Source organism: Meles meles, chromosome X (genome assembly GCF_922984935.1).
Source record: "Meles meles chromosome X, mMelMel3.1 paternal haplotype, whole genome shotgun sequence".
Classification (NCBI taxonomy): Eukaryota; Metazoa; Chordata; class Mammalia; order Carnivora; family Mustelidae; genus Meles; species Meles meles.
Window position 1 is genome coordinate 66,594,050 of NC_060087.1, and position 144,179 is coordinate 66,738,228.

The 144,179-nt window shown below is 36.7% G+C and overlaps 1 protein-coding gene across 3 annotated transcripts; it reads left to right on the forward strand.

Annotated features, from left to right (window-relative positions):
* The first annotated feature begins 44,602 nt into the window (after positions 1-44,602).
* Positions 44,603-114,026, forward strand: GPR174 (G protein-coupled receptor 174). 3 transcript variants are annotated; one of them, XM_045994593.1, is made up of 5 exons: positions 44,603-44,715; positions 44,928-45,058; positions 72,277-72,369; positions 94,904-94,968; positions 109,508-114,026. In XM_045994593.1, the coding sequence occupies exon 5, from the start codon at positions 110,059-110,061 to the stop codon at positions 111,049-111,051; it is 993 nt and encodes a 330-aa protein (XP_045850549.1). In that variant the 5' UTR covers positions 44,603-44,715; positions 44,928-45,058; positions 72,277-72,369; positions 94,904-94,968; positions 109,508-110,058; the 3' UTR covers positions 111,052-114,026. The 3 variants fall into 3 exon arrangements, with proteins under 3 accessions (XP_045850549.1, XP_045850548.1, XP_045850551.1); XM_045994592.1 differs by lacking the exon at positions 44,603-44,715 and having other exon boundaries at positions 44,815-45,058; positions 72,277-72,373; XM_045994595.1 differs by lacking the exons at positions 44,603-44,715; positions 94,904-94,968 and having other exon boundaries at positions 44,815-45,058; positions 109,534-114,026.
* Positions 114,027-144,179: the final 30,153 nt, after the last annotated feature.

The following is a 144,179-nucleotide window of genomic DNA, read 5'->3' on the forward strand; positions in this document are numbered from 1 at the left end:
CAAGGTAAATAATGAAGCCATATAAAGAAACCAGTTTGCTAGAGCTCCCTATACACTAACCTTGAGTCCAAACTAACCTTAAGCCAGCAAAGTGACAATGACTACTTTATGGAAACTAAAATTGGTTAATGTCTTCCAGGTCTGGGGTTTGTCATGATTCTGTTTTCTCTTTGGCCTTGACTTTGTTACTGATGAACATGCACTGTCACCTGTATTTGCTGATGATTATGAGAAAATATTGCTGTTGTAGGGAAAGAGTATGGTCTGGGACTTAGAAGACCCAAAGTCTTGTTCATACTGTGCTGCTCATTTGCTGTGACCCAACATAAATCATTAGTTCTTTTTGGGCTTCAATTTGTTTCTGTCAAATGAAAGCGTTGGAATTTATAGTCTCTGGGGCCTTTTCTAGGTCCACAATTCAGTGGCTCTAACAAGAGACCTCAAACTTTCTCAGAAAAGTTCTGGCATATTGATGCATGTGCATGGGGCATGGGAAAACCATAAGATACAAAGTCTCTGAGGTAGAGGAGTAAAGGCAATGTTTAAAAAAATAAAAATGGCTTCAAAACATTACTGAAGATGGCATGTTGTAAATCAATGTGCACATTACAATTTCATTTAGAGTAAAAAATGGCCCCAAACGAAGCATATATATATATATATAATATAGATGAAAAATAAAATTGACTAGAGTGAAAAATGGCCAAAAATGATGTATCTATAAAATATAGATGTAAAAATTAAAAATTAAAAAGCAACTTAAAAACATTTGGTAAAATAAGAGACTAGTTGAAATGGGGAAAAAAGAAAAAAATGAAATGGAAAATTTTAGACTGAGAGATAAATGAATCTTGAGAAAATACCTTAAGCTCAATATACTATTTTACTGTGGTGCTGGAGCTTTACAGTTTTGTGGGATCCATAAACTAGTTGTCCACCTGCTCTTCCAGTTGGTCTTCTGGGGGGAGGGTCCTGCTGTGCTGCTTCTCAGTTTTCCTTGCCTGGGTGTAGTTGCACCACCCCTTGCCAGGGAGCTGGGCTCAATGTAAACAGGTTCTCTGTGGGGCTTTTATTTCCTGGAGGATTTCTCCACCTCTTTAGAAAAATATAATGGCTGTGCCCCAGTTTCTGGCCCCGAAGCCAAAAGATCACCATTCCTCCTCTTCAATAAATCCTTTGGGCTAAACAGTTTTCATTTTCGTGTGTGCCAAACTCCACATACTCCTTTAGTGTGTGCCCACTGCAATTCTCCTGGGAGGAGTCTGAGGGTCTGGTGTTATTGCCCTTTGTGTGCACTGGGATTGAGAGCACTTGAGGATTCTTGTGCATACCTGCTCCACCGGGACAGCTGAGTGTTGCCCTACTTTCCTCTCCAGGACCCCCAACCTGAGAGCTATTGCCTGCTTGTGGTCACTCTTGTTTGCCCCTGCTGATGGATGACAGACAGCCCATGTGTTCCAGTCCTTTTCAGGGTGCTCAGTGTGCTCAGAGCAATCACCTGACTGGTCTGGCTCATGGTTTATGGTAGCCTGAGCTGAGAGTCCCCTCCTGGGCTCACTGACCATATCCAGTTTCCCCATGCCACTTACGGGCTCAGGTATCCCCATTCATTCTGTGACTCCTAGGATCCTAAGACCACACTGATACACCTAAAATTTTGCCCTTTTCATCCCCTGACCCCTTTCAGACAGGGATGTCTCTCACCAGAGCAAATTTCTAAGGGTTCCAGTTTTGCCCTGTGAGGCTATATCACTTTCTGGTAGCTGCCTTATGGAGGTTCCCTCCCACCTCCATTTATCTTCTGATAGCTCCCTGTAGATTCATCTCTCTGTACCTCCTACCTTGCAAAAAGCAGTTGCTTTTCTACTTGTAGAGCTCCAGATATAGTTTCTTACATCTCAGGTTGAATTCATGGGTGTTCAGAATGGTTTGATAGATATCCAGCTAAATTCAAAGGACCAGATGAACTGAGATCCCCTACTCTTCTGCCATTTTGCTTGTATCTCTCTACACTATGTTCTTGAACCCTCTTCTAAGGAGAACATGTCTTAAGGTAGTATTTTGTCTTTAACTTCCTGTATTTCATTGTTAGTTTTAATGAAATTTCTCCTCTTATGGAAGAAGTCCTGAGGTTGGGATGTTAAGCAATTAATTGCAGGTCAGCTTTACAATCACCTAGGAAGGTCATGCAAAAATCCATTTTTTTTTGGTTGTTGACTATGGCTGTACCTTTAGAATTACTTGGTAAACTGTTTAGTTTTATTTTTTTAATTGAGTTGTGGTCCAAGTGTTATGATTTAAATAGCCTTGGGTGGAGCTCAATAATAAGTTTTTTAAATTGGTGTAAAAATTATTATATAATATACCATTAATTATTCTAATATGTACAACTCAAAGGCATTTAGCATATTCAAATTGTTGTGCAACAATTACCTTTATCAGGTTCCAAAATATTTTTGTAATCCAAAAGGAAAATGCATAGCTTTTAAGTGGTCACTCTCCATTCTTCTCATTCTCTAGCCCTGGCAATCACTTAAACTATTTTCTTTCTGTCTGTATGCATTTATTTATTCTGCAGATGTCATATCAATGGAATTGTACAGTATGTGACTTTTGTGTCTGGCTGCATTCATTTGCCATAATATTTTCAAAGTTCACCTATGTTGTAGCAGTTCATTCATTCTTATGACCAAATAATACTCCATTGTATGGCTATACCACATGCTTATCCATTCATCAGTCAATGACATTCAGGTTGTTTTTTACCTTTTAGCTGTTGTAAATGTGCTGCTATGGACAATCATAGATGAGTGTTTTTGCTTGGATAATTATTTTCCATTATTTTTGGTATATAATAAAAGTTGAATGTCTGGGTCATATAGAATTCTATGTAAAATCTTTAACAGGGCAAACTATTTTCCATGGCAGCCATTTTATATTATATATTCCCACCAGCAATCTATGAAGGTTTCATTTATTCCACATTCTTTTTTTTAAAGATTTATTTATTTATTTATTTGACAGGCAGAGATCACAAGTAGGCAGAGAGGCAGGCAGAAAGAGAGAGGAAGAAGCAGGCTCCCGCTGAGCAGAGACCCCATGCGGGGCTCGATCCCAGGATCCTGGGATCATGATCTGAGCCAAAGGCAGAGGCTTTAACCCACTGAGCCACCCAGTTCCTATTCCACATTCTTAAATCTAGCCATCCAATGGGTATAAATTAGCTTCTTATCATGGTTCTGATTTGCATTTCCCTGATAGCTAATAATATTGAACATTACTTAATGTGTTTATTGGCCATTTAACTCTTAAAATTAGGTCTTTGATTAATTTTGAATTAGCTTTTATATATGATATATATATATCATGAGGTAGAAGTTTATACATATATGAATATATTTCTCTGCTTTGATTATGGTCGCTATTGTTTTAATTTTTCTTTATTCTCTTACTGTGGTTTATTACACTAAATAATTTTCTTATGTTGAACAGATCTTATAATCTTGGGGTAAATCCCACTATTCGTGGTGTTTAATGTTCTTTCTATGCTTGTAGATTTGGTTTGTCAGAGTTTTGGCAAAGATTGTTGCATATATATTCACAAAAGGTATTGGTCTATAGTTGTCTTTTCTTATGTTTTCCTTACTTGGCTTTTGTATTAGCAAAATGATGGCCTCAGACTATGAGTTATGAAGTGTTATTTCCACTTCTATTTTTTCAAATAGGTTTAAAATGATCAGTGTTCTTTTTCAAATGTTTGGTAAAATTAACTAGTGGTCCTGTGTTGTTTTCTTTTTTTTTCTTTCCCCATTTATGATTGTGGGAAGTCTTGATTCCTGATTCTCTTTACTTTCTTTTAAGGTCCATTCATATTTTCTCTTTCTTCTTGAGTCATTTTTCATAGTTTGTTACTAAGAATTTGTTTTATTTGCATTAACTAATTGGTGCAGAATTGGTCATAGTATTCTCTTATAATCCTTTTTATTTAATATCCTCACATTTATTCGTTATGGTAGTGATTAGATTATTCTTTTGCCTTTCCATAGTCAATCTAGCTAAAGTTTTTAATTCATATTTAAAATAATTATTTTTAATTTTTTATTCAATTAGTAAATAATCACCCATATTTAAAGTAATTTCAAACACTGAAAAAATTAAATTAAATTTTTTAATTAATTTATTTTAATATTTATTAAATATAAATATATATATAAATAAATAAAAATAATTTATTTTACTATTTAATATAAATTAAATATTTAAATTAACTTAAATTTTTAAATTAAATTAAAAAAGAAAAAATAATTGTTGATTAGGAAGGACTTACTACTGCTATTTTTGTATTTGGTTTCAATGCCTTATCTTTTTCATTGTTGTTGATCCACAATTTCTTTGTTAATGCTTTCAAGGTGACTTTTCTTTCTAGTTTACTAATTTGATTACCTTCTCCTTTTTCTGTATTTTTTTCTTAGTAGTTAACATCTTAACTTTATTACATTGAAGTTCATATATCAACGTAATTTTAATAGGATACAATAACTCTACTAGTTTATATCCCCATTTCTTCATTTTCTATGGTGTTTTTGTTACAGACAATCTTTTTACATTGTGTGTCAATTAGCATAGGTTTATAATTGTTGTATTCATCTGTGTCTTAAGTCATAGAAAAAAGAAAGATTTAAACCAATAATGCAGTATTTTTTTTCATTTTATTTATTTTTTCAGCATAACAGTATTCATTGTTTTTGCACAACACCCAGTGCTCCATGCAAAACGTGCCCTCCCCATTACCCACCACCTGTTCCCCCAACCTCCCACCCCTGACCCTTCAAAACCCTCAGGTTGTTTTTCAGAGTCCATAGTCTCTTATGGTTCGCCTCCCCTTCCAATGTCCATAGCCCGCTCCCCCTCTCCCAATCCCACCTCCCCCCAGCAATGCAGTATTACTGGCATTTATTTTACCTCTGTAGTTACATTTAACATTGGTCTTTATTTCTTAGTGTAACTTTTATTACTGCATAGTACCCTTTCTTTTTAGCCCTAAGGACTCCTTTTAGAATTTCTTATAAGATAGGCTTACTTGTAGCAGATTCTCTCAACTTTTATTCATCTGGTAATAAATTTATTCATTTTTTATTTTATTAAATTTTTTAAATTCTAATTCCAGTATAGTTAACATACAGTGTTATATTAGTTTCAGGTGTACAATATAGTGGTTCAATAATCCTATACATCATTACTCAGTACTCATCATGATAAGTGTACTCGTAATCCCCTTCACTCATCCCCTCAACCACTTCCCCTCTGTTATGCTTTATTTAAACATGTAACCTCAGTTTAATTTATTATTCTTATCGAAAAGAACATTTTTTTACTTGAAGTATACTTCATCATACATGGTTCTAAAAGATGTGTATAAACCATTCCATCCAAGAAAAATAGAATACACATCTTCCTCCAGTACACGTAGAAGAATCCCCTGGTTAAACCACATAAAAAATGATGTAACGTATATTACAAACTTGAGAAGACTGAAATCATACCAAGTATATTCTTTGACCACAATGATACAAAACTGAAGAAGAATCATAAAGCAAAGCTGGGAAATCTACAATGTAAGTATTAAATATTTAATATGTAAATATTAAGCAACACACAACTGCACAAACAATAGGCCAAATAATAAATTAAATGGAAATCAAAATATGTCTTAAAACAAAAGAAAAATACAATATTCAAAACCTGTGGGATGCAGCAAAAGCAGATAGCAGAGTGAAATTTACACTATAAATGCTTATATTAAGAAAAAAAAAGTTCAAGGACACATGGATAGCTCAGTCAGTTGAGTGTCCCACTCTTGGAATTGGCTCAGGTCATGATCTCATAGTGGTTGAGCCCCTAATCAGGCTCTGTGCTCAGCAGTGAGTCTGAAGATTCTCTCCCTCTTCCCTTCCTTCCCATTTCTCTCTATTTTAAATAAATAAATAAATATTTAAAAAACTTTAATGAAGGGGGGCAAGATGGCAGATGAATAGGGGACCTTATTTCATCCAGTCCCCTGAATTGAGCTGTATATCTCTGCCAAATGACTCTGAACACCCATGAAATCAGCCTGAGATGTAAGAAGATATATCAGGATCTTTAACAACAGAATATATCTGGCAGTCAGTTTCAAGGTGTGAAGCAGGGAGCTGCAATTCTGCATGCAGATATCAGAAGATAAATGGAAGGGGGAGGTAGCTGTCATAAGTACTGGGACTGGGAAGTTGAAATACCACAGGAGAGGGCAGAGACATGCCTGGACCTGGAAGCAAGGGCTGGAAGTGCTATTGTGGGCCACACCACCCAGGTTGCTGTGGTTTTCATCAGCACAGACAAAATGAAGTCAGTGTGGCCTGGAGGGCTTTCTGGAGAACAGTCTGCTATCTCTCTGTTCTGAGACAAAAGTTTGGACATGGGCACTTCTACTCTGATTCTTGGAAGGGACACAGAAACCCACAAGGGAAAGCTGCCAGAGAACAAAACCCCCTAAACCGGTTTTCACTGAGCCCATCTCCTCCACAGGGAACAAGGCAATTCTGTCCAAAAAGTGTTGCCTGAGTAACAGCATGGCAGGTCCTTCACCCCCAGAAGAAAGGCTGAAAGAAAAAGAGGCCAGGAACCCTAAAGTCCCTATAAAACAGGGGTATTTTGCTTGGATTGTAGTCAATAGTTTGAATTCTCTACATTCCCTCAACCACCTGTCACCAGAATGACTAGAAGAATGAACCCCCAACAGAGGAAAACTTCAGAGACTGTGACCTCTACCAAATAACTAATGGATATGGACATAAGCAGTATGTCAGAAATAAAATTCAGGGTAACAGTTATGCAGACAATAGCTAGGTTGGATAAAACCACTTGTGACAGCATAAAATCTCTAAAGGCAGAAGTGAAAGCTATCTGGCAGAACTTAAAAATGCTATCAGTGAGATCCAATCTAATTTAGATATTCTAACAGCTAGGGTAACTGAGGCAGAAGTTTGAATTAGTGATCTAGAAGACAAACTGATAGAAAAGAAGGATCAGGAGGAGCCCTGGAACAAACAGCTTAGAATCCATGAAACAGAATTAGAGAAATAAATGAAGCCATGACACTTCCCAATGTCAGAATTACTGGAATCCCTGAGCGGGTGGAGAGAGAGAGGACTAAAATATATAGTTGAGCAAATCCTAGCTGAGAATTTCCCTAAAGTGGAGAATGAAACAAGTGTTCATGTCCTAGAGGCAGAGAGGATATATTTATATAGTCTTTCTGACTATATAAATAGTCTGTTCTGACCCCAGAACAAGGAGGGTAGAGTGACCTCCAACCTCCAGGCATGTGATAGTGAAACTCATGCATCTTAAATCCAGATATAATATCTTAAGGGCAGCTAGGGGGAAGAGATTCTTTACATACAGAGAGAGGACCATCAGAGTAACATCAGACCTGTCCACAGAAACCAGGCAACCCAGAAAGGGCTGGCAAGACATATTCAGAGCACTAAATGAGAAAAAAAAAATGCATCCAAGAATACTTAATTCAGCAAGGTTGTCATTTAGAATATATGGAGAGATAAAGAGCTTCCAAGACCAGCAAAAACTGAAAGGATATGTGACAACTAAGCCAGCCCTGCAAGAAATATTAAGGAAAGTTCTATAAAAGAAGAAAGCCCCCAAGAGTGATATAGAACAAAAATTTACAGAGACTATCTATAGAAACTAGGACCTCACAGGCACCATGGTGAAAATAAATACATATCTTTCAAAAATCACTCTCAACATTAATGGCCTAAATGCTCCCATAAAACAGCCCAGTTCATAGATTAGATAAAACGACAGGACCCATCCATATTTTGTCTACAAGAGACTCATTTTGAACCTTAAGCTACATCCAGACTGAAAGTGAAGGGATGGAGAACCAACTTTTATGCCAACAGCTTCAAAAGAAAGCTGGGGTAGAGATTCTCATATCAGACAAATTATATTTTAAGCTAAAGACTGTAGTCAGAGATACAGAAGGACATTACATCATTCTTAAAGGGTCTATTCAATAAGAAGACCTAACAATTGCAAATATCTATGCCCGCAACATAGGAGCAGCCAACTACATAAGCCAATTGTTAATCAAAATAAAGCATCACATTGACAAGAACATGTTAATTGTAGGGATCTTAATATGTCACTCTCAGCAATAGATAGATCATCTAAGCAGAAAATTAACAAATAAAGAAGAGCTTTGAATGATGCACTGAACCAGACAGACTATAAAATATATCTATCTATATCTACCTATCTATCATCTATGAATCTATCTATCTATCTATCTATCTATCTATCTATCATCTATCATCTATTTACCATTCTATCCTAAAACAACAGAATAGACATACTTCTTAAGTGCACATGGGACTTTCTCCAGCATATACCACATACTGAGTCACAAATCAGGGCTCAACTGATACCAAAATATTGAGATTATTCCCTGCATATTCTCAGACCACAATGCTTTGAAACTGGAACTCAGGCACAAGAAAATGTTTGGGAGAAATCTGAACACTTGGAAGCTAAAGAACATCTTTGTCAAGAATGTTTGGGTCAACCAGGTAATCAAAGAAGAACTGAAACAATTCATGGAAACCAACAAAAATTAAAACACATTGGTCCAAAACCTATGGAATATGACAAAGGTGATCCTAAGGGGGCAATACATAGCCATCCAAGCCTCACTCAAGAAAATAGAAAAATCCTGAATACACAAACTCTCTTTACACCTTAAAGAACTGGAGAATCAACAACAAATTAAGCCTACTCTGTGCACAAAAAGGGAAATAATTAAGATTAGAGCAGAGATCAATGAATTAGACATGACAGTTATAGGACAACACATCAATGAAACTTTAAGCTGGTTCTTTGAAAGAATTAATGAGATTTTTAAACCACTGGCCAAACTAATCCAAAAGAAAAGAGAAAGGATGCAAATTAATAAAATTATGAATGAAAGGAGAGAGATTATCATGAACACTAGGGAAATAGAAACAATAATCATAAATTATTATCAACAGTTAGATGCCAATAGGGTAAACAAAGTAGAAGAAATGGATGCATTCCTGGAAACCTATAAACTTCCAAGACTGAAACAGGAAGAAATTGACAACCTGAACAGACCAATATACCAGTAACGAGATTGAAGCAGTGATCAAAAACCTCCCAAAAAACAAGAGCATCCATTCCTGATTAAAAATATCTTCAAAATATAGGGATAGAGGGAACATTCCTCAACTTCATAAAACCCATCTATGAAAACCTACAACGAATATCATTCTCAATGGGGAAAAGCTGAGAGCCTTTCCCTTAAGATAAGGAACATGACAATGATGCCCACTTTCATCACTATTGTTCACCATAGTACTAGAAGTCATAGCAACAGCAATCAGACAACAAAAAGAAATAAAAGATATTCAAATTGGAAAAGATAATCATGTCAAAAATGGACAGAAGACATGAACAGACACTTCTTCAAAGAAGACATAGAAATGGTTATCAGACACATGAAAAAAATGTTCATCATCATTAGCCATCAGAGAGATTCAAATCAAAACCACATCGAGATACCACCTTACACCAGTCAGAATGGCCAAAATTAACAAGACAAGAAACAACATGTGTTGGAGAGGATGTGGAGAAAGGGGAACACTTTTACACTCTTTGTGGGAATGCAAGTTCGTGAAGCTACTTTGGAAAACAGTGTGGATGTTCCTCAAAAAATTAAAAATAGAACTACCCTATGACCCAGCAATTATACTACTAGGTATTTACTCCAAAGATACAGATGTGTTGAAAAGAAGGGGCATCTGTACCCCAATGTTCATAATAGCCAACCTGTGGAAAGAGCAAAGATGCACTTCAACAGAAGAATGAATAAAGAATATGTGGTCCATATACAATGGAATATTACTCAGCTATCAAAATGATGAATACCCAACTTTTGCATTGAGATGGATGGGAATGGAGATGACACTGAGTGAAATAAGTCAAACAGAGAAAGTCAATTATCACATGACTTCACTTGGGGAACATAAGGAATAGCATGAAGGACATTAGAGACAAGAAGGGAAAAGTGAAGGGTGCTAAACCAGAGGGGGAGACAAACCATGAGAGACTGTGGACTCCAAGAAACAAACTGAGGGTTTTAGAAGGGAGGTGGTGGGGGGATGGGTGAGCCTGGTGATTAGTATCATGGAGGACATGTATTGCGCGGTGCACTGTGTATTATACGTAAACAATGAATCTTGGAACACTACATGAAAAACTAATAATGTACTGTATGGTGACTAACATAACATAATAAAATAATATTAGAATAAAAATTAAATAAAGTTCAAATAAACAGCATTACATCACTGGGAAATAGAAAAAGAGGAAACTTATCTGAAATATAGTAGAGGAAGGAAACAACAAAGAAAAATCACAAAATGAAATAAAATAGAGTTAGGAATAAATAGTAAGATAACATTTAAAGTAATGGTCAGTTTTTCCAAAAAACAAAAATTAAAACTAAAACTAAAACAAACAAACAAAAAAATAGCCATGCTTTAACTACCTTAACTATGAAAAAAAAAAGAGAGAGAGAGAAGACTCAAAAACACAAATGAGAAGTGGAGAACAATACAACAGGTAAACATAGCAGTGCATAGTATGATAATAGATTACTATAAACTGTAGGGGCCTGGTTAGCCAGAGGGAGCCATTTGGTTGTAAACTTAGATTGACCCTGCCCCTCCCAGAGGAACTTACTTGCAAACCCCAGATATAGGGGCAGGCCAGCCGTATGGAAACATCCAATCAGTGGGGCACGCATATATTTACTATGGTGAATTGGAATTCAATTGGCTACCCGTATTGATGACCTAGCATGACTGTGCAGTTTTCCCTGTGTATTGCAATCTCATTGCCTACCTGTGTGTGGGGGCCGGGCTCAGCCCCACCTCTATAAAAGTTAGTCTGTGGGGCTGGGAAGTGTCGGGAGCATGGTAGTCGTGGGGAGCGTTGTCGTTGGGTAGCGGAGTCGGGACCAGTGTCATCGGGGTTGTTGTCCGAGTCATTGTCACCTCTTTGTAAGGGATGGCCCCGACCGGTTGGTTTGATTTTCAATGCTTGGCGCAAAATAAAGCTTTTCTTTTTTTTTTATTTAAAGATTTTATTTATTTATTTGACAGATAGAGATCACAAGTAGGCAGAGAGGCAGGCAGAGAGAGAGGAGGAAGCAGGCTCCCTGCTGAGCAGAGAACCCGATGCGGGGCTCGATCCCAGGACCCTGAGATCACCACCTGAGCTGAAGGCAGAGGCCTTAACCCTCTGAGCCACCCAGGCGCCCCCAATAAAGCTTTTCTTCACCTTTGCTTTGCATCAGTCTTGTTCCTTTGATCATGGACCCTAACATAAACAATTATATACTAACAAATCAGATAACTTAGAGGGAAAACAGATAATTCCTAAAAATGCACAAATTATGACAATTGAATCATTAATCTTACATCCAAGAAACAAGAATTCTCCTTAGACCAATAAAAAGAATTAAAGTTAAATTAGGATTCAAAAATCTCCCAGCACAGAAAATCCCATGATCATATGGTTTAACTGGCAAATTCTACCAAACATTTAAAAAATAATTAAGGAATAGTTTTATCAAAATCCTTCAAATTATGGAATAAAGGGAAGACATTCAGTATCATTCCATGAAGCCAGTACCACCCTGACACCAAAGCAGGATAAATTACTCATTTTTCTGTTCATTTTTTAACAGATGGTTTTGCCAGATGTAAAATTCTTGGTTGATAGCTTTTTCTTTCAGCACTTAAGATATGTCATGCCACTTTCTTCTATTATCCATAGTTTCCAAAGAGGAATTATCTTTAGGATAATCTTATTTGAATTTTATTATTAATCTTATTGAGAACATCTTTTGAGTGATACTTCACACAACTCTCTGCTTTCATGATTCTCTATTTGTCCCATCTTTCAAATATTTGATATTATAATATATCTCAGTGTGGATCACTTTATGTTTATCTTGGAATTTTTTGAGCTTCTAGAATATGTAGGCTCATATAGTTCATTAAAATTTGGAAAGGTTTCTTGACCATTATTATTCAAATACTCTTTCTGCCTCTTTCTGTCCACTCCTTCTTGGACCCCACAATGTGTATGTTGGTATATGTGATGATGTTCTACAGGTCTCTTAGGCTTATTTTGTTTATTTATTTTTCCTTATTACTTTTGTTCCTTCAGACTAGATAATCTGTTTTTTTCAGACTTGAAAATCTCAATGGGGTGTCTTCAAGGTCACTGATTCTTTCCTCAGTATATTTAAATTGTTGAATATTTCTGGTTTTTTTTTTTTTCATTTTAGCAGTTATATTTTTCAGCTTCAATTCTGTTGATGTTTATATTTCAATTTGGTTCCTGTTTATAATTTCTATTTCTTTATTGATATTTTCTATTTAGTGAGACGTTTTTCTTCTGTGTGTGATTTTTTTTTTTGTTGTTGTTGTTGCTTCTTGTACATGGTTTCCTTTAGGAGTTTGAGTGTGTTTAAGGTAGTTGATAATAGCCTTTGTCCATTAATCGAATGACTGTGTTTTTTTGAAACAGTTCCTGTTCATATCCTTTTATTTTTATTCCCTGTGATTGAATGGGTCTGATTTTGTATGCCTTGCAATATTTTGTTTAAAACTGGACATTTTTAATAATATAAGGTGGCAAATCTTAGAAATCAGTTTTTGGAAAAAGAGTTCTCCCTTCTTTGGGAGGTTTTTTAATTATTTGTTTTAAGCTTTTGGGTTTTTGTTTATTGTCTTTTTAAAATCACTTTTTTTTGGTGTCTACATGTGATTTTTTTTATCCCATTTTATTTATTTTTTTCAGCATAACAGTATTCATTGTTTTTGCACAACACCCAGTGCTCCATGCAAAACGTGCCCTCCCTATTACCCACCACCTGTTCCCCCAACCTCCTACCCCTGACCCTTCAAAACCCTCAGGTTGATTTTCAGAGTCCATAGTCTCTTATGGTTCGCCTCCCCTCCCCAATGTCCATAGCCCCCTCCCCCTCTCCCATAAAATCACTTTTATAAATGTTTTATACCATGAGCACTGAGGTTTGTGTTTCATTAGTTTAGTGGTAAAGTATTGTTTTTACAGACTCCTTAAACATATACTGAGTTGCTGAGCATGCTTTGAAACCTGAGATTAACCAGAAATGAAAAAGACTCAGGACTTTTCTGAGTGTGCATCTTGCTGAGTCGTACATGTGGCTTTTAAATTTTATTGTATACACAGCTGTTTTTAAATTATTTAATTTCCCAGTCTCATTTCAGCTTCTTTTGGGTCCTTAGATGGTCTCTTATATATTTCCACTCTATTGTTCCAAGCATCTGAAGGTCTGTAGTTCCCTTGAAGCTTTTCTGAGCAGGACTCTCTGCTTTCTAACACTTTCTTCATGTGAGAACTGAGTTATGCCGATTATTCTTACCTTAGATTTGGATTAGGAAAAACAAATGGCCATCTTTAAATCAGTCCACAGACTGGTTAAACTTTGCAAATGGGGCCTATTCTGCTCTTTTTTGTTCCTGGGAGAAAATTAAAACCTGAACTGCCACCTCCTCCAGAACAAGGTCACACCATGCCAGGTGTAGGATAAGGTAAGGGAGTAGGTCAGGGTGAGTAAAAATAACATATTTTCTACAGCTTTTGTTTGGCTTTTCTTGATTGGGTATTTGCTTGAGTGCTATCCACCTCTGATTATTTCTCAAATTTTCTATAAACTTATTTTAGTTTGCCCTTTGTTGCTTTTTGAAGATTCCATGCAAAAGCATGTGTATTTATTATGGAAATTAAAACTACATTTAGTAATTTGAAATCTGTTTGCCTCACTTAATATGTAAGGGCTATTCTTCAATGATATCCACTTGAATCCAGGTCTTCTGACAAAATCTCCCTACATTGCAGCTCCTGGGACAAGTTAGACTTTATGGAAGATGACTGCCCCATAATAATTTTTCTTAAAGCCTATATCACAGGAAGCAAGTATGCTACTGGATATTACTTTTTAAAGAAAATCTTTAGTGAAATATATTTAGGGAACATGAGGGCATTGTATATTCCCTATTTGGCCTCCATCTCTGCCATTCTCCTTAACTTCTTTGTCTTGTTGTGTCCCTGAAAGCTAACTCCTGAAAATTTCATTGGTGGTCTCTTTTTCCCTGGCCAATGAGAGATACTTTTAATATTTGTGGGTTGGTGAAAATAATCGGAGGCTTTACCTGGGAAATGACATTTGAGCTGAATCTTGAAGAATATTCAGGGGTTTGGCTCTCAAAAAGGAATAAAATTCTATTAACTCCTTTGGTCCCTTTAACCCTAAAGGTAAAAGTGGCTTGTGGCTATTTTCTGGATGACTCATCATCCCTTATTTGTTCAGCTACCTCTGACCAGAACTCTGTAAGACATTACTTGATTAAAATATCTTTGTGCTAATTACTTGAGGTGAACTTTGTTTTCTTCTAAGATACTGACTGACTTAAAATTTAGTAGGTTTCTCAATCCTTTGACAGACCTGTACCCCTGGGGATAAATACATTATATGTTTATAAAAAAAAAGAAAGGATGAATACCCAACCTTTGTAGCAACATGAACAGGACTGGAAGTGATTATGCTGAGTGAAATAAGTCAAGCAGAGAGAGTCAAGTATCATATGGTTTCACTTATTTGTGGAGCATAACAAATGACCTGGAGGACATTGGGAGATGGAGAGGAGAAGGAAGTTGAGGGAAATTGGAAGGGGAGGCGAACCATAAGAGACCATGGACTCTGAAAAACAACCTGAGGGTTTTGAAGGGGCGGGAGTGGGAGGTTGGGGGAACCAGGTGGTGGGTGATAGGGAGGGCATGTATTGCATGGAGCACTGGGTATTGTGCAAAAACAATGAATACTGTTATGCTGAAAAAATAAATTAATTAATTAAAAAAAAGAAAAAAAAAACTTTAGTAGGTTTCTTTACTGCAGAAATTTGCAGAGGCCTTAATGTGCTAATTGCATCAATAATCTCTTAATGGAAGTTATCAGCTGGCAACACTTCCCAAAATTACTTGTCTATAGAGCCCTTTTAGAAAAGTAATAATAGTTACCTATTGATTCACTTATTTATGTAAACTAGCTTTCAGACTAATATTCAAAAGAACTAACTTTGGGAAATGCTATTTAATAATTACAAAAATGCTACTTATCAAGTCTTAAACTTATAACATTGTAACAAGTACTTTCATAAGTTATCTCACAAAATCATATCAAAAACCCTATAATGTGGATTCTGTTATTATAATACTATTATCATTTCCCATTTTTATTTTTTTATTTAAAAAAAATTAAATATTTTGTTTATTTATTTGACAGGCAGAGATCACAAGTAGGCAGCGAGGCAGGCAGAGAGGTGAAAGCAGGCTTCCTGCTAAGAGAGAGACTAGTCTATGGCCATACCACTCTAAACGTGCCTGATCTCATCTGATCTTGGAAGCTAAGCAGGGTCGGGCCTGGTTAGTACCTGGATGGGAGCAGAGAGCCTAATGCAGGGCTCAATCCCAGGACCCTGGGATCAAACCTGAGCCGAAGGCAGAAGCTTTAACCCACTGAGCCACCCAGGTGCGCTCATTTCTCATTTTTAAATGAGGAAACCAAAGTTTAGAAAATTAAATGTTGCCCAGCTTATAAATGGTGAAGATAATCAATTTCAAGTCTTTGATTCTCAAGTTCCTGTCCTCAAACTTCTAAGGCCTCATAAGGTATGACATATGAGGCCTTGAAAATGGAGATTTCCAGTTAGCAAAAGGACAGTTCAGTGAATGTAATGCAACTGTCTGGCTCAAAAGATTGCTATACATTGCTTAGTAAATAATTCCCAGCGAATGTTGATGAACCAAGTGAGGATTTTTGTAACCCCAGAGAATTAATGTAATTCTGTAGGTTCCAAACTTACTACCTGGGAATATAGCATTCCATTCATCACTTTTTTTTGTCCCATCAAACGCCAATTTTTCTTAATGACTGAAATCTTGAAAATAAGGACATCTTATTTTTCAACTTATATGCCCAGCATACCTCTCACAAGTATACACTACATAAATGTTACCTATTATGATTTCTGTCATACAACATTGTTCCTACAAATTTCAATGATGGAGAAAATTTCCATGAGCATCATCTTATTTTTAGAATCCTACATTCCATACTTATCATGTATCTAGTCCCCTCTTTATTTTTTACTCTCACTTAGCATTCAATTAAATTTAGAGCTTTAGAGATAATAGATTCTGGTTGGAAAGTCTTAAGTTTTAGTCATGGTTCAGGTTATGACAAAAAAAAGTGGAATTATTATTCCAAAACCTCATGGACTATAAACTGAGCAGACCAATTTCAGGTACAAAGTAGCACACTCTAAAAGGATGTGCATGTGTGTGTAGCAGGGGAGGGGAATACTGTGTATTTTTGGTATGCATATGTACTTGTGTGTGTCATTTCTTCCCAGAATGAACAAATATACCTAGCTAAAAGTTGGCTCAAGGAAGGCAAATAAATAATTATATTGAGGCAAATAAGTAATTTTATTGTGCAACATTTATTTTATTTATTTATTTTTTTAAAAGTATGCATTTTAATTAATTAATTTATTTTTTCAGCAAAACAGTATTCATTGTTTTTGCCCAACACCCAGTGCTCCATGCAATACGTGCCCTCCCTACTACCCACCACCTGGTTCCCGCAAACTCCCACCCCCACGCCATCAAAACCCTCAAGTTGTTTTTCAGAGTCCATAGTCTCTTATGGTTCGCCTCCCCTTCCAGTTTCCCTCAACTTCCTTCTCCTCTCCATCTCCCAATGTGCTCCAGGTCATTTGTTATGCTCCACAAATAAGTGAAACCATATGATTCTTGACTCTCTCTGCTTGACTTATTTCACTCAGCATAATCTCTTCCAGTCCCGTCCATGTTGCAACAAAAGTTGGGTATTCATACTCTCTGATGGAGGCATAATACTCCATCGTGTATATGGACCACATCTTCCTTATCCATTCTTCCGTTGAAGGGCATCTTGGTTCTTTCTACAGTTTGGCGACCGTGGCCATTGCTGCTATAAACATTGGGGTACAGATGGCCCTTCTTTTCACTACATCTGTATTTTGGGGGTAAATACCCAGTAGTGCAATTTCAGGGTCCTAGGGAAGCTCTATTTTTAATTTCTTGAGGAATCTCCACACTGTTCTCCAAAGTGGCTGCACCAACTTGCATTCCCACCAACAGTGTAAGAGGTTCCCCTTTCTCCACATCCTCTCCAATACACGTTGTTTCCTGTCTTGCTAATTTTAGCCATTCTAAATGGTATAAGGTGATATCTCAGTGTGGTTTTAATTTGAATCTCCCTGATGGCTAGTGATGATGAGCATTTTTTCATGTGTCTGATAGCCATTTGTATGTCTTCATTGGAGAAGTGCCTGTTCATATACAAAAATACTTTTGAAAAATGTTAAGAAAACTTCATTAAAAAATTTGCCTACATTTCCTTGCCCACCTGAAACTAATATAACATGATACATTAACTAACTGAAATTAAAAAAAAATCTTTAAAATCTTAAAACAACAAAAAACCTTTTCTTATGTTTATTATATACAATAAAATTTCTTTATTGAAATAGTAAATGGGATATATTATATATTATGTATATAATATATAATGTATATTATATATATTTTTTGAAACATTAAATGGGAAATAAATGTTAGTGGTTTTCCTCTTTACGTTTTCTATTCCTAGGTGATGCTTCAGTGCAGTAAAACCAGCTAAACTCCATTCACATGATTTTGAGAAATGCCTTGGACTATGTTAGAATATCTGGGTGCTTATAGCACTTAAAGCCAGAGAGCTGAAACTGAAAACTCACAGTGCTTGTGAAATGTATCTGGCTGTGAGTCATGCCCTATCAACTAGCCTATAAGCTCCTCGAGAGCAGGAATCTTGTCTTTTGCCTCTTTGAAATCTACCTGAATCTTGATAAAGGGTTGAAAATATGGCATAATGGTTGAAGGACTATAAAAGGTGCTGCTACTATCTCTATTGACTCTATTGACTTTATTGACTCTATTGACTATCTTTATTGACTTTATTGATTGATTCTAAGCAAATCACTTAATGTTTTTGAGTCTGTTTCCTGGTTTTTAATATGGAGATGATGGTGTAACACATTCCTCATAGATTGAATGACAAAATGCATATAAAGTATCAAGGACAGTAATACATAAGTGTTCAAAAATTGAGCTAATTAGTAATATTAGTATAAATTTCAGTTATCAATAAAGACACGATTGATTAATCTAATCAAACACTCTAAGATATTAATAATAGTTCTATAAATGTTTTGAGGCAGAGATTCCTTATTTCTCTGTCTTCTGGCATTATTACTAGTATGATCATTAATGATCACTGTAAGGATTACAGTCTATCCTTGAACAGTGGCAAGCATAGAAATATTTCATTTTGCATTATTTCAAAACTCTTGGCTTCAGGATGATCTGCACTCTGCATTTCTTATTTAAGTCAGTGGCACTATGCCAAAGAACTTCTGAATTGATTATGTTATTGGTTTCAGTTTACAGACTCATTACTTTGCTGAGAAATTAACTTTGGTTGCTATTCATAAGCCACTGGCAAAAACAGGATATAACATCATTTCCTTGAGTTTAAAACAAAAATCCCCTACAAAGGTAACTATTACAATCAAAGTGAATATGTGAGATCAGACATTTAAAACCCTTTGGTATTTATCTGTTAGTGAAAAAAAAATGTATAGATTTGAGAACTTACTGGAGAGTGTATTTACCAGAGAGGCATGGCATCATGAAGAGATTATCCAGATCTCTCAAGTCTATCCTATTGATCCAACGTGCCTTATTAAAAGTGAGACTTTAACCCCACTTCTGACAAAGACAGAACAGGAATGTCCAAAAAAACCAAAAACAACAACAACAAAACACCCCGCTATACACATTAAATTTTAAGACATGTAGTTTGGTGTGCAGACCACCAGAATAAACATATAACATATTGTTTGGGTACTGTAACCTCTCAAAATTAGTTTCCTCCTTGCTTGTTACTTATTTCTAAGACCACATTAATTTGTTCAGCCATTTAGTCAATAGGCTTTAAGTGAGTTTATTATGGATTGTGTTCTCTAGGGGTTCACCTATCATTTAATTAGGAAGGGGAGTATACCCAGAAAAAAAAGTAGTGAATACTAAATTAATTGTAAATGAGGATAATATATTCCTAAAGTCGGGGCACCTGGGTGGCTCAGTGGGTTAAAGCCTCTGCCTTCAGCTCAGGTCATGGTCTCAGGGTCCTGGGATCGAGCCGTACACTGGGCTCTCTGCTTGGTGGGGAGCCTGTTTTCCCCTCCCTCTCTGCCTGCTTCTCTGCCTACTTGTGATCTCTGTCTGTCAAATAAATAAATAAAATCTTAAAAATATATATATTCCTAAAGTCTAAGAGATTGGTAATTATTGAATATTTACAAAGTCTTTGAAAGATAAAGGATAGTTTTGATTCATATGGGTAAAAAGGCATATATTTTTCCATTTCATGGACTATTTTGGTATTTCTGATTAGGATTATTTGATCAATGTGGTGAATATACACTAGCCGGTTCTTTCTATCCATGTCTCTTCACTTAAGTTGTACTTTCTCCATGAATCTAAAGAAATAAGCCTAATTGACAAAGGAAAAGCTGTTATTTTCTAGGCCACAAAATTTCATGAACTAAACTTATATTGAAATATAACTTCAAACACATAGAAAACTAAAGAAAGAAATCTTGACCTCTTTCTCCAAAGCAATCAGCTTAACTTATGTTTTAAATTTTGGTATAGTAACCCCTGAGTATGTTCTCCATAGCATTTATCACCAACTGCATTTATATCAGTCTGTTCCTCAAGCATACCGGCACTCCACTAAATAATCTTCAACACTGGCAGACAGCTTAAACACAGAATGGTGGCTTTTTTACTTCTAAAATTAACAATAGATTAAGCACTCAGAGACATGATTTCAATTTGAGAAGCTTCAAGTTTCAAATTCTGTTTCTCAGAGGTAGAAGCCTGCCATTAGAGAACTCTGAGCTATCAACCAACTGAGCTTACTAAGAGAGAATATAAAAGTTCAAGCCAGAATCTAAAACCAAATAAGTGCCTTAAATATCAGTTTAAAACCATGAAATTTCAGTTCCACGTATAGTATCTCAAAGGGAAATTTTATGCCTGAAAAATAAAGAGAAACCATGTAAATTCCATGTTAATGGACCTTTCTATGAATTCCTGAAAATTAAGTTTAGAAATCCAAGAAAAAATATCCTAATGATTATCATTATCCTAATAAGAATTCTGTTTCCTTCAATGAGCCATCATGAAACTGGAAGGAAATTTTACGAAAGAAAAATATTAGGGCCATCTCTTTGAACTCTACCTCCCTTCTAAAAAATCTTAAAAATTAAAAAATGAGTAAAAACTCAGAAAATAAGCTTTTACATTAACTCCACTTTTGCCTGAATGCAAAAAGCCTGACATTGAGGCAAGTTAACTTCTCAGTCACTATAAGCCTTAATACAGAAGGTTACACCCATTTTTTATTCTGGCCAGTGCTAGAGAAAACCATGCAAATATATGATGTTTTTCCCCCCAACTTTCTAGCTTTTTAGCTTTTCTTCCCCTTCCCAGTAAGCTACTCTTTCCCTCCTGTTCTGACTTAACTTCCACTCTTTCCCCTAAGATGGTAAGAACAGCTTATCCTTCAGATGGACTTGTCATTTCAACTCACTGAACAAATATCTATTTAACACCTATTACATGTAAGTTTTCTTGTTTCATTTGAACTGGGATAAAGGCTTTAAATAAAGGCACAGGTGCGTGTGTGTGTGTGTGTGTGTGTGAGTGCACATGCACACACACGCACACACAGGCACACATGTGGGCACACCCCCACACACCTTTTACTTGGGGATATTTTAAGTACTTAAGGAAAGTAGAAGATATATTTATTGTGAGATCTTTTTTTGGTGAATCTAGCCACATACATTGGTGGTTCTAAAAGAGATTTATATTAGGAAGATTGAAAATCCAAAATTTGTGTTTCTGAAAATCAAAGTTTTCCTGTCACCGTTCATTGTGAGGATGGGTTGAGATCCCTTTGTTGGTACTGATAAATCAGCTGGCATTTTCAGTTGAAAGAAACACTCTCCATCATCCTAATTAGTAACAATTTTAGGTGGCCAGAGTTATGCTATATACACAGTAGGAGTCAAGACAATCCCTCTAACATATTTTTATACAACAATAGCAACAATTTGTTTATTTACCATTGAAAAACATGCTGCAAGCATTTACTGTATCTATGGACAGTACTGAATACTTTAAACATTTCATTCACATCATTAAGATAAGTACCTACAAATATGGAGTGAGTAAAGCAAGCATTATTATCTTCACTTAACAGATGAGAAAAAAAGTCCAGAGAATTTCATACTTTTTCTTTTTTTAAAGATTTTATTTATTTATTTGACAGAGAGAGAGCACAAGTAGGCAGAGAGCAGGCAGAGAGAGAGGAGGAAGCAGTCTCCCTGCAGAGCAGAGAGCCCGATGCGGGGCTCGATCCCAGGACCCTGAGATCATGACCTGAGCTGAAGGCAGCGGCTTAATCCACTGAGCCACCCAGGCGCCCCGAGAATTTCATACTTTTTAAATTCTAGAAATTAAATAAGTAGTATTTCTGAGACTATTACACAATAGCTCAATAGCTTGGCCTTTTACATACTATGTTAAGTAAAACTTCTATTAGAAATAATTGTATTTATCTTCTGTAGTTGTTTCAGTTGCTCAGTTTGCAAGACCTCAAAACCACATGTACTTTGCTATATGGGGATGCTTGCTGTATAGTTGAAGGAAGAAAGTGCTGATCTACAAGTGTATGTGAGGTTTTCATCCTCCAAAGAGTGTAAATCCTCAGATGAAAAGGAAGGGGCTATGAGGACTTGCGAAAATGGAGAAAGACAGCAGCTCACAGCTCTGAGAGAAATGCAGTGTTATCCATCAAACTTGGAATTCACAGCTCTGAGGCCAAATTTGCAGAGGTTGTGGCCCAAACTGCGTGATATGAGTTAAACATGGGAAATGTATGCTTTGGGCTCTATGTACTGCTGGAAAAATCCACCCTCTCCCTCCACCCACCCCAGCAGTAGGAAACTCTTCCAACCCAAAGGACACAACTGAGGAAAAAATAATCAAAGACTTAGTATATTTCAGAAATTTGTGAGGTTATAAGTGGCCTGAGAAATCATCCAACGTAACACCCGCTTTTTATAGAGGAAGAAATAGGCCTGGATGAATGGAGGTAGAGGTAACTAGGTTACACACTGAGTTATTTAGAGTTATTTAGAGCTGGGGTGAAAGCACGGCTTAACATTCCTTGTGTGTAGTTTTCTTTCTTTCTTTTTTCCTATTTCTTTGTACTTTAGAGACAGTAATAGTCTTGTAGCTTGAAAACAACAGTCTGAGCAAAGGCACTTTGTAGTTAAAAGGAGACTCCTTTAGAAAAGACTACTAATTTTAGCTTTATAGATAACCTAAAATTATGCATCTCTAATGTCCAGTTACCTGGAGAGCCTGAAAAGTGAATGATAGAGGTGCTTTTTGTGCAGAGGGGATTTAGTCATGGACAGAGTACAGATACCTAGGAGGAAGACAAGAGAGCTTTCCATAACAAGGGAAACATCTGTGCACAGCTGTGAGATAATAGAAAAGTTACAAATCAGACATGGACTTTCACAGCTTTAGGGCCAAATTTGGAAAAGCTATATCCCATCCTGGGAACAGTGAGTAGAGCATGAGAAACATGTACTCCTCTATGCCTGAAGCTCTGAGGAAAAGAGGACTAGGAGCTTGGGAAGAGAACACCTTCCAAAAAGCTAATAAATATCTGCTTCTGCAGTGTTTGATATTTTATAAATATGAAAATTAAAAATTTGTATTTTTTAAAATTTATTTTTATTTGTTTATTTACAGCATAACAGTGTTCATTGTTTTGGCATCACACCCAGTGCTCCATGTAGTACGTGCCCTCCCTATTACCCACCACCTGGTTCCTCAACCTCCCCCCCCCACCCCCACCCCCGCCGCCCCTTCATAACCCTCTGGTTGTTTTTCAGAGTCCATAGTCTCTCATGGTTCATCTCCCCTTCCAGTTTCCCTCAACTCCCTCTCCTCTCCATCTCCCCATGTCCTCCATGTTCTTTGTTATGCTCCACAAATAAGTGAGACCATATGATACTTGACTTTCTCTGCTTGACTTATTTCGCTCAGCATAATCTCTTCCAGTCCCGTCCATGTTGCTACAAAAGTTGGGTATTCATCCTTTCTGATGGAGGCATAATACTCCATTGTGTATATGGACCACATCTTCCTTATCCATTCATCCGTTGAAGGGCATTTTGGTTCTTTCCACAGTTTGGCGACCGTAGCCATTGCTGCAATAAACATTGGGGTACAGATGGCCCTTCTTTTCACTACCTCTGTATCTTTGGGGCAAATACCCAGCAGTGCAATTGCAGGGTCATAGGGAAGCTCTATTCTTAATTTCTTCAGGAGTCTCCACACTGTTCTCCAAAGTGGCTGCACTAACTTGCATTCCCACCAACAGTGTAAGAGGGTTCCCCTTTCTCCACATCCTCTCCAACACACGTTGTTTCCTGTCTTGCTAATTTTGGCCATTCTAACTGGTGTCAGGTGGTATCTCAATGTGGTTTTAATTTGAATCTCCCTGATGGCTAGTGATGATGAACATTTTTTCATGTGTCTGATAGCCATTTGTATGTCTTCATTGGAGAAGTGTCTGTTCATATCTTCTGCCCATTTTTTGATATGATTATCTGTTTTGTGTGTGTTGAGTTTGAGAAGTTCTTTATAGATCCTGGATATCAACCTTTTGTCTGTACTGTCATTTGCAAATATCTTCTCCCATTCCGTGGGTTGCCTCTTTGTTTTGTTGACTGTTTCCTTTGCTGTGCAGAAGCTTTTGATCTTGATAAAGTCCCAAAAGTTCATTTTTGCTTTTGTTTCCTTGGCCTTTGGAGACATATCTTGAAAGAAGTTGCTGTGGCTGATATCGAAGAGGTTACTGCCTATGTTCTCCTCTAGGATTCTGATAGATTCCTGTCTCACGTTGAGGTCTTTTATCCATTTCGAGTTTACCTTTGTGTACGGTGTAAGAGAATGGTCGAGTTTCATTCTTCTACATATCGCTGTCCAGTTTTCCCAGCACCATTTATTGAAGAGACTGTCTTTTTTCTCTTGAATATTTTTTCCTGTTTTGTCGAAAATTATTTGACCATAGAGTTGAGGGTCCATATCTGGGCTCTCCACTCTGTTCCACTGGTCTATGTGTCTGTTTTGATGCCAGTACCACGCTGTCTTGGTGATCACAGCTTTGTAGTAAAGCTTGAAATCGGGTAACGTGATGCTGCCAGTTTTGTTTTTGTTTTTCAACATTTCCTTAGCAATTCGGGGTCTCTTCTGACTCATACAAATTTTAGGATTATTTGCTCCAGCTCTTTGAAAAATATCGGTGGAATTTTGATCTGAATGGCATTAAAAGTATAGATTGCTCTAGGCAGTATAGACATTTTAACAATGTTTATTCTTCCAATCCAAGAGCGTGGAACAGTCTTCCATCTTTTTGTGTCTTCTTCAATTTCTTTCATGAGTGTTCTGTAGTTCCTCAAGTACAGGTCCTTTACTTCTTTGGTTAGGTTTATGCCCAGGTATCTTATGGTTCTCGGTGCTATAGTAAATGGAATGGATTCTCTAATTTCCCTTTCTGTATTTTCATTGTTAGTGTATAAGAAAGCCACTGATTTCTGTACATTGACTTTGTATCCTGCCACGTTACTGAATTGCTGTATGAGTTCTAGTAGTTTGGAGGTGGAGTCTTTGGGGTTTTCCATATAAAGAATCATGTCATCTGCGAAGAGAGAGAGTTTGACTTCTTCCTTGCCAATTTGGATACCTTTTATTTCTCTTTGTTGTCTGATTGCCGTTGCTAGAACTTCTAATATTATGTTGAACAAGAGTGGTGAGAGTGGGATACAGCAAAGGCAGTTCTAAGGGGGAAATACATAGCCATCCAAGCCTCCCTCAAAAACATTGAAAAATCCAGAATACACCAGCTGTCTCTACACCTTAAAGAACTGGAGAATCAACAAATCAAACCAACTCCACATGCAAGAAGGGAAATAATCAAGATTAGAGCAGAGATCAATGAGGTAGTATACAGAGATACAGTAGAACGTATCAATGAAACTAGAAGCTGGTTTTTTGAAAGAATCAATAAGATCGATAAACCATTGGCCACACTAATCCAAAAGAAAAGAGAGAAAGCCCAAATTAATAAAATTATGAATGAAAAGGGAGCGATCACAACTAACACCAAGGAAATAGAAACAATCATCAGAAATTATTACCAACAGTTATATGCCAATAAGCTAAGCAACCTAGATGAAATGGATGCATTCCTGGAAAGCTACAAACTCCCAAAATTGAACCAGGAAGAAATTGACAACCTGAATAGACCGATATCTAGTAATGAGATTGAAGCAGTGATCAAAAACCTCCCAAAAAACAAGAGCCCAGGACCTGATGGATTCCCTGGGGAATTCTACCAAACTTTCAAAGAAGAAATAACACCAATTCTCCTGAAGCTGTTCCAAAAAATTGAAGCAGAAGGAAAACTTCCAGACTCTTTTTATGAAGCCAGCATTACCCTGATCCCCAAACCAGGCAAAGACCCTACCAAAAAGGAGAATTTCAGACCAATATCACTGATGAATATGGATGCAAAGATTCTCAACAAGATCCTAGCAAACAGGATCCAGCAGCACATTAAAAAGATTATCCACCATGACCAGGTGGGATTCATCCCTGGGTTGCAAGGTTGGTTCAACATTCGCAAATCAATCAGTGTGATAGAACAAATCAATAAGAGAAGAGAGAAGAACCACATGGTCCTCTCAATGGATGCAGAAAAAGCATTTGACAAAATCCAGCATCCGTTCCTGATGAAAACGCTTCAAAGTATAGGGATAGAGGGAGCATTCCTGAACTTCATAAAATCTATCTATGAAAGACCCACAGCAAATATCATCCTCAATGGGAAAAAGCTTGCAGCCTTCCCGTTGAGATCAGGAACACGACAAGGATGCCCACTCTCACCACTCTTGTTCAAAAATGTGTATTTTTTCTTGTAAAGACAGGAAGCATAATGTCGAAAATATAGGTCAATAAGCCAGAGTGATTCAAACTGCATCAAGGGAAACTGGATGCCAGTACCTCTCAATATTCTTTTAACACTTCTGTGAATCTTTCCTTACATCACTCCACTCACAATCTATAGCCTTATTTAGTCCTTTTACTAGTCCCTTCCTTGTCCTCTATCCAGGCTTGCCCTTCTCGAAAATCACCAGAATCTCTAGATAATTCTCAGATGATAGCCACCAGTTTCCAAATTGGAATTTCTATTTCCTTGGAGCAGCTGATAATACCAATTTATAACATGACTTGGATCACTGATCAAGTCAACTACCTTTTCACAGTTCTCTAACATCATTTGCCTCTTAAAAGAGAAGGTTTCTAAAAGAATGTCTAAGTAAGAAGTTGGAAAACATTTTCTGTAAAGGGCCAAATAGTGCAGACTTTAGGCTTTGCAGGCCATATGATCTCTTTTGCAAATACTCAACTTTGCCTTTGAATTTAAAAGTATCCATAAACATACATACATTCATGAATGAGCTCATACTTGAATGAAAATAGCTTTATTACAATAAAACTTCATTTATGAAGACAGGCTGGTAGTGGGAGGAGCTCAATAGATTCTGCAGAGCAACAAATATTTAAGTAGTGAAAATTATAGAAAACAATGATTTAAATTACCTGAAAATTGATCTAAGAAGCATATACTACATGGTAAAATATTTATTCAATAAAATATGTTAAATATAGTAAATCTCAGCAATAAGTCATAGTCTGTGGCATTTGAGCTATGAATCTTTCCTATTCGTTGCCATCCCCAGCTCTGTGTAAAGGAAGCTTTACTCTCAGCACTGTATTGTTGAATGTTACAAGGACAGGATATATGTGTATCTCAGACCCTCCCCCAGAGCTATGTTGTTCAAGCTCTAGTCTCAGAAGACATGGATGAGAGGACTGAAAGTCCTTCCTGCCATGCAAATCCTACTCAGGGGGCTAGGACTTTGCCCCAACAGTGACAGAGAATACAGCAGCCTGGTTGGCCTCACCCCAATTTGCTCACAAGACAGAGATTCCACTCTGGGAAAAGCAAGCTGAATAACAATCAGGGGCTTCTCTGTTTCTTATCACACCAGAACCCGTTGGTAGAGCAACTATATTTTTCTCTCCACCAGAATCTGCTAGTCGAGCAAGGTTTGTCACTCCAAGAGAAGTAGTATGCTGTCTCCTTCTTTAGCTTCTGGGAAATTGCATAGATCTTCCCAAGAAAATACACAAACCACAATGACTTCTCTGCCTGAGGGCACAGACTGTCTTTTTGGTATACAGACTGGACAACTCCATGTCTAAGGGCCTTATCAAAACAACGGAGATTTTGGTGGAGAGCAACTAAGAAGCAGCCTGTAGCTCTGTTCTAAGAAAAAACAGCCAGATCTAAGCAGAGCAGTCAGAACTTTAGTAGAGATTACTAGAGAAAGACAGACCGGAAGAACTTTCCCGGTATCACACTCAACTGTGGAAGTTGGGAAGGTTGTGTACACTACTTTTCATGAATAGTCATAGCAGGCTATGGGACAGGCTTGAAAACATTCTCCAAGCCACATACCAATCACTCAGCAAAATGTAGAAGCCTTGTTGGCTTGAGGGACTTAAGTACAACCTCTGACCAAGCAATGGCAAAATAATAAACATTTCTGACCTTAGGGTGACTCCTAAGAATCTAGGAAGAAAAATAAATCACATTTAACTCTAGTGGTCTGGAAGACTGCACACATCCAAGGTTGTATATCCAAAGAAGTAACTTCTTTCAAGGGCAGCCATAGAGGGATCTTCTGAGACATTCATCCAGGATAAGACTGAAGCAAAATTCCAAGTTTCCTGAACTGTAGAGACACACACATCCAATGATCTAATTGGTTTTTTGAACCAAACAAGCTTTGACCAATAAATGACTTGTAATAAACAAGGGGTGAACAAGAGAAGCCAGACTAAAAGATATTTTTAAAAAAAGGAAAATCTGAGAACAGACATCAGAGGCTATAGAAAAGCAAAATAAATAAACTTCACAGAAGTAGTCCACCTAAGTCATAAATCAAACAAATGACAAAATAAACATCAAAAACAAGTCTCAGCAAGGGAGGAGACTCAGTATCAAGTTACTACAATATATCATTTGTGCAGTTATCAACAAAAATTTAAGATATGTAGAGAAACAGGAAAATATGACCTATACAGAGGGAACAGAAACAAGCAATAGAAAAATTCTTTGAGAGGATCCATATGTTGGACTAAGCAAACAAAAATCCTAAAGCAATTGCTAAATCTATGCACAATAAAACTGAAGGAAACTATGTTTAATGTTTTAAAGACATGAAAATTGTATATTATCAAGTAAATAATATCAATAAAGATATAGAGATTATAAAAATGGAAATTAGGGAAATAAAAATATACAATAAGCAAACTGAAAAATTCAATAGAAAGGATCAAGAGTACATGTAATTTTTATTTTTTATTTTTCTATTTTTATTTTTTAATATTTTAAATTTTTATTTTTATTTTTATTTTTATTTTATTTTTTTATTTTTTAAATATTTTTTTAACAGAGATTACAAGTAGGCAGAGATGCGGGCAGAGAGGAAGAAGCAGGCTCCTTGCTGAGCAGAGGGCCCGATGTGGGGCTCAATCCCAGGACCCTGGGATCATGACCTGAGCTGAAGACAGAGGCTTTAACCCACCGAGCCACCCAGGCACCCAAGAGTACATGTAATTTTTAGAATAAAGATTCAGCAAACTTGAAGATAGAGCAACATGTATTATGCAATCTGTGAGACTTAAATAGAAGTGAAGATAAGTGAACAGTCTTAGAAGAAAATGGGGCAAGATAAAGCAGACTAACACATACATAATGGAAATATCAGAAGGAAAGAGATTGATTAAAATGACAGAAAAATATTTAAAGAAGTGATGGTCACAAATTGTATCAATTTGGTGAAAAGCACTAATCTTCACATTCAAGAAATTTTAAAAACCTTCAAAATTATACTGACACAAAGAAGTCTACAAACAGAAACATAGTCAAAACATTAAGAGCCAAAGATAAAGAGAAAATCATGGAAGCAGCCAGGAAAGGCATTTGTCCCTGACATTTTTTTTTTAATAAGTTTTTGTCTACCTTTGCTGATACCTCAGGGCTTTTTCAAACAATTTTAGAATCCTTGTTGTAGCCTGTTTTCTTCTTTTGCTTAAGTTTCTTCTGCAACATTCCAGTTTTAGTTTGCTCAGGATATGTATGTAACTGTACCCAAGCAGACTCTAAGCAAAAGAGGGTGATGCTTTGGCGAAGCCAAAGAAAAGATCTGGAGACAGTGAACGAGGCATATATTTATTAGGGAGATTACATACAAGGAGTTTAGAAGCAGCTAATGGGACAAATATCTGATGCTGGGATCTACATGCAGCAAGATTTTATAGAGTAGTCTAGGAACTATATGTATCCCTTCCCCTCCTTGTAGAGCCAGTATTCCAAGGAGATCAATGCTTGCCATCTGGACATTCTTCATTATAAAGGAGATGCTCTGGATTGGTCACACCTGGAACACCTGACCTTGAAGATTGAACTACACATTCTTCTACACATTCTGATTGATAGAAATATGGAAGTGGGTGGGATCTCTGCATTCTCAAGATTTACAGGGACAGTTAAGGTGTGCTTGCACAAGCTAGCTATTTGGCACATACAGTGTAGGCTTCCATAACAGAATACCTTAGACTGGGTAACTTAACAAATTGATTTTCTCATAGTTCTGTAAGTTGGAAAGTCCCAGACCCAGGTTCAGTTTCTGCCAAGAGAGCTTCCTTCCTGGCTTACAGATAAGTCCCTTCTTACATGGGAGAGTCAGTGTGTGTGTGTGGGGGGGGGCGGGGTAGAAAGAGAGAGAGAGAGAAGGAGAGAGAGAGGAAAGAAATGAGTGTTGGTGTCTCTTCCTTCTCTCTTTTTTTAAATTTTTTTATTTTGTTATAATGTATTTTTATCCCCAGGAGTATGGGTCTGTGAATCGCCAGGTTTACACACTTCACAGCACTCACAATAGCACATACCCTCCCCAATGTCCATAACCCTACTCCCCTCTAATGACCCCCCTTCCCCTAGCAACCCTAAGTTTGTCTTGTGAGATTAAGAGTCATTTATGGTTTGTCTCCCTCCTGATCCCATCTTGCTTCACTTATTCTTTTTCTACCCGCCAAACCCCCCATGTTGCATCTCAACGTCCTCATATCAATCAGGGCGATCATATGATAGATGTCTTTCTCTGATTGACTTATTTCGCTAAGCATGATACCCTCTAGTTCCATCCACATCCTTGCAAATGGCAAGATTTCATTTCTTTTGATGGCTGTATAGTATTATATTGTGTATATATACAACCTCTTCTTTATCCATTCATCTGTTGATGGACATCTAGGTTCTTTCCATAGTTTGGCTCTCGTGGACATTGCTGCTATAAACATTCCGGGTCACATGCCCCTTCGGATCACCACATTTGTATCTTTAGGGTAAATACCCAGTAGTGCATTTGCTGGGTTATAGGGTAGTTCTATTTTCAACACTTTGAGGAACCTCCATGCTGTTTTCCAGAGCGGTTGCACCAGCTTGCATTCCCACCAACAGTGGAGGAGAGTTCCCCTTTCTCCGCATCCTCGCCAGCATCTGTCATTTCCTGACTTGTTAATTTTAGCCATTCTGACTGGTGTGAGGTGGTATCTCATTGTGGTTTTGATTTGTAGTTCCCTGATGCCGAGTGACATGGAGCACTTTTTCATGAGTCTGTTGGCCATCTGGATGTCTTCTTTGCAGAAATGTCTGTTCATGTCCTCTGCCCATTTCTTGATTGGATTATTTGTTCTTTGGGTGTTGAGTTTGTTAAGTTCTTTATAGATTTTGGACACTAGCCCTTTATCTGATATGTCATTTGCAAATATCTTCTCCCATTCTGTCAGTTGTCTTTTGGTTTTGTTAACTGTTTCCTTTGCTGTGCAAAAGCTTTTGATCTTGATGAAATCCCAATAGTTCATTTTTGCCCTTACTTCCCTTGCCTTGATGATGTTCTTAGGAAGACGTTGCTGTGGCTGAGGTCGAAGAGGTTGCTGCCTGTGTTCTCCTCAAGGATTTTGATGGATTGCTTTCTCACATTGAGGTCCTTCATCCATTTTGAGACTATTTTCATGTGTGGTGTAACAAATGGTTCAATTTCATTTTTCTGCATGTGGCTGTCCAATTTTCCCAGCACCATTTATTGAAGAGGCTGTCTTTTTTCCATTGGACGTTCTTTCCTGTTTTGTTGAAAATTAGTTGACCATAGAGTCGAAGGTCTATTTCTGTGATCTCTATTCTTTTCCATTGATCTATGTGTCTGTTTTTGTGCCAGTTCCATGTTGTCTTCATGATGACAGCTTTGTAATAAAGCTTGAAGTCTGGAATTGTGATGCCACCAACTTTGGCTTTCTTTTTCAATATTCCTTTGGCTATTCGAGGTCTTTTCTGGTTCCATATAAATTTTAGGATTATTTGCTCCATTTCTTTGAAAAAGATGGATGGGATTTTGATAAAGATTGCATTAAATGTATAGATTGCTTTAGGTAGAATAGACATTTTCACAATATTTGTTCTTCCAATCCAGGAGCATGGAACATTTTTCCACTTCTTTGTGTCTTCCTCAATTTCTTTCATGAGTACTTTATACTTTTCTGAGTATAGATTTTTTGCCTATTTGGTTAGGTTTATTCCTAGGTATCTTATAGTTTTGAGTGCAATTGTAAGTCATATTGACTATTTAATTTCTCTTTCTTCTGTCTTGTTGTTTTTGTACAGAAATGCAACTGACTTCTGTGCATTGATTTTATATCCTGACACTTTACTGAATTCCTGTACAAGTTCTAGTAGTTTTGGAGTGGAGTCTTTTGGGTTTTCTACATATAGTATCATATCATCTGTGAAGAGTGATCGTTTGACTTCTTTGCCGATTTGGATGCCTTTAATTTCTTTTTGTTGTCTGATTGCTGAGGCTAGGACTTCTAGTACTATGTTGAATAGCAGTGGTGATAATGGACATCCCTGCCGTGTTCCTGAACTTAACAGAAAAGATTTCAGTTTTTCTCCATTGAGAATATTTGCAGTGGGTTTTTCATAGATGGCTTTGATAATATTGAGGTATGTGCCCTCTATCCCTACACTTTGAAGAGTTTTGTTCAGGAAGGGATGCTGTACTTTGTCAAATGCTTTTTCAGCATCTATTGAGAGTATCATATGGTTCTTGTTCCTTCTTTTATTGATGTGTTGTATCACATTGATTAATTTGTGGATGTTGAACCAACCTTGCAGCCCTGGAATAAATCCCTCTTGGTCGTGGAGAATAATCCTTTTAATGTACTGTTGGATCCTATTGGCTAGTATTTTGGTGAGAATTTTTGCATCTATGTTCATCAGGGATATTGGTCTGTAGTTCTCTTTTTTGGCAGGATCCTTGTCTGGTTTTGGGATCGAGGTGATGCTGGCTTCATCAAATGAGTTTGGAAGTTTTCCTTCCATTTCTATTTTTTGGAACAGTTTCAGGAGAATAGGAATTTGTTCTTCTTGAAATGTTTGGTAGAATTTCCCTGGGAAGCCGTCTGGCCCTGGACTTTTGTTTGTTTGGAGATTTTTGATGACTGTTTCAATCTCCTTGCTGGTTATGGGCCTGTTCAGGTTTTCTATTTCTTCCTGGTTCAGTTGTGGTAGTTTATAGGTCTCTAGGAATTCGTCCATTTCTTCTAGATTGTCAAATTTGTTGGTGTAGAGTTGCTCATAGTATTTTCTTATAATTGTTTGTATTTCTTTGGTGTTAGTTGTGATCTCTCCTCTTCCATTCATAATTTTATTTATTTGACTCCTTTCTCTTTTCTTTTTGATAAGTCTGGCCAGGGGTTTATCAATCTTATTAATTCTTTCAAAGAACCAGCTCCTAGTTTTGTTGATTTGTTCTATTGTTTTTTTGGTTTCTATTTCATTGATTTCTGCTCTGATCTTTATGATTTCTCTTCTCCTGCTGGGTTTAGGCTTTCTTTGTTGTTCTTTCTCAAGCTTAGGAGTAGGGTTAGGTTGTGTACTTGATACCTTTCTTGTTTCTTGAGAAAGGCTTGTATCACTATATATTTTCCTCTCAGGACTGCCTTTGCTGTGTCCCACAAATTTTAAACCGTTGTGTTTTCATTATCATTTGTTTCCATGAATTTTTTCAATTCTTCCTTAATTTCTTGGTTGACCCATTCCTTCTTTAGAAGGATGCTGTTTAGTCTCCATGTATTTGGGTTCTTTCCAAATTTCCTCTTGTGATTGAGTTCTAGCTTCAGAGCACTGTGGTCTGAAAATATGCAAGGAATGATCACAATCTTTTGAAACCAGTTGAGACCTGATTTAGGACCCACTATGTGATCTATTCTGGAGATTGTTCCATGTGCACTAGAGAATAATGTGTATTCTGTTGCTTTTGGATGAATGTTCTGAATATATCTGTGATGTCCTTCTGGTCCAGTGTGTCATTTAAGGCATTAATTTCCTTGTTGATCTTTTGCTTGGATGATCTGTCCAATTCAGTGAGGGGATGTTAAAGTCCCCTACTATTATTTTATTATTGTTGATATATCCCGAGAATCAACAATGATAATGTCTTGAAATTTTAAACTGTTTTTTTTTAGATTTTATTTATTTATTTTTCAGAGAGAGAGAGAATAGTAGGCAGAGGGAAAAACAGGCTCCCTGCTGAGCAAGGAGCCAGATATTGGACTCAGTCCCAAGACCATGGAATCATGACCTGAGCCAAATACAGACACTTAACCAACAGAGCCACCCAAGTGTCCCTGTGTCTTGAAATCTTAATTTCAAAACTGCAAATCAATTTTTAGCATTTTTTTAACAATCAAAGCTGTATAACTTAGAGAAAGTTACTTAAAAGTAAAAAGTTATACTTAAAAAAAGTAATACTTAGGGCGCCTGTGTGGCTCAGTGGGTTAAGCCTCTGCCTTCGGCTCGGGTCATGATCTCAGGGTCCTGGGATCAAGTCCCGCATCGGGCTCTCTGCTCAGTGGCGAGCCTGCTTTCCTCTCTCTCTCTCTGCCTGCCTCTCTGTCTACTTGGGATCTCTCTCTGTCAAATAAATAAATAAATAAAATCTTTTTAAAAAAAGTAATACTTAATATAATTTATATATACTTATAGATATACTTAATATATAACTATATATTACATATAACTATATATAAGTATATATGTATACTTATATATACACTTAATATAACTTATAAAAAGTTATACTTAAAAGCTGTAAAACTTAGAGAAAGTTACTTAAGTTACTCTTAAGTTATTCTCTTAGCCTGTTTTTTTTTTAAGATTTTATTTATTTATTTGACAGACAGAGATCACAAGTAGGCAGAGAGGCAGACAGAGAGAGAGGAGGAAGCAGGCTCCCCGCTGAGCAGAGAGCCCAATGTGGGGCTCGATCCCAAGAACCTGTGATCTTGACCTGAGCTAAAGGCAGAGGCTTTAACCTACTGAGCCACCCAGGTGCCTCTTAGCCTGGTTTTTAACCATAAAATGGGATATATAATATCTAAAACATAGGGTTATTTGAATAAGTAAATAAATAACAAATGTAAAATTGGTAGTACAGTGCTTAGTTGATTGCCAACTCTCTGGCCATCAAACACTTTCCAAAAAAAAGTATTTTACTTAAAGAAGGAATAAGTATGTTTAGTATTTTAACTGGTAACTTGACAAAAAAATTAATTTAGGTATCCTATTTTTAATGTATTTTAATTTGTTAATTGCAGCACTTTAATGTCTTTTTGATGATGATGTGTTAATTTTGTGCAATTACTTAACAGCATAAAGCACTTTGCAGATTATAGAGTGCTGAAAAAATGCTAGTTATGATTAAATCAAATGATAACAATTTAAACTATAGAAAATTCTTAGAAAGGGAGAACCAATGGTATTTAAAGTTATAAGTCTGATGATATGAATATGTTTGGAAAATTTATTTTAATGATAATCTATATAGCATTATGCAATATTGTATATGCAACATAATAAACTAAGTTGAAAGAGTAATTTTAGAATTATGAGGTAAACATTAAATGATAATAAAACATTTATTAAAAAGAAAATTCTTTCCTCAAACAAATAATAGAAGCTCAAACTTTTCCTTTAATTACACCTTGTTATTATTATTTGTAATGGGTTATTTATTCCCTTTAGAGAGAGAGAGACACTGCACAATTGAGGAGAGGACAGCAGAAGAGGGAGAGAGAGAATCTCAAGCAGATTCCCCACTGAGCATGGAGCCCTATACATGGCTCTATCCCATGATCCTGAGATTATGACCAGAGATGAAAGAAATAAAAGGCATTTAAATTGGCAAGGAAGAAATAAAACTTTCACTATTTTCAGATGACATACTATACTATGTCATATATACAACAAATCTGAAAGACTCTACCAAAAACATACTAGAACTGCTAAATGAATTTTGTAAAGTTGCAGTATACAAAAGCAGTGAGAAAAAATCAACCTACTGAGCCACTTAGGTGGCCCACACTTTCATTATTAATTATTGTTATTGTTATTATTATTTTGCTTCACAAGATCATAATTATTTACAAAAATAGGAAGTTATGGGGAATAATTTACAAAGCCATGACTCTCTGAACAAGGGAAAACAGACTCCTTTTTATTAATCTTTTTAAAAAAATTCCAATAGAGTTAACATAGAGTGTTATTTTAGTTTCAGGTGTATAATATAGTAATTCAATACTTCCATGTATCATCCTGTGCTCATCAGAGTGCACTCCTTAATTCTCATCACCTACTTAACCTATTCCTCCCACTAACCTACCCTCTGGTAACCATCAGTTTGTTCTCAATAGTTAAGAGTTTGTGTCTTGATTTGTTTCCCTCTCTTTTTGTTCTTTGTTTATTTGTTTTGTTTCTTAAATTCCACATATGAGTGAAATCATATGGTATTTGTCTTTCTCTGACTAACTTATTTCACTTAGCATATACTTTCTATCTCAATCCAAGTCCTTGCAGATGGTAAGATTTCATTCTTTTTATGGCTGAATAATATTCATATATATATGTATATATATAAAAGTATATTTTGTATATATACTATTTTATATATAGCATATACTATTTTTATACATATATATATATAATAGTATATATTGTATACAATACATCTTCTTTATCCATTCATGAATCGATGGATGTTTGCATAGTTTCCATAATCTGGCTACAGTAAATAATGGTGCAATAAACATGGTGGTCCATGTATCCCTTTGAATTCATGTTATTGTATTTTTTGGGGGGTAAATATTCTGTAGCACCATCATTTAATCATAGTGTAGTTCCCTTTTAATTTTTTGAGGAATCTCTCTACTTTTTTCAACAGTGTCAATACTGGCTTGCATTCCCACCAACAGTTTACATTCTCACCAAGAGAGGTCATTTCTTGTGTTTTTTATTTTAGCCACTCTGGTGTAAGGTGATATCTCATCATGGTTTTGATTTACATTTCCTTGATGATGAGTGATATTGAGCATCTTTTCTTGTGTCTGTTGGCCATTTGTAGGTCTTCTTTGAAGAAATATATATTCATTTCTTCTGCCAATTTTTAATTAGATTATTTGGTTTTTGGGTGTTAATTTGTATAATTCCTTCATATATTTGCATACTAACCCTTTATTTGATATGTTGCTTGCAAATATTGTCTCCCATTTAGTAGGTTGCCTTTTCTTTTATTGATGATTTCCTTTGCTGTACAAAGTCTTTTTATTTTGATGTAGTACTGATAGTTTACTTTTGCTTCTATTTACTTTGCCTCAGGAGACAAAACTAGAAAAATGTTCCTACACCTGATACCAGAGAAATTACTGCCAGGGCTAACTTCTAGAATTTCTATGGTGTTATGTCTCATGTTTAGGTTTTTGTTTTTGTGTATGATGTAAGAAGGTGGTCCACTTTCATTCTTTTTCATGCAACTGAACAGTTTTACACATCACCATTTGTTGAAGGACTTTCCTTTTCCAATTGGATATTCTTTACTGCTTTGTTAGAAATTAACTGACCATATAGTTGTAAATTTCTTTCTGAGTACTCTGTTCTGTTACATTGACCTAGGTATCTATTTTTGTGCCAGTATGATACAGTTTTCATTACTACAGCTGTGTAATATTACTTGAAGTTTGAAATTGTGATACCTCCAGCCTTGCTTTTCTTTCTCAAAATTGTTTTGTCAATTCATGGTCTTTTGTGGTTTCATATAAATTGTAGGATTTTTGTTCTACTTCTGTGACAAAATGCCATTGGTATTTGACAGGGATTGAATTAAATGTGTAGATTGCTTTGGGGAGTAAAGACATTTTAACAATTGCTCTTCCAATCCATGTTCATAGAATATATTTCCATCTCTTTGTGTCACCCTGAATTTCTTTTATCAGTGTTTTATACTGTTCAGAGTGAAGATCTTTCAACTCTTTGGTTAGGCTTATTCCTAGGTTAGGTTGTTTATTTGAGATTTTTCTTGCTCTTTTAGGTAGGCTTCTATTGCTCTAAATTTCCCTCATAGAACCACTTTTGCTGCAATCCAAAGGTTTTGGACCATTGTGTTTTCATTTTCATTTGTTTCCATGTAATTTTGTATTTTTTCTTTTATTTCTTGGTAAACACATTCATTGCCTAGTAGCATGTTATTTATTTAACCTCACATTTTTTGGGATCTTTCCAGTTTTTTTTTTTTATGTTTGAATTCCAGTTTCATAGGGTTGTGGTCAGAAACGATATGTGGTATGAATTCATTTTCAATTTATTGAGATTTATTTTGTGTTGTAATATGTGATCTATTCTGGAGTATCCTCTGTGTGCACCTGAAAAGAATGTGTATTCTATTTTAGGAAGACATATTCTAAATATGCCTGTCAAATCCACCTGGTCCCATAAGTCATGCAAGGCCAATGTTTCCTTATTGATTACTGATTGGACAATTTGTCCATTGAAATAAATATGGTGTTAAGGTCCCCTATTATTGACACTTGGAACATTCTCCAGAGTAGATCACATATTAGGTCACAAAAAGGTCTCAACAGATACAAGAAGATTGACATCAAACCATGCATTTTTTTAACCGTAAGGCTCTGAACCTGGAAGTCAGCAACAACAAAAACATCTGGAAAGTTCACAAATACATGGAAGTTAACAGCATGCTACAAAACAATGAATGTGTTAACCAGCAAATAAAAGAAGAAATTTAAAAAGTACAAGGAAACAATGAAAATGAAAACACTGTGCTTCAAAATCTTTGGGAGGTGGATGGGGAATGGGCGAAATAGGTGATGGGGATTAAGGAGTTAAGGAGTTCACTTGCTGTGATGAACAGTGGATGTTATATGGAAGTGTTGAATCACTATATTGTTTACCTTTAACTAATATTAGACTACATGTTAACTAACTGGAATTTGAATATATTTTTTTAAAAGAATCCCTTACTATTACTGTTTTACTATCAGTTTCATTATGTTTGTTTTTAACAGCTTTATGTATTGGGTGCTCCCATGCTGGGTACATAAATATTTACAATTGTTATATGTTCTTGTTGGATTGTCCACTTTATTATTATATAGGGTCCTTCTTTGTCTCTTGTTACAGTCTTTGTTTTAAAATCTATTTTTTTTCTGATGTTAAGTATTGCTACTTCAGCTTTCTTTCCTTTTTTAAAAAAAGATTTTATTTATTTATTTGACACAGAGAGAAATCACAAGAAAGCAGAGAGGAAGGCAGAGGGGGAGGCGGAAGCAGGCTCCCCGCTGAGCAGAAAGCCTGATGTGGGGCTCAATTCCAGGACCCTGGGATCATGACCTGAGCCAAAGGCAGAGGCTTTAACCCACTAAGCCACCCAGGTGCCCCATCCAGTTTTCTTTTGACAGCCATTTGCATGGTAATTTTTTCTCCATCCCATCAGTTTCAATCTGTAGGCTTCTTTAGGTCTAAAATGAATCTCTTGTAGGCAGCATTTTGATTGATCTTTTTTTTAAATCCATTCTGTCACCCTATGTCTTTTGATTGGAGTATTTAGTCCATTTACATTCAAAGTAATTATTGATAGATATGCATTCAGTGCCATTTTATTATTTGTTTTGTGGTTGTTGACTTTTTCCTCATCCTTTCTTGTCTTTCTTTCTCTCTCTCTTTCTCTTTTGGTTTTCTTTAGTGATATATTTGGATTTCTTCCTGTATTTTTCTTTGAGTATGTGCTACTGGTTTTTGATATATGATTACCATTAGGTTTTTATATAACCTCTTCTGTATATAGCAGTGTATATTAAGTTGATGGTCATTTAAGTTTGAACCCATTCTTTTCTCCTCTCCTCCTCAAATGTTAGGTATACATTACCATGTCTTACATCTTTTGCTTGGTGACTTTATTGAATGATTTTTTTTCTTTTACAGAATATGCATTTTTACTGCTTTTGTATTTCCTGCCTTCTTACTCTCACTTTTGGTCTCTCCTTTCCACTCAGAGTGTCCTTTAATATTTCTTGCAGAGCTGAATTAGTGGTCACAAACTCCTTTAGTTGTTTGTTTGTCTGGGAAACTTTTTATCTCTCCAGTCTTTGTGGATCAAGTATTCTTGGTTGCAGTTTGAATATATCATACCACTTTCTTCTTACAAAGTTCCTGCTAAAAAATCTGCTGATGGCCTTATGGGTTCTCCTTTGTTTGTAACTGTCTTTTTTTTTTTTTTTTTTTTGTCTTGCATCTTTCTAAAATATTTTCTTTATCCTACATTTTCCCTGTTTAGTTACAATATGTCTCGGTGTGGAACTGCTTTTATTGATTTTGTTGGAGGTTCTCTGTGCCTCATGGACCTGGATATCTCTTTTCTCCCCAATTTAGGAGTTTTTTCAGCTATTATTTCTTTAAATATATTTTCTGCCCCCCTTTCTCTATCTTTTTCTTCTTAGATCCCTATAATATGAATGTTATTATGTTTGATGAAATCTCTGAGTTGGGCAAGTTTATCCTCATTTTGCATAATTCTTTTTTCTTTCTTTTGTTCAGCTTGATTACTTTCCATTACTGTCTTCTTGGTCTTTAATTCATTCCTCTTCCTCTTTCAGCCTGCTGTCCATACTATCTAGTGTATTTCTCATTTTGTTTATTGAATCCTTTATCTCTACTATATAATTCTCTTTCTTTGTGGTAAGGGTTTCACTGATGCCTTTCACTCCTTTCTTGGTCCAGTAAGTATCTTTATAATCATTGCTTTCAATTCTCTATTGGACATGTACTTACATCTCTTTTTGTAGTTGTCTGACTGTGGCCTTGTCCTATTATTTCACTTGGGAAAAATTCCTCTGTTTTCTCATTTTTGTCTAAGTCTCAGTTCCTGTTTCTACGCATTAGGAAAATCAGCTATATCTGTTCTTGAGGGCAATGGATTTATGCAGAAGGGGTCCCATATTGCCCTTCAGTGTAGTGTCCTTCATTTTCTGGGGCCAGGTGTTTCAGAGTGGGGACTCTGCTGATTTATCCTGGTTGCTTTATCTTTCAGGTCAGTAGTCTGCAGAAGCTTTATTTGCCTGTTGTGTGCAGAGTTTGGTCCCTGACCTGAATGTGGTGAGTTTTAAGAAGGTGTGCTGTGGTCTGCCCCTAAAATAATACCTACTGCCACCACCTCTGGAATCATGTCCCTGCAAAATTCCCAGGAATTCTGGGGGAAGGGTTACACCCTTCTTTACTTACACAAGCATGACTGGGAAGAGAAGGGTGGTTCCACTGGAGTGAAGGGGATCTAGTCTTGGTGTAAGCAAGTTAAATATCAAGCTTTGTAGTCTTGCTGATTTCTGCATGTGGCCCTGTGCTTATGCTCAAGGGAGGGAAGGGAAAAGCTGCCTCCCAGTTCCTTCATTACTAGAGGGGTCTCTCTGTGAATACTACCTCTTTGGTACATACACTGAAATAAGTAAAAACCTCCCCACTGTGTGCCCCAGGTTCTTTTAAGATTGCTGTTTTCATGTTGTATCTTCACAGCCTGTTTGCCCTGATTTCTCTCCAAGAGCAGTCCAACTGTTCTCTATGTTATCTTGGAGTCAAGCCCACTGACCTTTAAAATTGCAATTTTTAAACACACCTGGTTGCCAGAAGTCACGAATTCATTCCCTCTTGCTTTCCAAGCCAATTACTATGGGGACTGCTTTTCCCCATGCACCACCCTTGGGTTAATCTGTCTCTCATCTTTCTCTATCACCATGGCTGCATCCCCACTGCAGGGACTACAATCTATTTCTCTACCAAACTGCATTTCCGTACTTCTTACCTTCTTCAATATGGCCTCTTCTCTACCCTTAGTTGTGGAGTTTGTTCTGGCAGTCTTTAGGTCAATTTCTGAGGTATTTAGGATGATTTGATACTTACTAGTTGTATTTGTAGGAAGAGGTGAGCCTAGGGTCCTCCTATTTTGCCACCATCTTCCCCTTTTTTTCCACTTTAATATATCTTACATTTCAAAATCACACTACCAAGAAAAGATTTATAAATTGTCCTGACCTGTATCTCTAATTTGAATGAGCTTAATTAAACATTTTTTCTTTTAAAGTAGATCTATGTGAGTCAAATGTCCACCCCTTTTATGTATAAAGGCAGAGGCATAGAATTCAGCTTTTGAGTTTATTTGATATTTGATCTTTCCTCTGTAACTAAGACAGAGCCTTGATACAGATGATACAATTGTGAACAAATTACCCATATCATTAATGCCATGAGACACTAGCCAGATGGAAATGACTTTGGTGGGGACATTGTCTTAAAAGTCAAGAAACCTGGGTTTAAGTCCAAGATTTATCATTAATTCACTATGAAACATGAATCCAGTCCTTCTCTCTTACATTATTCATCCTTAAAATTAGAGCTTAGACTAAATCATCACTCATATTTCATTCAGTTCTGATATAGTGTTCTCATCTGACCAGTTTGGAGTGGAATTTAACAATGTTCCTTTGGGGATAGTAATTTGATTCTAATTGGGCTAAGGTTCCTTGATCTAAATAAGAATGACAAGTACAGTCTAGGTCAGGAAATTTTACTACCAGTTATTTTATGTCATAATACATGAGGATTGGCTCCTATGAGTTCTATTTGGGACAGCCAGCTGAAACCACAAGACTGATATGTCCATGCCTAAACCTTACTTGGTGGAAGCAGACAGGAAGAAAATGAAGATAATAAAAGGTGAGCCTATACAAAATGCAAAATTTATAGGCTTTAGTAATCTGAAAATATATCTTTCTGTTCTGTGCTTATTGAAGTCCTGCTATTGTTAATAGGCCCAGCCCAATCTCTTATTCTCCTGGAAGTCTTGCCTGACTTGTACCCTGAAATTCCATTCCTTATCCAAGCCTCCCTCTGCCCCAACATCCCTGACTTCTGTAAAATCTTACAGCAGTAGATATGACATTTTTAGGTCCTTATGACATGTATGTTGCCTTATATTTGAGGCAACTACATAATGTCTTATCTGCTTAACCACATTCTAAAATGTTGTCCTTTTGTTTGATCAGCTCTCTCCTACTCTTTTCTCTTCATTCTCTCTTCTTCAGCTATATTTAATCTACTGGCCTTCATTTAGCAGTTACTCAGTAGATGTTTGCTGAATGAAGTTAAGTCAGAGTGAAGGGAGAAAGCACTAAAATAAACTCAAGACATAGGAAAAAGTAAATGGGAAAATTTTCTTTAAATAAGCAAATAAAGCATTAATGCCCTATTCTGCCAGACTGTGAAGTACAGAATAAAAAGGTACAACAGAGACAATGAATTGTGATCTGTTGTCAATATATCTGACTTAATGCAAACATAGATTAATTTGACCCTTTCTCCTATATTTACTACAATTGCTGAGACCTATTCTCACCATAGCTAGCTTAGTGCAAAATCATTAAATATTGTTTTTGTAATTCAGTTTTGTGTCCTGGAATCTTTTTATTTTTCTTTTATATCCTGCTCCCACCATCTAGTCTCATATTTCTAATTCTAATAAATTCATTCACACCAATGTTTTCAAATAAGTATATTCCAAGTGTCAGGATTTGAAGATTAAGACTCATGAAGAAGGAAATTCTTGCCTCCAAAGGACTTGTGTTTCAGGCATTAGTAAAGAAAATATTTTGAGGCAAAGTTCTACAGATGCTTCCTTTAATATACTGTGAATGTATGTCCTGGCATGATGCTGGACCTGCATTAATATACTTCTTTCTTCCATGGTCTATATGAAAAGGTCCCTTGCTCTGGTCAAAAATACTACTTAAGTCTTGGAGATTGCCTTCACTTGCCCCTTGTTCATCTCTCAGGGATCCTGCTGCCGGTGGTGATATGTTAGGTGTCTAATATAGTGTGGTGCTGGGTTCTAGAGCTCTGAGGCTACTTGGAACACCATCTTCAATAGGCTGTGGCTAAGGGTCTGGGCTGCAGGAAATCATGCTCTTTTCACCCAGTTATCCCTAACTACTGAGAGGAAATGGGTGTTTACTTGTACTTCCTGGCCCAGGACCCTGGGAGGAATGGGGAGTGGAGGAACAGGAAGTGGGAGGTTAGTTATGTATCTTCAAGTTTTTCTTAAAGAGTAGAGTATTTATTTTAATCTTGGGTTTTAAAGGTCTACACATCTAAGAATACCTTAGGCAGAAGTTATTTCCACTTTGAACTCTCCTACTAGGAGCTACCTAAGGACAACTTTAGGTAAGGAGTATCTACTTTGGTACCTCAACACTACATATATGAGGGTCTGAGAGAAAAGATCACAGTGAAGATTACAGTCCGAGAGAAAAGATCACAGTGAAGATTGCAATGGCCTACTATCTGTGAAAGGGGTCAGAGGGTAGATAACTTCTGCAAAAGGCTCCATAAACAAATAGGCCACCTATTGTCACAAACTCAAAGCTTAGTGCAACCACAAGATTAGAAGACAATGAACAATGAACGGTGGTCCTATAAATAGAAACAACGGTTTCTTTGCTAAGTGTGAAGTATAGCAGGCTTTATGTACAGCCCATAGCATAGTTCTGCATCATTAATCAGAGAGAGAGAGAGACTGAGCACCAGCGAGCTTGCTAGCTCAAGCTAACCTCCTGGAAAACGGAAATGTTCAGTGTGCACAGAGGCTTGCATATTTCACTCTGACATCTCACTACCATGTTTTCCAACATGGTAGTGGTTAAGTAATACTGAGAGGTTTTTGTTTTGTTTTGTTTTGTTTTTCCTTTTGCTATCTTCATTTTTCTTTTGGCTTTAAAATTTTGTTTTCTTTTTATTCTTCCCCCCCTCCTTCTGTACCTCCCTCCCTCCTCCCTTTTCTTTTCTTTCTCTTACTTTTTTTCTTTCTCTCTTCTTTCATTTAGTCTTTATTTCCTTTTTTTTTTTTTTTTGGTAGTGAGAAAGGATTAGATTGTTTCTTTCTCAGAACAGAGAGCTGGAATCTATGCATATATCAGTAGCACCCTTGTTGGAGCGGTTGTCGCTTGAATTCTTTGGAGATCTCTGAAGAAAACAGAAACTGAAACGGTAGGCTCCTTTTTTAATGAATATTTAGATCTTATCTGAGTCTTTTACTGTTAATATCTAGAATTGGTCTCTTCATACCAGATTCTGGATAACCTGTCAGTTCTAAGGGTGGTATGGATATCATGAACCTGGACCATCCTAGTATGTCATTTCCTTAGTATTTTTATGAACAACAACAACAACTGTGTGTGTATATATATATCTATAGATATATATATATACACAGAGACATACAGTTGGCCACTTGATGTGGGAGGGGGAGTAACTTAGAATAGGAAGAAATGTAAGTTTGACATGGAAAGATTTTTCCTAATGTGTTTCACTCAATTGATATTGAATAAAATATACCCATGAACACTCATAAATTAACCAACTTGGTATTAAGTAGAGTCACTTGCAGAATGTGCAGAATATTTTTCATCTACTCTTTGTTACAACTTTTTGGAGGTGATATTTTTATCTACTAAATGATTAAAATGGTATGGTTTCTGTTAGTTTCAAAATGAGCTTGTGATTAAAAAACAAGAGCTATAATGTCTCAGGACCTTTACTAATACGGATGCATGTTCTTATCAGCTTGTATAAGTTATATATTTTTACTAAAAATGTGAATTGTAGTTAAGTGTAGAGATTCTGCTTTCAAAGAATGCTCTGCAGAACAACAATGACAACAAAACACAATTATAATGAGAGAAAAGAAATAAGACAAGATATATAGTTGACTTTCTCATAGATGAGCTGTATCTATCAGAATAATCAGTACATTAAAAGAAACAACAATGAGCTAAATGATTTTAGGTTAAATTTACATCTTTAGATACACATAATTAACTTATTTTGTATTTAGTAGTTTCCTGGTTTGCATTTTTTTCCCTCTTCTGTGCTCAAGTAGAAATATTGAGGAAGGTGCCTTCTAACTTAAAACCAAATGATGGGGTTATCAGTAGCATGGAAGTGTTGGGAGATGCATTCAGAGATTATGAAAAAAGAAAGGGTAATTTAAAAAAAAAATGAAAGGATGGGTTTCCAACGTGATCCAGGATGAAATCTCAAATAATTTTCCTGTTCCTTTCTCTGCTCTTAACAATGGTGTGCATGGACCTTATATTAGTTTTTTTTATTATTTTTTCCATGGACTTCATTTTATATTGCTTGAATCTTTTTCACAAAGAAAAAAGGTATAATTTTAATCAATTAGAGTTACATTTGTTAGAGAGCTTTGTATCATTCAGTAAGAAGTATTTCTTTCCTTCAGCTGCTATAAATATCAGGTATTGTGGCAAAGGTATTAATTTTATAGATAGGATTCAAGTTTTTCAGCTGAAGGAAAGATTCCACCGGCCACACTAGCAGATACCTGGAGCACATAAAAACCATCCTTCAAGAAGTTTGTGTCTGGGGGGAGGGTATTTTTTTAATTATAGAAAATATTTTTTGCACTTTGAAACACTTGTACTGCTCTAATTTGCTATATGTTTTCAGCATTATTTCTGTGAGACAGGAATCATCTAATATACCTATCCTGTTTGGGCTGGTACAATATGGTACTGAATATTGTAAAGGTGAATGAAAAATACAAATGGGACATTGACTGCTCCAAAAATTCACTGAATTTTCACCTAGAGACCCTTAAGAATTTTCCCCCTTTGAACTAGGTGACTGAAATGAATAGGAGAAAGAAGCATGCTTTCTGCATTCCTCTCATAGACAGTTTTGACATTAATCAGATACTCAGAGTACGAAAGGGAATTTAACTCTTTCTTCTTCTTTTTTTTTTTTTGCTTTTTTTTTTCCATTTTATTTATTTTTTCAGTGTAACAGTATTCATTCTTTTTGCACAACACCCAGTGCTCCATGCAAAACGTGCCCTCCCCATTACCCACCACCTGTTCCCCCAACCTCCCACCCCTGACCCTTCAAAACCCTCAGGTTGCCCCAACTTCCCACCCCTGACCCTTCAAAACCCTCAGGTTGTTTTTCAGAGTACATAGTCTCTTATGGTTCGCCTCCCCTCCCCAATGTCCATAGCCTGCTCCCCCTCTCCCAATCCCACCTCCCCCCAGCAACCCCCAGTTTGTTTTGTGAGATTGAGTCATTTATGGTTTGTCTCCCTCCCAATCCCATCTTGTTTCATTTACTCTTCTCCTATCCACCTACCCCCCCATGTTGCTTCTCCATGTCCTCATATCAGGGAGATCATATGATAGTTGTCTTTCTCCGATTGAGTTATTGCACTAAGCATGATACGCTCTAGTTCCATCCATGTCGTCGCAAATGGCATGATTTCATTTATTTTGATGGCTGCATAGTATTCCATTGTGTATATATACCACATCTTCTTTATCCATTCATCTCTTGATGGACATCTAGGTTCTTTCCATAGTCTGGCTATTGTAGACATTGCTGCTATAAACATTCGGGTACACGTGCCCCTTCGGATCACTATGTTTGTATCTTTAGGGTAAATACCCAGTAGTGCAATTGCTGGGTCATAGGGTAGTTCTATTTTCAACATTTTGAGGAACCTCCATGCTGTTTTCCAGAGTGGTTGCACCAGCTTGCATTCCCACCAACAGTGGAGGAGGGTTCCCCTTTCTCTGCATCCTCGCCAGCATCTGTCATTTCCTGACTTGTTAATTTTAGCCATTCTGACTGGTGTGAGGTGATATCTCATTGTGGTTTTGATTTGTATTTCCCTGATGCCGAGTGACGTGGAGCACTTTTTCATGTGTCTGTTGGCCATCTGGATGTCTTCTTTGCAGAAATGTCTGTTCATGTCCTCTGCCCATTTCTTGATTGGATTGTTTGTTCTTTGGGTGTTGAGTTTGCTAAGTTCCTTATAGATTTTGGACACTAGCCCTTTATCTGATATGTCGTTTGCAAATATCTTCTCCCATTCTGTCAGTTGTCTTTTGGTTTTGTTAACTGTTTCCTTTGCTGTGCAAAAGCTTTTGATCTTGATGAAATCCCAATAGTTCATTTTTGCCCTTGCTTCCCTTGCCTTTGCCGTTGTTCCTAGGAAGATGTTGCTACGGCTGAGGTCGAAGAGGTTGCTGCCTGCATTCTCCTCAAGGATTTTGATGGATTCCTTTCTCACATTGAGGTCCTTCAGCCATTTGGAGTCTATTTCGTGTGTGGTGTAAGGAAGTGGTCCAATTTCATTTTTCTGCATGTGGCTGTCCAATTTTCCCAGCACCATTTATTGAAGAGGCTGTCTTTTTTCCATTGGACATTCTTTCCTGCTTTGTCGAAGATTAGTTGACCATAGAGTTGAGGGTCGATTTCTGGGCTCTCTATTCTGTTCCACTGATCTATGTGTCTGTTTTTGTGCCAGTACCATTCTGTCTTGATGATGACAGCTTTGTAATAGAGCTTGAAGTCCGGAATTGTGGTGCCACCAACTTTGGCTTTGTTCTTCAATATTCCTTTGGCTATTCGAGGTCTTTTCTGGTTCCATATAAATTTTAGGATTATTTGTTCCATTTCTTTGAAAAAAATGGATGGTATTTTGATAGGGATTGCATTAAATGTGTAGATTGCTTTAGGTAGCATAGACATTTTCACAATATTTATTCTTCCAATCCAGGAGCATGGAACATTTTTCCATTTTTTTGTGTCTTCCTCAATTTCTTTCATGAGTACTTTATAATTTTCTGTGTATAGATTCTTAGTCTCTTTGGTTAGGTTTATTCCTAGGTATCTTATAGTTTTGGGTACAATTGTAAATGGGATTGACTCCTTAATTTCTCTTTCTTCAGTCTTGTTGTTGGTGTACAGAAATGCAACTGATTTCTGTGCATTGATTTTATATCCTGACACTTTACTGAATTCTTGTACAATTTCTAGCAGTTTTGGAGTGGAGTCTTTTGGGTTTTCCACATATAGTATCATATCATCTGCGAAGAGTGATAGTTTGACTTCTTCTTTACCAATTTGGATGCCTTTAATTTCTTTTTGTTGTCTGATTGCTGAGGCTAGGACTTCTAGTACTATGTTGAATAGCAGTGGTGATAATGGACATCCCTGCCGTGTTCCTGACCTTAATGGAAAAGCTTTCAGTTTTTCTCCATTGAGAATGATATTTGCGATGGGTTTTTCATAGATGGCTTTGATAATATTGAGGTATGTGCCCTCTATCCCCACACTTTGAAGAGTTTTGATCAGGAAGGGATGCTGTACTTTGTCAAATGCTTTTTCAGCATCTATTGAGAGTATCATATGGTTCTTGTTCTTTCTTTTATTAATGTGTTCTATCACATTGATTGATTTGCGGATGTTGAACCAACCCTGCAGCCCTGGAATAAATCCCACTAATTCTGAAAGAGGGGACCACAGATACTGCTGTTTCCCTTGCCCTTTAAAGTGACCTCCCAAAAGCCTTTTTCTTGTGTCATAGGTTTAGAGAATCAGTCTGCAAACACTGAGACAAAGAAAATTGTCAGAAACAGATTCAAATCCTTTCATTGATGGGAGAAATGGAAAACATCTAAGATTATTTTACGCTTGAAACATGGCATACATTCACAGTTTTCGTTTTACAGTTGGAAAAACTGAGGCTCAGATAATTGAAATGACTGGGCCAAGTACCTCTATGAGTCTATGACAGAGAAAAGGCTACAACCTACATCTCTGACACCTCATCCAGTGCTCATTTCACTTTTTCTTACCACTTAACAAGGCTTGAGGATTAAGAGAAGCATGTATTATTCATTGGGAAATGTTAAAATGTGTTATTTAGAAATTGCTCAAGAATAAAGGGGCACTTTTCAGGGTTCTCCCAAGGACCTTATAATGTAACAAATTTTGTTTTGCTGGGGTCTGCCACTGCCACTGTTTCCTTGCAAGAGTAGGAGATAATTATTCTACTATGCCCATAGGAAAGAAAAAAACCTAAAATGAAAATGAATATGCACAATGTTGCAAAATTAACACAGTCCTGGCCATGTACTTGATGTTTATGTGCTATATCATATGCCAAGGCAATAGTTTGGCCAAGCTATAAGACAAGAGAAAGTACTCAGGAAGTCCTGAGTTCTAGGAGATTCCATGTTTGAGTGGAGTCAAGATTATAGGGTAAGCATAAAGGCAAAACAGACTTAGAATAAAGTGTGAAGAAGTTAATATAATAATTTGTGGTATGTGAATCCAGAAGAGGATGTAGTCATTAGTGGCTTAACTATTACTGCTTATTGTATAACATCATGATATCTGGGATTTGAAAATTAAAGTGAGTTCTCTTGATATAGTCATTGAAAGATAATCCAGAGAGGAGAGTGTGCTTCAGAAGAATAACTTTTACTTGTAGCAATGACCACATTAGCATAAACTGCTACAAATCAAGATGTAGAAATAGTTCCTGAGAAATAATCAGAAGTACTTGGTTTTTAACCAAAACCAAGTCCGTATAGATGCTGGAGATGGATATGGGTCAAGAAATTCTCTAAATCTAATTAGCTAGTGAGAAAACAAATGTTTAAACCATTGCTCATGATTATTTGGCAAATCATGATAAGAATGGCTCCTGCTCAGAGCATGAGCCTAGCCTTCCCATTCAATTTCAACTGTATCTTGGACAGCATAATTACTATCCCTTTAGGTCCCTAAAATATATGCAAATGTCAACCATTAACTCAAAAATCCCTTCAATTCCTTTCTTAATTTTTGACAATATATTTGTTTCTTTCAACAGTTTTTGCTCAGTGTCACACTGTTTATGGAAGGGAATGACAAGGCTTCCTCCACATTCTCAGCAACAGAAGAAAGCATTTAATTTTGTTATAATTATAAATACTTAGCTAGAATTATTTTCAGCTTTACTTTGCAGGTCACATTCAGGTATTTCTATAAAGCTAACAATATATTACCAGATGTTTCTGTTTTAAAAGTTTTTATTTAAATTCCAGTTAGTTAACATACAGCTTAATAACATATAGCTTAATATACAATTTAGTGATTCAACATTACTGTACAATACCCTATGCTCATCACAACAAGTGAACTTCTTAATCCCCATGTCCTATTTTACCCATCCCCACCACTCACCTCGCCTCTAGTAACCATCACTCTGTTTTCTATAGTTAAGAGTCTGTTCCTTGGTTTGCTTCCCTTTCTATTTTTTCCTTATGTTCCTTTGTTTTGTTTCTTGAATTCCACATATGAGTGAAATCAAGTGGTATTTGTCTTTCTCTGACTGACTTATTTCACTTAGCATAATATTCCGTAGTTCCATGCACATCACTGCAAATGAAAAGATTTCATTCTTTTTATGGTAAGTAATATTGCATGGTGTGTGTGTGTGTGTGTGTGTGTGTGTGTGTGTGTTTGTGTATTCATTGGTAGACAAACACTTGGGCTGTTTGCATAATTTTGCTATTATAGATAATGCTGCTATAAATATTGGGGTGCATGTAACCCTACAAATCAGTATTTTGTATCCATTGGGTAAATACCTAGCAGTGCAATTGCTGGATTTTAAGGTAAGTTCTATTTTATCCTTTGAGGAACTTCCGTAATATTTTCCACAGTGTCTACACCACATTGCACTTCTACCAAGAGGGTTCCCCTTTCTCCACATCCTCCCTAACACCTATTGTTTCTTGTGCAGTTGATTTTTACCATTCAGACTGGTGTGAGGTGATATCTCATTGTAGTTTTGATTTTCATTTCCCTGATGATCAGTGATGTTGAGCATCTTTTCATATGACTGTTAGCGATTTCTATGTCTTCTTTGGAAAAAAAATGTCTATTCATGTTTTCTGTCCATTTTTAATTTGATTATCCAATTTTGGGGTGTATAGTTTTTTTTGTTTTTAAAGATTTTATTTATTTATTTGACAGACAGAGATCACAAGTAGGCAGAGAGGCAGGCAGAGAGAGAGAGAGGGAAGCAGGCTCCCCGCTGAGTAGAGAGCCCAATGTGGGGCTCGGTCCCAGGACCCTAGGATCATGACCCGAGCTGAAGCCAGAGGCTTTAACCCACTGAGCCACCCGGGGCCCCTGGGTATTTAGTTTTTAAATTCTTTATAGACTTTGGATACTAACCCTTTATCAGATACGCCATTTAAAAATATCTTCTGGCATTCCATAGGTTGCCTTTTAGTTTTGACAATTCTTTCCTTCTCTGTTCAGAAGCTTTTTATTTTGATAAAGTCCCAATAGTTTATTCTTTGCTTTTGTTTTCCTTGCCTAAGGAGATATATCTAGGAAAAAAAAAAAAACATGTTATGACTAATATCAAAGATGTTACTGCCTGTCCTTCTCTAGGATTTCTGTGGTTTCATGTCTTATATGCAGGTCTTTCATTCTTTCTGAATTTATTTTTTGGTGTGGTGTTAAGAAAATGGTCCAGTTTCAATCTTTTGCTTATTGCTGTCCAGTTTTTTCCCAACACCATATGTTGAAGGGACTTTTTCTCATTGGGTGTTCTTTCTGGCTTTGCTGAAGATTAATTGACCATATAGTTGTGGGGTCATTTCTGGGTTTTCCATTCTGTTGATCTATGTGTCTATTTTTGTGACGGTACCATACTGTTTTGATCACTACAGCTTTATAATATAACTCAAAGTTTAGAGTTGTGAAGCTTAATTTAAAACAAAACATTTCTGTAGTTTGCAATCATTGTCTTACTTTATTCACTTTTGTAACCAGAGTGGCTTTATTTACACATATTGGCTTTGTTTATACATATTGATGTGACATCAATCAGAAATGTCAAAAAAACATTTCCTCCTACAGATTTAGAATAAATGGGTATTTAAAAAACACATCTGAAAAATAATAAATTGGTTTGTTTTTCATACATCATATATTTTCTTTTTTCTTTTTTTTTTTTTTATTATTATTTTTTTTTCCCTTTTTATTTATTTATTTTTTTTTCAGCGTAACAGTATTCATTCTTTTTGCACAACACCCAGGAGGGCACGTTTTGCATCATATATTTTCTGACACACCATTTGGTCTGACATTTTCAAAATAGAGAAGGTACTCAAAATGTTTAGTTTTTTTTTTAAAGATTTTATTAATTTATTTATTTGACAGATAACAAGTAGGCAGAGAGGCAGGCAGAGAGAGAGAGGAGGAAGCAGGCTCCCTGGTGAGCAGAGAGCCCGATGCGGGGCTCGATCCCAGGACCCTGAGACCATGACCCAAGCCGAAGGCAGCGGCCCCAACCCACTGAGCCACCCAGGCGTCCCAAAATATTTAGTTTTTTAAAGATTTTATTTATTTATTTGGGAGAGAGAGAGAATGAGAGAGAGAGAGAACATGAGAGGAAAGAAGTCAGCAGTAGATGCAGACTTCCTGCTGAGCAGGGAGTTTGATGTGGGACTCAATCCCAGGACTCCAGGATCACGACCCGAGCCAAAGGCAATCACTTAACCAACTGAGCCACCCAGGTGCCCAAAATATTTAGTTTTAAAGAACCAACTCACACGTCACCTTATGTCACCTAAAAATGATTTTATACTCTAAGCAGTAAATCATTGCCATTAATGTCCTATAAATAAAGTGTAAGAATTATTTTATCATATAAATGTAAGTCATTAACTTATAAGAAATATCTGGTTAAAAAAGTGAAAGATCTGTACTTTCAAAACTATAAAACACTGATAAAAAAATTGAAGATGACACAGAGAAATGGAAAGACATTCCATGCTCATGGATTGTAAGAACAAATATTAAATGTCTATACTACCCAAAACAATCTACATATTTAATACAATCTTTATCAAAATACCAAGAGTGATTTTCACAGAGCTAGGACAAAGAGTTCTAAAGTTTGTATGTAACACAAAAGACCCCGAATAGCCAAGGCTATTATTGTTGTTGTTTAATCTTTTTTTTTTTCCCTCACTGCATTCTACGGTATTAGCAGTTTTCTCATTTTTCTAAGAATGTTGGGGTTAAATTTATGTGTTACTGATTTTTAATATTTTATAAATGAAGGAAAGTTTGGTCACTTGACCTAACATTAATCCCTCTGTGGGATCTTTGGGCATTGAGTTTGCTAAGTTCCTTATAGATTTTGGATCCTAGCCCTTTATCTGATATATCGTTTGCAAATATCTTCTCCCATTCTGTCAGTTGTCTTTTGGTTTTGTTAACTGTTTCCTTTGCTGTGCAAAAGCTTTTGATCTTGGTGAAATCCCAATAGTTCATTTTTGCCCTTGCTTCCCATGCCTTTGGTGATGTTCCTAGGAAGACGTTGCTGTGGCTGAGGTCGAAGAGGTTGCTGCCTGTGTTCTCCTCAAGGATTTTGATGGATTCCTTTCTCACATTGAGGTCCTTCATTCATTTTGAGTCTGTTTTCATGTGTGGTGTAAGGAAATGGTCCAATTTCATTTTTCTGTATATGGCTGTCCAGTTCTCCCAACACCATTTGTTGAAGAGGCTGTCTTTTTTGCATTGGACATTCTTTCCTGTTTTATCAAAGATTAGTTGACCATAGAGTTGAGGGTCTGTTTCTGGGCTCTGTATTCTGTTCTATTGATCTATGTGTCTGTTTTTGTGCCAGTACCATGCTGTCTTGATGATGACAGCTTTGGAACAGAGCTTGAAGACTGGAATTGTGATGCCACCCACTTTGGCTTTCTTTTTCAATATTCCTTTGGCTATTCAAGGACTTTTCTGGTTTCATATAAATTTTAGGAGTATTTGTTCCATTTCTTTGGGGAAAAAATGGATGGTATTTTGATAGGGATTGCATTAAATGTGTAGATTGCTTTAGGTAGCACAGACATTTTCACAATATTTATTCTTCCAATCCAGGAGCATGAACATTTTTCCTTTTCCTTGTGTCTTCCTCATTTGCTTTCATGAGTACTTTATAGTTTCCTGCATATAGATTCTTTGCCTCTTTGGTTAGGTTTATTCCTAGGTATCTTATTGTTTTGGGTGCAACTGTAAATGGGATTGATTCCTTAATTATGCTTTCTTCTGTCTTGCTGTTGGTGTAGAGAAATGCAACTGATTTCTGTGCACTGATTTTATTTCCTGACACTTTACTGAACTCCTGTACAAGTTCCAGCAGTTTTAGAGTGGAGTCTTTTGGGTTTTCGACATATGCTATCATATCATCTGCGAAGAGTGATAGTTTGACTTCTTCTTTGCCAATTTGGATGCCTTTAATTTCGTTTTGTTGTCTGATTGCTGAGGCTAGGACCTCTAGTACTATGTTGAATAGCAATGGTGATAATGTACATCCCTGCTGTGTTCCTGACCTTAACAGAAAAGCTTTCAGTATTTCTCCATTGAGAATGATATTTGTGGTAGGTTTTTCATAGATGGATTGATGATATTGAGGTATGTGCCCTCTATCCCTACACTTTGAAGAGTTTTGTTCAGGAAGGGATGCTGTACTTGGTCAAATGCTTTTTCAGCATCTATTGAGAGTATCATATGGTTCTTGTTCTTTCTTTTATTAATGTGTTGCATCACATTGATTTATTTGCAGATGTTGAACCAACCTTGCAGCCCTGGAATAAATCCCACTTGGTTGTGCTGTATAATCCTTTTAATGTACTGTTGGATCCTATTGGCTAGTATTTTGGTGAGAATTTTGCATCTGTGTGCATCAAGGAGTTTGGTCTATAATTCTCTTTTTTTGGTGGGATCCTTGTCTGGTTTGGGGATCAAGGTGATGCTGACCTCATAAAATTAGTTTGGAAGTTTTCCTTCCATTTCTATTTTTGGGAAAAGTTTCAGGAGAATAGGAATTAGTTCTTCTTTAAATGTTTGGTAGAATTCCCCTGGGAAGCCTTCTGGCCCTGAGCTTTTGTTTGTTTGAAGATTTTTGATGACTATTTAAATCTGCTTACTGGTTATAAGTCTCTTCAGGTTTTCTATTTCTTCCTGGTTCAGTTGTGGGAGTTTATATGTCTCTAGGAATGCATCCATTTCTTCCAGATTGTCAAATTTGTTGCCATAGAGTTGTTCATAATATGTTCTTATAATTGTTTGTATATCTTTGGTGTTGGTTGTGATCTCTCCTCTTTCATTCATGATTTTATTTATTTGGGTCTTTTCTCTTTTCTTTTTGTTAAGTCTGGACAGGGGTTTATCAATCTTATTAATTCTTTCAAAGTACCAGTTCCTAGTTTCATTGATTTGTTCTATTGTTTTTTTGGATACTATTTCATTGATTTCTGCTCTGATCTTTATGATTTCTCTTCTCCTGCTGGGTTTAGGATTTCTTTATTGTTCTTTCTCTACCTTAGGAGTAGGGTTAGGTTGTGTACTTGAGACCTTTCTTGTTTCTTGAGAAAGGCTTGTACCGCTACATATTTTCCTCTCAGGACTGCCTTTGTTGCGTCCCACAGATTTTGAACCATTGTGTTTTCATTACCATTTGTTTCCATGAGTTTTTTCAATTCTTCCTTAATTTCTTGGTTGACCCATTCATTCTTTAGAAAGGATGTTGTTTAGTCTCCATGTATTTGGGTTCTTTCCAAATTTCCTCTTGTGATTGAGTTCTAGCTTCAGAGCACTGTGGTCTGAAAATATGCAGGCAATGATCCAAATATTTGATACCAGTTGAGACCTGATTTAGGACCCAGGATGTGATCTATTCTGGAGAGTGTTCCATGTGCACTAGAGAAGAATGTGTATTCTGCTGCTTTGGGATGAAATGTTCTGAATATTTCGGTGATGTCCATCTGGTCCAGTGTGTCATTTACTGCCTTTATTTCCTTGTTGATCTTTTGCTTGGATGATCTGTCCATTTCAGTGAGGGGAGTGTTAAAGTCCCCTACTATTATTGTATTACTGTCAATGTGTTTCTTTGATTTCATTATGAATTGGTTTATATAGTTGGCTGTTTCCATGTTAGGGGCAGAGATATTTAAAATTGTTAGATCTTCTTGTTGTACAGACTCTTGAGTATGATATAGTGTCCTTCCTCATCTCTTGTTATAGTCTTTGGCTTAAAGTCTAATGATCTGTTATAAGGATTGCCACCCTAGCCTTCTTCTGATGTCCATTAGCATGCTAAATTGATTTCCACCCCCTCATTTTAAATCTGGAGGTGTCTTCAGGCCTAAAATGAGTTTTCTGTAGGCAGTATATTGATGGGTTTTGTTTTTTTATCCATTCTGATACCCTGTGTCTTTTGATTGGGGCATTTAGCCCATTAACATTCAGGGTAACTATTGAGAGATATGAGTTTAGTGCCATTGTATTGCCTATAAGGTGACTGTTACTGTATATTGTCTCTCTTCTTTCTGATCTACTACTTTTAGGGTCTCTCTTTGCTTAGAGGACTGCTTTCAATATTTCCTGTAGAGCTGGTTTGGTGTTAGCAAATTCTTTCAGTTTTTGTTTGTCCTGAAAGCTTTTTATCACTCCTTCTATTTTCAGTGATAGCCTAGCTGGATATAGTATTTTTGGCTGCATGTTTTTCTCGTTTAGTGCTCTGAATATATCATGCCAGCTCTTTCTGGCCTGCCATGTCTCTGTGGATAAGTCTGCTGCCAATCTAATAGTTTTACCATTGTATGTTACAGACTTCTTTTCCCGGGCTTCTTTCAGGATTTTTATATTTGTCGCTTAGTCTTGTAAATTTTACTATTAGATGATGCAGTATGGACCTTTTCTTATTGATTTTGAGGGGGGTTCTCTGCACCTCCTGGATTTTGTGTTTGTTCCCTTTGCCATATTAGGGATATTCTCTACAATAATTCTCTCCAATATTCCTTCTGCTCCCCTCTGTCTTTCTTCTTCTTCTGGAATCCCTATTATTCTTTTTTTAAGATTTTATTTATTTATTTGACAGACAGAGATCACAAGTAGGCAGAGAGGCAGGCAGAGAGAGACCTATTATTCTAATGTTGTTCATCTTATGGTGTCACTTATCTCTCGAATTCTCCCCTCCTTGTCAGTAGATGTTTGTCCCTCTTTTGCTCAGCTTCTTTATTGTCTGTCATTTGGTCTTCTATGTCACTAATTCTTTCTTCTGCCTCATTGATCCTAGCAGTGAGAGCCTTGATTTTTTATTGCACCTCATTAATAGCTTTTTTTTTTCAACTTGGTTACATTTTACTTCTTTTATTTCTCCAGAAAGGACTTTTATCTCTCCAGAGAAGGTTTCTCTAATATCTTCCTTGCCTTTTTCGAGCCTGGCTAGAACCTTGAGAATCATCATTCTGAAATCTAGATCTGACATATTACCAATGTCATATTGATTAAGTCCCTAGCCTTTGGTATTGTCTCTTGTTCTTTTTTTTGTGGTGAGTTTTCCCGCCTTGTCATTTTGTCCAGATAAGAATATATGAAGGAGCAAATAAAATACTAAGAGGCTGGCAAAGACCCCAGGAAAATGCACTTTAACCAAATCAGAAAAGACCCCAAATCATGGGGGGGCGGGGAGAAAGGGGATAAAACAAAATTCAGAAAGAAAAAAAAATAAAAAAAAGAAAACAAATTTAAAAAATATAAAAAAGAAAAAATATATATGTTAGACTGGTGACTAGATCAGGGTGACTCACTTAATTTTGGGAGTATTTTGGTCTCTTAGAAGAAACTGCCTCCCAAAATTTTAAAGAATGAAAAACATATATAAGGGTAAACAGAAGGAAGGGATGGAATATGCCTATAAAGATGAAAAATTTTTTTTTTTTAATTTCTAATAAAGTAGTTGATAAAGTCAGTTGGTTGTGAGAATAAAGAAAAAGAAAGTAGAAATATTTTGCTCAGGCTGGACACTAGAACAAGCCCGGAGCTATATTTAGGGTATATTTTGTTCTATTAGAAGAAGTTGTACTCCAAATTTTTTGAAGAAAAAACCCTATGTGTATACAAAAATAAAGTTAGATACAATGAAGGATAAAATATGACTATCATAATGAAGGTTCCAAAAAAGTTATTATTTTTCTAATGAAAGTATTGTTAAGATAAAGTAGTTAAAAAAACATTCAAAGAGGAAAAGGTAAAAGTTAAAAAAATTTGGAAGAAGAAATAAAATTAAATTAAAAAAATTAAATTAACTCCAAGACTAAGTAATCATGGGGAGAAAACCATGAATTCCATGCTTTGCTTTCTCCTTCTCTGGAATTCCGCTGTTCGCCTTGGTAAGTGAACTTGGTGTTGGCTGGATTTCTTGTTGATCTTCTGGGGGAGGGGCCTGTTGTAGTGATTCTCAATTGACTTTGCCCCAGGCGGAATTGCACCACCCTTATCAGGGGCCTGGCTAAGTAATCTTCTCAGGTTTGCTTTCAGGAACTTTAGTTCCCTGAATGCTTTCCGTAGAGTTCTGGAGGACGGAATGAAAATGGCGGCCTTGCAATCTCTGGCCGAGAGGAGTCGAGAGCTCGGGACCCCACTCCTCAATGTGCCCTCACAGAGAAGTGCTCAATCACTCCCATGTCCCTGGCCTCTGGCTTTGCTCTGAGCTAACCCAGCCTGTGACCCATTCAAAGTAACCCCAAGCTGCGAGCTCACTCCTCGGTTCTGTCACTGTAGCTGGCTTCCCCGCTCTAATACCTGCCAGCACTGCGACACTCAGACACCTCCGATCCTTCTGTGACACCACTGGACCTAGGTCCACGCCGAACCCTCATGGGCTTCACCCCAGTTTAGCGTCTGGTTTGATGTCCCTCAATGGAGCAGACTTTTAAAATATGGATTTTTTTTTATTCCACACATTTAATTTTTTACTTTTTAAAAAAAAAATTTATTTCTTATTTTTTTTATAAACATATCATGTATTTTTATCCCCAGGGGTACAGGTCTGTGAATCTCCAGGTTTACACACTTCACAGCACTCACCATAGCACATACCCTCCCCAATGTCCATAACCCCCCTCACCCTCTCCCAACCCCCCTCCCCCATCAACCCTCAGTTTGATTTGTGAGATTAAGAGTCATTTATGGTTTGTCTCCCTCCCAGTCCCATCTTGTTTCATTTATTCTTCTCCTATCCCCCTAACCCCCCACGTTGCATCTCCACATCCTCATATCACGGAGATCATATGATAGCTGTCTTTCTCCGATTGACTTATTTCACTAAGCATGATACCCTCTAGTTCCATCCACATCATTGCAAATGGTAAGATTTCATTTCGTTTGATGGCTGCATAGTATTCCATTGTGTATATATACCACCTCTTCTTTATCCATTCATCTGTTGATGGACATCTAGGTTCTTTTCATAGTTTGGCTATTGTAGACATTGCTGCTATAAACATTCAGGTGCACATGCCCCTACAGATCACTATGTTTGTATCTTTAGGGTAAATACCCAGTAGTGCAATTGCTGGGTCATAGGGTAGTTCTATTTTCAACATTTTGAGGAACCTCCATGCTGTTTTCCAGAGTGGTTGCACCAGCTTGCATTCCCACCAACAGTGTAGGAGGGTTCCCCTTTCTCTGCATTCTCGCCAGCATCTGTCATTTCCTGACTTGTTAATTTTAGCCATTCTGACTGGTGAGAGGTGGTATCTCATTGTGGTTTTGATTTGTATTTCCCTGATGCCGAGTGACGTGGAGCACTTTTTCATGTGTCTGTTGGCCATCTGGATGTCTTCTTTGCAGAAATGTCTGTTCATGTCCTCTGCCCATTTCTTGATTGGATTGTTTGTTCTTTGGGTGTTGAGTTTGCTAAGTTCCTTATAGATTTTGGATCCTAGCCCTTTATCTGATATATCGTTTGCAAATATCTTCTCCCATTCTGTCAGTTGTCTTTTGGTTTTGTTAACTGTTTCCTTTGCTGTGCAAAAGCTTTTGATCTTGGTGAAATCCCAATAGTTCATTTTTGCCCTTGCTTCCCTTGCCTTTGCCGATGTTCCCAGGAAGACGTTGCTGTGGCTGAGGTCGAAGAGGTTGCTGCCTGTGTTCTCCTCAAGGATTTTGATGGATTCCTTTCTCACATTGAGGTCCTTCATTCATTTTGAGTCTGTTTTCATGTGTGGTGTAAGGAAATGGTCCAATTTCATTTTTCTGTATATGGCTGTCCAGTTCTCCCAACACCATTTGTTGAAGAGGCTGTCTTTTTTGCATTGGACATTCTTTCCTGTTTTATCAAAGATTAGTTGACCATAGAGTTGAGGGTCTGTTTCTGGGCTCTGTATTCTGTTCTATTGATCTATGTGTCTGTTTTTGTGCCAGTACCATGCTGTCTTGATGATGACAGCTTTGGAACAGAGCTTGAAGTCTGGAATTGTGATGCCACCCACTTTGGCTTTCTTTTTCAATATTCCCTTGGCTATTCGAGGACTTTTCTGGTTTCATATAAATTTTAGGAGTATTTGTTCCATTTCTTTGGGGAAAAATGGATGGTATTTTGATAGGGATTGCATTAAATGTGTAGATTGCTTTAGGTAGCACAGACATTTTCACAATATTTATTCTTCCAATCCAGGAGCATGAACATTTTTCCTTTTCCTTGTGTCTTCCTCATTTTCTTTCATGAGTACTTTATAGTTTCCTGCATATAGATTCTTTGCCTCTTTGGTTAGGTTTATTCCTAGGTATCTTATTGTTTTGGGTGCAACTGTAAATGGGATTGATTCCTTAATTATGCTTTCTTCTGTCTTGCTGTTGGTGTAGAGAAATGCAACTGATTTCTGTGCATTGATTTTATTTCCTGACACTTTACTGAACTCCTGTACAAGTTCTAGAAGTTTTGGAGTGTAGTCTTTTGTTTTTTCCACATATTGTATCATATCATCTATTAAGAGTGATAGTTTGACTTCTTCTTTGCTGATTTGGATGCCTTTAATTTCGTTTTGTTGTCTGGCTGTTGAGGCTAGGACTTCTAGTCCAATGTTGAATAGCAGTGGTGATAATGGACATCCCTGCCGTGTTCCTGACCTTAACAGAAAAGATTTCAGTTTTTCTCCATTGAGAATGATATTTGCAGTGGGTTTTTCATAGATGGCTTTGATAATATTGAGGTATGTGCCCTCTATCCCTACACTTTGAAGACTTTTGATCAGGAAGGGATGCTGTACTTGGTCAAATGCTTTTTCAGCATCTATTGAGAGTATCATATGGTTCTTGTTCTTTCTTTTATTGATGTGTTGTATCACATTGATTAATTTGTGGATGTTGAACCAACCTTGCAGCCCTGGAATAAATCCCACTTGGTCATGGAGAATAATACTTTTAATGTACTGTTGGATCCTATTGGCTAGTATTTTGGTGAGAATTTTTGCATCTATGTTCATCAGGGATATTGGTCTGTAGTTCTCTTTTTTGGTAGGATCCTTGTCTGGTTTTGGGATCGAGGTGATGCTGGCCTCATCAAATGAGTTTGGAAGTTTTCCTTCCATTTCTATTTTTTGGAACAGTTTCAGGAGAATAGGAATTAGTTCTTCTTTAAATGCGTGGTAGAATCCCCCTGGGAAGCCATCTGGCCCTGAGCTTTTGTTTGTTTGGAGATTTTTATGACTGTTTCAATCTCCTTACTCGTTATGGGCCTGTTCAGGTTTTCTGTATCTTCCTGGTTCAGTTGTGGTAGTTTATATCTCTCTAGGAATGCGTCCATTTCTTCCGGGTTGTCAAATTTGTTGGCGTAGAATTGCTCATAGTATGTTCCTAAAATTGTCTGTATTTCTTTTGTGTTAGTTGTGATCTCTCCTCTTTCATTCATGATTTTATTTATTTGGGTCCTTTCTCTTTTCTTTTTAATGTGTCTGGCAAGGGGTTTATCAATCTTATTGATTCTTTCAAAGAACCAGCTCCTAGTTTCATTGATTTGTTCTATTGTCTTTTTGGTTTCTATTTCATTGATTTCTGCTCTGATCTTTATGATTTCTCTTCTGCTGCTGGGTTTAGGCTTTCTTTCTTGTTCTTTCTCCAGCTCCTTTAGGTGTAGGGTTACGTTGTGTATTTGAGACCTTTCTTGTTTCTTGAGAAAGGCTTGTACCGCTATATATTTTCCTCTCAGGACTGCCTTTGCTGTGTCTCACAGATTTTGAACCGTTGTGTTTTCATTATCATTTGTTTCCATGAATTTTTTCAATTCTTCTTTAATTTCCTGGTTGACCCATTCATTCTTTAGAAGAATGGTGTTTAGTCTCCATGTATTTGGGTTCTTTCCAGCTTTCCTCCTGTGATTGAGTTCTAGCTTCAGAGCATTGTGGTCTGAAAATATGCAGGCAAAGATCCCAATCTTTTGATACCAGTTGAGAACTGATTTAGGACCCAGGATGTGATCTATTCTGGAGACTCTTCCATGTGCACTAGAGAAGAATGTGTATTCTGTTGCTTTGGGATGAAATATTCTGAATATATCTGTAATTTCCATCTGGTCCTGTGTGTCATTTAAGGCCTGTATTTCCTTGTTGATCTTTAGCTTGGATGATCTGTCCATTTCAGTGAGGGGAGTGTTAAAGTCCCCTACTATTATTGTATTATTATTGATGTGTTTCTTTGATTTTGTTATTAATTGGTTGATATAGTTGGTTGCTCCCACGTTAGGGGCATAGATATTTAAAATTGTTAGATCTTCTTTTTGGACAGACCCTTGAGTATGATATAATGTCCTTCCTTATCTCTTATTATAGTCTTTGACTTAAAATCTAATTGATCTGATATAAGGATTGCCACCACAGCCTTTTCCTGATGTCCATTAGCATGGTAATTTATTTTCCACCCCCTCACTTTAAATCTGGAGGTGTCTTCGGGTCTAAAATGGGTTTCTTGTAGGCAACATATTGATGGGTTTTGGTTTTTTATCCATTCTGATACCCCCTGTCTTTGATTTAGGCATTTAGCCCATTAACCTTCAGCGTAACTAGTGAGAGTTATGAATTTAGTGCCATTATATTGCCTGTAAGGTGACTGTTACTATATATTGTCTCTGTACCTTTCTGATCTACTACTTTTAGGCTCTCTCTTTGCTTAGAGGACCCCTTTCTATATTTCCTGTAGAGCTGGTCGGTGTTTGCCAATTCTTTCAGTTTTTGTTTGTCCTGAAGCTTTTTATTTCTCCTTCTATTTTCAGTGATAGCCTAGCTGGATAGAGTATTCTTGGCTGCATGTTTTTCTCGTTTAGTGCTCTGAATATATCATGCCAGCTCTTTCTGACCTGCCAGGTCTCTGTGGATAAGTCTGCTGCCAATCTAATATTTTTACCATTGTATGTTACAGACTTCTTTTCCCGGGCTGCTTTCAGGATTTTCTCTTTGTCACTGAGACTTGTAAATTTTACTATTAGGTGACGGGGTGTCGACCTATTCTTGTTGATTTTGAGGGGGGTTCTTGGCACCTACTGGATTTTGATGCTTGTTCCCTTTGCCATATTAGGGAAATTCTCTCCAATAATTCTCTCCAATATACCTTCTGCTCCCTTCTCTCTTTCTTCTTCTTCTGGAATCCGTATTATTCTAATATTGTTTCGTCTTATGGTTTCACTTATCTCTCGAATTCTCCCCTCGTAGTCCAGTATCTGTTTGTCCCTGTTTTGCTCAGCTTCTTTATTCTCTGTCATTTGGTCTTCTATATCACTAATTCTTTCTTCTGCCTCATTTATCCTAGCAGTGAGAGTCTCCATTTTTGATTGCACCTCGTTAATAGCTTTTTTGATTTCAACTTGGTTAGATTTTAGTTCTTTTATTTTTCCAGAAAGGTCTTTTATATCTCCAGAGAGGATTTCTCTAATATCTTCCATGCCTTTTTCAAGCCCGGCTAGAACCTTCAGGATTGTCAATCTGAACTCTAGATCTAACATATTACCAATGTCTGTATTGATTAGGTCCCTAGCCTTCAGTACTGCCTCTTGTTCTTTTTTTTTTTTGTGGTGAATTTTTCATCCTGGTCATTTTGTCCAGATAAGAGTTTTTGAAGGAGCAAATAAAATACTAAAAGGGTGGCAAAGACCCCAGGAAAATGTGCTTTAACCAAATCAGACGAGACCCCAAATCATTTGGGGGAGAAAGGGGATAAAAAAAAAATGTTCAGAAAAAAAAGAAAAAAAGAAAAAAAAGTAACGAAAAAATATGTAAAAGGAAGAAAACATATATATATATATATTAGATGAACTAGTTAAAAAAACGTTAAAAAAGGAAAGAGTAAAAGTTTAAAAAATTAGCAGAAGAAACAATAAAGAAAAAAATATTGAAAAAAAATTAAATTAACTGCAAGACTAAAGAATCATGGAGAGAAAATCATGAGATTTCCCTGCTTTGCTTTCTCCTCATCTGGAAATCTGCTGCTGTCCTAGCTTTGAACCTGCTTTCCTTGGTAGAGGAACTTCATCCTGGCTGGATTTTTTTGTTGATCTTCTGGGGGAAGGTCCTGTTGTAGTGACTCTCTAGTGTCTTTGCCCGAGGCAGAATTGCACCACCCTTGCCGGGGGCTGGACTAAGTAATCCACTCGTGTTTGCTTTTGGGAGCTTTTGTTCCCTGAACACTTTCCGCTTTCCATAGAGTTCCGGAGGATGGGAATGAAAATGGCAGCCTCCCATTCTCCGGCCCGGAGTGGCCAAGAACCTGGGGCCCCACTCCTCAGTGCACCCCCAGAGAACAGCGCCCATTCACTCCTGTATCCCCGGCCTCAAGCCTCACTCCAAGCTCATCCAGCCTGCGACCTGTTCAAGGTAACCCTGAGCTGAGAGCTCAGTCCTCGGCTCTGTCTCTGTAGCCAGCTTCCCCGTTCTAATACCTGCGAGCTCTGTGACACTCCGACACCCCCGATCCTTCTGTGACCCTGCAGGACCTGAGGCCACGCTGACCCCGCATGGGCTTCATCCCAGTTTAGCCTCTGGAGCAATGTCCCTCAGTGGAACAGACTTTTAAAAGTCCTGATTTTGTGCTCTGTTGCTCCACCGCTTGCCGGGAGCCGGCCCCTCCCCCTGTGGTCTATCTTCCCGTCATTTTGGATTCACTTCTCTGCCAGTACTACCTTTCAGAAAGTGGTTGATTTTCTGTTTCTAGAATTGCTGTTCTTCTTCTCTTTGATCTCCCTTTGGATTTGTAGGTGTTTGCAATGTTTAGATAAGCTATCTAGCTGATCTCCTGCTACCTGATGTAGTCTCAGTCTGCTACTTCTCTGCCATCTTGACTCCTCCCCACTAAAATAACTTTGTATCCCCAAAATAAATCCCATTTGATCATGGAGACTGATTTTTTTAAGGTATTATTGGACTTGGTTTGATAATAATATATTGGGGATTTTTGCTTCTATGTTCATTAGACGTCTACAGCTCTCTTTTTTTAATGTCTTTATCTGTTTTTGTTATTAGGGTAATTCTGCCCTTATAGAATGCACTTTGAAGCCTTCTTTTCTCTTCTGTTTTTTGGAAAAGTTTGAGAAGAATAAGTATTAACTGTTTAAGTGTTTGGTCGAATTCACCTGTGAAGACCTCTGTTTCTGGACTTTTGTTTGTTGTGAGTTTATGATTATTTACTCAGTTTATTGTTCGTAATCTGTCTATTCATTTAATTTTATCACTTCCTGATTCTGTTTTGGAAAGTAACATGTTTTTAGGAATTTATCCAATTCTTCTATGTTTTACGATGCATTGGCATATAATGTTTTGTCTTATTCTTATAATTATTTTTATTTCTGTGTTGTCAGTTATTTCTTCTTCATTTCTTATTTTATTTATTTGTTTATTTAGTTATTTGCTTATCATTTGAATTAGTGTGTCTGGCTAAAGGTTTATGAATTTTGTCAATCTTTTCAAAGAAACAGCTCCTGGTTTTATTGATCTGTTCTATTGTTATTTTGGTTTCTATTTCATTTATTTCTAATCTAATTATTATTATTATTCCCTTCCTCTTCTGGTTTTGGACTTTATTTTGTTATTTATCTAGAACATGTAGGTATAAGGTTAGGTTGTTTTCCAGATTTTTTTTTTTATTCTTGAGGTAGGCCTGTATTGTTATATTATTTCTTACAACAGATTTCCCTGCATCCCAAAGATTTTGGACTATTGACAAGCATGTAATTACTGACATTTTTTATTATTTTATATATTTTTTTATATTTTTTCTCTGTTCCTTTTTTCCCCTTTTTCTTTGACCTTGTAGTTTGATGGCTTTCTTTAATGATATGCGTGGATTCCTTCCACACCCCCTTACTTTTTTTTTAAATCTGTTACAGGTTTTTGATTTGTGGTTACCATTAGGTTTATATATAACATCCCACGCATATAACAGTCTATAATAAGTTGATGATAACTGAAGTTTGACTTCATTATAAAAGCACTGAATTTTGACTCCATCATCTGCATTATATATATAAGGTCATGTCATACATCCCTTTATTTTGTGAATTACCTGTCTGATTTTTGTGGTTATAATTCATTTTACTGCTTTTAAGCTTTAGCCTCCACACTGGCTTTATAAATGATCAATCTACCATTTTTATTATGTTTTCATGTACTTGTAATTTTTTTTCTTCCATAATTTTCATATCCCTGATTATGGTCTTTCCTTTTCACTCAAATAATTGCCTTTAATGTTTTTAGCTATTTTAGTGGTGATGAACTCAAACTTTTGTTTGTCTTGGAAACTATCTTGCCTTCTATTCAGAATAAAGTCTTGTTAGATAGAGTAATTTTGGCTGTGGCATTGTTTTTTGTTTTTTTTTTTTTCTCCCTTTTAGCACTTTTAGTATGTCATGCCACTCTCCTCTGTCCTACAAAGTTCCTGCTGAAATATCAGCTGATTACCTTATGGGGTTCCCCATTATGCAACTGCTTTTTTTTTCTTTTTTTTTCTTCTTGTTCCTTTTAAAATTCTCTATCACTACATTTTGCCATTTTAATTATTATGTGTCTTGGTGCAAAACTCCTTGGCTTCCTTTTGTTGGTAGCTTTCTGTGATTTTTGAATCTGGATATCTGTTTCCTTCCCCAGATTTGGGCTTACTTCAGCCATTATTCTTCAAGTAAATTTTCTGTCCCCTTTCCTCTCTCTCTCTTTCTTTCTGGAATACCTATAATGCCAAAATTACTACTATTGATGATGTTGCTCAGTTCCCTTGACTTATTCTAATTTTTCACTGTTCTTTTTTTTTCTTTTTGCCAATTTTCTTCATTTGTTTCTATTATTTTGTCTTCAGACTCACTGATCTACTTTTCTGTTTCCTCTAATCTACTATATATTCTCTCTAGTGTATTTTTAATTTCATTTATTGAGTTTTTCATCTCTGGTTCTTTTAAAATATTTTCTCTTTATTGAAGAGATCCTCTATTCTTTTCTCAATTCCAGGAAGTATCTTGGGGCCATTACCTTGAATTCTTTATCAGGCATATTGCTTATCTCCATTCCATTTAGCATCTTTGCTGTGATTTTTTCCTGTTCTTCCATTTGGGACATATCCCTCTGCTTCATGATTTTGTCTAACTTCCTGTGTTTGTTTCTGTGTATTAGGAAGATCAGTTATGTTCCTTATCTTGAAACTAGTGGTGTTATGAAGAACAGATCCTGCAATGCCTTGTAGAGCAATGTCCCTTGATTACCCAGACCAGGCACTTCAAGGCTGTCTTCTGTGTGTTCTATGCACCCTGATGTTGTGGCTGAGCCATGTTTGCCTTCAGTCTAGTCAGTTGCAGTGTCCCTCTTTGCCTGTTGTGGACAGGTTTTGGTCCCTGTACCATTCAGGGGCCAGTCTAGGACTACCTTGTTCTTATAGTTGTGTCAGACATGATGCCTATACTCAGTCATTTTGTTGGGGCTGCTGTTGCTCCAAACTGCAGATTTCTCTCCCTACATTGTTCCCTGAGAGGATTTCCTTGATGGATGGAATGTGTAGTCAGACTCAGATGTCTGCCTTCACTTTATCTCTTGGAGTTACAGTGGCCCCAAACTACAAGGCTTTCTCCTTGTGCTTTCCCTGGTGAGGTTTTTATTGACAGGAGAGGCCAGCAGTCAGATCAGGGATCAGGGATCTACCCAGAGCCCACTGCTGGGACTGCAGTTGAGCTGATATGTGTGGTTATCTTTTCCTCTAACCAAAACAGGGATCACTTTGGAGGGACTACTGATGAGTAGATTAGATTGGATGGGCAACTATGCAGGAGAACACAGGGGCAGGGCCTTCAGTGTTACCAAGTTAGGTGAAGAATGTTCAAGTTGGTTTCATGGTGTGTCTGGATATCTACATTGGGGGTGGGGAGGTAAATTGTGTCCACCAGCTCATTTGTTCCTGAAGTCTTTTAAAGAACCTTGTTCTTCCAACACATATTCTGAGATTAGTAAATAGATTTCCTTCCCTTATACTCCAGGCACTTTTTCAAGCTGCTGTTTCTATGCTGTGTCTTGCAGGGGTTATTACTCAGTCTTTTTAATGGCTAAGGCTCAGTTTCCTTTCTGGCTCTTCCACAACTAAAAATGCTGATTTTGGGGGGTGCCTCTGCCTTTGGCTCAAGCATGATCTCAGGGTCCTGGGATCAAGCCCCACATTGGGCTCTCTGCTCAGCAGGGAACCTGCTTCCCCCCTCTCTCTCTGCCTACTTGAGATCTTTCTCTCTGTTGAGCAAATAAATAAAATCTTTGAAAAAAATGCTGATTTTTAAAGCACCCAGAGTTATACCTGCTTATTGTAATGGTGCAAAGTTAAGCCCCACTGGTTTTCAAAGCCAAATGTTATGAGGAGTTATCTTCCCAGTGCATGTTCCTTATGTCTGGGGTGACTGGCATAGGGTTTCTTCCTTTTCTTTCCCATTTTTTTTCCGTCTTCTCTCCCTCCCATTTGTGGTTAGTCTGGGCAGAAGTTTGGTTCACAACCACATCTCTGCCGCTGCTATTATTTTTGATATATTCTCCACCCTAGGATTAACTGTGGAGAATCTATTAGGCCAGTGTTTGGGTTGTTTCCTGGTTTAGCTGCACTGGTGTGGTTGTATCTAAGTGTATCTATGGGACAAGGTGAGCTTAGAATTCACCTACTACACCATTTTCCCAGGATAAGCAAATCAGATTTTGTACTAGACTTAAACTATCAGAACTCAAAAGAACCTTAGGAATAAAAAGTCCAACTATTGCATTTTACAGATGAAAAACTGAGGTCCAGAAACAGAAGTGATTTTCCCAAAGTCATACCACCAATTAGTGATAAAGTGAAGACTAGAAACCAGGTGTCCTAGTTCTCTGACCTGTGGTTTTACCCTGATACTCTGTTTCCCTCACCTTATGTGGCCTGTCTTGGGAGTTGAAAAAGCCAGCAAATAACACAATAGTTTTGCAGGTATATGGTTTTTCTAAAATAAACTGTTGACACTAAAACCCCTTTTTTGATATCTTACGTGACTTTTGTCCATGAAATATAATTTAAAAAAGACTTGAAAAAAGTGCTTGAGAATATTCACCATTTCAATAAAATCTGTTTTTCTCCAGCTGGATTTGTCTAATGATGTTTATGATTAATCTGTGACTCCACTCAGTCACTGAATTCTGTCCCTATGAACTATTGATCTAGTTTGTCCTCACATATTTGTCCCACTCAGATGGTACTTCGGTATTTCTGGCTATGCCTTTACACACAACAAAGTACCAGTTGGCATCATAACTTCGTTGGTTTGTAATTTTCTGTCTGGGGTTTCTTTCTTACCCTCTCTCTGTAATAGATTACTGTGGATTCTGGGACCTCTGAGAATGCCTTTTGGTTACCTAGTCTATTTTATTCTCACCACTAATTTTTCCTTCATTAAGTCTTTTTAAAGCACTTATTGAGAAGTCCCTGGGTACCAAACATCTTATTTAATTAATGTTGGAGGCCAGAAGAAAAAGACAAATGACACGTATTGAACATCTCTTACATGCTAAGCACTGTTTTATTGGCTTTTACTTGGGATATCTTATGTAATCGTAACAACATGCTCCAGGAGTATACATTATTGTGCTCATTATGTGAGAGGAAGAAACTGAAGCAGGGCAGGGAGAACAGAAACAAGTGGTTCAAGATCCCCCAACTGAAGCTGGTATTCAAACTCTAGCATCTCTGGAAGGAACCCCCTCCCCAAGGAGCTTGCAGCCTAGATGAGAAAAGATTCTTAAAAGGTCTGATACAAATTTGTTTAGGTGGAAGCTATTATCTTGGTTGTCTGCCTTCTTTCTTTCCTGCCCACTCCTCCCTTATGCAGAATTTTCTGCCAACACTTAGGATATAATGTGGCTTCTCTGGTAATCCTAATATATTGCACCACCTAAGATTGTTCCCATCTATGTTCCTTTGCCTACCTTCTTCTACAAAGTAAAATGAATCTTTTTTTTTGTATATTTCATCTTGTCCACTCTCCAAAGTGAAAACTGGCATATCTGATTGACTACAGTAAATGGGTTAATTTGAAAATCTTCTTTGTAGTATTTTCATTTATTAAGAAATTCTTTGAGGGGCACCTGTGTGGCTCAGTCAGTTGAGCATCTCACTCTTGATTTTGGCTCAAGTCATGATCTCAGAGTTGTAAGACTAAGCTCCACATCAGCCTCCATGCTGGGTGTGGAGCCTCCTTAAGATTCTCTCTCCCTTTGTTCCTCCCTCCTCCACTCAGATTCTCTCTCTCCCTCTCTTTTTTCTCTCCCCCTTACTTTCTCAAAAAAATACAAGCCATTAAAAAAAATTCTTGTAGACAAAGTACATTAAAGGGCTGAATCTGCAATGGGTATTTCAGGTAAGGTGGCAAGTCCAGGCAAGAGATTGTTGTGCAATATGGAGCAGAAAGGAGTGGAGTACGGTTTTTGGTGCACCTAAACTACCCCACATGAGAAGGCATCTACAAACATTGCAAGGGTACCTGCAAGGCAAGTTTTTTTTTTTTTTTTTTTTTTTTTTTTTTTTTTTTTTGCAGGGGGGTAGAAGTTGATCTACCTCAGCATCAGCTGTGCTGACAGCCAGTGGCCATTTGGATTTCCCTCCACATGTATTCATTAATCAGTGAATCAGCTGTGGTTATGAGAGCTCAGAAAAAATCTCCACCTGAGAATAAGTCAGCTCCTATCCTCCAAATGGGTTGTGTTTGACTAGAAGCCATGGAATTTTTCCAGGCGAGTTACGAGCTCCTTGTGACCAAGGAGTGACATGTGAACCCTGCCACTGACATTCCTATCATCTCTCACCATTTCCAAAGGCTACCAAGTTAAAAAAAAAAAGTTTTCAGATTATAAAGGGATTCCCACTCGACTTTGCTACCACCACCAGCTAAGTATAACTTTCTCCATACTATTTTTGCACATGGTAATCCATTTTTAGAGTTTCAGCATCCATCTGCTGAAATATCCCAGCACTCTATGAGAATCTTCTTAATGCTGTACTTGACCACTGCTTTTCTATTTTTTCAGGCATAAATGAATTAAACCAGTCAGATTTCCTCTGGCTTCTTGAGAAGACTCTATTGCTATGACTAAGGAATTCCACTACCATTGGAGAAAACAGTAGGTACTCAAATAGTCTTAATTCCCTTTCAGCATTATCCCTAGAAGAGTGCTTTTTCACTCTGTGAAGAGTGGACTGAGAGTTCTCACAAATCACCTCTCCTACCTTTGCTGGTCCGTTGATAGATTCCCAGATAATGACCAGGTTCTTGCAATCAATGAATGTAATCTTATAGAACATGAAAGGTTAGTGTTTCTGAAGTATTTGGTAGAATGTAATATTCTTTTAAATATTATCTTGTTGAATCATATTGGAAATGAGGCAAAAAGAAAAATGAATCATACTGACCCTGACTATATTAAGAAAATGCAAATACATAATTAAATATCACTCAGCACATATTCTCTACTCTAGACATATAGTAGAGAGTAATATATGTGCATTGAGGAAGGGGATGCCATTTACTGAGAAGAAATAATAGACTAGTTGTAAGTGTATCACATGAATAATAGGCAAGTGTCTATTTGTTGATTGGTAAGCTTAAAAGTCATTGAATCTGGGGCGCCTGGGTGGCTCGGTGGATTGGGCCGCTGCCTTTGGCTCAGGTCATGATCTCAGGGTCCTGGGATCGAGCCCCGCATCAGGCTCTCTGCTCTGCAGGGAGCCTGCTTCCTCCTCTCTCTCTGCCTGCCTCTCTGCCTACTTGTGATCTCTCTCTCTGTCAAATAAATAAATAAAATTTTAAGAAAAAAAAAAAGTCATTGAATCTTAGGTTAAAAGCATATTTGAAAAATGCGGATTTTGGAGACTAGGGAGTGTTTTTTTATGTTTCTTTTGGCTTCTTTTTCTAGATGTCTCTTCTTAGAAGAAAGGTCTTATTGAAGCACCAGCCTACATATAATTGTAAGAGAACATGTTTAACACTTAAGCTCATTAAAAAAAATCAGCAGCAATATCTCATTGTAGCTTTGATTTGCATTTCCTTGATTATTAGTAACATTGAGCATCTTTTTATGTGTCTGTTGATCACTTATATGTCTTCTTTGGAAAAAATGTCTATTCAGGTCCTCTGTCCATTTTTTAATAAGATTATTTATGAGTGTTTGCTGTTGAGTTGTATGCATTTTTTAATATATTTTGGATATTAATGGAATATTGGATGCATTATTTGCATGCATCTTATTCTAGGTGGCCTTTTCATTTTGTTGATGGTTTCCTTTGCTGTGCAAAAGCTGTCTATTTTGGTGTAATCCAAATAGTTTTATTAACAACAAGCAAATTATGGAAGCAACACAAGAGTCAGTTGATAGGTGAATGGATAAACAAGTGGTTTATACACACATATATACATACAATGGAATATTACTCAGCCATAAAAAGAATGAGATCTTGGTATTTGCAACAACATGGATGGATCTAGAAAGTGTTACACTAAGCAAAAATCAGTCAGTCAAAGAAAGACAAATACCATGTGATTTCACTCACTTGTGGAATTTAAAAAACAAAAGAAACAGGGGAACCTGGGTGGCTCAGTCAGTTAAGCATCTGACTCTTGATTTCAGGTCAGGTAATGATCTCAGGGTCTTGAAATTAAGCCCTGCACTGGGCACCATCCTAGGTGTGGAGCCTTCTTGAGATTCTCTTTCCCTCCCCACCCCCACTCTCTCTCTCCTTCTAAAAAAGTTAAAAACAAGCAAACAAATAAAAAGACAAACAACAATAGCAACAAACAGATTCTTGAATATAGAGAACAAACTGGTGTTTGCAAGAGGGGAGGTGGATGGGGGGATGGGTGAAATAGATAAAGGGGATTAAGAGAACATTTATCATAATGAGCACTAAGTAATGTGTAGAGTCATTGAATCATTATATTGCACATCTAAAACTAATATAACACTGCATGCTAATTACACTTCAAAAATAAATCAAGAGCAAAAGGACTACACAGATCACTTTAACATGGAGGAAAAAAAAGACTATAAACATGGTCACTTCCTGACTTCCTGACTACCCAGGAAGTCAGGGATTTAAAAACTAAAAAAGCTCCTTAGAGTGCTCATATTCCTTGTATGTGAAAATATGCATGTTTAACATAAGTATTTAGTATATGGATTTATGCATATCTGGAAACAAAATTGAAATAATTCTATCTTTTCTTTATAGTTGCACTTTCTTATAAAAAAGAAAGAACCTCTGTTCAAGACCACTTGAGACTTTTACCCTGATTTAATCAGGATGAGAGCTCACTGAGACAAGAAGAAAAAAAAATAGATGCCTGTCTGAAGCACATTATATTTGCAGCACTCATAAATTAGTGATTAATAATAAGTGGGGTAGCCTACATGGTGTGCTTCTTTTGTCAAAAATAATTATCTTTTGCCTCAGTATAGTACTATACCTCTGTTGGAGGTATTAACAAATCAAAGTGCTGGTTGAACCTTCGTTCCTGTTGTGGTATAAAAGTCAAGTTAACTAAGGAAATTCAAGAGCATATTTATTTATTAATAACCACAGAAGTCCTAAATCATGATATAACCTCAGGCTTGAGAGAGAAAGAGAAATACTTAACTATTACTACTAGTCAATAAATAAATAAATAAAAAGCAAAACAAAACAAAGAACACCAATAGAAATTTTTACTAATAAAAAAAGATGCATGAAGAAAATATGTCATTTGTTATTATGATTTCCTCCTGGAGACATTAGCCAGCATTCAGTCTTTGGCCACAACAGTTAGATATGCATACAGTTATTTCACACTGTTTAAAATGTTAAGAATTTATTCATTTTTAAAGATTTATTTATTTGAGAAAAAGAGAAAGAACATGAGTGGGGTAGGGGCCAAGAGGCAGGGAAAGAATCTCAAGCAGACTTCCCACTGAGTGTGGAACCTGACATGAGGCTTGACCTCAGGACCCTGATATCATGACCTGAGCTGAAATCAAGAGTTGGATGCTTAAGCAACTGAGCCACCTGGGCACCCCAGAATTTGTTCCTTTTTAAGAATATTTATATAGCACTTATTATAGAAGCTTAGAAATATTAACTTCTTACTCATAGAGGGAAGCAGTATTACCTATTTTTACAGATAAAGCAATTGAGTCATGGAAATGTGTAATTAACTTGCCCAAAGTCACACAGCTAGTCAGTGGCAGAGTCTCAATTTTTTTTTAATTGAAGTGTAATGAACATACAATGCTATGTTAGTTTCAGATGTATAAAATATTGATTCAGTAATTCTGTGCATTACTCAATGCTCAATAATAACTGTAGTCACCATCATTATACAATGTTAGTTATTACAATATTATTGACTATATTATTTATGTTCTCTTTTTTATTTCCATAACTTATTTATTTTATAACTTGAATTTTGTACCTCTTAATCCCCTTTATCTATTTTAATCATATTCCCAGCCACCTCCCCTCTGGCTGACTGGCTCCAGATTCCCATGCTCTTGTCAACTCTAAATGATGTTTCATTATTTATAAAATATCTGTATATCATACAATAATTATATATGCATCCACACATAAATATGGCATGGAATACTAAGGCTATTTAAAACCCAGAAGTAAAATGATATAATATTACAATTAAATTGCCTATAAAAGTTATTTGGTTTAATCAACCCATTTCAAAGAAGAAATGAGGGAGGAAGAGAACAAAATGCCAGCAGAGTAGGAGGACCTAGGTTTGCTTCATCCTAGGAACACAATTAGATAACTATCAATCATATTAATACCTCAGAAAGAGATATAAAGTCTGACAGAATAAGCTCTACAACTAAGGGGAGAGAAAAGACCACATAGAAGAAGTTAGGAAACATGGAGATATGGTTTAGAGGAGAAATGGATTGCAAGTGCTGCAGAGGGAGGGAACCATGGTCACAGAGAAGGGTGAGAGAGAGATAAGCACACAGGGGAATGTACACAAATGTTTGCCAAAGACATTGGCCATTGGCTTGGAAAATGAGAGAGGCTGACTTCCATGAGTTCTGGCAGCCAGCCTTGCTTAAATCCTGGAGTATTAAATGTCAGGAGGTTTGACTGATGCCTGCCAGTTCAGAGCCTTGAGGGCACTGCACTGTTCCTGTAGAGGCAGGCAAAGAACAGAGATGCAGAGAGGGTGGAAAGAGCAATCTGAAGAGTACTTGAGGCACAAATTTGAGGGATTATTCACTCTTCCCAGAGCATGTCACTGAGAGACTGCATACATAAAGACACCTTACTTGGAACAAAGTAGCTGAAATGTCCTCACCCAGAAGACTAGCACAACGCCCTGCCCACACCACTTCCCCAGACCAGAGTTCCACAGGGCCTCAGTTCTGGACAGGTCTCATTTCACAAGTAGACCAGAACACACCTAGTTAAAACTCACCACGTTAAGGCCAAATATGAAATACTGCCACAACAGGCAAGGAGAGCTTCTGCAGATGAGTGGCCTGAAGGACAGAGCAGCTAAAAAACAAACAAACAAACAAACAAACAAACAAAACAATAACAACAACCATCAGCATGCACACAGCAAACATTGGTAACACATCCTTAAGCGCCAGGACATGGGCACTACATGACCTTGTCTTCATAAGGCCATTACTTTCAGGAAGAGAAGACATAACTGTTCTTTCTTTCTTCCTTCCTATCTTTCTTTCTTTTTTAAGTTTTTGTTTATTTATTTGAGAGAGGGAAAGAGAAAGAGAGAGAAAGCATGAGCAAGGAGGAGAGGAGAAGCAGGCTCCCTGTGACCAGGAAGCCCAATGCAGGGCTTAACCACAGGACCCTGAGATCATGACCTGAGCTGAAAGCAGACACTTAACCAACTGAGCCACCCAGGCATCCCATAACTGGTCTTTCTAACACAAAGAAGGCAGAGACTTAGACAAAATGTGAAGATGTAGGAATTTATCCCCAATGAAAGAATAAGATAATCCATTGCCAGAGACCTAAGCACAAGAGATATATGTAAGATATCTGATAGAGAATTTAAAATAGCAATCATGAGGATACTCAATGAGCTTGAGAACAGAACAGAAGACATCAGTGAGACCCTTACCACAGATAAAAAATAATTGAAGAGATTTCAGAGAGGAGGAGTGCAATGCATGAGCTTAGAAACAGGCTTGTTGCAATGAATACCAGATTGGGAAAAGGAGAGGAATTAATAACCTTGAAGACAAAGGAAATTAATTAAGCTGAACAAAGAGAGAACGAAGAATTATGCAACACAGGAGCAAATTTAGGGAACTCAGTGACTACATCAAGCATAGTAACATTTATTTTATAGAAGTACCAAAAGAAGAAGAAGAGAGAAAAGGGGGCAGAAAATTTATTTGAAGAAATAATAGCTGAAAACTTAATTAATCTGCAGAAGGAAACATATTGAGACACACAAGACATAAAGAACTCCCATCAAAAATAATGAAAGTTGGCCAACACCAAGATATATTGTGATTCAATTTCCAAAACATAATTATACAGAAAAAAAAAATCTTAAAAGGAGCAAAACAAAAGAAGTCCCTAACGTATAGCGGAAACCATTAAGGGCAGCTGAAGATGTCCTAACACAAACTTGACAAGCCAGAAGGGAGTGGCATTATATGATAAATGGCTGAATGGGAAACATTTGCAGTAAAAATATTTTATCTAGCAAGGCTGTCATTTAGTATAGAAAGAGAATTGAAGAGTTTCCCAGGAAAACAAAAACTAAAGGAATTCATGACCAGTTGACCAACCCTGTAAGAAATATTAGTGTGGATTCTTTAAGTGCAAAGGAGAGACGAAAAATGACAGACAAGAAAAGATAAGAAAAAAATATCCAGAAAGAATGATAAAACAAGTAAGAAAGTGGCAATAAATGCATATCTATCAATAATTATTTTGATTATCAGTGGACTAAATGCTTCAATAAAAAGACATGAGGTATTGGGGCGCCTGGGTGGCTCAGTGGGTTAAAGCCTCTGCCTTCAGCTCAGGTCATGATCCCAGGGTCCTGGGATCAAGCCCCTCATCGGGCTCTCTGCTCCGCAGGGAGCCTGCTTCCTCCTCCCTCTCTGCCTCTCTGCCTAGTTGTGATTTCTCTCTGTCAAATAAATAAAATATTTAAAAAAAAGACATGAGGTATCATAATGGATTTAAAAAAAAACAGTCTATATGTTGCCTAAAAGAAACTCACTTTAGACCTAAAGACACATTTATCTTGCAAATGAATGTCAAAATAAAGCCTGAGCAATAATACATGTGGACAAACTAGAATTTAAAACAAAGACAACAACAACAACAAGAAAGACTATAACAAGAAACAAAGAAGGGCACCATGTAATAACAGAGGGTAAAATCCAATAATAGGATCTAACAGTTGTAACTATTTATGCACCTAACAGAGCAACCACATATATAAAACAATTAATAACAAACAGGGGTGCCTGGGTGGTTCAGTTGGTTAAGTGTCTGACATTCAATTTCAGCTCAAGTCATGATCTCAGGGTTGTGAAATTGAGGCCCACTTTAGGCTCCACTGAGTGTTGAGCTTGCCTAAGATTATTTCTTTCTCCCTCTGCCCTTCCCCAACATTCAAGCATGTTCTCTCTCTTTAAAAAAAATCCAAATTAAAAAAATCCAAAATAATAATATACATATAGGAACTAATTGATAATGATATAATGACAGGAGGGGATTTTAAAACCCCACTTACATCAATGGACAGATACTCTAAACAGAAAATCAGTAAGGAAACAATACCTTGGAATGACAAACTCAAACAGGTAGACTTAAATATATTCAGAATATTCCACCATAAAACAGCAGGGTACACACATTCCTTGCAAGACCACATGGAACATTCTCCAGAATAGATCACACATTAGATCACAAAACAGGTCTCAACAAATATAAGAAGATTGAAATCACACCATACATCTTTTCTGACCAAAATGCTATGAAACTAGAAGTCAAGCACAAAAACAAGAACAAAAACAAAATCTGGAAAGACCACAAATACATGGAGCTTAAGTAATATGCTACTGAACAATGAATGGGTCAACCAGGAAATAAAATAAGAAAAAAAATATATGGAAATAAATGAATAGTAATATAGAATGGTCCCAAACCAGTGGGAAGCAGCAAAAGTGATCCTAAAAGAGAAGTATATAGAAAGATCTATCTCAAGAAGCAGGACAAATCTCAGATAAAATACCTAAACTTACACTTTAAGGAGTTAGAAAAAGAACGACAAATGAAGCCTTAAGCCAGCAGAAAGAGGGAAATAATAAAGAATAGAGCAGAAATGAATAATAGAGGGTGCCTGGGTGGTTCAGTGGGTTAAGCCTCTGCCTACAGCTCGGGTCATGATCACAGGGTCCTGGGATCCAGTCCCACATTGGGCTCTGTGCTCAGTAGGGAGCCTGCTTCTCTCTCTCTCTCTCTCTTCCTGTCTTTCTGCCTATTTGTGATCTCTCTCTGTCAAATTAAAAAAAAAAAAAACCTTAAAAAGAGAAATGAATGATAGAGAAACAAACATGCATACAAACAAACAGAAAACTCCAACAGAACAGATCAATGAAAACAGAAGTTATTTCTTTGAAAAATTAATAAAATTGATGAACTTTTAATCAGATTTATCAAAAAGAGAATGGACTCAAATAAAAATAATCACAAATGCAAGAGGAGAAATAACAAACAACACCAGAGAAACACACTTATAGGAGAATGTTATGAAAAACTATATGCTAACAATTGGACAACCTGGAAGAAATGACAAATTCCTAAAAAAAAAGATATGAAATACCAAAAATGGGACAGGAAGAAATAGAAAACTTGAACCGATGAATAACCAGCAAAGAAATTTATTCACTAATAAGAAAGTCCCAACAAACAGAAGTCTATGACCAAATAGCTTCACAGGAGAATTCTACCAAGCATTTAAAAGAAGAGTTAATAGCTATTGTTCTCAAACTATTCCAAAAAAAAAAAGGAAATAGAAATGGAGGGACACTTTCAAATTCATTCTAGGACTCCAGCATTACCCTGATACCAAAACTAGATAAAGACCACTAAAAAACTCCGTCATGTCCTGGGCTCTTGTTTTTAGGGAGGTTTTTGATTACTGCTTCAATCTCGTTACTAGATATTGGTTTATTCAGGTTGTCAATTTCTTCCCAATTCAGTTTTGGAAGTTTATAGATTTCCAGGAATTCATCCATTTTGTCTAGGTTGCTTAACTTATTGACATGTAACTGTTGATAATATTTTCTGATGATTGTTTCTATTTCCTTGGTGTTAGTCATGATCTCTCCCTTTTCATTCATAATTTTATTAATTTGGGTCTTCTCTCTTTTCTTTTGGATTAGTTTGGCAATGGTTTATCGATCTTATTGATTCCTTCAAAAAACCAGCTTCTAATTTTGTTGATGTGTTCTATTCTATCTCTAGTTTCTATCTCATTGATCTCTGCTCTAATCTTGATTATTTCTCTTCTTGTGTGTGGGGTTGGTTTAATTTGTTGTTGATTCTCCAGTTCTTTGAGGTATAAAGAGAGCTGATGTATTCTGGATTCTTCAGTTTTTTTGAGGGAGGCTTGGATGGCTATGTATTTTCCCCCTAGGATTGCTTTTGCTGTATCCCATAGGTTTTGGACTGAGTGTCTTCATTCTTATTGGTTTCCATGAATTGTTTAAGTTCTTCTTTGATTTCCTGGTTGATCCAAACATTCTTAAGCAAGATGGTCTTTAGCTTCCAGGCGTTTGAATTCCTTACAATTTTTTTTCTTGTCGTTGAGTTCCAGTTTCAACGCATTGTGATCTGAGAATATGCAGGAAATAATGTCAGTCTGAGGGTTTTGGAGGGGAGGGGAGTAGGAAATTGGATGAACCTGGTGGTGGGTATTGGAGGGGACATACTGCATGGAGCACTTGGTGTGGTGCATAAACAATGAATTCTGGAACACTGAAAAGAAATTTAAAAAAAATAAAAAAATTTTTTTAAAGGAAATTTTTTTTATTTTATTTATTTGACAGACAGAGATCCCAAGTAGTTGGAGAGGCAGGCAGAGAGAGAGAGAGAGGAGGAAGCAGGCTTCCCGCTGAGCAGAGAGCCTGATGTGGGGCTTGATCCCAGGACCCTGGGACCATGACCTAAGCCGAAGGCAGAGGCCTAACCCACTGAGCCACCCAGGTGCCCCAATAAAATTTTTTTAAAAAGAGCAAAGGAAACAGAGAAAGAGAGAAAAAGAGAGGCAAACCAAGAACACACTTAGCTATAGAGAACAAATTGATAGTTGCCAGAAAGGAGGTGAGTGGGAGCACTGGTAAAGTAGGTAATGGGAATTCTAGAGTGCACTTTTTTTTAAGATTTTATTTTTATTTATTTGACAGACAGAGATCAGAAGTAGGCAGAGAAACAGGCAGAGAGAGAGGAGGAGGAAGTAGGCTCCATGCTGCGCAGAGAACCCGATGTGGGGCTCTATCCCAGGACCCTGGGATCATGACCTGAGCTGAAAGCAGAGCCTTTAACCCACTGAGCCACCCAGGCACCTCAAGAGTGCACTTGTTTTGATAAGCACAAGGTGTTGTATGAAAGTGTTGAACCACTGTCTTGTACATCTGAAACTAAAGTTATACTGTATATTCACTGACTGGAATTTAAATAAAAATTTAAAAAAGAAAAGAAAAAAAAAGACCACTAAAAAAGCTCCAATATCCCTGATGAATGTCGGATGCAAAAATCCTCAATAAAATACTAGCAAACCAAATCCAGCAATACATTAAAAAGACCATTCATCACGATCAAGTGGGATTTATTTCTGGATCACAAGTGTCGTTCAATATTCACAAATAAATCAATGTAATGCATCACAATTATAAAGGAACGGATAAGAACCATATGATCATTTCAATAGATGAAGAAAGCATTTGAGAAAGTACAGCATCTATTCATGATAAAAACCCTCAACAAAGTAGGTTTAGATGGAACAAAATAATAAAGGCCTTACATGAAAAACCTATAACTCAAGTCAAGCTAAATGAAAAAGAACTGAGAGCATTTTGTCTATGGTCAGAAACAAGATAAGATAGACACTAACATCATTTTATTCAACATAGACTGGAAGTCCTAGCACAGGAATAAGACAACACAAAGAAAGAAAAGATATCCAGATCAGAGAGGAAGTTTAAAACTTTAACTTTTTTGCAGGTGTCATGATACTTTATATAGAAAAACTGAAAGACTCCACAAAAAACTACTAGAAATGATAACCAAATTCAATAAAATTACAGGATACAAAATCAATGTACAGAAACCTTGCATTTCTATACACAAATTTAAAAAAAAAGTAAAAAGAGAAATTCCAGAATCAATCCCATTTACAATTGCAACAAAACCAATGAGATACCTAGAAATAAACCTAAACAAAAATGTGAAAGATCTGTACTCTGAGAACTACAACCAATAATGAAAGAAATCGAAGATGACACAATGAAATATAGAGACAATCCATGTTTATGGGTTGGAAGACAAATATTATTAAAATGTCTATACTACCCAAAGCAATGTACACATTTAAAGCAATCCCTGTCAAAACACCACTACCATTTTTCATAGACCTAGAACAAACAATCTTGAAATTTTTATGGAACCACAAAAATACCCCGAAGAGCTGAATAGCCAAAGCAATCTTGAAAAAGAAAAGAAACCTGGACACATCATGATTCCAGACATCAATTTATATTACAAAGCTGTAGTGATAAAGACATTATGGTACTGGTACAAAAACAGACACATAGATCAATGGAACAAAATAGAAAACCCAGAAATCCAAAATTATATGGTCAATTCATCTTTGAGAAAGGAGGAAATAATATCCAATGGGAAAAAGACAGTCTATTCAGCAAATGGTGTTGGGAAAACTGGAAAGAAAGAAGAAAGAGAGAGAGAGAGAGAGGACCACTTGCTTACACAATACACATAAATAAATTCAAAATGGATGAAAGACCTATAGGTGAGACAGGATACCATCAAAATCCTAGAGAAGAAGCCAAGGAGCAAACTTTTTGATATCTGCCATAGCACCTTGTTATGAGATAGGTCTCCTGTGGCAAGGGAAACAAAAGCAAAAATGAACTACAGGTTGGGAGGTGGGGGGAACAGGTGGTGGGTAATGGGGAGGGCACGTTTTGCATGGAGCACTGGGTGTTGTGCAAAAAGAATGAATACTGTTACGCTGAAAAAAAAATAAATAAAATGGAAAGAGTAAAAAAAAAAAAAATGAACTACAGGGACTTCATCAAGATAAAAATCTTTTGCACCATGAAGTAAACCATCAATAAATCTCAAAGGCAACCTTTGGAATGGGGAAAGATATTTGCAAAGGATGGGTTTCATTTATTTATTTGAGAGGGGAGAGGGAGTGAGGAAGAGAGAGAGAGAGCAGAAGGAGAACAGAACACTGAAAAAGGGAGAAACAGCTCTGCTGAGCAGAGAGCCTGATGCAGGCTGGGCTCAATCCCAGGACACTGAGATCATGAACTTAGCTGAAGGCAGACACTTAACTGAGCCACCCAGGGATTCTACTAAGGACATATCTGATAAAGCTTTAGTATCCAAAATCTACAAAGAACTTATCAAAAAATACCCTCCAAAAAAAAAAAAAAACAAATAATCTAGTTAAAAATAGAAGACACAATTAGTGATTTTTCCAAAGAAGATATATGGATGGCCAGCAGACACATGAAAACATGCTCAACATCACTGATTATCAGGGAAATGCAAATCTAAATTACAATGAGATATCACTTTACATCTGTCAGAATGGCTAAAGTCAACACAATAAACAACAGGTGTTGGTGAGATGTGAAGAAGGGAGAACCCTCTTACCCTGTTGGTGGGAATGGAAAGTGGTGCAGCCACTCTGGAAAACAATTTGGAGGTTCCTCAAAAAATGAAAAATAAAATTACCCTTCTATCCAGCAATTGCACTACTACGTATTTCCAAAAACAAAACAAAACAAAAACAACCCCTCCAAAAAAATCTAAATACTAATTCAAAGGGAGACATGCACCTGGATTTTTTTTAAGGATTTTATTTATTTATTTGCTAGAGAGAGAGAATACAAGCAGGCAGAGAGTCAGGCAGAGAGAGAGGGGGAAGCAGGCACCCTGTGGAGCAGAGAGCCTGATGCAGGGCTTGATCCCAGGACCCTGAGATCATGACCTGAAATGAAGGCAGAGGCTTAATCCACTGAACCACCCAGGCACCCCTGTTTTTTTTATTTTTTTAAGATTTTATTTATCCATTTATTTGAGGAGGGAAGAGAGTGGCGGGGGAGGAGCAGAGGGTGAGAGACAAGTAGATTCATTGCTGAATGCAGAGCATGACACAAGGCTCCATCTCATGACCCTGAGATCATGACATGAGTGGAAACCAAGAGTCAGATGCTTAACTTACTGGGCCACCCAGGAGCCCACACCCAGATGTTTATAGAAGCATTATCTACATAGCCAAATCATGGACACAGCCCAAGTGTCCATAGACTGATGAATGGATAAGGAAGAGGTCACACACACACACACACCCCACACACATACACCAGAATATTACTCAGCCATAACAAAGAATGAAATCTTATCATTTGCAATGACATGGATGGGGTTAGAGTGTGTTATGCTAAGTGAAATAAACCAGTCAGAGAAAGATAAATACCATGTGGTTTCACTCATATGGAATGAAAAAACAAAACAATGGAGCAAAGGAGAAAAAGAGAGAGGGAGGCAAATCAAGAAACAGACCCTTAATTATAGAGAACAAACTAACAGTTACTCAAGGGGAGTGGGGTGGGGAATTGGTTTAATAGGTTTGGGGGATTAAGGGGTGCTCATGTGATGAGCACTGGGCGCTATATGGAAATGCTGAAGCGCTATATATTGTACACTTGAGATAAGCATTGTTTGCTCCATTGTTTTGTTTTCTCATTCCATATATGAGTGAAACATCTGGGTATGGGCTCCTGGGTGGCCCAGTAAGTTAAGCATCTGACTCTTGGTTTCCACTCGGGTCATGATCTCAGGGTCATGAGCTAGAGCCTTGTGTCATGCTCTGCACTCAACAATGAATATGCTTATATCTCTCCCTTTGCTCCTGCCCCCAAACTCTCTCCCTCTCCTCAAATATATGGATAAATAAAATCTTTAAAAAGCGACCAAAAAAAAAATTCAGGTGTATGTCTCCCTTTGAATTAGTTTTTTTTTTTTTTTTTTTTTTGTAAATACCTTGTAGTGCAATTGCTGCATTGTAGTGCAATTGCTGGGTAATTCTATTTTTCATTTTTTGAGGAACCCCCAAATTGTTTTCCAGAGTGGCTGTCCTACTTTTGCATTGCCACCAATAGGGTAAGAGGGTTCTCCCTCTTCACATCCTTACATCCTCACCAACATCTGTCGTTTCTTGTGTTGTTGATTTTAACCATCCCGACAGATTTAAGTGTTATTTCACTGTAGCTTTGACTTGTATTTCCCTGATGATGAGTGACGTTGAATGAGCATTTTTTACTCTTTGGTTAAACACCCAGAACTGAAATGGCTAGGTTTCAGTCTTTTATGGCTGATTAATATTCCTCTATGTGTGTGTGTATGTTTGTACCACTTCTTATTAATCAAAGGATACTTTGGCTGCTTCCATAACTTGGCTATTGTAGATAATGTTATAAACATAAGAGTCCATGTATCCTTTTAAACTAGTGTTTCTGTTTTCTTTTGGCAAACACCCAATAGTGCAACTGTTGGATCATAGGGTATTTCTATTTTTAATTAATTAACTAATTAATTAATTAATTTTTGAGAAAGAGCAGAGAAGGGCAGAGGGAGAGGGAGAGATATACTCTTAAGCATGCTCCACGCTTATGCTCACAACCCTGAGATCATGACCTGAGCTGAAATCCAGTGTTGGATGTTTAACAAACTGCACCACTCAGGCATCCTGGATTGTTCATTTTTAATTTTTTAAAGAATGTCCATACTGTTTTCCACAGTGGCTACACAAGTTTGCATTCCCATGAAAAGTTCAGGAGTGTTCCTTTTTCTCCACATCCTTACCATCACTTGTTCTTTCTTGTGTTGTTGATTTTAGCTGTTCTGACAGATGTGAGCTGATATTTCATGGTAGTTTTTATTTGCATTTCCCTGATCATAAGTGATGGTGAGAATCTTTCTGTAAGTCTGTTAGATAGCTCTATGTCTTCTTCAGAAAAACACATGTTTCTTTGGAAAAATATAATGTATTCTGCCTATTTTTTAATTGGACTATTTGTCTTTCCAATGTTGAGTTTTATCAGTTCCTATATATTTTGGATACTAACCATTTACCACATATATCATTTGCAAATATCTTACATTCAGTAAGTTGCCTTTTAGGGTTTTTTTAATTTCTTTTCAGCGTAACAGAATTCATTGTTTATGCACCACACCCAGTGCTCCATGCAATATGTGCCCTCCATAATACCCACCACCTGGTTCCCCCAACCTCTCACCTCCTGCCCCTTCAAAACCCTCAGATTGTTTTTCAGAGTCCATAGTCTCTCATAGTTCATCTCCCTTTCCAATTTCCCTCAACTCCCTTCTCCTCTCCATCTCCCTATGTCCTCCATGCTATTTGTTATGCTCCACAAATTAGTGAAACCATATGATAGTTGACTTTCTCTGCTTGACTTATTTCACTTAACATAATCTCTTCCAGTCTTGTCCATGTTGATACAAAAGTTAGGTATTCATCCTTTCTGATGGAGGCATAATACTCCATAATGTATATGGACCACATCTTCCTTATCCATTCATCTGTTGAAGGGCATCTTAGTTCTTTCCACACTTTGGCGACCGTGGGCATTACTACTATAAACATTGGGGTACAGATGGCCCTTCTTTTCACTACATCAGTATCTTTGGGGTAAATACCCAGTAGTGCAATTGCAGGGTCATGGATCTCCACACTGTTCTCCAAAGTGGCTGCACCAACTTGCATTCCCACCAACAGTGTAAGAGGGTTCCCCTTTCTCCACATCCTCTCCAACACATGTTGTTTCCTGTCTTGTTGATTCTGGCCATTCTGACTGGTGTAAGGTGGTATCCCAATGTGGTTTTGATGTGAATCTCCCTGATATCTAGTGATGATGAGCATTTTTTCATGTGTCTGATAGCCATTTGTATGTCTTCATTGGAGAAGTGTCTGTTCATGTCTTCTGCCCATTTTTTGACATGATTATCTGTTTTGTGTGTGTTGAGTTTGAGAAGTTCTTTATAGATCCTGGATATCAACCTTTTGTCTGTACTGTCATTTGCAAATATCTTCTCCCATTCCGTGGGTTGCCTCTTTGTTTTGTTGACTGTTTCTTTTGCTTTGCAGAAGCGACTGTTTCTTTCGCTGTACAGAAACTTTTTAAAAATGTATTCCCAATAGTTTATTTTTGCTTTCTTTTAAGATTTTTTTTTATTAATTTGACAGAGAGAGAGAGAGACAGTGAGAGAGGGAATACAAGCAAGGGGAGTGGGAGAGGGAGAAACAGACTCCCCACCAAGCAGGGAGCCCAATGTGAGGCTTGATTTCAGGACCCTGGGATCATGACCTGAACCAAAGGCAGATGTTTAACAACTGAGCCAACCAGGCACCTCACTTACTTTTGCTTTCATTAACTTTGCCTCAGGAGGCCTATCTAGAAAATAGTTGCTATGACCAATGTCAGAAAATATATGGAATGTATTTTTTTCTAGAATTTTTATTGGTTCAGATCTCACATTTAAGTATTTAATATATTTGAATTTATTTTTGTGCATGGTGTAAGAAAGTGGTCCTTCTTTTGCAAATTGCTGTCCAGTTTTCCCAAAACAGTTTTTTTTTTTTTAAGATTTTATTTATTTGACAGACAGAGAGCACAAATAGGCAGAGAGGCAGGCAGAGAGAGAGAGGAAGGGAAGCAGACTCTCCACTGCGCAGAGAGCCCGATGCGGGGCTCGATCCCAGGACCCTGGGATCATGACCTGAGGCGAAGGCAGAGGCTTTAACCCACTGAGCCACCCAGGTGCCCCATCAACACAGTTTGTTGAAGAGACTGTCTTTTTCCCATTGGATATTATTTCCTCCTTTGTCAAAGACTAATTGGCCATAGAATTTTGGATTATTTCTGCATTTTTCTATTCTGTCTTATTGATCTATATGTATATTTTTGTGCCAGTTCCATACTATTGGATCACTACAACTTTGTAGTACCATCCCAGTAGAACTGGGATGTCTCCAGTTTTACTGTTCTCTTTGAAAATTGCTTTGGGTATTCTGGGTCTTTTTTGGTTCTTTCTAAATTGTAGGATTGTTTTTGTATTTCTATGAATAATGCTGCTGGTATTTTGATAGGTATAGCATTAAATCTGTAGATTTCTTTGGAAAATATAGACATTTTAACAATATTTGTTATTTCAATCCATGAGTATGAAATGTCTTTTCATTTCTTGTATCATCTTCAATTTCTTTTGTCAGGGTTTTATAATTTTCAAAGTATAGGTCTTGTACCTCTTTGGTTATATTTATCATTGGTATCTTAATACTTTTGGAGCAATTATAAATGGGATTGTTTTCTTAATTTCTCTTTCTGCTGTTTCATTATTGGTGTATAGAAATGAAATAGATTTCTGTACATTGATTTTGTATCCTGTGAGTTTACTGAATTAATTTATTGATTCTAGCATTTTTTGGTGGAGACTTTTGGGTTTCCTATATATACTATCATGTCATCTCCAAATAGTGAAACTTTTACTACTTCTTACTGATTTAGATGCCTTTTATTTCTTTTTGTTGTCTGATGCTCTGGCTAGGGCTTCCAGTACTGTGGTGAACAAAAATGGTGAGAGCAGACATCCTTGTCAAATTTCTAACTGTGATGAAAAGCTCTCAGTTTATCTCCATTAAGAATGATATTAGCTATGGATTTTTCATATGACACCTTTATTATGTTGAGGTATGTTCCCTCTAAACCTTTGTTGTTGAGGGTTTTTATTATGAATGGATGTTACTTTGTCAAATGCTTTTTTGACTATTGAAATGGTCATATGGTTCTTATCCTTTCTGTTATTGATGTGATGTGTCATGTTGACTAATCTCTGCACACTTGCAATCCAAGAGTAAATCCCACTTGCAATCCAGGAGTAAATCATGCTTGATTGTGGTGAATGATTTTTTTAATGTATTTTTGGATTTAGTTTGCTAGTATTTTGTTCAGGATTGTTGCATCTTGTTCATCAGGATCTTGGTCTATAGTTCTCTTTTTTAGTGATGCCTTTATCTGATTTTAGTATCAGGATAATACTGGCCTCATAGAATGAGTTTGGAGGTTTCCTTTCCATTTCTATTTTTTAGAATACTTTGTGAAGTGTAAGTGCTAACTCTTTTAAATGTTTGGTAGAATTTGCCTGTAAAGACATGTGGTCTCAGACTTTAGCTTGCTAGGAATTTTTTGATTACTGAGTTAATTTATTTGCTGGGAATTGGTCTGTATGACTTTTTTTTCTGTTTCAGTTTTGGTAGGTTATATATTTTTAGGAATTTATCCTTTTCTTCTAGGTTGTCTAATTTGTTCTTATATAGATTTTCACAATATTCTCCTGTAGTGTTTTATTTCTACAGTGTTGGTGGTTATTTCTCCTCTCTCACTTGTAATTTTCTTTATTTCTGCCCTTTCTCTCTCTCTCTCTTTTTTTTTTAATTTGTATGTCTGGCTAGAGGTTTATCAATTTTGTTGGATTTTTCAAAGAACTATCTCTTCATTTGATTGACCTTTTCATTGTTTTTTAAATTTCTGTATCATTCATTTCTGCTCTAATCTTTATTATTTTCTTCCTTCTGTTGATTTTATGTTTTGTTTGCTGATCATTTTCTATCTCCTTTAGCTATAATGTTAAGTTGTTTAGTTGAGATATTTCTTACTTCTTGAGGTAAGCCTTTATTGTTATAAACTTCCCTCTTAGTACCACTTTTGCTACATCCCAAATGATTTGAACCATTGTTTTCAATTTCATTTTTTTCCATGCACTTTTTAACTTCTTTTATTTCTTGATTGACCTATTCATTGTTTTGTAGCATCTTATTTAACTTCCATATATTTGTGATCTTTCCAGTTTTGTTTTTGTTTTTGTTGTTGTTTTTGTTGTTGTTGTTGACTTCAACTTTCATATTGTTGTGATTAGAAAAGATGCATGGTAGGACTTCAATCTTTTTAATTCGCTGATACTTGTGCTGTGGACCAATATGTCATCTATTCTGCAGAAAGCTCTATGTGCACTTGAAAACAGTGTGAATTCTGCTTTTTTATGATGAAATGTTCTGAATATATCTGTTAAATCCATCTGTTCCAAGGGTATTATTCAAACCCATTGTCTCCTTGTGTATTTTCCTTTTAGATTATCTATTTATGTAAGTGTTAATGTCCTATACTATTATTTTATTATTAGAAATTACTTCATTTATGTTTGTTATTTACTGTTTTATGTATTTAGGTGCTCCCATGTTGCATGCATAAGTATTTACTATTGTTATTTCTTATTGTTGTATTGTCCCTTTTATTATTATATAGTGTTCTTCCTTGTCTTTTATTATAGTTTTTGTCCTAAAGTTTGTTTTTTCTGAGGTAAGTACTAATAGTTTCACTTTATTTTGACATACATTTTCATGACAAACATTTCTCCATCTCCTTATTTTCTCCTTTTAGGTGTCCTTAGGTCTAACATAAGTTTTGTATGCAGCATATACTTGGGTCTTTTTTTTTTTTTTAATCTATTCTGTCAGGATATGTCTTTTGATTGGAACATTTAGTCAATTTACATTTAGTGTAATTATTGATGGACATGTATTTATTGTAATTTTAGTACTTACTTTGCAGTTGTTTTTGACTGTTTTCTCTGATCCTTTCTTGTCTTTCCTTTTCATGTTTTTTTTTTTAAGATTTTATTTATTTATTTAACACAGAGAGATCACTAGTAGTTAGAGAGGCAGGCACAGAGAGAGAGAGAGGGAAGCAGGCTCCCTGCTGAGCAGAGAGCCTGATGTGGGACTCGATCCCAGGACCCCGAGATCATGACCTGAGCCGAAGGCAGTGGCTTAACCCACTGAGCCACCCAGGCGCCCTCCTTTTCATGTTTTGTTGACATTCTTTAGTGATATATGTGGATTTTATTCTCTTTATTATTTGCATTTTTATTAGTGGTTTTTAATATATGATTACCATGAGGTATTTATATAATCTTTTCTGCATATAGTAGTTTATATTAAGTTGATGTGTTTGAGCCCATTTCTTTCTCCTGTGTTACCCATCCTTGAGGATTGTGTTGTCATATTTTGCATCCTTGTATGTTTGAGATTTTTCACTGATTATTTTATAGAAATATTCATTTTCACTGCTTTTATATTTCCTTTTTTTAAAGATTTTGTTTATTTGTTTGACAGAGAGAAATCACAAGTGAGCAGAGAGGCAGACAGAGGGGGGGGGAAGCAGACTCCCCGATGAGCAGAAAGCCCAATGCAGGGCTCGATCCCAGGACTCTGGGATCATGACCTGAGCTGAAGGCAGAGGCCTAACCCACTGACCCACCTAGGAGCCCCTGTTTCCTATTTTTATACTGTCATTTTTGGTCTCCCCTTTTGACTTAAAGAGTCCCCTTTAATATTTCTTGCAGGGTTTGTTTAGTGGTTATGAACTCCTTTTCCTTTTGTTTGTCTCAGAATTTCTTTTTTTTTTTTTTAAAGATTTTATTTATTTATTTGACAGAGAGAGAGATCACAAGTAGGCAGAGAGGCAGGCAGAGAGAGAGGAGGAAGCAGGCTCCCCGCAGAGCAGAGAGCCCAATGCGGGGCTCGATCCCAGGACCCTGAGATCATGACCTGAACCAAAGGCAGCGGCTTAATCCACTGAGCCACCCAGGTGCCCCTGTCTCAGAATTTCTTTATTTCTCCTTCTAATTTGAATGTTACCCTTCCTGGATAGAGTATTCTTGGCCACAGATTTTTCATATATGTCATGCCACTCTCTTCTTGCCTGCAAAGTTTCTGGTGAAATATCTGCTGGTATTCTTATGTGGTTTCCCATGTATGTAACTGTCTTCTTTTGTCTGTTTTTAATTTTTTTTTACTACATCTCTGTATTTTACATTACATTATTAATTATAATATATCTCGGTGTGGATCTGCTTTTCTTATTTTTTTGGCAGGGATTATCTGTGTCTCATGGATCTGGATATCTCTTTCCTTCACCAGATTAAGGATGTTTTCATCTATTATCTTTTCAAATAAATTTTCTGCCCCTTTTTTCTCTCTCTTCTGCTGGTACTATTATATGAATGTTTTTATGTTTGATGGAGTCACTGAGTTCCCTCAGTCTGTTCACATATTGCATAATCATTTTTTTCTTTCTTTCTTTTGGTCTGCTTGATTAATTTCCATTAGTCTGTCTTGTAAGTCATTACTTCCTTTCTCAGCTTCTTCGAGCCTGGTGTTTATTGCAGTAAGCCTGTTTCTAATCTCACTTATTGCACTCTTCATCTGTAATTGGTTCTTTTTTATTTCTGTGTTAAGGGTCTCACTAATGTCTTCTGGTCTTTTCTCATGTCCAGTGAGTATCTTTATGATTAATGTTTTATACTCCATCAGACATGTTACTTATTTCTGTTTCACTTAGATCTCTGGCCATGGCCTTCTCCTGTTCATTCATTTGTGACAAATCCCTCTGTTTTCTCATTTTATCTAAGTCTCTGTGCATTTTTCTCTCTATGTGTGTGTGTGCATTAGGAAAGTCAGCTACATCTCCTGTTCTTGAGGGTTATGAAGAGGTCCTGTAGCTCCCTGTCATGTAATGTCCCCTGTTCTCCAGGGCCTGGAACTTGCAGAAGTGTCTCCAATGTGTGCTGCATGTTTTCTGCTCTTTTGTCCTGGTTGTTTTAGCTTTCAGGCCCAGTTGTCTGCAGAAGCTTTCTTTGCCTGTTGTGGGCAATGTTTGGTCCCTGACCTGAATGTTGTGGGTTTTAACAAATGCATTCTGATTTGCTTGTGAAATGAGATCTGTTGCCACTACCACCAGAACTGAGGCTCTGCAAAACTCCAGAGTGGGGAGATGTGGTGTTGTCAGGGGTATAGGCAGGTCTTCTGGGGAAGGAGGCCTTGCCACAATGGATCTGAGGCAAGGGTGACTGGAAAGCATGGATCCACTAAAGTATGGCATGGCAGGGCTTAATTTATATTAAGTAAGTTAGGTAATGATCGTTGTTGATGTGCTGGTTCCTGCAAATGGTTTTCTGCTTATACTGAAATGCAGGGGAGGGAAATGGCACCTGTCATTCATTTGTTTCTGTAGGGGTCTCTCCAAAAATGCTGCTTCTCAGGGATATTCTCTGGAATGAGCAAATAATCTCCCCACTGTGTGTCCAGGTGTTCTTCCGGTTGCTGTTGTCATGCTATATATCCACAGGCTCTTTGTCCTTCTTTCTCTTCAAGTGTGGCCACTTTGCCTCAGGGGTCTCCCTGGGTCAAGCCCCTTGACCTTTTGAACTCCAGGTTTTAAGCCCCCACTGTTTGCTAAAAGTCATGAAATTCAGCCCCTCTGGCTTTCTGAGCTGATTCCTATGGGGATTCATTTTCTAAATGCACTCCCCTGTGTGTTAGTCTGTCTCTCAGCCTTCTCTGTGACCATGGCTCCCTCCTCACTTCAGAGTCCATGATCTCTTTCTCTCTCATACTGTGTCTCTGTACATCCTACTTTATTCAGTGTGGCAGCTTCTCTCCCTTTAGTTGTAGAATTTGTTCTGTCAGTCTTTAGGTCAATTTCTGTGCTATTTAGGATGATTTGATAGTTATCTAGTTGCATTCATGGGATGAGGTAAGCCTAGGATCCTCTTACTTTGCTGTCATCTTCCTTTTCTCAGAATATCTTTCCATCTATTTGTGTCATCTTCAAGTTTTTTCAGCACTGTCATAATTTTCATAATTTACATTTCATAATTTACTTCTTTGTTTAAATATATTCTAAATATTTTTTTGGTGTAATGTTAAAAGTATTATTTTCATTTCCCTCTGATTTTTCATAAACATGTAGAAACAAACACAGATTTCTGCATGTTGATTTTCTATCCTGGGACTTCACTGAATTCATTTATTAGCTTTTTCTTGGGGATGGGGTAGAGTATTTTGGATTTTCTATATAAAGTAGAAAGTATTTGTCATGTTCAAATACTGACAGTTTTACTTCCTTTCTGTTTTGGATGCCTTTTTATTTTTCCTACCTAATTATTCTGGCTAGGACTTACAAAACTATGTTGAATGAAAGTAGGAAGTGTAAGCATTCTTGTCTTTTTCCTGATCTTTGAAGAAAATCATCTTTTCACCACTGAGTATGAGGTTATCTGTAGGTTTATCATATATTGCTTGATTATATTTAAGAACATTCCTTCCATACCCTCTTTATTTTATCATAAATGAATATTGAACACTGTCAAATTATTTTTCTGCATCTGTGATCATAAATGATCTTTTAATCATGTAATTTTTATTCTTCATCTTGTAATGTATCATGTTGATTACAGATGTTGAACAATTCTTGCATCCTTGGAATAAATCCCACTTGATCATTGTGCATCATCCTTTTAAGGTATTGTTGGATTTGATTTGCTAATAATTTAAGTATTTTTGCAAGTATATTCACCAGGGACACTGACATGTAATTTATTTTCTTTAGGGTATTGTTGTCAAATTTTGGTTTTAGGATAATGCTGGTATTGTAAAAGAACTTTGGAAGTGTTTTTCTCTTCAATTTTTGGGGAGATTTTGAGGGTATATATTAAATATTCTTTCAATGTTTGTTCCAGTTAGCCAGTAAATTCATCTGGTCCTGGACTTTTATATGATGGGAGGTTTTTAATTATTGATTCAATCTCCTAACAAGTAATATATCTATTCAGAATTTCTAATTCCTCATGATTGAGTCTGGGAAAATTATCTATTTCTAGGAATTTATCTATTTCTTCCATGTTGTCCAAATTGCTGGTGTATATTAGTAGGAATTTCTTATGATCCTTTGTCCTTCTGTGATATCTGTTGTAACTTCTTTCATTTCTGGTTTTATTTATTTAACCTATCTTTTTTTTCTTGGAGAGTCTAGCTAAGGGTTGATCAATTTTGTTTATCTTTGAAAAGAAACTGCTCTTAGCTTCATTAATCTTTTCTGTTTTATTTGTAGTCTCTATTTCATTTATTTCCACTTTGATATTATTTCCTTTCTTCTACTGAATTTGAATTTCATCTATTACTCCATTTCTAGCTTATTTAGGTATAGAGTTAGATTGTTATATCAGTTAGTTCTAGTTTCTAGAGGTAGGGCTGAATTTCTAGTTTCTAGAGGTAGGGCTGAATTGCTATGACCTTCCCTCTAGCAATACTTCTGCTGCATCTCCTAGATTTTGGTATGTCATAAACCTATTTTTATTTCTTTCTAGGTTTTTTCAAAATTTCTTCATTGATTGCTTCAGTGACCCATTGGTTGTTCAGAAGCATGTTCTTTTGTCTCCATATTTTTTCCATTTTTTCTTGTAATTTATTTCCAGCTTCATACTATTGTCAGAGAATATGTGTTATATAATTCAAGCCTTCCTGAAGTTATTAAGACTTGTTTAGTTATTTAACATGTTATCTATAATGAAGAATATTCTATATGCAATTGAAAATAATGTATATTTGTTGCTCTTGCATGCAATGTTCTATCTATTAAATCTATCTGGCCTAATGTGTCATTTAAGGATGATATTTCCTCATTAACTCTCTTTTTGGATGATCTGTCCTTTAATGTAAGTGGGTAGTTCAAGTTGCATCACTGTTAATTTTTCCTTTTATGTCCATTAGTATTTGTTTTATATATTTTGGTGTTTCTATGATGTGTGCATATACATATATTTACAAATGTTTTGTCCTCTTGTTCAGTTGACCCCGTTATTGTTATGGGACTTTCTTTGTCTATTATTACAGTCTTTAAAGTCGATTTTGTCTGCTGACTAGAGACACATGATTTATCTTTTTATTTGATTTATATGGAATATCTATATCTATTCCTTCACTTTCAATCTGCATTGTCCTTACTTCTGAAGCGTGTCTCTCATGGGAAGCATATAGAAGGGCCTTATTTTGTTTGTTTGTTTGCTTGTTTTAATCCACTCAACCACTCAGTCTTTTGATTAAAGAGTTCAGCTCATTTATATTTAAAGTAATTACTGATAGGGATGTACTTATTGACACTTCATTAATTATTTTCTGGATGTGTTCCTTTTCTTCTTTTTCTCTTTCCTTAACATTTGATGGCTTCCTTTGTTGTTATATTTATATTTCTCTTTCATTTTCTTTTGTATATTTACTGCAGACTTCTGTTTTATGGTTCCTATAAGGTTCACATAAAACTTCCCATGTATATAATAGTCCGAGTTCATAGCGACTTAAATTTGAACACATTCCTAAACTAAATTTTTTTATCTTTCCCCCATATTTTTTGTTGTTTGTGATGTCACATTTTACATCTTTTAATAAAACATTTTATTTATTTATTTTAGAGATAGAGGGAACAGCAGGGTGATGAGCAGAGGGAGAAGGTCAGGCAGACTCTGTAATGAGTGCAGAGCCCAATGTAGAGCTCAATCCTACAACCCTGAAACCATGACTTGAGCTGATATCAAGAGTTGGATGCTCAACCAACTGAGTGCACAGGTGCCTCTTACATATTTTTGTTTTATGCATTCTTTAACTAGTTGTACTTTCAGTTAATTTTACTATTTTTTAAATTTTAACTTTCATACTTGTTTTGTAAGTGATTGGTCTGCTACCATTACTATATAATTACCTTTTCCAGTAAGATCTTTAGTTTTGTATGTATTCTTGTTTGTAATTTAGTACCACTTTCTTTCAGTTAGAGATGTCTCTTTAACTTTGTTTGTAAGTCCAGTTTAGTGATGATAAACTACTTTAGGTTTTGCTTATCTGGAAAGTTCTTGATCTCGCCTCTAATTCAGAACGTTAACCTTGTCAGGTAGATAAATTTTGGTTGGAAGTTTTTGCTTTCAGCCCTTTGAATATATTGTGCCACTCTCTTCTGGCTTACAAAATTTCTGGAGGAAAAAAAAAATCTGATATTCTTTCAGATTTCCTTTGTATGTAAGAAGTTGTTTTTCTCTTGTCGCTTTTAAGACTCATTCTGTATCTTTAACTTTCATCATTTCAAATATATGTCTCAGTGTGCATCTTTTTTGGTTCATTTTGTTTGAGACTCTGGGCTTTCTAAACCTATTTGTTTCACTCCCCAGATTAGGTAAGTTTTCAATCATTATTTCTTCAAATAAGAAATTGGTTCTTTCTCTCTGCCTCTCCTCTTCCAGGACTTACAATGTAAATGTTATTCCCTTGATATTGTCATAAATGTCCCTTAAGTTATTATCTTTTTTCTGACTCTGTTTGAATTAGTTCTGTTGATTTGCCTTCCAGCTTATAGATTTGGTCTTCAGTTTTACCCACTATCCTGTTGAAGCTCTCTAGTGTATTTTTCAGTTTAATTTATTCTTTAGCTCTGTGACATCTGTTTGGAACTTTCTTACATAGCTTATTTTTTAATAAAATTTAACTGTGTTCATTCATTGTTTTCCCATGTTTAGTAAGCATTTTTATAGGCATTACTTTGAAATCTTTATCAAATAGATTGTTTATCTCCATTACATTAGTGTATCTTTTTTCCCCTGATATTTGGTCTTTCTTTTTGTGTGTTTTTGTCTTATTTTCCCTGTCTGTGTTTGGCTCTACATACTACACAAATCAACTAATTTTCCCAGTCTTTTTTTTTTTAATATTTTATTTATTTGACAGAGAGAAATCACAACTAGGCAGAGAAGCAGGCAGAGAGAGAGGAGGAAGCAGGCTCCCTGCGGAGCAGAGAGCCCGATGTGGGGCTTGATCCCAGGACCCTGGGATCATGACCTGAGCTGAAGGCAGAGGCTTTAACCCACTGAGCCACCCAGGTGCCCCTCCCAGTCTTTTTTTTTAAGATTTTATTTATTTATTTGACAGAGATAGATCACAAGTAGGCAGAGAGGCAGACAGAGAGAACAGGAAGCAGGCTCCCTGCTGAGCAGAGAATCTGATGCAGGGCTCCATCCCAGGACCCTGAGATCATGACCTGAGCTGAAGGCAGAGGCTTAACCCACTGAGCCACTCAGGCACCCCTAATTTTCCCAGTCTTGAAGGAATTGTCCTATGTAGGACAAGTCACATGGTGCCCAGAAGCAAAATCTCCTCTGACCACCAGAGCTAGGTGCTCAAAATGTGTCCCTTGGGTTGGTTGTGTATGTTTATCTGTGTTTTGGCTGTATCTGTGGTGAAGACAATGGTGGGACTGGCACCCAACCCATTTGTAATATGTGCTTGCACTATAGCACTGAGGTGAGTGGGGCAGGTTAAGACCCAGCCAGGTTGTGACATGCAGCTGCACTGTAGGGGTGAGTAGTGGAGGTTTATTTTTAAAGTGAGTGACAAAGTAAACTCCTTTAGAGTTCTCCTAATTTATAGGGTCCACTTTCTGAGTATAAAAAATATTGTATAAAATTGAGAAGTACAGAAAAGAATCCTATTTAACTGGAGTACCAGAAGAGACAGGCTACTAAAAGCCAAAAAGTAAGACAAGTCCAGCAAAAACAAAACTGACACTAGAGGAGTCTTATATTTAACCATCTGGGATAGCAGCTTTCACTGTCTTGTACCCCTCTTCCTTGCCTCCCTCCAACTCTTATCTAAGGATGTGATTTAGTATCTGTCATTAAAATTCAAAAATGAGATCCCTATGTTTTAGATTACTTGCCTTTTTATTGGGATGTCAAATGCTCCCTAGGCAGTTTTTTAGAATAATTATTAAGAGCTACATGAGTACATTTTAGGGTAATTCCCCAGGGCTAAAGAATCTTTTGTTTTCCCCTTGAATTTCAGTATTTAAAATCTTAAAATCTAAATCATATTTTATCATGATTTTTTAATGTAGTTTCTAAAGACCTCAGGCATCTACTGAAAGGCTTCCATAATATGCTTTTGTTCTTTTAAAAATATTTTATTCATTTATTTATTTAGGACAGAGAGGGAAAAATAGAGAGAGAAAGAGAGCATGCAAGGGAGAGGGGGATGGAGGCATTCCCTGATAAGCAGGGATCCCGATATGGGGCTTGATCCCAGGACCTTAAAATCATGATCCAAACTAAAAGCAGTTGCTTAACTAACTGAGCCACCCAGGCACACCCTTTCATTCTTTAAAACAAACTGCTATAGGAACACCTGGGTGGCTCAGTCAGTTAAGTATTTGCCTTCAGCTCACGTCACGATCCTAGTGTCCTGGGATCACACCCCATAAAGGTCTCCCTGTTCAGCAGGGAGTCTGCTTCTGCCTCTCCCTCTGCCCCTCCAGTTGCTTGTGCTGTCTCTCTTTTTCTCTCAAATGAATAAAAATAAAATACTTAAAAAATAAATAAAACAAGATGCTATAGATTTTGAATAATATAGTGGAGAGAAAATGTTCTCAATGTGTAAGTAAAGCACAACTCTATGGGAAAATACTAAGCACCAAGAACAAAAAACTGATACACTAATTGAGCTGTAAAGTGTAGAATGCAAAAACTCTAGGATCTATTATATATGATACAGAAAATCTAAATTTGTGTGTGGTACTGATATTCCCCAGGAAAAGATGCCAGTTTTAAGTTCCTGAACTCCATCTTTAAAGGTGGAAGTCTGGCATTCCAAACTTAAATTTTTCTATAGGGGAAAAAAATGTCTCATTCTTAAGAAAAAGGAGTTTATGCCCCAACCAACAAATTGGAAGGGATTTGTACTTTCTTTTTCTTACAGGAGGGCTTTTTGGTAGCCCTTGAAATCACAGCACATTAGGTAGCCACCTACACTCAAAATCAAAGGCAGCACTGGAGTGAAGCCCTGGAGTCTAGTTTAATTTTCCACTCCATTCTTGCTCTTTTTAACAGACCTCTTAAAGTTGCTTTACTTCTTCACTTTTTCAATTTATTAATCCTATGAAGCAGTGGATAAGGCACACTCTCAAAAAGAAATTTTCAAGAAAAGGACTGCAAAAAAGTGAAAACATCCAGAAGGACCTGGTTATATTGGACCTTACTTTATTTTCTATAAACTTGAAAGCATTTAACTTTCCTCTAAAAAGTCCTCTTTTTGTCTAAATTCTGATGTTTGGTCGGAAATACCAGAGGAACATTAAGAAGAGTGGAAGAAAATCCCCATAGACTTGTCAGCACTGAGAATAGGAAATACGTACAGTTTTCCCATTATACCATAACTTGTGATTTTGTCATCACACCTACAAAGTAAACACATTTGAAAAATAATGTTTAAAATGGAACTTTGTAAAATGGTGACCTTTATTTCCAAATGAAAATTAGGATACATACACCCAGAGTTGTAAAAACAGGAGACACTGATAGCTAGATAGTTGGATACATAATTAGAAACTGTTTGCTCAGTGCTTTATAGTACCGGTGAAAAGTGATTTACTACTTTCTCCTATGTTTTAACCATGTATAAATAAAGTCTTAAAATACATTATGAGCCACAAGTTAAACAGTAGTTAATATGGAGCTATATTGAAATTGTTTACAAAATAACATGGCATATATGAGACATAAAATGATCCTCCTATTGTATTAAGCTCTGACCTAGATGTTCAATAAACTTAGTTGAATATAACTGAGTTCTGACTACATGTAAAATAGCTGGGCACTTCAGTGGTGGAGGGTTATATAATCCATAAAACATGGTCTGTGCTAGTAATGAGATCACAGTTTTGTAGAATGAATAAGAAAAGAAAATATGTTTATAATGCAAAGTGTTATGGGAATTCATAGGTGGGTATGATCATAATCAGAGGATAATGAAAACTTTCATAAGGAAGGTAGCATTTTTTAAAGAGTGTCCTCAGAAGATGGACAGGATTTCAATAGGTAAAGATGGAGATACAGCACTTTAAGCAGAGGGAAAATCAAGAACCCAGGGAATAGAGATAGGAAAGCATAGAAAATGCCTGCAAGGACCTAATTTTGGTATGGAGCTTAAGAAAATGACTAAATTGATGTTGATGTTGCCCTTTATAACTCAAGGAAAACTCTCAGATTTGAAGGCTCTTAGATTTCTTTCTCTTGGAAGCTTGTTAAATGTAGCTACTTTGGCTCTATCCTTTGGAAGTTAATATTTGTTCCATCTGGAAATATTCATTTTTAATATGCACTACAGTTAGTGCAGAGAGCACATTTTGAGAAATATGGCTTAAGAAAAATTGAAAAAAAAATAGAGAGCTTTAAATCATGTGTATGAGAACAAGACACTGAGAGATAGGAGCTGTGTAAGAACAATCTAACTTTTTTTTTTGATGAACAATCTTTTTTTCATTTAATTAATTAATTTATTTTTTCAACCTAACAGTATTCATTGTTTTTGCACAACACCCAGTGCTCCATGCAATACGTGCCCTCCCTATTACCCACCACCTGGTTCCCCCAACCTACCACCCCCGCCCCTTCAAAACCCTCAGGTTGTCTTTCAGACATTGGGAGATGGAGAGGAGAAGGAAGTTGAGGGAAATTGGAAGGGAAGGCGAACCATAAGAGACAATCTAACTTTTTTTTTTTAAATGTTTATTCGACAGAGAGAGATCACAAGTAGGCAGAGAAGCAGGCAGAGAGAAAGGAAAGCAGGCTGCTCGCTGAGCAGAGAGCCCGATGCGGGGCTTGATCCCAGGATCCTGGGATCATGACCTGAGCTGAAGACAGAGGCTTTAACCCACTGAGCCACCCAGGTGCCCCCCAATCTAACATTTTTTAATGGATGGTAGGGGCAAGGAAGTGGATAGTAGCTAAAGTACTTGTTAATTATCAGTACAGATTTTAATGGCATCTGAGGTCACCAATACCAATTAGTGAACCTTTGTCTCCAGGATATGAAATGATTACAAACTAGGATATCTGAGGAAAGGCAGTGTGACTGGGCATTACTTACTGGTAATGTGAGATTGAGTAATGTACTCCTTGCTGTCTCCTGGTAATTAAAATAGTACTACTCAGAGTAACAAGATGCACTATCCGTTGAAGAGGAAATGGGCTTCAGATCTCAGGAAAGACATTTATACCCAGCTAAATGAAATAACTTCCTGGTAAAATGGCAATGCTCACAATAACTATGTTGTCTGTCCACACATAGTCCCCCCCCACCTTTATGAAGTTGGCTTATGAAGGAATCATAGGAGGTATCAAATATAAGAGAAGTTTGGAGCCTAACTGAATGTGATATCCAAGCAGAACTCCCTTCTTTAAAATAAAAATTCTGACTGAGCTTTCAGTAGGGCAGAACTGGTGAATTTCCTAGGAGAAGTAGCCAGGAAAAGACTTTCTGAAATATTTGCTTACTGTGCTGTAATCAGCTCTTTAACTAGTTGCAGTTGCCAGATAGGTTTTCTGGGAAGATTATAAGCCATTTGACTTCAAGATCTTCAAATGTGAAAAATAATCCCTGATACTTGTTATGTGTGCTGATCAGTATCAGGAGAAAATTTTGCCCTTATCCATCCAATATTTGTAATTACTTATATATCATAGTGGTACTATTGCCTCTCACACACATGTACACATCTTATTTGCAGTCACTTGAAGCATTAGGTCTGCATTTTCTTGGCTTACTAAAGTATGTACCTATCTAGAACTCTAAAATAAAGTTGGTTTTTGGGTAAGTAGTTGCCTCTTTCCATGATGGAAAGCTTTTTCAGTCATCCCAAGCAACTTTTCCCACTAGAAAATAATGTTATTTAAACAAAGGGAAAATATCATCAGCTCTCCCAGAAGAAGCCAGAGGAACTGTAAGGGAGATACTCTATTCAGGAGCATTTCAAAGTTACAAGCTAGGGTATACATATGAAAACGCACTTGAATGTGGGCAATGACAGATTAACCAACAGGAAAAATATAGACTTTAGGAGGATGGTCATGACTTTGATTTCACTTCACTTAAGCAAATATGTTCTTAATATTTTAGTTGTTGGGTGCCTGGGTGGCTCAGTGGTTTAAGCTGCTGCCTTCAGCTCAGGTCATGATCCCAGGATCCTGGGATCGAGTCCCACATAGGGCTCTCTGCTCTGGCAGGGAGCCTGCTTCCCCCTCTTTCTCTCTGCCTACTTGTGCTCTCTGCCTGTCAAATAAATAAATTAAAAAAAATATATTTTAGTTGTTTCCCCTCATTTGTGTTTATAGAATACACTGTACTTTTTCTACAAATGCACTTTTTTTTAATATTGTGAGACATCTATCATTCTGCCTCACTAGAAAATAAGGTCCAAGAAGACGAAGATCATGTGCTTTTTCCACTCTCTATATCCCCAGTACCAAAAGTGGTGCCTGGCAAATGGCAGATGGTAAATAAATATTTGCTAGATAAATATTAGATGAACCCATCACATTCCAAACATGGCTCTAGGTGCTTCAGGGGATATAAAGGTGTTCAAGCCCCAATCCCTAACTTCAAGGAATTTCTGGGCTTGTGGTAGGTGAAATAGGCAGGGGAGCAGAGGCATAAATAAGACATGGACACGAATTGCTAACTAAAAAACAGAGAAAGTTAAGTACTTTAAGAGAGCTATAAGTGAGTATTTGAGAAAAGGATTAGCATAACAGTGCCAAGTTAATCACAAAAGTTTCCATAAAGAACAGGAAATTTAAGAAAGGCCTTTATAAATAGGTAGGACTGATATGCAAAAAGACAATATTCCAGGATGAGTAGCATAATAAGCAGTTGTTTGTGAAAACAAAAACAAAACAAAAATGTCAGTTTGAACAATAAGGAGCTCAGTTTGGCTGGAACAGTGATCATCACAGGGAAGTAATGGGAGGCAAAACTAAAGGTATAAGGAAGATACAAGGTACAATGGCTTTAAGGAAGCAATTGACTACAAGACTATGTACTTTGTGATTTGATGGGTAATAGGGAGTCATTAATTCTCTTTAAAAGGTTCATCTCAGAAAAAAATTCTAATGGCATTATACACAATAGAGAAGGATAAGATATAGGATAGGGAGACAAATTCAGTAATAAAGGCCTGAACTAGAGTAAAAACAATGCAAATTTAAAAAATGAGATGGTTGTGAGAAATAATGCAGTTGCAGAAAATAGTAATAGGATCAGTTATAATAACTCGTGTTTATTATGTACTAGACACTATGCTAAATACATTACATATAGCAGCTCAACTAATTCTCAAACTGATTCTGTAGGTTAGATACTATGATTTTTCTCATTTTACCAATGAAAAAATTAGAGATCAGAGAGGTTTAGTGATATACTCTGGGTCACAGAGCAATCGAAAGAACAAGAATTTAAACTGAGGTCATTCTGACTTCCAAACATACATTATTTCCCCCATAGTATACTGTCTCCCCCTTAGAAACTTGTTTGGAAGTAGAGAACAAGTGACAATGAGTCAAGGCCTCCAAGACTTTGATACAACCTGGGAAAATATTGATGAGCTTAGTAGAAATAAGGAAGTCTAGAGCAGAATCAGGTTTGAAGTTTTGAGAGATGATAATTTTTGTTTGAAACTGTTGATCTCTATAGTCATATTTTTTTATTTACTGAAACTCTTTCATTCAACAAACACTGAGCACTTACTTTATGTCTTCCACAGTCTTTGGTTTTGGTACACAGCAACTGGACAAACACAAGAATTCCTGTCCTTGGACTTTACAGTCTAGTAGGTAAAATATATAAAAAACAAATAAGTAAAAAACATGAACATAAAGTATATTAATTATGGTTGAAAGTGGATAAAATAAAATACTGAAGGAGATGGGAAATGTTGGAGAGATGCAGTTTTAAAATAGGTCAGGGGAAGTCTCATGAAAGGTAACATTGAGGTAAAGATCTGAAGGAGGTGAGCGAATGAACAAGTGAATAAATGGACTAAAGCATTTCAGGCACAGGGAACTGCCAATTCAAAGGCTTCAAGGCAGGATTGTACCTGGTCCATTCCCCTAACAGCAAGGACAGCAAAGTGGCTGGAGCACAGTACAAGAGGGAGAATGTTAGAATGTGAGCTCAGAAGAGTAATAGGGGCCAAAGCATATAAGATGAAGGCCATTTTTTAAAAGATTTATTTATTTATTTTAGAGAAAGAGAGTAGGACAGGTAGAGAGAAAGTGGGGAGGGGCAGTGGAAGAGAGAGACATAAGCAGACTCCCCAGTGAGCATGAAGCCCAGCATGGGGCTTGATCTCACAATCCTGAGATCTGACCTGAACTGAAAACAAGATTTGGAAGCTTAACTGACTGCACCATGCAGGCATCCAAAAGATGTAAGCCATTGTAAATAACTTTGGTCTTCCTCTATATGAGAGGAAAAGTCATTAAGATATTTTTATCAAAGACATGACATAATCTGACAAGATAAGACATAATTTGAATAAATATTAAAAATAACTTCATGTGTTGAATTTCAAGGTGCTAATGAAACATTCAAGAGAAGAGTTCTTATATTTAGTTGGAAAGAGAGCTACAACTCAAAAGGAATACAGATTTAAGAGTCATTGTTCATGATAAGGAAGATGGATGTTCAATAGAGATCGACTGGATGTATATTTGTATAAACTTCTAATGTCTATTCAGTGACATTAAAAGACAATGACTTCTGTATAAATAGTTAAGAGGTTGAAAACCCAGGGCTTTTGATTATTTGGTCTGCCACCCGATTTTGCCTGTCACCTATCTTAAATTAGTACCTGTGAAAATATTATAAAGATGAATTTCAGTTTGGGAACTAAACAATCTCTAATTTTAATCACTTTCAATATATATGTTATTCTTTAAAGCTTTGCTTACTTGTATTTTATAATGCCATTTCCCCACTTTGTCCTTCCTAAGAAATCTCAGGTGTTTAACCTCTTCAATCTGATGCATAGTTCATAATATTTATCAGGCCTTTTAGTTAAAAAAGGCATGACGGATTTGAACAAAATGTGCTATTTTTCTTACCAAGCAATTGAGGCAAAATAATAACAAACAATTCCTTTAGGGGTTGAATCAAGCACCCTTTAAAGTCCATAGATTTGATAATATAATGCAGAATGTTTCACAATCCCTATTTCATTTTTGTTCTTCCCACATATCTTTAAAGTCAGTTAAATCTTCCTGAATTTCAGCAGCCTTAAGGCAACTGAGTCTCTAAGCTAAAATTTGTTTACCTTAGAACAAAGGTCATGGGTCCAGCTGAGTCAACTATCTTGGGATTTTGATTCTCTCTACTAGTACTATGATCTGTTATCTTGGATAATTGATAGGTGACTGAATGACCCATGTAAAACTATTTAAAAGAGAAGCTGGTTACCCACGTATTTTCAGACATCTGAGAAGGATTTTGACCAAGTCAGTGGCCCCTATAATGGTGGTTCAAGGAGAAATGTTCAGTCGACTATAACTGAACCATATGTGAAGTTTTTAAAAATATGAATTTGAGGCCATATATACTGAATCAGAATCTCTGAAGGAGACACTAGGAAATCTATAGAAAGTTGCATTTTTTTACGATTTTATTTATTTATTTGACAGATAGAGATCACAAGCAGGCAGAGGGGCAGGCAGAGAGAGAGAGAGGAGGAAGCAGGCTCCCTGCTGAGCAGAGAGTCTGATGTGGGGCTCCATCCCAGGACCCTGGGATCATGACCGGAGCTGAAGGCAGAGGCCTTAACCCACTGAGCCACCCAGGCACCCCAGAAAGTTGCATTTTTTTAACTCCATCAGATGAGTCTGACAATGTGACCTGTGACTCAGTGGTCTAAATCAGAGCCTCTCAAATGTTAATATGCATAAAAATCACATGTAGCTCTTGTTAAACTGCAGACTGATTCAGCAGGTCCCAGGTGGGCCTAAGAATCTTTGGCATTTCTTTAAAAAATTTTTTATTAACATATAATTTATTATTAGCCCCAGTGGTACAGGTCTGTGAATCGCCAGGTTTACACACTTCACAGCACTCACCATAGCACATACCTTCCCCAATGTCCATATCCCAATAACCTTCGCTCTACCCCCACCCCAGGCAACCCTCAGTTTGTTTTGTGAGATTAAGGGTCTCTTATGGTTTGTCTCCCTCCCAACCCCATCTTGTTTCATTTTTTCCTTCCATATTCCCCAAACCCCCCACTTTGCCTCTCAACTTCCTCCTATCAGGGATATCATATGACAATTGTCTTTCTCTGATTGACTTATTTCGCTCAGCATAATACCCTCTAGTTCCATCCATGACCTTGCAAATGGCAAGATTTCATTTCTTTTGATGGCTGCATAGTATTCCATTGTGTATATATACCACTTCTTTATCCATTTATCTGTTGATGGACATCTAGGTTCTTTCCATAGTTAGGCTGTTGTGGACACTGCTGCTATAAACACTTGGGTGCATGTGCCCCTTCGGATCACTACATTTGTATCTTTAGGGTAAATACCCAGTAGTGCAAATGCTGGATCATAGGGTAGCTCTATTTTCAACTTTTTGAGGAACCTCCATGTTGTGTTCCAGAGTGGCTGCACCAGCTTGCATTCCCACCAACAGTATAGGGTTCCCCTTTCTCAGCATCCTGTCCAACGTCTGTCATTTCCTGACGGGTTGATTTTAGCCATTCTGACTGGTGAGATGTCGTATCTCATTGTGGTTTTGATTTATATTTCCCTGATGCCGAGTGATGTGGAGCACTTTTTCATGTGTCTGTTGGCCATCTGGATGTCTTCTTTGCAGAAATGTCTGTTCATGTCCTCTGCCCATTTCTTGATTGGATTATTTGTTCTTTGGGTGTTGAGTTTGCTAAGTTCCTTATAGATTTTGGATACTAGCCCTTTATCAGATATCTCGTTTGCAAATATCTTCTCCCATTCTGTCAGTTGTCTTTTGGTTTTGTTGACTGTTTCCTTTGCTGTGCCAAAGCTTTTTATCTTGGTGTAGTCCCAATAGTTCATTTTTGCCCTTGCTTCTGTTGCCTTTGTCAGTGTTTCTAGGAAGAAGTCACTGCAGCTGAGGTCGAAGAGGTTGCTGCCTGTGTTCTCCTCAAGGATTTTGATAGATTCCTTTCTCACATTGAGGTCTTTCATCCATTTGGAGTCTATTTTTGTGTATGTGTAAGGAAATGGTCCAGTTTCATTTTTTTGTATGTGGCTGTCCAATTTTCCCAACACCATTTGTTGAAAAGACTGTCTTTTTTCCATTGGACATTATTTCCTGCTTTGTCGAAGATTAGTTGACCATAGAGTTGAGGGTTTATTTCTGGGCTCTCTATTCTGTTCCATTGATCTATGTGTCTGTTTTTGTGCCAGTACCATACTGTCTTGGTGATGACAGCTTTGTAATAGAGCTTGAAAGTCGGGAATTGTGATGCCACTAACTTTGGTTTTCTTTTTCAATATTCCTTTGGCTACTTGAGGTCTTTTCTGGTTCCATATAAATTTTAGGAGTATTTGTTCCATTTCTTTGAAAAAGATGGATGGTATTTTGATAGGGAGTCCATTAAACATGTAGATTGCTTTAGGTAGCATAGACATTTTCACACATGCTTACATACTAGACTTCAGTGTAATTACTATAAAAAATCCAATTCTTCCAATCCAGGAGCATGGAACATTTTTCCATTTCTTTGTATCTTCCTCAATTTCTTTCATGAGTACTTTATAGTTTTCTGAGAACAAATTCTTTGCCTCTTTGGTTAGGTTTATTCTTAGGTATCTTATGGCTTTGGGTACAATTGTAAATGGGATTGACTCCTTAATTTCTCTTTCTTCTGTTTTGTTGTTAGTGTATAGAAATGCAACTGATTTCTGTGCACTGATTTTATATCCTGACAGTCTTTGGCATTTCTAACAAGCTCTCAGACAAAGTTGGTTCACAGTCAGATACTATATTACCTTTCAAGTGACTTCTAGCTATAGTTTTTTGTAATTCTAAAGCAACTTATAGAAACTGGCTTTTCACCCTCACTTACATCAGAATTTCCTTCACAGATTTTTGTACACGTAGGCTTTTTCTTTTTTTGCAATAAGTGCCAGAATTAATTGACTTATACGTTTTTTCACTTGCAGCTTTGCCTTTGTTTCCCATTTTTTAGCTTTCAACACATAGCTGAAAAAGTCTCGGAAAACTGATCTATCCAAATCAATCACCTCTGAAGAACTGCAGACTTACTGAGTACTAAAACAATCCTTTCTTCTACATGAGGCAAACATAAGAAAAAAAACAGCATGTCAAACACCTGTAAAGAGATGGCTATCGTCATATGGAAAGTTGAAGAGCTGCTACGTAGCACATTCATGGTCCAAATGGGAGAGTCAACTATTATGATGTCCCTGGAGGTCTTATAACAGAAAACAAAAGGGGGGAATTGTAATAGCTTGTTATCTGTGCTTGCACACTAGACTTCAGTGTAATTATTATAAAGAAATCCAAAGCAAATAGGCAAATAGTTCTTTGAAAAGCCCCCAAATTATGTGTAGAGGCTCAGATCAATGCAATAAATGCAGTTATACCCACTATCTATAACCCATTCATAATCAGTCCTTTAGGAAGAGTGGAAGTTATTTGTGAATTTATATTTAGATCCACTATTTGGCAGACAGTTGCTCTCGAAAGAAACATGCTTGCAAATTACACATGTGCTGGGCCAGAAGGATATAAGACAGATTCTCGATATTTTATCTATGCAGTGACATACACTGTAATTCTTGTGCCAGGTCTCATAGGGAACATATTAGCCTTATGGGTATTTTATGGCTATATGAAAGAAACTAAACGGGCTGTGATATTCATGATAAACTTAGCCATTGCTGACTTACTACAAGTTCTCTCCCTGCCACTGAGGATCTTTTATTACTTGAATTATGACTGGCCATTTGGGCCTGGCCTCTGCATGTTCTGTTTCTACCTGAAGTATGTCAACATGTATGCAAGCATCTACTTCTTGGTCTGCATAAGTGTACGACGATTTTGGTTTCTCATGTACCCCTTTCGCTTCCATGACTGCAAACAGAAATATGACCTATACATCAGCATTGCTGGCTGGTTGATCATCTGCCTTGCCTGTCTGCTCTTTCCTCTCCTCAGAACCAGTGATGACACCTCAGGCAACAGAACCAAATGCTTTGTGGATCTTCCTACCAGGAATGTCAATCTGGCCCACTCTGTTGCCATGATTACCATTGGCGAGTTGATTGGGTTTGTCACTCCTCTTCTAATTGTTGTATATTGTACCTGGAAGACAGCTTTATCACTGCATGATAAATATCCTGTGGCCCAAGACCTTGGGGAGAAAAAAAAAGCCTTAAAGATGATTTTAACCTGTGCAGGAGTATTCCTAATTTGCTTTGCACCATATCACTTCAGCTTTCCTTTAGATTTCCTGGTCAAGTCCAACAAAATTCAAAGCTGCCTAGCCAGAAAGGTGATTCTAATATTTCATTCTGCTGCCCTCTGTCTTGCTAGTCTGAATTCCTGTCTTGACCCGGTCATATACTACTTCACCACTAATGAGTTCAGAAGACGACTTTCAAGACAAGATAGTATCCAACTCCATGCAAAATCCTTTGTAAGCAACCATACCACTTCTACTCTGACAACTGAATTATGCTAAATTAAAATAAAACCTGAATGTGGTCTAAAATGCAAGTATATCAGAACATATTTATAATACCCAGAGCCACTGGAAAGTAATTACAGGAAGCACTCACTGCTGTTCGTTTATGCTCTATCTTACTTATATGAGGAATTCACACCTTTATAACAGAACCTGTTTTTAAAGCATTGTATTCTACCACCACTGTTGCTGATATGTTTGTGTAATAATTTGTTATTAAGTCGGATTTAAACTGTAAAACTTTGGTGACATTCTATATATATGCACTCAATTAGAGTCATCAGTTTTATGGGAACCCAAGACACAGAAATGCTATTAGCCTGGGCTCATGATAAGCACTTAGTTTTGTCGCAATGGACTCTGAGTCTCTGTACTTAGTTGTCTATTTATACTAGTAATCACAGTTTATATTCAAATACCATATTTTGAGTGTATTTCAACTAGGATGGGCAATTTGTTATTCTGTGAAAACAGAGTGGTATAAATATGGGACTATTTGTATCTCCCATGTGTGATTATACTCTAGGGTTTGAAGACTCAAGTAACTATTCTCTTCATTTAGGTGTCAATATGAAACATCACATCACACTTATTCATAAAATGAAAATCTGAGCTCAGGCCTCTGGTATGTTTAAAGTAAGAACAAGAAACAAATTCATATACAGTAATCTCTATGATTATGTAAGATGCCTTATTGAATTCACCTAGATCAGATAGCTCGCCAAAGTACATACAATGTAACCTAAATTTTCTCTATAGGTCTGGGAGATGGCAGTTAAGTGACAATCAGAGTTCCAGTTCTCTTAAATTATTTCCAAAGAATACCTATTGAAATGTATGGACCTGCCTAATAGAGTTTCCATCATCCTTCTAGAGTAACACCAAATATCTCTGACAGGATACTGCACTATTTGAGCCTATGAAAGAAGTAGTGCACTAATTAATTACTAAGCTTAGGCCAGAACAAAAAGATGAAGGGATGGGTACACCTCTTAAAAGTCTCACCATGTTGTATTTATTACTTTAAATGTTTATTCTCAAGCCACCTTCATGAACTGAAGGCAAACAGCATGTGAATCCTAGAGTCTTCAGAAATTTTTTTTGGGCCAGCTTTGCCTCAGTAATACCATTGTGAGTCCTGCACAGCCTACCTCCCAGCAGCTATGGAAGGAGATTCTTTCAACATTTTTGAGAAAATAAAAGTGCAGAAGATGAATTTTGACAGTATTGGAGTCCCCTTACAGTTATTTACCTGTTACCTGTTTGGTACTAGTATGCAGGTAGCAGACCCAAGATATGAGTCATAGTTATATCTGAGGTATTGATTTTACTTTGTTATTAAAATAATACCTTATTAGAAAATAGACTTTGTGCTGCTAGCAATGGTGTGTTTGTTTCCTTATTATTCATCATAATGTACATATTGTGATGTGTTATATGAGTTCTAAATGAGTGTTAAATTGTGTTTTAAAAGGAGGAACTGTAGCTATGTCTGGTCTGTTTGCTTTAAAGTGATTTGTGTTTGAATATAATTTAACGTTTTAATGGGATCACAAGTAGTAATTTTGTGGGTACTTATAATGAAAGAGTCTTGTTTATAGCATATTTTTTACTATTTTTAGATTAACATGAATTACACTTTTTAGGGTCATTTTGGGGTACCGGAGATTTAATTTTATTAACATATTAATGTTACTTTAAACACCTATTTTCTTCTAAAAAGGAGAGGAAATATTTCTAGGACATTAATGAATTTCTTAGAGGAATGGTTGAAGGGGTTAGAGCCTATTTATTTGGTGGTCCAAAAGTCTGTAGATTATTTACATCATTAGAGCAGAGGATAAGTGTCTTGTATTATGATGCTGTGTATCTAGGACCATGACTTCTCCCCAGGTCTGCCCATCTAGGTTTGTATTAAGTGTAATTTACTTTATTTACCTCTCTTCTCCATCAATACATTTTTCCTCCTGTCCTATTCCCTTGTTCTTCTAGTCAGTAATCTGATCAATTTATTCATACTAAGGTGCAAGTGACTAATGTTAGTTTAATATTAACTTGCCCTGGGATATCTGAATTTAAGTTTTAGGGATAAACTATAACTCAAAGTGTTAATCCCTTACTTTTAATGGGAGGTTGAATGACACTTTAGAAAACTGGAGGGGAAGATTTTTTGAAGAAAGTGAATTTTACAGCAGTGTCTTTCAAATTGCATAATAAGTGATCACCTATTTTGCTTACAGTAATTTTAGGAAATATATCTATCATCCATCTATCTATCATCTATCTATCTATCATCTATCATCTATCTGTATCACAATATATCAGCTTCTCAGGTCTCTGCTTGTTTCCTTTTTCTATTTGACTTTTCCCTTCCAACTCTGGACTTTATTTTCAGGAGAAAAGCTTTGCTGTTAGGAGTCAGAGGGATGTGCTAATGTAGCTGCCATCTGGACAGCAGTCCCCTCTCTGAGCTTCTCTTTTCTTTGGAAAATCTTTTTGAATCTCCCATTTATCACTCTCTGGGTCAATGAAACCAAGCTGCAAAAAGTAAGCATCCTCAACTACAGTAATATACAATTCAAAATAAATAAACTCACATTTCCTATAGTTTTTTGAGTTCTGATTCCAAAACCTACATACATGTAATTATTCCAAAAACAGAGATTTTGAATATGGGGTGATTTCCATGTTACTATTATTGTTATTATTATTATTATTATTATTATATTCATATGGTTTAAATTTTTTCATTGTCACCCAGATAAGCAGCTAATTCTACTAACTTGTAATTCCATAAAAAAATGAACCATTTGTCTTAGGAACAATAAGAGATCAAGCTGCCTTGATCTGAAAGAGTACATGTGTGGAACTTTTGTGTAACTTCATTTTATATCATCATTCTGTTTTTACTTCCAAGACACTGTGAAAATGTTGCACTTGGAATTTATTTTCATATGTAATTTATAATTTGAATTTTAGCAATAAAGATGGTCTCTGTAATTATATATTCTCTGCCTCCTGAAGTCAAGGTATATTTAGTGACTTTCATAAAATGATAAGCTTAAGTATTTCTTTTTCAGTATTCTCACCACATAGATAAGTCCCATGAGGCTTCACTCTCCCTTTCTCTCCCTGGAGAGGTGCATTCTATTCTCAAATAGAAAGATAAGGAACTTCCCTCATTCTACTCCACCCCCTTCCATCCACTTCTCCCACAGATAGACTCTTATGTATCCACACCCTGCTAAGATTATTCCTCACACTCACTTGTTGAAAAAGTTTATTTGAATGACAATGCCCTATATTTTCTAGAATATAGTTTATGGGCAGAAAAGGAGATAAAGTGACAGAGGGAATGTTTTCTCTTTAGTTTTAAGGATTGTTAAGACCTGATAGTTTGATTTGTTTAGCAGTTTGACAGGAACCCCCACCCCCACCCCACCCCAAAAATTTTACACTGTGCCCTTCTACTCTTCCAAAAACAGATTTAAACATATAATGTATTTTTATCCCCAGGGGTACAGGTCTGTGAATCGCCAGGTTTACACACTTCACAGCACTCACCATAGCACATACCCTCCCCAATGTCCATAGCCCCCTCCCCCTCTCCCAATGCCACCTCCCCCCAGCAACCCCCAGTTTGTTTTGTGAGATTAAGAGTCATTTATGGTTTGTCTCCCTCCCAATCCCATCTTGTTTCATTTATTCTTCTCCTATCCCCCTAACCCCCCATGTTGCTTCTCCATGTCCTCATATCAGGGAGATCATATGATAGTTGTCTTTCTCCGATTGACTTATTTCACTAAGCATGATACGCTCTAGTTCTATCCACATCGTCGCAAATGGCAAGATTTCATTTCTTTTGATGGCTGCATAGTATTCCATTGTGTATATATACCACCTCTTCTTTATCCATTCATCTGTTGATGGACATCTAGGTTCTTTCCATAGTTTGGCTATTGTAGACATTGCTGCTATAAACATTCGGGTATACATTATATGTTTATTAAAAAAAAATTTGGAAGGGGAGGCAAACCATAAGAGACTATGGACTCTGAAAAACAACCTGAGGGTTTTGAAGGGTCAGGGGTGGGAGGTTGGGGGAACAGGTGGTGGGTAATAGGGAGGGCACGTATTGCATGGAACACTGGGTGTTGCGCAAAAACAATGAATACTGTTACGCTGAAAAAATAAATAAAATGGAAAAAAAACAGATTTAAAAACAAACAAACAAAAAATGCAAAGACAGTAAATTGTCTCTGGCCCTCTTCTCATCTTCTCTTTCTTCCACTTTAGCAACTCCCTCTTTATTTTGCTTATATCTCCAGGGCTTTGGTGAGGCCCAGGTATCTTCTCTAATAACTAGTTAGTTAAGAATTACACATTTTGAACAATCTGAGGTTTGCTGGAAGGAAGATGGGCAGGGGATGGGCTAAATGAGTGGCGGGTATTAAGAAGAGAACATGTAATGAACACTGGGTGTTATATAAGTGATGAATCACTAAATTCCACTCTTGAAACCAATATTACACTAACTAGAATTTACATTATATGTTTATTAAAAAAAAATTGGAAGGGGAGGTGAACCATAAGAGACTATGGACTCTGAAAAACAACCTGAGGGTTTTGAAGGGGTGGGGGTGGGATGTTGGGGGAACCAGGTGGTGGGTAATAGGGAGGGCACATATTGCATGGAGCACTGGGTGTTGTGCAAAAACAATGAATACTGTTATGCTGAAAAAATAAATAAAATGGAAAACGAATAAATAAATAAATTTATAAAAAATAAATAAACCTTAAAAATAAAAATTTAAAAGCAAAAAAGAAAAAATTTTAAAAAAGGAATTACACATTTTGGCTACTGCAGAAATAATTTCCTAGGAAGCGGTGAAGACTTTTTAAAGAGAAATCTCTGATGTTTTGGTAGACATGGAAGAAAATAATGGGATATAAATATGGGATCTGGCCCATGCTTCCAATATCCTCAAATCACATATACACCTTTTCTGTATCTTCCTAAAGCCAGATCAGAAGTAACCTCATTGCCTCCACTACCATATTTTGGGAGGAAGGAGTGAGAGATAAACTCTCAAGTAAATGTGACTCTTTTAATTTATTCCTTAGAATAAATAAATTAATAAATAAATTAATAAATTAATTAGAGGATGTGATGTGTGTTTGAGAAACAAAACAGTGTACTGTAACTTTCTTGAACTTCACTAACCATTTCCTCCGTAGAATTTCCTCACTTATTTGATTTTGTCAAGAAGACATTTCTTCTTCTATTGTTTGTTGACTAAGTTTTATTTATCTAACTCCTTACTATGCATCTGCTAATTCCTCTAAAGGCATAACTCTTATTTGATGCCTTCCTTACCTTTGTCTCCTTGGATCTTTTCAAAGAATAATAGGGCAACTCTTCCCTGGAAGCAAGAACTATCATTAGACCTATCACCCTGACCCCAGTGTTTTCTTTCTGCAAAGGCTTCAGAAGCAGAGTTCAGAGGCAATCCTAGGATATTTTTCTCTTCAAAGTTTGATTCTGAGCATAATGGGAAGATTTGTTTTCAGCCTTTTCTAAGCAATATTGAATATCCACAACCTGTGCAATGACAAGTATCATTCATATTTTTAAAATGCTAATCTAATAATAAGAAAAAATAAATAACCAGCTTGAAACATTAATGGTCAAACTATTGGGCTCAAGGAATGAAAGCATGAAGTAAGTAGCCTTACCATAAGAATCCCGCCATGCTTGCATGAAGTAAAATATGTAATACGGGGTTAAAAATGTATGAAATCACAGTAGTGCCCTATGTCACTAAATGAGTTTAACTTTTTTACTTAGATGCATATAAGTCTGTGTGTAACTATGGAAAAGTTTAAATATATTCAAATGAGGAAAATTAGTATAACAAACATCCATGTACCCATTATTCAGTTTCCATCAACAACAACACATGACCAGTCTTTATCTATGTCTGTACCTATTTGCCTTGCTCTATATTATATTAAAGTACATTTCATACATTATATAATTCCATCTTTAAATATTTAATAAGTTATATTACTATTTAAATGAACTATTCAATATATGATCAAAAGTCATTAAAGATAAATGATTTTGGATGTTTTCAGTAATAACATCAAACACTAAATTCAAACAAATAAAATAACTTCCTCTTGATCAGTATGAACAGGTCCCAACTAAGATGAAAATGTCTATTAACCGGACTGTGTTTTCCATAGATGAGCTTTCTATTGCAGAAGTGTGATGGAGAATTTATCCTGCAATGGTATCCTTCTTATATGAAAGATAAATAAAAGTTTTCTCAGACAAACAAAGATTGAGGGAGTTCATCACCACTAGATCTGCCTTGAAAGAAATGTTTAAAGTTCGTCAAGCTGAAATGAAGACCCTAATCACTGAAGGAAAAAACATATGAAAGTGCATGACACCCTGGTAAAGACGAAAAGTAGACAATCAGACTTAGAAAACTGTAACTCTATATTAAGGAAGTGTGTTAACACCTCAACTACAGTACAAATGTCAAAGGAAAATGATTAACTATAACTACAGTATATTGCTAACAAATACATAACATAAAATAAGTAAATTGTAACATCAATAATATAAAAGAGAAGACTAAAAGAATGGAGACTTTATAGACATTCAAAGATAAGTTTCTATCAGCCTAAAATGGAATATTTTATTATTAGACATTTTAAATAATGCAAAGGCAACCACAAAGCAGAAACCTAGAGTACTTCCACAAAGACAAAGAAAGGGGAAAGAGATTATCACTATGGAAATTAACCTATTTACAAAAATACACAGAGACGGAAGGAAAAAGAAACAATAGAAATACAAAACAACCAAAAATAAGATAGCAGTAGTAAGTCTTATATATCAATAATTATTCTAAATATAAAGGTATTGTACTTACCCATCAAAAGGTACACAATGGCTGGGTAGATTTTTTTAAAAATCAACTATATGCTGCCTACAAAGGGCCAATTTCAGATTTAAGGGCACATATAAACTCAAAGTGAAGGAATGGGAATAGATATGCCATAAAAATGGAAACCAAAAGAAAGTAGAGGTAGCTACATCAGACGAAATAGACTTTATGGTAAAAAAGTAACAAAAGATAAGGAAGATCATTGTAAAATGATAAAAAAGATCAATGCATCAAAAAGATATGGCCATGGGGCACCTGGGTGGCTCAATGGGTTAAAGCCTCTGCCTTTGGCTCAGGTCATGATCCCAGGGTCCTGGGATTGAGCCCCATATCGAACTCTCTGCTCAGTGGGGAGCCTGCTTCCCCTCTCTCTCTCTCTGCCTGCCTCTCTGCCTGCTTGTGATCTCTGTCTGTCAAATAAATAAATAAAATCTTAAAAAAAAAAGATATGGCCATAATAAACATGTACACAGCTAACATTGGAGTACCTAAATATATTAAGCAAATGCTAACAGATTCAAAATAAGAAATAGATAATAATACAAAAATAGTAGGGGACTTCAACATTTTGCTTTCAATAATGGGTAAAGTAATATAGACAGAAAATCAACAAGGAGATAATGGACTTGAAACATACATTATACCAAATGGACCTAACAGATATGTGTAGACTACTCCACCTAAAAAAAAAAGCAGAATACATATTTTCAACTGCACAAAAAGCACTGTCCAGGATACGTAATGTGATAAGACAGAACAAATCTTAGCATATGCATAAAAGATTGAAATCATACCAAGTATCTTTTTTGACCACAATGGTTCAAAACTAGAAATCAAAATAAGGAATTCTGGAAAATCTGCAAAAATATGTACACTAAACAACACATTCCTGAATAACCAAAAGATCAAAAAAGAGATCAAATGGGAATAAAAAAAAATATTTAGAAACAAATGAAAATAAAAACATAACTTACTAAAACGTATAGAATGGTACAAAAGCAGTTCTGAAAGGGAAGTTAATACTGGTAAATGTATATATTAGGAAATAAACAACATGACAAATAACCTAACTCAGAAAAAAAGCAAATTAAACCCAAATTTAAGGGAAAGAAAGAATAAAGATTAGAGTGAAAGTGAGTGAAATAGAGACTAGAAAAAAGGAAAAGGATCGATGAAAATAAGAGTGAGATTTTCAAAAAATAAAATTGACAAAACTTTAGCAATACTGAGAAAAGAAGAGAGACAACTCAAGTAAGTAAAATTAGAGATGAAAAAGGAGAAATAAAAAGTGACACCACAGAAATTCATAGAATTACAAGAGACAACTATACCTCTCAATTGATACAGAAAAAGCATTTGATGAAATACAGCATCTGTTCCTGATTAAAATGCTTCAAAGTATAGGGATAGAGGGAACATTCCTCAACTTCATAAAATCTATGAAAAACCCACAGCAAGGGGTGCCTGGGTGGCTCAGTGGGTTAAAGCCTCTGCCTTCGGCTCAGGTCATGATCCCAGAGTCCTGGGATCAAGTCCCTCATCGGGCTGTCTGCTCCGCGGGAAGCCTGCTTTCTCCTCTCTCTCTCTGCCTCTCTGCCTAGTTGTGATTTCTCTCTGTCAAATAAATAAAATATTAAAAAAAAAACCACAGCAAATATCATCCTCAATGGGGAAAAGCTGACAGCCTTCCCTTCGAGATCAGGAACATGACAAGGATGCCCACTCTCACCATTCCTGTTCAATAACTTACTGGAAGTCCTAGCAACAATAATCAGACAACAAGAAGAAATCAAACTCTCTCTCTTTGCAGATGCATGATACTTCATACGGAAAACCCAAAAGAGTCCACCCCAAACTACTAGAACTCATACAGCAATTTAGTAATGTGGCAGGATACAAAATCAATGCACAGAAGTCAGTTGCTTTCTTATACACTAACAATGAAAATATAGGAAGGGAAATTAGAGAATCAATTCCATTTACTATAGAACCAAGAACTATAAGATACCTGGGAATAAACCTAACCAAAGAGGTAAAGGATCTGTACTTGAGGAACTACAGAAAACTCATGAAAGAAATTGAAGAAGATTCAAAGAGATGGAAAAGCATTCCATGCTCATAGATCAGAAGAATAAACATTGTTAAAATATCTATAATGCCCAGAGCAATCTATACTTTCAATGGCATCGCAATCAAAATTCCACCTACATTTTTCAAAGCGCTGGAACAAACAATCCTAAAATTTATATGGAACCATAAGAGACCCCAAATAACTAAGGAAATGCTGAAAAAGAAAAACAAAGCTGGGAGTATCACATTGCCTGATTTCAAGCTTGTATTACAAAGCTGTTATCACCAAGACAGCATGGTATTGGCACAAAACCAGACACATAGACCAGTGCAACAAGGTAGAGAATCCGGATATGGACCCTCAATTCTATGGTCAAATAATCTTCTACAAGGGAGGAAAAAATACCCAGTGGGAAAAAGACAGTCTCTTCAATAAATGGTGAGGAGAAAATTAGATATCTAAGTATAGAAGAATGAAACTCAACCAATCTTTTACACCATTCACAAGGATAAAATTGAAATGGATGAAAGACCTCAACGTGAGGCAGGAATCTATCAAAATCCTAGAGAAGAACATAGGCAGTAACCTCTTCGACATTGGCCACAGCAAAGAAAACAAAAGCGAAAATGAACTTTTGGGACTTCATCAAGATCAAAAGCTTCTGCACAGAAAAGAAATAGTCAACAAAACAAAGAGGCAACCCACAGAATGAGAGAAGATATTTTCAAATGACACTACAGACAAAGGGCCGATATCCAAGATCTATAAAGAATTTCTCAAACTCAACATCCAAAAAAACAGATAATCGTGTCAAAAAATGGGCAGAAGATATGAACAGACACTTCTCCAAAGAAGACATACAAATGGCTAAGAAAGACATGAAAAAATATTCATCATCATCAGCCATCAGGGAGATTCAAATCAAAACCTCATTGAGATACCAGCTTACACTAGTTAGAATGGCCAACATTATAGGACAGGAAATAAGCACATTTTGGAGAGGATGTGGAGAAAGAGGAACCCTCTTACACTGTTGGTGGGAATGCAAGTTGGTGCAGCCATTTGGGAAAACAGCATGGAGATGCCTCAAAAGATTAAAAATAGTGTTACCCTATGACCCAGCAATTGCACTACTGGGTATTTATCCTAAAGATACAGATGTAGTGAAAAGAAGGGTCATATGTACCCCAGTGTTCCTAGCAGCAATGGCCACAATCACCAAATTGTGGAAAGAGCCAAGGTGCCCTTCAACGGATGAATGGATAAAGAAGATGTGGTGTGTATATATATACAATGGAATACTATGCAGCCATTTTTTAAAAAGATTTTATTTATTTATTTGACAGATCACAAGTAGGCAGAGAGGCAGGCAGAGAGAGAGGAGGAAGCAGGCTCCCCACTGAGCAGAGAGCCCCATGTAGGGCTTGATAACAGGACCCTGAGATCATGATCTGAGCCGAAGGCAGAGGCTTAACCCACAGAGCCACTCAGCCACCCTGATAAAACCTTTTTCATGAGTAGTCACTGGCCAACTACTTCTCAGAGACAACTAGTTTAATGTCTTAAAAAGACTTGTCATGCATTTCATTAATACAAAAGAGTGTTCTAATGGCTCAGTTCTTTTACTGTGTAGTATCTAGATATAGTAAAATTCTCATGAGGTATGTGGGTCTGTTTACCCATATACTGGATGCTTCTGGACTAACATTACTTTTTAAATTTCTTTTGTTTATTTTTTAGAGTGTTTCTGTCTTATTTTCTTTTTGTCAACTGGAATTTCTTTATCCTGTACTAGTATTTACTCACCTTTCCCTATTCTAATGAAATGCTTCTAATATTCTGTAATAACAATGCTCATTAGAAGTACTTATAAAATAGGGGCCAAATGGTTTAGAATCATTTAAACATTGTGAAATGCTGGGTAAAACTATATATATATATATATATATATATATATATATATATATATATATACACACACACACACACACACACACACATACTTGCATTTAGGTTAAATAAGATAATTATACAACTCAGATATAAAGAGACCTAACATGATAAGTACTCACGTTTAAGATACAGCTTTGAGTAAACTAACTCCACAGTTCAATGTGTCTATCTGTAAGCTAGCAAAACTCTTTTTTTAAGGATTTTGTTGATTTATTTGATAGAGAGAGACACAGTGAGAGAGGGAACACAAGAAGGGGGAGTGGGAGATAAAGAAGCAGCCTTCCTGCTGAGCAAGGAACACTTAATGACTGAGCGGCCCAAGTGTCCCAGCAAAACTCTTTTAATACATTAAGAAAGGAACATTTTCCACAATTAGGAAGGTGTCATTCTTGCTCTAATCCACACTGGTCGAATGAGTTTTGGAAATCACATTTTAGGACCGACTTAAATAAATTAAAGTACCCAGAGGAAGATGACCAATGCAGTGAGAGCCTGAAAAGCATGGCTAATGAAGAATATGTGATGAAACTCGTGATGGATATCCTGGGGAAATGAAAACTGATGCTGGAGGAGAGGAAAAAGCATGCTTGCTATCTTCAGAAGGAAGAAGTGGCTGTCATATGTAAGAATAAAGGAAGTTAATTTTTTAATGTAAGAAAAGAAAGAAAAAGGACCAATAACTGGAAATTAGGTGGAGATGAATATCCAGTTATAATAGAGAACTTACACACAGTTCTTTAATAATCAGGCAGCAGGCATATGAAAGTAGAAGTTCCCCAAATTGAAGGGAATTGAAATGAAATATAATTTAATTACAATGAAATTAGAAATATGCTGAAGAATCTTTCCTGCTATGAAAAAATTTACATGTATCAGAAATGTTAGGTCTATGAAAATTCTTTATTAATGGGTTAGCCTGCAAGCAAGGTGAAATATGTACCTAGATGCCAGACAGACAGAGCTCTGAGGCCATGGTCACTACGTTTTTAACCCTCCAATGCATATGCCTCTTTCTGTGTTTCTTTTTTCTTTTCCTATTTATTTGCTCCCCCACCCCTGCAAGTGTATGCCTTAAATCACTAAAGGTTTTCACTTGTAACCTTCAAAGGTAAAGAAAACACTGAGACTTGACATAGAGATTGTTCCCGCCCTAACTGATCTAGCTATATTTCTCTAAGTACTAATTGTATTATCTTAGGTGATTTTCCAAACTTGTTTGGATTTTAATTCCCTTCTGTGTGAAATAATTTTAGTTCCCTTCTGTGTCAAATAACTTACCCTCCTTTTTATTGAAGCAGTATGCATGTGTGTGCACACACCTCTAGTTGTGCAAAACAGACAAAAATCAGCATTGCAAAACAAGGCATTATTAGTTTACTCTCTCAGACATGAGTAAAATTTGGGCAGTTTTAACAAGTTGTTTTTATAGGAAGCTCTCCCCAGATGTTTGTATGTGTGTAGTAGGGCTGAGAGAGTGGACTTAACTCAGCCATTTCTATTCCTACTATTCCAGATGTCTCCATTGGTAATTAAGTGCATTTTATTTTCCTTTGATCTAGAAATATTCTCCCGAAGCAGATGGAATATTATGTTGGGGATGGGATAAGAATCCCATCTTCAGAAGCTTTGTTAACATGTCTTTGCAGCTATTCCAGAACATGTGGATAGGTTTTCTGTCAGGTAACTTTTGTGAATGAAATAATTGCAATGGCCTCTGGGAAGTACTCCTCACAGACAGGACACAATAACAGATTTGTTAAACAAAAACAAAGAAATAAACAACAACAACAACTAAAACCTACCATAGACCCTGGACTTTCTGAGGAACCATAGAACATGGCTACTGGTCCCCTCTGCTGGTGAGCTGCAAAGGTTTGGATAAAAAAGAGCCATGCAGGTGCGCCTGGGTGGCTCAGTCCTTAAGTGCCTTACTTCTGCTCCAGTCATGATTCCAGGGTCCTGGGACTGAGTCCCACATCGGGTTCCTGCATCCGACTCCCTGCTCCTCAGGAAGCCTGCTTCTCCCTCTGCCCCTCCCCCTTCTTGTGTGCTCTCTCTCTCCCTCTTTCTCAAATAAACAAAATCTTTAAAAAACAAACAAACAAACAACTGTGGTGCTGTGGTGCTACCCCACAGCAGTTCCCAGTTTATGTAAACATGAAACAGAAAGCCAGCCCCTAGACTCCCTGTTTTCTACTGGCTTCCCCACTCTGGTGCCTGGGAACTATGCTGCTCTCAGCCACCCCTGTTCTTCTTGTGACCCCAGGGATCCTGAGACCAAGCTCTCCCACCTGGGATCTGCCCTGCTTCACCACCTAAACACCTTTAAGCCAGGGAAGGTCCCCACTGTAGCCAACTTCTAAAAGTTCTGATTTTGCACTCTGGTCAAGAAATGGGCAGAAGACATGAACTGACATTTATCCAAAGATGACATACAAATGGCCAACAGACTCATGAAAAAATGGTCAGCATTACTTGGCATCAGGAAAATACAAATTAAAACCACAATAAGATTCTACATCACACAGGTCAGAACGGCTAAAATGAACAACTCTAGAAACAACAGATGTTGGCAAGGATACAGAGAAAGGGGAACCCTCTTACACTGTTGGTGGGAATGTAAACTGCTGTAGCCACTCTGGAAAATAGTATGGGGATTCCTCAAAAAGTTGAAAATAGAACCCTATGACCCAGCAATTGCACTAAGAAGTAATTTTTTTCCCTTTGTATTAATTTATTTATTTTTTCAGCGTAACAGTATTCATTGTTTGCACAACACCCAGTGCTCCATGCAAAACGTGCCCTCCCTATTACCCACCACCTGTTCCCCCAACCTCCCACTCCTGACCCTTCAAAACCCTCAGGTTGTTTTTCAGAGTCCATAGTCTCTTATGGTTCGCCTCCCCTTCCAATTTTTTTTTTAAATAAACATATAATGTATTTTCATCCCCAGGGGTACAGGTCTGTGAATCTCCAGGTTTACACACTCCACAGCACTCACGATAGCACATACCCTCCTCAATGTCCATAACCCCCTCCCCCTCTCCCAACCCCACCTCCCCCCAGCAACCCCCAGTTTGTTTTGTGAGATTAAGAGTCATTTATGGTTTGTCTCCCTCCTAATCCCATCTTGTTTCATTTATTCTTTTCCTCTCCCCTTAACCCCCCATGTTGCTTCTCCACGTCTTCATATCAGGGAGATCATATGATAGTTGTCTTTCTCCGATTGACTTATTTCACTAAGCATGATACCCTCTAGTTCCATCCACGTCGTCGCAAATGGCAAGATTTCATTTCTTTTGATGGCTGCATAGTATTCCATTGTGTATATATACCACATCTTCCTTTCCATTCATCTAATAAGTATTTATTGAAAGGATACAAACATAGTGATTTGAGGGGACACATGCACCACAATGTTTATAGCAGCAATGTCCACAATAACCAAAATTTGGAAAGAGCCTAGATGGATGTTCATCAGTGGATGAATGGGTGGAGAACAAGTAATATATATATATATATATATATATATATATATATATATATATATGAAAATTACCATCAAAAGGAATGAAATCTTGTCATTTACAATGATGTGGATGAAACGAGAGGATATTACACTAAGTGAAATAAGTCAGTCAGAAAGACAAACACCATATGATTTCACTCGTATGTGGAATTTAAAAAACAAAACAGATGAACACAGGGGAAGGTAAGGAAAAATAAGATGAAAACAGAGAGTGGGGAAAATCATAAGAGACTGAACTATAGGAAACAAACTGAGGGTTGCTGGAGGAGGTGGTGGGTGAGGGAAAGGGGGACCTGGGTGATGGGGATTAAGAAGGACATTTGAAGGGGTGACTGGGTGGCTCGGTTGGTTAAGTAACTGCCTTCAGCTCAGGTCATGATCCTGGAGTCCCAGGATCGAGTCCCGCATCTGACTCCCTACTCATTGGGAAGTCTGCTTCTCCCTCTGACCTCTCCCTTCTCATGCTTTCTCTCCCTCATTCTCTCTCTCTCTCTCTCTCAAATAAATAAATAAAATCTTAAAAAAAAAGAAGGGCCTTTGAAGTAATGAGCACTAGGTTCTCTATGCAACTGATGAACCACTAAATTTTACCTCTGAAACTAATAATACAGTATATGTTAATTAAATTGAATTTAAATAAAAAAGTTTAAAAAAAACAGTAGCAAGTGATGCCTTGTTACAGCGTATTGGCTCTGTGAATAATCATGAGGATGATAGTTGGCATTTTTCAGGACCTTTAAACAACTAAAGATCCACTTAAACACTGAACTATAGCTCCATACACATCCAGCTAATTATGACTTAGACAAATTTTTATTAAAAACACACAGGAATTTCACATATAAGTGAAATCATATGTGTCTTTCTCTGACTAACTTATTTTGCTTAGCATACTATAGTCTAGCTCCTTCCATGTCACTGTAAATGACAAGATTTTGGTTTTGTTTAAATATTTTATTTGTTTATTTGACAAAGAGAGAGATCACAAGTAGGCAGAGAGGCAGGCAGAGGGAGAGGGAGAAGCAGGCTCCCCGCTGTGCAGAGAGCCTAATGTGGGGCTCGATCCCAGGATCCTGAGATCATGACCTGAGCTGAAGGCAGAGGCTTAACCCACTGAGCCACCCAGGCGCCCCAATATTTTGTTCTTTTTGATGGCTGAGTAATATTTCATTATATATGTATATATATACTACATCTTTATCCATTCATCAGTTAATAGACATTTGGGCTCTTTCCATAATTTGGCTGTTGTTGATAATGCCACTATAAACATCTGGGTGCATGCATCCCTTTAAATCCATATTTTTGTATCCTTTGTGTAAATACCTTGTAGTGTAATTGCTGGGTCATAGGGTAGTCTGACATTTCAGAAACAAAACAGATGAACAGAAGGGAAGGCAGGAAAAAGAGAGGGAAGTAAACCATAAAAGACTCTTAAGTATAGAGAACAAACTTAAGGTTGATGGAGGGAGGTGGACAGGGGATAGGTTAAATGGGTGATAGGTATTAAGAAGGGCACTTGTGATGAGTGTTGGGTGTTACATATAAGTGATGAATCACTAAGTTCTACTTCTGAAACCATTATTACCCTATATGGTAACAGACTAGAATTTAAATAAAAAAAACTGGAAACAAGCAAAAAGAAACACACAAGGAAAAATATAAAGCTGATAGTCTTCAAACCTTACCTCAGACTATAGAAAACTATGTTGTTAGAGTTTAATGTCAGGGTTTTTGAAACTCTCACCTAACCATACTGGTGAAAAAATGCTACAGAGAAAAGCTAAAGTTGTTTTAAAAAGGCAACCAAGAAGAGGACCACAAATTTTCTAATTCCTTTGAGATCCCATAGAAAATCCAGGCCTTAGCTAATCAAATGCATGATGAACAATCCATCCCCAGATTTCTGTCTGATAATATATTATGCCAAAACCAAAAAGGCCTGTTATTCATATCTTGTATGCTCTATGACAATCGGGCTGATACTCTGAAGGCATCTATTGAGTAAGAATATGTAAATTGCCGAAGAAATGCCAATGAGAGAGAGAACTATGATTAATTTGCACAGAAACAGCTGGAAAGTAAGTACTTGTCTTCTTACTTTTAGAGTTAATTTCACCATAGTAAAAGGCCCTCAAATGGGGCATGTAGTCACTTGCTAGCTAGTATTTGACACTCATAAATAAACAATTATCACCCTTCAAGTTAAATCACACTTCAGAGATTACCATATTTGCTTAGAATTTAGTAACCTTGGGGATTTTTCTCAATACACCTAAGTCATGATGGTCATTTTATAGATAAGTTTACTAGGGAGAAAAAAGTTATTTCATTTTGCCTGGAGGGTAATATAGATTTGATGATGATAATTGTGCTTGTGGTGGTGATGGTGGTATAAAACATTTATTAAAATTGTATTATCTTTTGTTAGACCAATTTTTTTATTAATTTAATTTCTTTTCAGTGTAACAGAATTCATTGTTTATGCACCACACCCAGTGTGCCATGCAATACATGCCCTCCATAATATTCACCATCAGCCTCCCCCAACCTCCCACCCCCCGCCCCTTCAAAACCCTCAGATTGTTAGACCAGTTTTATGCATCATTTCATTAAACTCTCATATAACCCTATGATATATAGGACCTATTACTGTAACTATTTCATAGATGAGAAAATTGAAATAAAAAATGTTAAGTAGTTTTCCTCAGGTTACACAACTACTAACTTGCAGAGTTGGAATTAAGGTCCCAGGCAGTCTGACTTCCACAAGATGTAAAGCCTCCTTACTTATTGCTAATAATTGGGTGAACCAGGACTTAAGAACAAGTTCCTGACTGCAATGTTAATGTTCTTTCCATTCTTTCTTATAACCCACTGCAGAAAGCTTCTTGCACCATGAAATAAGCTGGGCAGCCACACTTACAAAATATGATGGGTAAAGGGATTGTGTCTTTGTGAAAATATGTCAGTAGCTGGAGATCTAAGGGAGCAAAAATTTTATTATATCCCCAAGTACTCAGACCCACCCTTTTAAGCCAAGGGAAACTTTGTAGCCTAGAAGCTGAATCTGCTTGAAGGAAAATTTTAAGGTGGCCCTTCTAGCCCTAATTACAATTTGACAAAAGGAAAGGGTTATCATTTGCCACTTCTGGAGGAGGCTGGAGTTAGCATACTCTTTTTACAAGTTGGTTTCTCTATGTCTCATCTCATAATCACTTGAGTGACTGTTTCCATAGACACCCACACTTCAGTTTCCCAGCTTAACCACATTCAAACAAGAATGTAGGCCTTAGTTGCAGCAGCTGTGAACTGTTTCACCATGTGTCTAACAGGCATGGCTTATCTACTTTCCTTTCTGTGTGCAACAGAACAATAGAGTTCAAAAACAGAAATAAAATTACCTGAAAGATCCTTGGGAGTTGCAGAGCTAAAGAAACATATTTGATCTCTATGAAATAAAGAAAAATCAGAAAGAAAAGGAGGAGCCAACTAATTTTGTTGTTGTTGTTTGTTTTTGTTTGCTTGTTTTTTGTCCTTGGCCTTAGGGGGCAGGGTGAGGCATTAGTTCTAGTGCTAGTCTGTTTCACAAGTGTAAAATGAAAGCACACACCTTTCTTCTCTACCTGAAACAGAGTTGTGGGTCCCTGGGGACCTTTAGGGGAGGGTGGTAGAATGTGGAAATCTGTGTAGGCACTGAAGAAAACCTAAAAAAAAATAAGCTAATAACATTCACAGGCCACAAGGCTGTGTTTAAATTTGAAATTGTACTAACAATCAAAGAAAATAATTGAATTACGTTTTAAAAGTCCTTGCCTGCTGAGAATCTGGGAAAAGAATATTGAAGTAGAAGTTTCCATAGAGAGAAAAAAGGGTAAGAATCAGCTTAAAAATTTGCTCTTGCGCAAAAGATAAATAGTAAAGTCGTCAGTTGGTCTAGAAACACCCAGTACACAAAACTTTCTGGTTTATGCACATGCCACTTGAACACAACATATATACAAACATGCCTCACATCAAGGTGTACTTTGAAGTTCAGTATACGCAACTATGCAAACATTCTGAGCTTAGATGAAGCCTGGTAACAAGGACGGCATGTTGAAAAATTCCATGTTCCAAAATAGTGAGAGCAAACACTATTTCAACTCATATAATTATCATACCTATCCTATGATATAAATTCTATTATTACATTATACAGATGAGGAAATTGAAGACAAATGTATTAAATGACTTGCCAAAAGTCACATTGCTAATAAGAGGTCTAACCAAGATTTGACCTTAGGCAGTTTGATACTAAAGTCTGCTCAAAGTCAATAGCATTTTAGTTAGCATGTGGAAAGAAGTACTCTGAGCCCAGATGGAAAAAGTGGGTGCTGATCCACCCTCATTTTTCTTTCTTCAAAGCTTCTAGAGCTTTTTGTGAGTTTCTGTTCTACGTCAGTGGGTAGGTGGGTGGGAATTTAGTGGTAAAGATATTTTCGGTGGGGAGGGATGTGTGGTTTGAAAAGTAATCACTATTTGGTGAGAAAATGAACTCTTTGTAATGAACTTAGCAGAGACTCTTTCTCTGCTTTCACCTGCTACTGCTAAAACAGTGCATGATCTCAGTTTTGGCTTAGATTACAGTTTCTCAAAAAGGGAAAATACATGTTCAGGGTGATTTTTGGACAACAATATTCCAACCAAATTCAAAGCTTTTTCCCCTATTATTTTCTGATTCATAAAGAGAACTTGATCATACAGCATCTTTTGTTGTAATTTGCTGGAACAGAGTGTTTAGTGTAATATTTATATCTGCGGATGAGCTAGTTGGTGCATTACCTTTTTACATAAACAGATTAAATCTCTCTTTGTGTAGCCATTATATTTCATGTTCTTCTGTGATCAAGGAAGCTTTTCTCAACTAGTTGAATTTCTACAAATGGAGATATGTTTCCACTTGTAAGACTTTAAACAAGCAAAAGTTTGTTACCTTTTTTCATACTCCCCTTCCAGATAGATTTAATCTTACCGAGTAGAATTTGGCCTATTGGAAATGTGTGAACTAAACCCACCAATGTTTTCCTTTGGATACTCACAGATATACAGTAGAATCATGGATTAGACAAAGAAACTACAACACTCTAAAGATAAGCCATTTTGGTAGTTCTCTTACTCATATTAATTATAGACACTATGCACAAAATAGAATAAATTGACTTTCTCTAAGGGCCAAATATATTATTATTATTATTTAATTCTCACTTATGTTGTTTTATTTTATTGCAAGAAATAAAGATAACTCAGAAACTATCGAGGTATTTTTTATGTATTCATGGGATTTGAATCTGGATCTAAAAGAGGAGGAAGGAGGAAAAATGATAAGGATAGTGTTGTATAACAATTAGTTAAACATAAAACTCAATAGTAATCTATCTAAATCAGTAGAGTTGAGCCATGGCTCCAGTATGAAGAGCAAAGAAACATCTCTGACACTAAGGCAAATTCCTTTCAACATTTTTTTTTTCTGGGTGTAGTCGTGGGTTTCTGTTTCAGTGCTGAGGACTAGTAGGTGAGCTATGAACCTAAATGAACAGATTTAAGAACCTGATAGTTAACAAGGAGATTTGCCTTTAGGATATGTAGCATATGAAAGTGGATACAAGAGTATTTAATGGGGGCAATTTAAACTTCCCAGGTAAAGTGTTTAGAGTATTTCCTGCAAAAGACAATGACCACAGGAGAGCCTTGAATGCTAATGTATTAAGATTAGGGCTATATCAGCAACAATGTGAAAGTTATTTTAAGTCTAATATCACCATTTAAAACATATTACCAACTATCTAGACATGAGGCAGAATTATCTTAAATATTAAGTTTCAAAACTGGTGGCTTATAGATGTTTGGAGGTTTGGAAATTAAGTGAAATTACTGAGATGCTTGAGTTGCAAATAAGCTTCAATGAACAGGTGGCAGTATGTTGCATTTGAGGATTACTAGTCATGTGAAATGAATATATTTTTTTACCTAAAGAAGAAAAGCCATGAAATCCCTGAAGACTCTACTTAAAAACTCAAGCTAAGCTGAAGTTAGCCTCTTTATGTATGCCTTATATTCTCAGACATTACCCACTGCTGCTGATGAAATATGACCTATCAACTGCTCAAGCCATGGAGAGTTTTCACCACAGGTTAGGAGATTCCATGTGTTCATATTTCAGTCACACTTAGGGAACGAATGGGAACTGGCAGACATTGAAAGACTATGCTTCAACTTGGGGATTAAGCCTGAAAAAGAAGTCAAGGAAATACAAGAAGAAGAAAGGGGGAAGGTGTGAGATGGGAGGGGAAACTGAAATCTTGCCAACAATGTTAGACTTTCCCTGAGTCCTCATATGAATAGGTTGCTATTTTGAGATCCCCACTACTGAGCACTGAAGAAAAAAGCTGTTATGAAAATACTGTAAAAATAAATTAAAGACATATACTATATATATATATATATATATACATAAAAATTCAAAATAATTGATTTATAAAGAAATTGAAAATATTGGGAACCATTTGGAAATGACAATTTGTGTCCCTGGACTATTCATTATTCACATCATCACTAATCTATTTCTTTCCCTGGGCCAACTGTTTTCACTGAAACTTGTAAATAGAGGTTAATAAAAGCTCTTTAAAAGGTGACAGAAATAACTAAAACATCAACACAGTTTTAAAAAAAAAGTTTTCCCAGAGTCAGGGAACAGTTTAAGTAACACTACTTAATCTCAGTGGAAAATGAGGAGATAAATACCGGGATACATAGGGCAATGACACACTAAAGTAACAGCGACCTCATTTTTCTTTTCCACTGTGTTAAAACCAAATGCAAAAAGAACACACATAGGTGTTTTTGTTTATAACTTAAAGATATACAGATATAAGCTACATTAACCCCATAGTATCACCTACCATTCTGTTTTGATTTTTATATAAGAAGTTTTTATGTATCATTAAGCATAGAATAATTCTTTTTCACCAGTTACCATTCTGTTTTTATCATCTTTCACACTCAGGTTTTTCCTATAAATGACTTTTACCCACTGCATCCATATATTTATTTTCCAATCTGTCTTAAAACCTGGTAATCCCATTTTCTAATAGAAATATTTCATTAAAAGTTACTAGTGACCTTCCAATGAATAACATGAAATGGTATTTTCTCAAGTCCTTATTTAATTGCCTTTGGGCTCTTTAAAACGTTTTACATTGTTCACCACTACTTTTTGAAAATTTGTTCCCTTAATGTTTCTTTAAAAAAAAATATTTATTTATTTGACAGAGAGAGAGATCCCAAGTAGTAGAGCATCAGGCAGAGAGAGAGGAGGAAGCAGGCTCCCCACTGAGCTAAGAGCCCAATGCGGTGCTCAATCTCAGGACCCTGGGATCATGACCAGAGCTGAAGGCAGAGGCCTTAACCCACTGAGCCACCCAGGTGCCCCTCCTTAATGTTTCTTAATCCAGTACCTATCCTGATTTTCTTCCTACTTCTATGTCTCTTTTGTTTTCCTTTTGGTGCAACTCTCCCCCTGTCCAACCCTTAAATATTGTCCTTTCCTAGGTTACATCCAAGATCCATTTCTCTTCTAGTGTTGTTCACTCACTCTGGGCAAGGACATTTACTTTTATGATTTTGATTACTACCTCTATACTAATGATTCCTAAATCTCTATTTATGGCTTTGTCTTCTCTCTCATTTCTTTTTTAATTTAAATTAAATTAGCTAATAATAGTACATCATTAGTTTGAGATGTAGAGTTCAGTAATTCACCAGTTGCATATAACACCCAATGCTCATCACGTCACTTGCCCTCCTTAATGCCCATCAATCAATTACCCCATCCATCCACCCTTCTTCTCTCCAGCAATCCTCAGTTAAGCATCTGTCATGGTTTGTCTCTCTTTCTCTGATTTCTTCCTATTCAGTTTTCCCTCCCTTTCCCTATGATCCTCTGTACTATTTCTTGTATTCCACAGATGAGGGAAATCATAAGATATAGATATTTGTCTTTCTCTGGTTGACTTAGTTTGCTCAGTATAATACCCTCCAGTTCCATCCACATCAATGTAAATGGTAAGATTCCATCCTTTTTGATGATTGAGTAATATTCCATCATATATATAAGAAAAATATATATTTATATAATATAAATATATGTATTATTATATATTATATATAATATAAATAAATAATGTATAAAATATATATGATTATATATAAGAGATTTATAAGAAAAATAATATAAATGTATATATCCTTTTCTACATCTTTATCCATTCATCTGTCAGTGGACTTCTGGGCTCCCTCCACAATTTGGTTATTGTGGACATTGTTGATATAAACATTGAGGTGCAATCAACCCTTTGGATCACTACATTTGTAACACTGGGGTAAATGCCTAGTAGTGCAATTGTTGGGTTGTAGGGTTGCTCTATTTTTATCTTCTTGAAGAACCTCCATACTGTTTTCCAGAGTGGCTGCAACAGCTTGCATTCCCACCAACAGTGTAAAAGAGTTCCTCTTTCTCCACATCCTCACTAACATTTGTTTTTTCCTGACTTGCTAATTTTAGCCATTCTGACTGGTGTGAGGTGGTATCTCATTGTGGTTTTGATTTATATTTCCCTGATAACAAGTGAGGTTCAACATAATATTAGAAGTCCTAGATTCAGCAATCAGACAACAAAACAAAATAAAAGGCATTCAAATTGGCAAAAAAGAAGTCAAACTCACAGAGGACATCATTCTTCATGTGGAAAACCCAAAAGACTCCACCCCAAAATTTCTAGCACTCATACAGGAATTCAGCAATGTGGCAGGATATAAAATCAATGCACAGAAATCCTGTTGCATTTCTATACACTAACAATGAGACAGAAGAAACAGAAATTAAGGAATCAGCTCCATTTACAATTGCTCCCCTTTGGTTCTTACTAATATTATGAAATCTGTCTTAATCAAAGACAGAAATATAGCTAAAATATATGATTATTAGTGTTGTGGACTTATCAATGTTTAAATGGAATTTATTGCCACATTAAATGTGATTTGGAAGGGAAAATAAAAAGCTTACTCACCTAAAGTCCAAAAAAAATATATTATGTAATGATTTATTCAGTTGTATTCTCAGACTAGATAGCTCAAAGGTTATGTTTATATAAATAAAACTCAGATGGCTGCCTTTTACCAGTTTACACCAAGGCAACAGAATAGCTTCTCCCAGGGATGCTACTTTCAGGATAGCTTGGAAGTATGGGACTGGGCATGCATTTCAAAAGATACCTGAACATTAAAGGAAGGGCTTAGTACATTCACCTCTACCTTTTCTTCTTTATCTAGAACTCTTTATTACTGCTACTTCCGGTGACAATCTGGTCTAGATAGAACCTAGAATTTCCTAGGAGGCCAAAATGCCTTGGTTCTATAATTATGCTGCCTACTCTGCCATTAATGAACAATGTGGATCAGATGTGCCTCTCCTGCTAGTTCTCAGTTTTCTTTCCTCTAAAGTACAGAGAGTAATGTCTGCTCTGCCTACCTTCCTAGGTTGTCTGAGACTCCAAATGTTAATAGAAATATAGGAGCTCTTCACATAAAAGATAACTTCATTAATATCTAGTGTCCAAAGAACTAACAAAAACACAAACATTAATAAATGCTGATAGGGGTCAAAAACCACAGTTTCCTGGGGCAAATGTTAGGGGGTTCTATTCATCCTAATGAAGCAAAAGGTAGCTGAGCTTGAATAAATCGCAAAGGGTATACACATGCACACATACACACACTCCTAACCCTAGCAAGGTGCTATCTCTGAAGGTCATTTGATATGGCTTTCTCACAGCAACCATATCAGATCTTTTCTTTGGGAATTTAGCTTGTTATTTTAGTTTTATTCTGAGTTTCAGGTGTTCAGATACCACCATGCCATTCATGAAACACATGTCCTACAGCAGTAGAGTACCTATACCTCAACTTGTAAAGCAATCATGCAGCCCCAAAATCTAAGTGATTATATGAGGCTTATTATGACCAGCAACAGCAGATGACACTTTTCATGAACATTTATGGTGAAATGAGAATTCAAGTTTTATCGCTCTTACCCTTCTGACATCTTTTGAAAAAGTGTGTCTGTTTATAGAATTGTTACAGTAATTTCCAAGAAGAACAATGTCAGCTTGTGGTAAGACAACCTTTCATCTAGTGGGTGAATTGCTCTTGCTGAACATATGACCTAGGCAGTGCTGATACTTTTGAAATAAATGAGCATTTCACAGACAGTACTAAACATGACACTGAGTAGAGGGAGGAGAATAAGGAGGTGAAGAGAAAATAATTTAATAATTCTCCTTTTAGGAACCACTGATGAAATTACAGAATCAAAGGCTGACAGCCACCTTGAGGTTACCTGGTCCTGTGTTTCCCAAATTTCAGTCATTCTTGTAAATTCTTCATGATTTTCCCATACCTACTTTTCACCACTTAATATGCATAATAAGATGTGTCTTTGTCTTTAATCTATTTTAATTTAATTGTATTTAACGTTATTTTCACTTTTTTTTCAGCATAACAGTATTTATTTATTTATTTATTTATTTATTTATTTTAATTCATTTATTTGTTTATTTACATCATAACAGTGTTCATTGTTTTGGCATCACACCCAGTGCTCCATGCAGTACCTGCCCTCCCTATTACCCACCACCTGGTTCCTCAACCTCCCACCGCCCCCCCCCCCGCCCCTTCAAAACCCTCTGGTTGTTTTTCAGAGTCCATAGTCTCTCATGGTTCATCTCCCCTTCCAGTTTCCCTCAACTCCCTCTCCTCTCCATCTCCCCATTTCCTCCATGTTCTTTGTTATGCTCCACCAATAAGTGAGACCATATGATACTTGACTCTCTCTGCTTGACTTATTTCGCTCAGCATAATTTCTTCCAGTCCCGTCCATGTTGCTACAAAAGTTGGGTATTCATCCTTTCTGATGGAGGCATAATACTCCATTGTGTATATGTACCGCATCTTCCTTATCCATTCATCCGTTGAAGGGCATCTTGCTTCTTTCCACAGTTTGGCGACCGTGGCCATTGCTGCAATAAACATTGGGGTACAGATGGCCCTTCTTTTCACTACCTCTGTATCTTTGGGGTAAATACCCAGCAGTGCAATTGCAGGGTCATAGGGAAGCTCTATTCTTAATTTCTTCAGGAGTCTCCACACTGTTCTCCAAAGTGGCTGCACTAAGTTGCATTCCCACCAACAGTGTAAGAGGGTTCCCCTTTCTCCATATCCTCTCCAGCACACGTTGTTTCCTGTCTTGCTAATTTTGGCCATTCTAACTGGTGTCAGGTGGTATCTCAATGTGGTTTTAATTTGAATCTCCCTGATGGCTAGTGATGATGAACATTTTTTCATGTGTCTGATAGCCATTTGTATGTCTTCATTGGAGAAGTGTCTGTTCATATCTTCTGCCCATTTTTCGATATGATTATCTGTTTTGTGTGTGTTGAGTTTGAGAAGTTCTTTATAGATCCTGGATATCAACCTTTTGTCTGTACTGTCATTTGCAAATATCTTCTCCCATTCCGTGGGTTGCCTTTTTGTTTTGTTGACTGTTTCCTTTGCTGTGCAGAAACTTTTGAACTTGATGAAGTCCCAAAAGTTCATTTTTGCTTTTGTTTCCTTGGCCTTTGGAGACATATCTTGAAAGAAGTTGCTGTGGCTGATATCGAAGAGGTTACTGTCTATGTTCTCCTCTAGGATTCTGATGGATTCCTGTCTCACGTTGAGGTCTTTTATCCATTTCGAGTTTATCTTTGTGTACGGTGTAAGAGAATGCTCGAGTATCATTCTTCTACATATTGCTGTCCAGTTTTCCCAGCACCATTAATTGAAGAGACTGTCTTTTTTCCATTGAATATTTTTTCCTGTTTTGTCGAAGATTATTTGACCATAGAGTTGAGGGTCCATATCTGGGCTCTCCACTCTGTTCCACTGGTCTATGTGTCTGTTTTTATGCCAGTACCACACTGTCTTGGTGATCACAGCTTTGTAGTAAAGCTTGAAATCGGGTAATGAGAAATTATTACCAACAGTTATATGCCAATAAGCTAAGCAACCTAGATGAAATGGATGCATTCCTGGAAAACTACAAACTCCCAAAATTGAACCAGGAAGAAATTGACAACCTGAATAGACCAATATCTAGTAATGAGACTGAAGCAGTGATCAAAAACCTCCCAAAAAACAAGAGCCCAGGACCTGATGGATTCCCTGGGGAATTCTACCAAACTTTCAAAGAAGAAATAACACCAATTCTCCTGAAGCTGTTCCAAAAAATTGAAGCAGAAGGAAAATTTCCAGACTCTTTTTATGAAGCCAGCATTACCCTGATCCCCAAACCAGGCAAAGACCCTACCAAAAAGGAGAATTTCAGACCAATATCACTGATGAATATGGATGCAAAGATTCTCAACAAGATCCTAGCAAACAGGATCCAGCAGCACATTAAAAAGATTATCCACCATGACCAGGTGGGATTCATCCCTGGGCTACAAGGTTGGTTCAACATTCGCAAATCAATCAATGTGATAGAACAAATCAATAAGAGAAGAGAGAAGAACCACATGGTCCTCTCAATGGATGCAGAAAAAGCATTTGACAAAATCCAGCATCCGTTCCTGATGAAAACGCTTCAAAGTATAGGGATAGAGGGAACATTCCTGAATTCATAAAATCTATCTATGAAAGACCCACAGCAAATATCATCCTCAATGGGAAAAAGCTTGCAGCCTTCCCGTTGAGATCAGGAACACGACAAGGATGCCCACTCTCACCACTCTTGTTCAACATAGTATTAGAAGTTCTAGCAATGGCAATCAGACAACAAAGAGAAATAAAAGGTATCCAAATTGGCAAGGAAGAAATCAAACTCTCTCTCTTCGCAGATGACATGATTCTTTATATGGAAAACCCCAAAGACTCCACCCCCAAACTACTAGAACTCATACAGCAATTCAGTAACGTGGCAGGATACAAAGTCAATGTACAGAAATCAGTGGCTTTCTTATACACTAACAATGAAAATACAGAAAGGGAAATTAGAGAATTGATTCCATTTACTATAGCACCAAGAACCATAAGATACTTGGGAATAAACCTAACCAAAGAGGTAAAGGACCTGTACTCGAGGAACTACAGAACACTCATTAAAGAAATTGAAGAAGACACAAAAAGATGGAAGACTGTTCCATGCTCTTGGATTGGAAGAATAAACATTGTTAAAATGTCTATACTGCCTAGAGCAATCTATACTTTTAATGCCATTCCGATCAAAATTCCACCGATATTTTTCAAAGAGTTGGAGCAAATAATCCTAAAATTTGTATGGAGCCAGAAGAGACCCCGAATTGCTAAGGAAATGTTGAAAAACAAAAACAAAACTGGCGGCATCACGTTACCCCGATTTCAAGCTTTACTATTTTAACTTCTTTTAAAAGGAAATATTTTATTCCTGTATGTTTGGAAGCAAGTACATCTGGCATAAAGGGATGATAATTGCAAAAATATATTATAAATAATATTTTGTTCATTAGTTATTAAAACAAAAATTATAAATTTCCCCAAATTATATATATATTTTTTAATTTTATTTACTTATTCGAGAAAGACAGAGATAGTGAGAGAGAGCACAAGCAGAGAGGAGAGGGGAAGGGAGCCCAGCATGGAGCTCGATCCCAAGACCCTGGGATCATGACCTGAGCCAAAGGCAGATGCTTAACTGACTGAGCCACCCAGGGGCCCCTCCCAATATTATTTTGTATGCCACTTGTGACAAATGGATGAAGTTATACATCTGTTTTGTATCCACAGAGTATTTTAGAAAAGAACTTCTCTTATCCTGAAAGACTGACTCCTGTCTGAGATCCCACAGCAAGGCAGTGGCAAAAATGAAACCGAAATGGGTACAGGAATATATTACTGACTTAGAAAGGTAACTTCTTTTTTGTATACTCATGGAGACAAGACCCACATTAAATGACCCTTTGAAAGAAGAGCTATTACTTGAGACTTAATAGATTGTCACTTAACTTTTCCTTCCTAAATTTACTGGCACACTTAAAACTACAGTCCCAGTTATAAGAGATGACTAATGTAACAGTCAAAGAAAGAAACTGAAATTTGGAAAGGGACATCATCAGAATTGGACAGGGAAAAAAAATCTTGATATAGATGGATTCATATGCTCAAAGCCTTAATCTCTACAGACCAAAGAGAAAGTTAGACACTGATCACATCTTTTAACAGTTGCATAAATCCTGGGGGCCCAAGTACAGGAACACCAGGTTTAACTATAAATCTTAGTGATTGGAGAGGAGTTTGGGGTATAAATTTAAAAAGAAGCTACTGTCAAAGATTTTGCCAAATCAGCCACTTCCACACTGTGTTTCCCTGGGTTTAGGAAATAGCCCAATTCTATATACTTTTCTCCATTTTTATCTCTAGACATAAGCAGAGAAGACTGGTGCTCAACATGTTTCAAAACTAAGTTTTACATCAACATGATTAAAAGTAGCAAAAGTCCCCAACTAAGAATGGCATCAATTTATTAGTTTAATTAGCCTTATTAGCAATTACTTATAAATGAACATTAGTCAAAATCTGGCAAATTTGCAATAAATAATTCCAAATGACTTTAAATAGAAATGCATAATTATAGAAGGCCAGGAAGACTACTCAGTATAACCATCTCAAATAATTGGATGAGTAAACAAAGCCTAGAGAGTGATAGAATTTCCCTATAATAACTTATAGGAACAGCAAGTTGACCTCAGAACTGCAGTTAGAATCCAGGTGTCCTGACTGCCAGTATGATCTCATTTTTAAATACTGCATTCTGTTCAGACTTTAGCTTTCCTCTCTCTCTCACTTCCCATTCCCACCCTTGCTTTAGAACACTTCTGCTCTTATAAGTACAGGGTATTTTTTGACTGAATAGTCTCTCTTTTAAAACTAATATTTTAGTGATCCATTTGGAAGTTAAGGTTACTTTTTATTCAAAATAAAACTCAATTCCTAAATAAATCAAATTCATTTAGTTTTGCCCAGTCAAGACTTTATATTTTGGCCCTGTTCCATCATACCAACATGAATCTAAACCAGGCTAAGTGGTAATTTGACTCTAACTCAGACTTGACACCTGTCTCTTTCATGCACCTGGCTTCATTTATCTTGGTCCTTTTCAGTGTGTTTACACTGCCTGCACAAGCTAGGTTTTCTAAAGCCCCCTGCTATTCATGACCTTTACTTCCCTATATCTGCAGTTTTTTCTTAAAATGTTTTCAAAATGTCCATCATTTGCCCAGAAACTTCCTTCAGAGACAGAGAACAAGCTTTTGTAGGAAGAACTGTTATTTGCAAATGCTTAGTATACTACTGAGCTAGTATCATTCTTGGCAAATTCCCCTCATGTCCGAGAAACACTAATAAAATTTACAAAATATGAAAGCTGAAAAAAAATCAAGGTAAAGTAACAGAAACCCATCTCCCTTTGGAGAAAAAAAAAACAGTGTGTGGTGGGAGGTGTTTGAACATTAGTAGATTTAGGCCAAATTATCTATTTTCCTTAATAGACAAGTATATTGCATTTCATGAAATGGAAGTCATTCTTGGCCACTCTCCTTTCTAATTGTGTTCTGGAGTAGAAGAATCACAGAAACATTGTTTCAAAAATGATTTGGGCAGTTGGATCCTTTTCTACCTCTAAGTTTCAGCCTTTAATTTTTTTGCTAGCTATTTACTTAATTTCTCTAAATATCTCTAAATACCTAAATATCTAAATTTCTAAGAGGTTTGCTTATTTATTAGTTTATTTATTTATATTTTTTGGAGGGGCTTCTATATAATAAGTTAGTTTTTTGCTACATCATCTCTTAGTTCTCATATATGCTCTTCAACCAGAAAGCACATATGGTCCCTGTTTGATGTTTAGAAGGTGTTTTAATCTTTCAGAAAAATCCAAAATATTATGCAACCAGAGTCTCAGCTTCTTTCTGCTTGATCCATTTCACGGTTGCTCCCCTGCTGATAATCCATCAGCATTCTATGTCTGTGTAGTTATATATCGAGTGGGTGATGGCAGAGGAATTGTTTTTTTTTTTTTTAATTGGTTTGTTCTCCTTAAAAATTACAGTTTTAAAGAACAATATCAAATTGTTCTGGAAATACTCATTCAAATCAATTGTTGCAGAATCAAGTTGTATTGCGAAGTATCCAGCTCCCCTCTCCACATACTCACAAATGTACACATCTTACCATAGATTTGTTGGTTTTCCTGGATAAAATTAAAGGAACCAACAGATGTAATACAGTGCAAATAATAAAGTTATAGTTTCCACATTTGTAACCTAAATTACATTTCCCTTAAAAGCCAAATCCTTCATTTAGCACGTGATAGTGTACAGTATTATAAACAGGCAGGCACCTATGTATAAAACTTTTGTTGGGGGCGCCGGGGTGGCTCAGTGGGCTAAAGCCTCTGCCTTCAGCTCAGGTGAAGATCTCAGGGTCCTGGGATCAAGCCCTACATCCCCACATTGGGCTCTCTGCTCAGTGGGGAGCCTGCTTCCTCCTCTCTCTCTGCCTGCCTCTCTGCCTACTTGTGATCTCTCTCTGTCAAATAAATACATTAAAACTTAAAAAAAAACTTTTGTTAGTATGAAGGCATATTTTATAAGAAATTTTTGAACATGGTTATTTTAGTGGATTATTAAAATCTATAGATTATACATAATTTATGTTACATAGACTTTGCCTAACATGTTACTTTTAAAAATAATATTTATTATAGATATATTAAAACAAAATAGAATGGCATGATGAATCCTAATGTACCTAACGTATGCCAGCTTTAATAACTAAGAATATATTGCCAATCTTGTTGTATCTGCCTTCCCTTACAATTTTTATTAAAGAATTTTAAAGCAAATCCCAGATACAATGTCATTTCATCTTTCAATGCTTTGGTAAAGCATTGGTTACCTTGGTAATAAAAAAAAAAGCACTGGTTAATTTGGTTAGAGATTGAGGATAATTCGTTTTTACATTACTACTATGCACATACCTTTTTTAGTGGACTTGCTAGCTTGCAAGAGACAGCCCCACAGAAAACTGGGAAGCCTGAAATCTCATTCCAACTCTGTCAACATCCAATTGTGTGATTCCTTTAGGATCTTAGCTTCTCTTTCATCACATAAGAGTGTTAGATATGATCCCTAGGACCTTATTAATCTCTGAGATTCTGGAAATAACTGGAAAAAATGATTAAGTTTAAAATCTATGTTTTATTATTCCTCTAGTAGGTAGGTGTGGAGAAAAGAAGATTAGAACCTGGTATTTTTAACATTAACTGCATTAAGAATTTGAATTTGAGGTAGACACTTAAAGATTAGTGAAATAAGTTTTAAAGTATAATTATTTCTATCTTCTGAGGAAATATTTCTTGTAACTGCCTACACAGAAGCCTTATAATTATTTGAAAACAACAATAACATGGTTTAATCATTCTTAAAGAGCTGGTAATGGCTTGACAGAAGTACTCCTAAAGCCTGTGGCGCCCCCTTCTGATATCTCAGCCAACATAGTAAATCATAGCTTTTTTTCTAAATGGCCCGTGGTCTTTATTTAGGCTTTCTCCTTACCTTACCTGTTACATTTTAGTCCTGAAATATCATGCAAAAATTCACACAGAACTGGTGAAAGACAGTCCCATGAAAGAAATCTAGCTATAGATGAGCTATAGCTCAATGGTGAATATTTTACATATTCTTATAGGTTTCCATTTTGAAATTTGGGAATTATTCTAAAGGAGAAAATGTAATACCTGAAATTTGAAATGTGATAGAAGTCTCACTGAAACAACACACCTATATAAGAAAACCCTATGAAAAGAAGGAATAAGACTATTCTGAAATATCTGAATTATAAAAAATATTTTATACTGAAATTCAAACTTCATGCCATTAACTATGTGCCTTAAAGCAGAGAAGCAAGATGGGCTATTCTGCACAACATAGTCTGCACTTTAAAATCACTCTCTGGCTCTCTATTCAAAGATAGGTGTTCTCTTTCAAAACTTGTAGTATTTTATTTTACCCTGCTTTACTTTCCACAAATGCTAGTTTCCTCTTCTATCCCTCACACCTGTTGCTCAAGGAGGCTTTCTAACAAAATATCCTTCTTGGACCTCAATTTGAGAAAGGAATCCATCAAAATCCTTGAGGATAACACAGGCAGCAACCTCTTCGACCTCAGCTGCAGCAACATCTTCCTAGGAACATCGGCAAAGGCAAGGGAAGCAAGGGCAAAAATGAACTATTAGGATTTCATCAGATCAAAAGCTTTTGCACAGCAAAGGAAACAGTTAACAAAACCAAAAGACAACTGACAGAATGGGAGAAGATATTTGCAAGTGACATATCAGATAAAGGGCTAGTATCCAAAATCTATAAGGAACTTAGCAAACTCAACACCCAAAGAACAAACAATCCAAACAAGAAATGGGCAGAGGACATGAACAGACATTTCT

Bases quoted from the DNA above. Each gene is read 5' to 3' on its own strand.
- GPR174 (XM_045994593.1), top strand. From the start codon at position 110,059: ATGCTTGCAAATTACACATGTGCTGGGCCAGAAGGATATAAGACAGAT.